This window comes from Hakea prostrata, chromosome 8, assembly GCF_041222555.1.
Source record: "Hakea prostrata isolate BN-2017 chromosome 8, UWA_Hpros_2, whole genome shotgun sequence".
Lineage (NCBI taxonomy): Eukaryota > Viridiplantae > Streptophyta > Magnoliopsida > Proteales > Proteaceae > Hakea > Hakea prostrata.
In genome coordinates this window covers 4,618,520-4,749,864 of record NC_142607.1, presented here as the reverse complement: position 1 = coordinate 4,749,864, position 131,345 = coordinate 4,618,520, and the positions used below count along the sequence as shown (strand labels likewise).

The 131,345-nt window shown below is 38.4% G+C and overlaps 12 protein-coding genes and 1 non-coding gene across 13 annotated transcripts; 6 read left to right on the top strand and 7 right to left on the bottom strand.

Moving 5' to 3' along the window:
• The first annotated feature begins 6,125 nt into the window (after positions 1 to 6,125).
• On the top strand, positions 6,126 to 8,731 carry LOC149006429 (E3 ubiquitin-protein ligase AIRP2-like). Its single transcript, XM_089165618.1, has 5 exons — positions 6,126 to 6,574; positions 7,315 to 7,474; positions 7,624 to 7,690; positions 7,847 to 8,081; positions 8,178 to 8,731. Exons 1-5 carry the CDS (start codon positions 6,492 to 6,494, stop codon positions 8,383 to 8,385), a joined length of 753 nt encoding a protein of 250 aa, XP_089021744.1. The 5' UTR covers positions 6,126 to 6,491; the 3' UTR covers positions 8,386 to 8,731.
• Positions 8,732 to 19,343: 10,612 nt separating this feature from the next.
• On the top strand, positions 19,344 to 26,386 carry LOC149006428 (two-component response regulator ORR26-like). Its single transcript, XM_089165228.1, has 5 exons — positions 19,344 to 19,674; positions 22,018 to 22,170; positions 22,283 to 22,672; positions 22,810 to 22,886; positions 24,877 to 26,386. The coding sequence occupies exons 1-5, from the start codon at positions 19,548 to 19,550 to the stop codon at positions 25,906 to 25,908; spliced, it is 1,779 nt and encodes a 592-aa protein (XP_089021354.1). The 5' UTR covers positions 19,344 to 19,547; the 3' UTR covers positions 25,909 to 26,386.
• A 497-nt stretch (positions 26,387 to 26,883) lies between these two features.
• LOC149006427 (uncharacterized) lies at positions 26,884 to 31,920 on the bottom strand. The gene is made up of 9 exons (XM_089165227.1): positions 31,637 to 31,920; positions 30,974 to 31,555; positions 30,062 to 30,892; positions 29,892 to 29,950; positions 29,685 to 29,759; positions 28,405 to 28,507; positions 28,217 to 28,279; positions 27,846 to 27,956; positions 26,884 to 27,450 (listed from the first exon to the last, which is right to left on the bottom strand). The coding sequence occupies exons 1-9, from the start codon at positions 31,703 to 31,705 to the stop codon at positions 27,235 to 27,237; spliced, it is 2,109 nt and encodes a 702-aa protein (XP_089021353.1). The 5' UTR covers positions 31,706 to 31,920; the 3' UTR covers positions 26,884 to 27,234.
• A 1,109-nt stretch (positions 31,921 to 33,029) lies between these two features.
• On the bottom strand, positions 33,030 to 77,665 carry LOC149006426 (Galactose oxidase/kelch repeat superfamily protein). Its single transcript, XM_089164513.1, has 20 exons — positions 77,182 to 77,665; positions 76,798 to 76,884; positions 76,596 to 76,664; positions 76,343 to 76,475; positions 76,210 to 76,256; positions 76,000 to 76,086; positions 73,102 to 73,163; positions 69,008 to 69,050; positions 68,824 to 68,904; positions 65,490 to 65,609; positions 63,464 to 63,569; positions 51,255 to 51,318; positions 50,505 to 50,547; positions 48,575 to 48,823; positions 48,326 to 48,487; positions 41,869 to 42,003; positions 38,904 to 39,056; positions 35,696 to 35,782; positions 34,332 to 34,400; positions 33,030 to 34,211 (listed from the first exon to the last, which is right to left on the bottom strand). Exons 1-20 carry the CDS (start codon positions 77,311 to 77,313, stop codon positions 34,119 to 34,121), a joined length of 2,022 nt encoding a protein of 673 aa, XP_089020639.1. The 5' UTR covers positions 77,314 to 77,665; the 3' UTR covers positions 33,030 to 34,118.
• A 2,053-nt stretch (positions 77,666 to 79,718) lies between these two features.
• On the top strand, positions 79,719 to 88,382 carry LOC149006425 (C2H2-like zinc finger protein). The gene is made up of 9 exons (XM_089165698.1): positions 79,719 to 80,025; positions 82,968 to 82,993; positions 83,207 to 83,291; positions 83,409 to 83,618; positions 87,100 to 87,222; positions 87,301 to 87,358; positions 87,457 to 87,530; positions 87,968 to 88,056; positions 88,137 to 88,382. Exons 1-9 carry the CDS (start codon positions 79,936 to 79,938, stop codon positions 88,204 to 88,206), a joined length of 825 nt encoding a protein of 274 aa, XP_089021824.1. The 5' UTR covers positions 79,719 to 79,935; the 3' UTR covers positions 88,207 to 88,382.
• Positions 88,383 to 88,620: 238 nt separating this feature from the next.
• On the bottom strand, positions 88,621 to 90,238 carry LOC149006424 (Radical SAM superfamily protein). Its single transcript, XM_089165697.1, has 2 exons — positions 89,338 to 90,238; positions 88,621 to 89,250 (listed from the first exon to the last, which is right to left on the bottom strand). The coding sequence occupies exons 1-2, from the start codon at positions 90,153 to 90,155 to the stop codon at positions 88,623 to 88,625; spliced, it is 1,446 nt and encodes a 481-aa protein (XP_089021823.1). The 5' UTR covers positions 90,156 to 90,238; the 3' UTR covers positions 88,621 to 88,622.
• A 1,632-nt stretch (positions 90,239 to 91,870) lies between these two features.
• Positions 91,871 to 91,988, top strand: LOC149006423 (U5 spliceosomal RNA). Its single transcript, XR_016175421.1, has one exon. It is a non-coding gene; the product is annotated as a U5 spliceosomal RNA (small nuclear RNA).
• Positions 91,989 to 92,055: 67 nt separating this feature from the next.
• Positions 92,056 to 93,237, bottom strand: LOC149006422 (small heat shock protein, chloroplastic-like). Its single transcript, XM_089166506.1, has 2 exons — positions 92,733 to 93,237; positions 92,056 to 92,643 (listed from the first exon to the last, which is right to left on the bottom strand). Exons 1-2 carry the CDS (start codon positions 92,959 to 92,961, stop codon positions 92,147 to 92,149), a joined length of 726 nt encoding a protein of 241 aa, XP_089022632.1. The 5' UTR covers positions 92,962 to 93,237; the 3' UTR covers positions 92,056 to 92,146.
• Positions 93,238 to 94,763: 1,526 nt separating this feature from the next.
• Positions 94,764 to 103,088, top strand: LOC149006421 (26S proteasome regulatory subunit Rpn7). Its single transcript, XM_089165622.1, has 8 exons — positions 94,764 to 95,018; positions 95,115 to 95,229; positions 96,181 to 96,271; positions 96,386 to 96,531; positions 96,643 to 96,862; positions 97,015 to 97,123; positions 102,297 to 102,465; positions 102,651 to 103,088. Exons 1-8 carry the CDS (start codon positions 94,883 to 94,885, stop codon positions 102,823 to 102,825), a joined length of 1,161 nt encoding a protein of 386 aa, XP_089021748.1. The 5' UTR covers positions 94,764 to 94,882; the 3' UTR covers positions 102,826 to 103,088.
• Positions 103,089 to 105,509: 2,421 nt separating this feature from the next.
• Positions 105,510 to 107,073, bottom strand: LOC149006420 (myb-related protein 315-like). The gene is made up of 3 exons (XM_089165623.1): positions 106,821 to 107,073; positions 106,599 to 106,728; positions 105,510 to 106,413 (listed from the first exon to the last, which is right to left on the bottom strand). The coding sequence occupies exons 1-3, from the start codon at positions 106,951 to 106,953 to the stop codon at positions 105,672 to 105,674; spliced, it is 1,005 nt and encodes a 334-aa protein (XP_089021749.1). The 5' UTR covers positions 106,954 to 107,073; the 3' UTR covers positions 105,510 to 105,671.
• A 4,446-nt stretch (positions 107,074 to 111,519) lies between these two features.
• On the top strand, positions 111,520 to 114,968 carry LOC149006419 (multidrug resistance protein). The gene is given in 6 exon segments (XM_089165815.1): positions 111,520 to 111,869; positions 112,100 to 112,237; positions 114,093 to 114,179; positions 114,317 to 114,364; positions 114,821 to 114,868; positions 114,870 to 114,968. Coding segments are annotated over 6 exon segments (768 nt in total). The 5' UTR covers positions 111,520 to 111,521.
• A 521-nt stretch (positions 114,969 to 115,489) lies between these two features.
• On the bottom strand, positions 115,490 to 119,259 carry LOC149006418 (tryptamine 5-hydroxylase-like). Its single transcript, XM_089165814.1, has 3 exons — positions 119,170 to 119,259; positions 117,777 to 118,991; positions 115,490 to 116,394 (listed from the first exon to the last, which is right to left on the bottom strand). Exons 2-3 carry the CDS (start codon positions 118,680 to 118,682, stop codon positions 115,753 to 115,755), a joined length of 1,548 nt encoding a protein of 515 aa, XP_089021940.1. The 5' UTR covers positions 118,683 to 118,991; positions 119,170 to 119,259; the 3' UTR covers positions 115,490 to 115,752.
• Positions 119,260 to 120,589: 1,330 nt separating this feature from the next.
• Positions 120,590 to 129,407, bottom strand: LOC149006417 (putative carboxylesterase 11). Its single transcript, XM_089165696.1, has 2 exons — positions 128,272 to 129,407; positions 120,590 to 122,044 (listed from the first exon to the last, which is right to left on the bottom strand). Exons 1-2 carry the CDS (start codon positions 129,156 to 129,158, stop codon positions 121,507 to 121,509), a joined length of 1,425 nt encoding a protein of 474 aa, XP_089021822.1. The 5' UTR covers positions 129,159 to 129,407; the 3' UTR covers positions 120,590 to 121,506.
• Positions 129,408 to 131,345: the final 1,938 nt, after the last annotated feature.

Sequence of the window (131,345 nt, the reverse complement as noted above, 5' to 3'; positions counted from 1 at the left end):
TAATCTTAGGAATTAATGATACGTGTTCACCTAAAAATGTTAGTAAATGGAAGCAGTTATGTATTAATATTATATGCTTTCTATCATTATTATCAACCCTAGTTTCCACAAAACTGAGAAGCCCATCAGGTCCCCTACCCCGACCGTCCATCAGGATAATGGCCTGTAAGATGTACCCAAATTCTACCCAAAAAAAAAATGTACCCAAACATCTTGGATTGGGTCAGTTTCATCATGGATTTAAAAACTGGAGGAGGGAATGATGTGAATGTTTTCTTGCAACTTGGTCGAGTAGTGTGTTGTTCTTGAGTTTTGGTCTTCGAAAGTAAGAGTTTTGTATGGTTGAGGTCCTGAGGAGGATGATCAAGGTTGTGTTTGATATCAATTCTCATTAGCAAAATGCATTTTAAAAGAAAATTTAAGAAATTTTAGCACGTCTCTTGAAGTTTGAAAACCTGAATACATATCAAACATGGTCTAAATTTGGCAAATGATTCATTAGGGAACAACCCACAATCCAGCTTATCATAAAATTTATAAGATTTTTTTAAATTTTTTTTGGGTGAATTAAGATTTTATTATTTTTTTAGTCAACTGAATTAATTTTCATTTTTAAGTATGTGCTTCGCAATGTCCTGTTTTGTGAGGTTAAATCATTAAAATCCTCTGTAAAATTAAATTTATATATATATCTATGCTAAGAGATAGGTGAAATAGGTCTCTGTGTTAAATAAAAATAATAATAAAATAATTAAAAATAAAAAATAAAAATAAATAAAAATAAAAAAGAAGAAAAAAAAGATAGTTCTTTGTCAAAAGAATGTGTGAATGACTTCACAGCATCGTTAAGTTTTAATGTTACAGTTCCCTGAAAAAAATGAATGAATGTGGATATCCTATAAGCCGGTTATTCTTCTTCCATACCAATTGCATCTACCTTAAAATAATTGGAAATGTAGTACCACAAAGCAAAACAATCCTATGAGACAAATAAAAGCATAAGCACAAAACTTATCTTGTTTGAAATGGCATGAAAATCTCAACTTGCAATCCACATTATCTAAAGCTTAATTATATAAATTCAACTTGCAATCCACGAAAATTGACGGAGTTGAAATATACCAGTGGTGGTAGACATTTTTTTTTAAAGGTATTTAAATCCCTCGAATAGTGCACATGGATCATAGATGCGTTTTCACCCCTAAAATCACTCAACCCTTTATCGCAAATGATGCACTCTATAATTGATGGACTAAGGAATCCGTAAAATTACATTAACCAATCCATTTTCTATGACATAATTTAAAGAAAACCATTGCTTCTCATAAAACATCGTGCAAGAATAACAAACCCCTCTCACCCAAGGTTTGGAGTATCACATATTGGAAATGTATCAATCATGTGGTTTTAAGAGACGTTATAATTCATATCGTATCATATCTAAGATACGTATCGATGGATGCATAACTAAATAGAAATTATCAAAATACATATGAAAATAATGCAATTTAAATAGAAAACAATAGACTTGATCTTAAGAAAGAAGGAAAATGGCCATAAGAACAAATATAAAATTTAATTGGAGATCAAAAATGACATTTAATTTTTGTTATGTATAATCCAAATTCATCATTGAATCAAAAGAATCTTAGTGGACTTGAACCACAGTCTCTTGAAACATGCTTATGTTCCAAGTGCTCTATCAATTGAGTTAAAGATCCATAAAATAGACCAATGGAGGGTTAGTGGAGTAGTTGAGAACCACTTCTCAGTGGAGCAATTCATCATATTTCTTGCTGGCGGCATATGTAATATCTACATCCCTAATTTCCCTATATACATATGGTATGCTGTTACTTAATAATTCATATATTAATTTCTTATATTAAAGTTTTGACTGTTTCCCAGCTTTTAGGTGGGGGAAGGAGCCAAGGAGGCTATCAATCCTGCAGACACGGTCACGGTCTTAAGAATGTAAAAAGATCTGTGACAATAAAAAAATAATGGGCCCGTGTCACCGAGTCCGGCCCATTTACCGACATTATCTGATGTTTTTAATCTGTCTTATCGTGTTTGGATTTGGGTAGAGTTAACTAGGAAATATCAAAAGATACATTAGCATTTGGATGAGCGAAAATTCAAAACTTGCACTCAGAGCGACACGAAGGGCCCACACGACGAGGACCTGTAGTCGATTAAGATCGTGTGTGAACACTAATAATTTGGAGGAAAAAGTCAAAACGATTCTTGCTAATGGACCCACTCACCAACTCTTTGCGGTCGCCATCGAAAGAGATGATGATGGAGTAGATAGAGTCAGTATACTGCCCTTTCAGCGAGGCACACAGAGTCCAAGAAAAAGTGGATCAAATCAAACTCTAATAATAATGAGTTCCCCCGAGCCCCGATGAGAGAATGAGAGAAAACAATTCTCAATTCTCCGGTTCACTTTTGTTGATTTTGATAGGTTTGATTTGGTCTAATTTAAAGTTCTGTAGCGTTTTTTCTTTTAAAAATAAATAAATAAATAAAAACGAGTTGGAGGTCTTCTTCGATCAACATGTTCAGTATTCTTAAGATCATTAGTGTTTCATCAAGAGTCTGTCACATGGATATTAACGGAAAAAAAACCATGGAACATATTTCCTAAAAGTAAGACAATGATGAAGTGAAAGTGTAGTAGCCTAGAGGAGTATTAGTGCTTGGGTTTTAGGAAACATGTTTCAGTGTTGGATTTTCAATATCTATGTGGCAACACCTCCTTAAGAGGCTTTGGCGGAGCCTTCTTACGAGACTAGTCTAGATCACCTCAGGTAAGCCCTCCACTAATGTTTTTTCACCATACAATAGAGGTGAAACTCATGTAAGATTCATGGAGTTTTCACATCTAATTCATCTTATCAATATTTGTTGCTTCTAGACCTTCTTTAGGTCACCTGAGTTGTTAAATGACTTCTCAAGAGCTTCTTCAGCCTGACTCAAGTAGATGGGATGCCTGCACTCAAAGGGAGTTAGAGTGGCACGACCCTTGGTAAGTCGGGGAACCGCCTCCAATACTTAAATAAGTTTAAGCACAATAGTAGAAAGCTTCAAAAGAGGTTCTCAGAGAGTAATAAATGATAGTGAATAACAGGGGCAGACTCACAGTGGGGCTAGACCCATTTAAAAAAATATATATATATATATATATATATATATATATATATTTTTTATATATATATATATATATATATATATATATATATATATATATATATAGTTTCATAAAGTTTTCCAGTTTTATGTAAATTCCCTTAAGTTTTTCAATTTTTTTTCTTCCTACGTGTGAAATACCACTATTTGGCACCTCCAATATTGATAACATTTTTTAAAGGTAAAATAATGAGTATATATGTTATTCCAAATTAAAAACTAACTCCTCAATCCCAATTTATCCCCCCTCTCTTTTCTCTCGTATTTTCTTATCTTTCCCATAAACGTGGGTTAAAGGAAATTTTTGAAAAAAAATCTTTTTAGGTATTCAAAATGTCATTCCTAATTAGAAACTAACTCATCAATTCCTATTTGTTCTCTCCTATCTCATCTCTCATCTTTTCTTCCTATTTATTCTATTTCCTTTCTATTAAGCATGAGCCAAGGAAAATTTGAAAAAAGAAACTCTTCACAATTAGGTACACATTTTCTTTCTCAATTTATTTATGGTTTTTTTTTCTTCATTTTTTTTATTTGATTTTATATTGTAAATAAAATATTTATAGTTAGTAAGTAACTACCATTGTTTTTTGCATTTCTTACCTAAAAAAAATGGTTTGCATCTCCTACCAAAGAAAATTTTGGTTGGTATCTAACTTTTTAGGGTTGATCACGTGTTTTTTTTTTCTCGCTTTAATTTACCTATATTTTATGTCATTATCAATAATTTATCTATTTTTTTCAAATATGTGTGAGTCCCACAAAATATATGTGGGTATATTCCTTAATATAATAAAATAATTTAGAAGTGAACCCTCAATGGGTCTTATAATGGCCAACACAATATGTGTGGTGAAAAAGCATTAATGCTTCCCCAATAGGAAGGGTATCTGGGCTTTCATTCTTCGGCCTCCCAATATTGAATACTAGTTCCACCCCTGGTGAATAATTCATCATATACCCTGTCAATTTCATGAATGTAGTTTATATAGTGGTTACCTTGAGGTGACCTCTCCGTTGATTTCTCCCATTTAATGAAGAGTGGGCGAGTTTCCTTAGGAGGCATGTTCTCTTTTCTTATTGGTTTCCTTGATGGACTCTAAGAGAGTCATTTCTTCGAGAGTCACTCCCTTAAGTTTTGCTATGGACATTTTGGGCAGTTATTTCTATAACTAGCCCCTTTAACTTAGTCCTTCTTTGAAAGCTTCTCTGAACGTGATTCTCCGAGCTTGGAGTACTTTCTCCCAAACCCGAATGTTTCTCAAGAGGGGGTTCTCTATGTTTATCCCAATAGGGACTTTCCACAACTCATTAAGGGTTCTTCATAGTTTCTTGAGGGAGAGGCTCTCCATACCGTTCCAATAGGATATAGGCAATCCTGACCGTAGAATACTCGGGCTAGTCGCCTTCCTCTACAGTATTCAAAAGTGGATCCTATCCCTATTATTGTGGGAAAAAAAAAAAGAAGAAGAAGAAGAAAAAGAAAAAACAAATGGATGACTCATAACCCATTTTCATTGGTTAGCATGGTCGAGCAAAACACGGGTGAATTAGATTCTTTATCTCTCTCTCTTCTTTGTTTTCCCTTTAAATTGACTTTGACCTTTTTTATTTCTCATTTTTATTTCCCCACAAAAATACCTGTAGCCGCATAGCATACCAAGGTGTGGGGCAGGAGTAGAATGTTTATAAGAACAGACATGCTAAAAAGAAATTAGATTGTGAGAAGATTCTCCAAGAAAGTATTGTTCAGTAACCAACCCCAAATAAGGGCAGCAAAAAATTCATTTAAAGATGGCATGAACAACTGTCTTTCTCTCATCTAACAAAAGAGAATAAGACTCAATGGGGGAAGGCTAATAGTGAAAGCTCCAACTGGTTATGGTGGTGGGGGACCAAGCTATACCAGAATCCATTGACTCTTAACCTAAACCTATTGGAGTCTTGCTTGCTCAAATCAATAGAGGCTCATAGGGCCAGCCCAATGGTAATTTGGCCTTCAACTTTAATTTAGTGTACCAAAATGAATGCATTTCTAAGGAAGAACACTTTCATAAGCAAAAGGCCATTGGAAATTTGAAGATGGTGTATCTATATATGTAAATTGGAGATTTTGTTGAGGTTCACCCTTTCCATATTTTTAGTGCGGTTGAATTCAATCAATGTTCATAAATTTTCGATGCATTTGGTAACGGTCTTTGAAAATAATTTTAGTGTTTTGTTGTTTTTGAGAATGAATTAATGGATGATAAATTGATAAGTGTTTGTTAAAACAGTTTAGAATGAACTGCGAGAAAAATGGTTTGAAAAACATGTTTTGGATGATTCTTCTCTAGACCACTCCACCTCTCCTAGTAAACTCCTCTATTTTTAGGACAAGTTAGTCAAATATCTATTTACGACATCTCAAATATGACAATATGTGAAAATGATTTTGTTTTCCAAAACAAAAGCATTACAACACATACTCAAAGATGAAAAACCTTATTTCACCCCAAGAAAAAACTCTTATCAAACACAATCTTGATCATCCTCTCAATCATTACAAAACCCTAAGCCAAAAGGCCCAAAACTCAACAACAAAACACTACTTCTCACCGCATTCCTTCCTTTAGTTTTTTAATCCATGAAGAATAGTGACCCAATGCAAAATATTTGGGTGCATGTTTCAGGCCATTATCCTGGTGTACAGTGGGGAGTGGGGGACCTGATGGGCTGCTCAGTTTTGTGGAAAACTAGGGTTGATGTCGAAATTAATACTTAAAAGATTATAAGTTTACCAAAAATAATGATGAAAGCTTATAATACATAACTTCTGTCCATTTAGTAAGATGGAATACAGTATTATATAAATAATTTCAATCTATCCATTTACTAAGATGTAATACAGTATCATATAAATAATTTCAAGTTCAGAGTGTTAAGATTACGGTTCCACACAGAATATCTTGTACCTAATGAGTAGCAAGAGAGGAAGATGAGAATTATATAAATTAATGGAGCAAATAATCAAAGGAAGAACTCAAGAAAGGAAGAAAGAAAGGAAAGGGATCCCTTTCTTTTCTTAAGTGGAGAGAAAGTTTCAATCCTAAGCAACCCTTCTCTCTCTCTCTCCTTTTAAGAAGTCTCTTCAAACTTTCCCTGAACCTTCCCCAACCAAGAGTTCTCTCAGAAAGCTCCCCAAAAAGCAATCTTTTTCACCCGCCATTTTCAGTTTTGTCTTTGCTTTTGATTCTTCTTCTTCTTCTACCTCTAGTCTCTAGCTTCCCAGAAAACACAAGATAGAAGTGCAGGAGGAAATGTGGCAGAAGCAGCCCTGTAGGTCTTCTTACAGAGAATCGATCAAAACTTTAGAAGCTGATATACAACATGCCAATAGCCTGTAATTACTTTCTACACTTTTCCCTTTTCTTCTTTTGGCTTCTGTCGCCATTCTGTCGTTAAATTCTTGAAAAGCTTTGTATTTTCTATTGTACCGAGAAAAGGGTCTGTTTTTTATGTTGTGTGTATGTCGATTGTGAAGGTTTTTAACGGAATGAAATTGGTGTTGGACTTGCATTTCGGTTTCTCATGTTTGGTTTCCAGAAGAGTTCCTTCCTAGTGATTTTAGACAAGAAAGTCTTACGAGGGTGTTGTAATGCATTTCGTCTTTGTTTTTTCGTTTCGTTGGAATTGCTACACAAAGTCACAGAGGCAACCCTTTTTCCATAGAAAACGTGAAAAGAGAATTGCCTCCCGTGAAACTGTCTGTGTTCCAAACTGAACAGAACCCTAAACCCCTCTAGCACAGCCGTCTGCTTTTGAAAGAATTTTGCTTCTTCAGAGAAAACCCAATTTTACTTCTGCATTGTGTATTCTGAGAAATTAGTTAGGCTCTACTTCCCATCTTTCCTCTCCTCTTAAATTTGGAATTTTCATCTGGGTTGTCAGGTTAGCAAAGGGAACCTTCAATCTCCTTGCTTCCTTCCTTTCTTCTCCAAAACAAAACACACCCGTAGCTCAACCCTCTTTTTGGGTTGGAGGAGTTGTTATCTTATTGTACTTGGCTTAGATATTGAGTTGGATGCTTTAGGTTAGTTGCTGAATTATTTTAATTCTGGTTCTGGTTTTTTGCATTTGTAGAGCGGCAGCTCTCCCTAGAGATTGTAGTGGGGAATATCTTCAGATGAGGTTGACTTACAGCCCATTCGCACCCTTCTTTGTCTTCCTAATTGAATGGATGGATTGCAGTTTTACAACCCTGCAAAGCTATTTAGGCCTTCTCCACATAATTGTTTACAAGGTCAGTTGGTGTTCACCTTGTGTTTCTCTGCTCTCAATTTTATTTTAAGGAATTAAGAGGGATGGCAAGTAAATATATGAGTTTCAATTATTTTCTATGTTCTTTCCCTTTCAAGTGATCAAACAAAGTTGGCCTTTTAAATTGTATAGGTATATTTAGATGGAATGACAAGCATATCTTCCAAGGAAAGTAAAGCCACTATCAAGGATTTCTACGGTCTGTATTGTTGCTCTTAGTTCCTTCCCCTCCCCATGGAAAACTCCAAGACAAAATTATCCATCCCAAATTTCTCTGTTTCACATCCTTCTTGCTATCCTCTATTTGCCTTTCTCTAAAAGGGGAACAGTTTTTTTCTTCAAACAATTCTTGTAGCTGTCATATACCCTACTCTTCAGCAACTTGAAGAGGAATTAACCAATCTGGCGGAAAAGAATGAGCAAGGTGAGTGTCCTCAAAAGTCAGGAAGGAAGAGTGCGGAAGAGAGGTGGAAGGTTTCCAACAAGGATCCAGAACGAGAGGATGAATGTGGAATTTGTATGGAAGCTTGCAACAAGGTGGTCTTGCCCAACTGTGGTCACTCCATGTGCATCAGCTGCTTTCGCGACTGGTAACTACTGAACCCATATTCAGATTTACTCTCTTATGATATTTCTCATCAACTAGTTCACACCAAATTTACATATATAATGCTAAAAATAAACAGGAACCTGCGATCTCAGTCCTGCCCTTTTTGCCGAGGTAGCTTAAAAAGAGTTAACTCAAATGACTTATGGGTTCTTACTAGCAATGGAGATGTGGTAGACACTGTGACCCTTGCAAAAGAGAACCTGAAACATTTCTTTCTCTACATGGAGAACCTGCCACCGGTAATGCCAGAGAGCCTCTTCTTTGTATATGATTACATGATCTGACCTATGGAAGGCGGATGACATATCGGTATATAAATCCAACCACCACTTGTACATAATAATCGGGTGTGGAGATACATGAATTGTCTTTCATACTCGTGCTGAAAGGAATAACAGAATGTGAGAACAGAGATGATCAGAGTTCTGTTCTGCTAGTTGTGTATAATTAACTGATGGCTGGGATACCCATTTCCAAAATCTGGAACTAGGTGATGCTTTACTCACTACAGCGTATCGAAGGACTACCTCGGGTGCCTCTAAAGATGGGTGGCATCTTTAGCCTCTGCAGTACATTGAATGCTACTTATGCACTGTACCTGTTTACCTTGCATTCATTCTCAGCTTTTGAGAACCTGAGAATTGCACTGATAGTGATCATAATGAGCTATGTTTCTACTTGTATGAAAAGATGCTATGAACTATGATATCCCTGTATGTTGTATGTTGATAAACTTAATAAGTTGGTTAATGGAAACACCAAATATGTTGATCTACTTGATTTCCACTATCATGAATTTGCTTGTTTATACCTACATTCCAAATGCCAAATACTATTGTTGGTGAGCATGCTGTCAGCAGCATAATATTGGATATGTGTGAGAGGATAAAGTGATAAACATCAGAACTAATATCAAGTATGAAAACAATTGCTGAGATGACATCAAGTAATTCTTATTGATTGTTGGGATGATATAAAAACTTTTTTTTGTTAATGAATAAGATGATGTGAACCTTGGTTTATGGAACTAGTCAAGTGGTCACTGCACAGGCAGGAAGAATGGTATTGGATGCATATGTAACAATGACAGACCACCTTAATTCAGTTAATATAGAGTGTTTTCTGTGACCTCAGTCAAACCTGGCATAATTTTTTCACTATAATGTTTGAACTTATGAATATCTAGTCTATTTAGGCTGCTTTTGAAAGACTTCCTCTTCAAGCAAAAGAATTTAATGGATTTGGTATTTTTTTTTTTTTTTTGGTAAACAATTATTGTATCATGGAAGAAGCATGGTCTTCTGAAATGTCTTATATTGACTCTGGGCCTTAACTAGTTTATGGTTGTTACCTTGGGCCTAAAGAAAAAAGGAAAACTCTAGTTGGGCTAGTTTGACTTTTTGAAAGCAGCCACAGAGAAGAGTAGTCAAAAGAAGGGTAGTTCTCAAGGATTGAAATCTGATTCTCATGAGTTGGGTATTCATTCTAATGCCCAAATATTTCTCCCCTGTGTAGTTGAGTTTTTCTTTTAGTTGTTTAATTATTTTTAGTTTTCCCCTTTTTTAAAAAAACTGGTGGGTGGAATCAAGAGCAGGATGACACGGCCCAATTAGAATGACAAGATCCAATTTATCAGGCCATGGATAATATTCATGGGCCATGGGAGCAACTTGAAATAACACAAGGGCTACACTGCACATTCTAGAAGGGAGGGAGATTCTGAGGAATCACATCATAAAGATCTTGTCTCTAGAAATATCCCTAGAAATATCTGACCCACTGAATATTCCTAACCATTAGATTCTGACACTTGACAAATCACAACCATTCATTGTATCCACCTCACCTATAAATAGGGGTGGGACTCATTTGTACAAAGCATCAAACAAGTGAGCAATACGAGTTCTCTCAAGGTTCTCTTTGAGCTCTAAGTTTTCTTCTACTCTCTCTGCGGGTTTTAGGCTGACTTAGTGCAAGAAAGTGCTAAGTGCCGGCACGGTTGGCTTAGTCAATAACTAAGGCCGTGACATTTGTGGTATCAGAGCTTCAGTTGGGTGTGTCAAGCGTGTGGGAAAACACGATGACAAGCGAGTCCGAGACGTTCAATGGTGCACAAGAGGAGCTAAACCGTGGGAGGGAGACTCACACCACCAAGGATAGGCGCAAGGGCAAGGAGAAGTCTGTTGAAGTTAGTGCAACTATGGAGCCACGTCTAACGCGGGTGGAGTTGGCGATGGCCGAGGCAAGGGAACGCCTGACGTTGGGGAGCAAAGGACCGATGAGCTCGATGGCCGGATGGACGAGCTCAAGGAGTTCCTATTGGGTGCTCTCAACACCATGGAGCACAAACAACAACAACACTTGATGCTCTTCAAACCCAAGTGGTGGAAAGGATCGCCGCGGTGGAAGCTCGTGTGCATGAGTTGAGTAGAGAGGTAGCAACGTGCAGGAGAACCACGATTGGAGGGAATGTGTGGCGTGAGGCACCAAGGGTGGAAGTGCCAAAGCCTAAGGCATTCGAGGGAACAAGAGATGCTCGGGAGGTTGACAACTTCCTATGGCACATGGAGCGGTATTTCGAGGCTACGTCGATGGAGGACGAGTCTACCAAGATCAAGACCGTGCAACTCTACCTCACCGAAACCGCAGCTCTATGGTGGAGACGAAGGTACAACGACATGCAAAGAGGTACGTGCACCATAGACACATGGGAAGACTTTAAGAAAGAGCTTAAGAAACAATTTTATCCGGAGAATGCCGCATTCTTGGCCCGAAAGAACATCAAGAGGCTAAAGCACACGGGGTCGATTCGAGACTACGTGAAGGAGTTCTCAACACTCATGTTGGAGGTCCCGAGTATGACCGAAGAGGAACTTCTCTTCGACTTCATGGATGGGCTCCAAAATTGGGCCTCGCAAGAGCTACAACGTCGAGGTGTACAAGATCTTGCACGGCAAGCGGCGGCGAGTCCTTAATAGAGTTTCGAAGGGACGAGTCTAAGGCCAAGAAGAGCAATAATGGCAAAGGTGGGGGAGAGAAGGGGTCAAAGACCGACCACACAAGGGAAGGCACAAACAAGTTCTCTTCGAACAAGGAGGGTGGCAAGCAAGAAAAGAAGAAGAAATTCCACCCAAAGACAAGTGCTTCCTTTGTGATGGACCACATTGGGCTAGGGATTGCCCAAAACGGAAGGCCCTAAGTGCACTCCTGAAGACACGGGTGAAGAGGAGGTGCACATGGGATCAGCAGCGGCTGGTGCTATCAAGGCCAAGGAAGACAAAGCCCCACATCAACAAAGGGGTTGATGTACGAGAGGTGCGATCAACGGCAAAATGGCAAGGGCCATGGTTGATACGGGGCAACACACAACTTTGTCTCGACGGAGGAGGCAAAGCGTTTGGGGCTCAAGATGAGCAAGGAAAGAGGGAGCCTAAAGCGGCAACTCAAGGCACGCCCTATTGAGGGAGTTGCCAAGGGAGTCGAGATGACGATTGGAGCATGGAAAGGCTCCGTGGATTTGTCGGGTGACAATGGATGACTCGAATTGGTGCTTGGCATGGAATTCTTGACACGGGTCAAGGTCGTACCCATGCCATTCTTAAACAAGGTGTGCATTATGGAGGAAGGAGCACCTTGTATGGTCCCAACGATACAAGGGACTAAGGAGGGGCCGAAGCTCTTTCGGCCATGCAACCGAAGAAGGGAGCCGAAGAGGGGCAAGTCACACATTTGGCAGCACTCTTGGAAGACAAGGAGGATGTCCCCAAGGCCCGGACCGAAGGAGGTCAAGAGAACTCTAGAGGAGTTCAAGGACATGATGCCCCCGAGTGCCCAAAAGCCTACAACCAAGGCGAAAAGGTTGGACGGGCTAAGTCATACTTAGACAAAGCCACAAAGAAGATGAAGAAGTGGGCCGACAAGGATAGACGACCCACAAACTTGAAACCGGGGATATGGTCATGGTGAAGTTACTACCCCAACAATTCAAGTCCTGCGAAAGGTGCACAAAGGACTGGCCGCGGATGAAGGCCCGTCAAGATCATGAAGAAGGTGGGTAAGGTTCTTACCAACTAGACCTCCCACCAAAGCTCAAGATCCATCCCGTCTTCCATGCAAGTATGTTGAAGCCTTACCAAGAAGATGCGGAGGATCCTAGTCGGGGACTCTACAAGGGCACTACGAGCGTAACGACATCCATGACAAGGAGGCAGATATATAATGGCGGACCGAGTAATACGAAACGCGGGGTGCCTCCGAGTCGAGAGTATTTGGTGAAGTGGAAGGGATTGCCCGAGAGTGAAGCAAGTTGGGAACCCGAAAACGCATTGTGGCAGTTAAGGAGGTTCCACGATGAAAACACGACGAGGACGTCGACAGAATAGGTGGGGGAGAATGACACGGCCCAATTAGAATGACAAGATCCAATTTATCATAGGCCCAATGGTATAATATTCATGGGCCACACATGGGCAGCCCAACAGAAATAACACTAATGGGCACACAGCCCACATCAGAAGGGAGGGAGATTCAGAGGAATCTACATCTATAAAGATCTTGTCTCTAGAAATATCCCTGAAATATCTAGACCCACTAGAATATTCCTAACCATTAGATTCTAGACACTTGTACAAATCACAACCATTCATTGTATCCTACCTCACCTATAAATAGGGGTGGGACTCATTTGTACAAAGCATCAAACAAGTGAGCAATACGAGTTCTCTCAAGGTTCTCTTTGAGCTCTAAGTTTTCTTCTACTCTCTCTAGCTGGGTTTTAGGCTGACTTAGTGCAAGAAAGTGCTAAGTGCCGGCACGGTTGGCTTAGTCAATAACTAAGGCCGTGACAAGGAGCCGTCCTGTGTTCAGCAAAATTTGCGATGACCAAAATAATGGGGATTTCTACCAAAATACAGTAAACCTCACTCTATCTAAAACTTGATTGAGAAGTTCCTGTGCAGATAAGATAGAATAGTCAATAAAGTAGCTTAGTTAGACTTAAATAACACCAGAAAGAAAGTAGCCGCCATCCAGCAGGCAAGTGATTAATTTTCTAATTCGATTCTCTAACTTTCAAAACCCTCCCTGCAGGACCACCCCATGAGTTACTCTTAAAATTAAATCACTCTTTAAGGTACCCTATTTATGGCGTTAAAATATATCAATAACACCCTTATCATTAAGAAAGCACAGTTAAATGCAGAGGTAAGTAAATTAAATTTTTGGAAAAGACAAGAATATCCTTAGATGAAATCTTAACTAAAATTTTCTCCGGGCATTCATTTTCTTTCATTCTTACATTCTATGCATAGTTTCTATTTTTCAATAAAAATTTTTTAACTTTTTATCTTTCACCATGTTATTTTTTTAAGATGCAAAGGTAATATTGAAAATGAATAAATAAAAAATAACTAAAACTAAAGGGGTTAGTAATGAAATCCAAATCCTCACCAACAGGAAGGCCGTCGTCCCCACATCCCTCCACACTGAGTTGCGCTAACACTTGGCCTGTACTTGGCACACATGCAATTCAACCGAGATGGTGGAGAGGATTTGGATTAGTTTGTGATAGGAATATGACTATAATTACATGGGTATCACATACTAAAAGATGGGAATAGATAATGACCTACTTGAGTGGAGAGAATTTAAATTAATTAATAATGGGGTCTTACTGCTATATTAGGTAATTTAAGGGATATCATTAATTTTAGAGATTACCCTTTATTTTTTTATAAGGATTTTACCACTTAGAGGCTTGAAGGAGACTTTTCTTTTTCTGGTAGTTAACTTCAAGTTGGGGCTCTTTATTTGAACTAAACAAAACTAGTCATCTCTCCAGAAGATTCCTGATTTCCTGTACTGCGCTCTGCGCGGTCTATATTTTATGTGTGTTTGGCAAGAGAATGTGAGAAAGGTGTCGGAAAAGTAGACTTTCTGAATTCTGATTTTGCTTTTTGGGGGTGTTTGGCTCTACTTGAATTCTGAATCCATGTTCTACTTTTCATATACAACCCCCCACCCCACGGTCCAACCACCACATTTCTGATTCGATCGAATTGGTACTCGTCATGGTTTTAGGAATCGGTATCAACGAAAGAATCAAATTGGATTGACCAATAATCCATGGATCAATCACTGATTTCTGACCATGGTTTTAAGTATCAGCGATTGGATTGATGAATCGGTTCAACCAACTCTGGCTAAACCCGGTCCACTCTAACCATGTTTCCATGACCCGAATCAAAATAATTGCTGGGAATTTACACTAATCGATTTAATTTATTTTCTATTTTTTATTTCTTTAGCGAAGGTCCAAAGAGGACCCAAAAACAAGAGAATCATGTTTTCTGGTGTAAAACCAAAATTCCCCTTCGAGGCTGACCTCCACGAAGGGTGTCATGGAATCTTCTAGATTAAAGAAAGGACCATTTTCTAGACACAACGGAATGGTATTTCCATTTTCTGAGAGGGTATGGTGGTCATTTCAATAGGAAAGAAAAAGAAAATTTTGTTAGGTGAATGGTGGGTGGATTCCAGCCGTGCGGGACGTGTCACCAGTTCAACTAGCATAAGCATGCACGCATAAAACAACTAGTACTTTTCCACGTGGCAAATTAAGGGTGGATCGCCCAAATATCTGAGGGGAGGAGGAAGATGGAAATTTTATCCTTCCTTCAGTTTGGTTTTATTTACAATAAAGAAAGTTTAGAGACCTTAAAAGATAATTGTTGAAAAGAATAGATATTTCAAAATTATGCTAAATTGGGAATTGTTCGTTTTTCTTTAGAATTGTTAGTTATTAAGACAAAATGACAAATATATCCTTATAAATTTTATAGTGTAAAATAATGAATGGAAGAAGAAAAAAGAATTTAAGGATGAAGAAGATGAAATTTAGAATTCTATTTTATCAACGACAACATTATGAAATCACAAAAGTTAAGGACAATTTAGCTTCAAGGTGTTTATGCTTTTTGTCAATTATCTCCGATGTGCCTAAAATTTTCCCTTTATAATATATGATATGAGCCTGTAAGCCTCTCTATGCTGCTCTGGAGTTCCTACCTAACCTTAGATGAGATAAACTTAAGTGGCTGCTCCCATTTCTACTGGTTCTCTGGAGATGGATTTCATCATTTGAAGAATTCTCTATGCAATGAAATGAAATCTTAAGCCTTGAGAATTTGAATAGCAACTAGGTAAGTGATGTTATCTTAGTGGTGCCATGAGTTGTCACCATGTGTACCACAATGAATGGAGGAGAAATTTTAAGCGGCAAGAAGCAATAATTAACAAGAGGAAATCTAAACTGGAGGTGAAGTAAATAATATTTGCTCTTCAGGTTTACTGTTTCATAATAGTTGTTAAAACTATGACATTTCCTGGAGGAAGGAACTAATCATCCACCGAGATAAAACAAACACAGAACACACAGAACTAGCTTAAGCTTTTCTCTTCAGAAGCGTAACCAGGTTATTTAAACATTTGAGTGGGATTTGTTGACAAAACACATGTTTTAACACCTTCCCTCTCCCCTTTCCTTCCCCCCCAAAAGACAAGAAAAAGAAAGGGGAGAGGGTTTCTATTAAATTCAACTTTTTGATGATTCTAGTGGAGTCCAAAACAGGATTCCATTCCCCTGTCTACTAAGGTCAAATTTAAATCATAACTTATTCACCCAACTCAATGATTTGATATATAGGGTCCCATTCAGTTTCAGGTGAGTTCAAGTTGCAGTAAAATGAAGTTTCTTGATTTGATTTATATCATTTCACTAGTTACCCAAAATGTTTTATGCCTTGTATGGCTCATTTCTTATATCTTGATTCAGTAACTTTGTTTGTCAATTAGTTAACTAGTTTAATTTGCTATGGTCAAGGACTTGGTTCTTAGGTTTAGTCATCATGACAGCATGAGTCTCTGCTTGCTTGCTTCATTAGTTCTGTGCTTAATGATTGATAAAGACAAGCATTGGGTCCTTAACCATTTAAACTCCTGGAAGACTTCATTGGCTTGATTTCATCCTTTCTTTTAACACTAGTTCCTTTTAAACCAAAAGGAGTTTTTTTTTTGGTGGATCTAGCAACTATCACCATTGAATACTTTCATTATATTAAAAAGACAACAATGGGTCTGAAAAACCACTCTTGTGGTCTAGGCCATGGGTTGGAATTCCCCTCTACACTACTGTTGAGGATATTGTCTTGTCTGAATCTTTCAGCCTTGTGAACAGAGCTTCCTCAAGTCAAGAGTTCTTAAGGCTTCTTCACCAAACTAAGCAACCTGAAAGCAAGAGAAATTCCATCTAACCAAGTGTTGCAACCTTAAGCTTGAAAAAGTTATTCAAGTTTAAAGTTCTGGACAGGCTTGGAGTTGGTCCCCCAACATGTATTCAGAAGGGAATGTGGCAATAAGCAGGAATGGGCAATGAGAGAACCAATCAATCTGGCTTGGTGAAATTTCTGAAGCAATTTGGTTTGGTTGACACAGAATATGGTTCTACAGCATTTACTTTTTTTTTGGGAGGTCATCTGGAAAACTATTTTTAAGACAAAGCAATTTGCTGAGGAGGATCAACTATACAACAATCTAGGTCTTTAATTTAATGGAATCCACTTTTAATTTTAGATAAGTTTCATGAATTCATCTTCCTTTCTTTGTTCTAATATTAGTGCCTTACTCCTTAAAGTAAATTCAATATTTTAAGGCAAAGACTGATAGTGGGCATTTCCTTTTAAGAGCCACAGCTGGGTTTGCTTTAGAAGCTTTCCATTTATCACACTCAAAAGAAGCCCTACCAGTCCTGTTACTTGAAAGTTGAGACCTCAAAAGGTACCGTTGAGCCCAACTTATTCTAATAATGGAGGAATCATGGTTGAACACCCACCTGATTAGAAAAGAGGATTTCTTTTATTTTTTTCTAGTGACCACTGAAAGGTTTTCTTAACCTTACAAATGCTAAGTGGATAATCACCTGCAAAATAGTTAAAAGATTTAAGTGCTCTCAACAATCTCTCTATCTTTATTGGTCATAGTCTTTGAGTTGCTTGATTAACAACTACCAAGGATGCCATTGTTCAGATGAGGTTCAACTCCATGATAGTTCTGCTATGCTGTCTCATTAACTTTTCAATCAGACCTAATTCTGCCTTGAGCCCAGCCTTCCTTTAGCTCTATCATCATTTGTTGCTTGGAATTGCCACACTTGACAGCAAAAAGGAAGCAAGATTAGACCAATATGGGCTCAGCGGAACACACTTGAACTTTAAAAAGTTGGATCCGTGTCCACAGAGATAAGTTTGGTTTCAACTGAAGTACTGTGAAACTACAATTGTTTTGCACAATAATTTGTAAAAGTTGCAGTTGCTCATCATTTCTTAAAGTTAAGTGCAACTTGCATGATTGAGACTTGAACCCGCAAAACAAAGTAGCAAGTAAGGCAACCAAAGTGATAAACAGATAAAAAGAGAATCTCTCTTCCCCCTCACACACACAATTTCACAAACATATACTGTACATTCAACTACTCTTCTATAAAATATAACCAGCCATTATAAAAGCATACATCTCTATCTGCTTGGACTGCTGGTGGGAGTCGTCTGGTCATATAGTGAACAGTAAACCTAATTACTCGAACATATAAAAATAATCAAAGCTCCCAAAACAAGTACTGAAATGCTTTAAATTATCAGTGAATGGGCATCAAACAACTCAAATATTTAAAAACTTCTCTCTTTCTCTTTGTCTCAATCTGTATCGATTGATCTCGATCTCGAACATTCTGTTTTCTTTCACAACAATAATCAAACATAAATCCTACCCCTTTATTCAAAACCATGAGATTATCAGACAGAAACCCTTCACACAAATCCACTTTGTAACATCTCATTGCGGAGAGAAGTATAGAAAAATCATATCAAGTTAATGTGACAAAAACCTACTAAACTTCATCTTCAATGTACAAAAAGCTACAAGCCCAGTTGCATTACTTGTAGTATTTGAGTTGGAAGGTGAGAGGATGGAACCGTGAAGGTAGTGACACGCAATCCTTTTCTCTAAAAGTCGCAATGACAAAGCCTCCCCTCATAAAGCTCAAGAACATTGTTTTTTTCTCAGAAAGCTCAAGAACAATGCTTTTTTCTATAGTACTTTAAAGTGTCCTTTTCATTTGAAACCGGTATAAGAGTAAGACAAAGCATATTAGCATTATAAATTTCTCAATTTCCACATATCAATGAACCAGAACTAATCTCTCTACCCTTAAAATGTTTGTGGAAGTCATCAACTTGACAATTATCAAATTAGCAAATCTGCATTACTTAATAGCAATGCCTACTGCATAGCACCCACAAACATTCGTAGTCTCATTTTTTTTTTTACTCTACTTGTTTACTGAAAATATCTTATTTGTTTGTATTTTAACACTTGATTAATTTTGATTTGAATGAAATTTCACATGTGAATGGGATGTTAAGAGACAAAATCATAAATGTAAATGCAAAAAAGAGAATGAAGGTCACAAAAAAACAATGACATTAATCTGTATAATTCAAACGTGAAGAAGAGAAGATATTAGTTTTCATTGAGTTTGAATCCTCCATCTTTACGGGTAGAGATTTTTGCTCTCCTTACATTTTTCTACTACATGTTAGGAAGGGAGCCAATCACTAAATTCTATCAATAAAAATCGAAGCTGGATCCCCAGTTGATCCCTCCCCTAATGTTTGATAAATGGTGAAGAAGTGTGAGGGAGTCCAAATTTCTACCAATCAGGTGGGGGATCTAAATCTGTTTTTATTTATAATGATAAAAGCTCTATTAGAGAATCAGAAAACTCAACCCGAGTAGCTCAATTGGTAAAAAGTCAATACCTCCAAGTAGGAAGTCTGAGTTTGAATTTTCTCAAAGTCAGAGTCACTCTTTATATTTAAATTATATATAATGTAAGCTGGTCTTGCTAAACTCATTCCCTAAGAAAAATGAAAAACTCACAAACAGAAAATTGAAGACTCATAACCTATCACATCTTCTAACAGAATCAAGGCCAACCCCTTCCCATATGAAACCGCTGGAGATTAGAAATTCCACTCCAAAACATTTGAAAGATTAAGAACCTTAATACTTAATTAGTAATTATTATAAAGAAAAACCCACTAGAATGATGGGGACCGTTAACGAGGGGCGCCAAATATTCGATATTCTGGGTTCTTATTAACTCTTCAAAACTAAGAACCCACTAAAACACTCATCACTCCTCTTCTACAGAGTCTACGAGCTACAAGTGAAAGAAAGAATCCCTCCATTTCTTTATTGTTCTTCTTTGTTGATCATTCTCTGTTTTAGTTTCAGCACTTCTCTGTTTTAGTTTGTGGGGGAGTTTATCTTTTCATCTTCTGGGGAGGCCGAACTTTGGGTCAATCAATTGATTTATTCATTGGTTCTGTTGATGGAGAATGGTTTTGCTTCTCCGAGAGCCGATGCTTTTCCGGCTGGTCTTCGTGTTCTTGTTGTTGATGATGATCTGACTTGGCTCAAGATTCTTGAGAAGATGTTGAAGAAGTGCTCCTATGAAGGTAACTTAACTGAAAGCTCGCCTCTTTGTTCTTCAACAAAATAAGAAAAAGCATGAATTTGAAGTTCAAGGAGAACCCATTAAGGATATGTTGATTTTAGGTTATTTTCACATTATATATATATATTTTTTATTTTTCTACATTAAGTATCATTAGGATTTATTTATTTTGGCTGGGTAAATAGTATGGTTGGGAATTACTGGTGCTTAAATTGCGAGTTTTGTGTGTTACCGTGTGTTTTCTTTTTGGGATGTCTCTTTGATGTTAGCTTCTAGCTTGGGAATCTGAAAAGATTTCATGTTTTCTGTGTTGGTTTTCTATTTTTGTCTTTCTAGAAGATGTGTGGAGTGTTTTTCCCCCTGCTGAGATTAGTTTTGGTGAAGGATGGTACTTATAAGCTCCTATGCACTTGTCTTTATTCACCTTGTGGTGCAGCATGGGATGGTACATGATTAATATCTAGCTTGAGAAATTAGTTAGATTCCTAAAGGGAGTTAAATATTGTTTAACTGAGAGGGTTTTCAAAAATTTTAAAAAAAAAAAAAACTCTCTTGATCAAAATCAGATCCACTGTATATCATTATGAAGTTCTTGTGACTCTTTGAGTGCTAATTGGAATCAAATGGAAAACTGGTATATCTGTATGAAGTGCCACTTTTCAATGACTAATGGGTGGTGGTTACAGTTTCTAATATTCATTTGTTAGGTCCATGCTTTTTTATGTCTGTTTAAAATTGCTGACAGAATACAATGAACTTCATATTAGGATTCTGCTAAGACTCAATTCCTCTGAACCCTGGAACTTAGTGAATTGATTATTGAAGGGGTTTCTGACCAGAAAGAGTAATTTTTTAATAATAAGTCAGCTCCTCAGATAGAGAGAAAATAAAGTCCTGGTTAAAAGCAAAGGTGAAGGTTGATGGGTGTAGTCTGTAGATCTCATACAGTATGCATATTTGTCGTAGATGCTTAAGAGCAGAAATTTATAAGAATGACACTCACAGGAAAGAGGGATCAAATTCTAGACCTGTCGGCATGCATCGACTATCTAAATGCCAAATGAATTTTAGTTTCTACACATGATCGGTGGTGAAAGGAGTTCCCGTTGTGACAAATATGGTGGGATTATTCACAATGGAACCTCTACTCCAGTAAACGCAAGAATCAGAAGATTTTCCCTATATCTCACTTGCCTTTTGTTTCTTTCCTTTTTCTCTCCTTTTATTCTTCATCCAGATATATTGTGATATTTCATAGAAGTGTGCATGCTATCCATTAACATAAAACAGTAAATGATTATAGCCGTTAGGTGCAGCACAGACAATCCTGTCCCTCTACAGGACTTTGAATGTTTTCCGTCTTCAGATTCGGTGCTCGGCAATTCTGTCCAGCTTCATTCCACACCTTGTTCCATAGGCAATCATTTGGTCACCAAGGAAATGCTTAGGCCCAGAAGAATGATGCATGCTAAAATATTTAAAGAGGCTAAAGATAAAATGATGCCATCTCATGGCTTCATCAATTTTGAATAATGTTCCTGATGCTCTGAAGGAGCAATAATTTGAGTAAGAGTCATGATGAGAAATGTCCAAATACCAAGCCTATATTTTTTTCCAATGCCACCTGATGAAATTCTTTGTATTGAAATTCTTTTTTCCAATGTTGAGTTCATTCATGTGTATGTGACTCGTTTACAGCTTGCTTTTGCAACCTCTTGGGAATAAAGGAAGAATCTCTCTTTCTCTCCCACTACCTTTTTCTGGAGTTGAATCAGCTTTGACCTGACCCTGTAACTCCTATCACTCACAGAAACCAAAGTTCACAACTTGACTGTGGTAACATGTGATCGAATCTTTTTTGAATCAAAATCTTTCACTGCCTTAGTGATTTTAAATTGGAGACAATGGAGTTTACTGTGATTCCTTTAGTAGCAATACCCAATGAGCCAACCCTGCCTATCTGAAACCCAGGTATCAGATAGCTTGATAACCATGGAATGAACTACCAAAGATCCTGATGATCTACCAGATGCAGAACATATTGAAGATGAACTCAATAGCTTATATCGGCACATATCACGTCTTTCTGAGAAATCTATCAATGTAAGATTGGTAGATCCAGTTCTAATATCTCATTTGAGGCTAAAGAATCAATCACTGGATTGAGAGAATAATTAGCAAAAGAAGATTATATGCAGGACAGTTAAAATTTGTTTTTCCTCTTTTTTCCCCCCTCCAGTTGTGGAGATTGTAGTCTGATTTCACACTCATTCACACCATCTGTGACAATGTTTACTTCCATGCTTTAGTTTGTGTAATTCTTGAATGATATTTCTTGCTGCAGTGACTACATGTGGTTTAGCAACAGAGGCGCTTAACATGCTTCGCGAAAGAAAAGATCGCTTTGATATTGTAATCAGTGATGTTAACATGCCTGACATGGATGGTTTCAAGCTGCTTGAGCATGTTGGACTTGAGATGGATCTACCTGTCATTAGTCAGTCCTCTGTCATTAAATTTCAATTCTTTGACTTGTAGGCACTTTCCCTTTGCTTACATTCACCTAATGGAAATGAATATTGATGGCGTCTTCCATATGACTTGTACAGTAATGTCCGTTGATGGGGAAACAAGCAGGGTGATGAAAGGTGTTCAGCATGGCGCCTGTGATTATCTTCTTAAGCCTGTGCGAATGAAAGAACTTAAAAATATCTGGCAACATGTCTTTAGAAAGAAAATACACGAGGTGAAAGAGATTGAAAGCTTTGAAGGGTATGATGGTTCTCGGATGATGAGGAATGGATCAGAAGAATTTTTTGATGGGCCTTTCCCAAGTGGAGGTGATAAGACTTCGGCAAAGAAAAGGAAAGACTTGGACAATAAAGAGCATGAAGATCAAGAACTAAATGATCCTTCATCTGTAAAGAAGGCTAGAGTAGTTTGGTCTGTAGATCTTCATCAGAAATTCGTCAATGCAGTTAATCAAATTGGCTTTGATAGTGAGTACATAGGTGTTCCGTTGGAAATGAATGATACTGAGATTCTTTCTTTACTTTCTTGTGACATGTTTTGTCATTTCAGCTTTCATTTTAATAGTATGTCCACACCAGTAACAACATGCAATTTCTTTTGGCAGAAGTTGGTCCTAAGAAGATACTGGATTTGATGAATGTTCCTTGGTTGACCAGAGAAAATGTTGCCAGCCACTTGCAGGTAGCTTGTTCTCTCAAAATTTTGTTCCATCTGTTTACTTGGCTATATTAAACCGTGCTTTTTAAATCATAATCAATTAACCATTGAGTGTTTATCAGGGAATATTCTTTCTCAAACCCAGGAATTGAGCATAATTCTCTTATATGTTCTAATGTGATCCATTGACGATGATTAATATAAAAATTTCTAGTATTCTGACTTCTATCTGCACTCAGACTTCTATTTGATAATTGCATAGCTAATTCTTGAACAAATTCTTCAATTGGAGAGGCTTTATGGAATATAGAGGTTATATATGCCAAAGAAACAACAGACACAGAACAGGCCTGTGGTATGGATGGCTGGTAAACACAAGATCAGCGAGTTCGTTAAACTATTCATTCTGATAAACAGAACTCACTGACTTTAAATCCATCATTATGGGAATAAAAATGAAATTCACAAAAGCTGTAGAAGCTTCTTGGAGTTGATTCTTGATTGGAAGCGCAATGTGCCAAAAGCATTGACCATGGTAGACATGTGAATCAGGAATGCTAAATATTAGTTGTTTACAAGATTTATAAAATACAAAACTCTTTTTTCAAGATTGAAAACTAATTTGACATTGAAAAAGAGATCAATCCTGCTTACTGAGAAAAACTATTCAAAGTGCATATCTCCATTTTCTTGGATTTAAAAACAAGATAGTGTTCAAACAAATTATAAATAGAGGGCTGAACTAAGTAACCTCTTCCCAGCACATTAGAAAAAGATTCCCACGAACTCTAGAACTTGTTAAGCACATAAAAAGTAACGAAACTCTTACTTCCACACAACCATTGACAGTGGTTGAAATACCTGTCCTGTACACTTTTAATAATAATTCATTCTTTTCCTAACCATTTGCCAAGAGAGAGTGAGAGAGAGACTGATCTTCACCTACTTCACTTCCCCCCCCCCCCCTTTTCTGATAACTGAGATGAAATTTTATTGGTAAGAGAACAAAAATTACTGCATGTATTGTACATAAACAAGGCCAAAGGGAAAAAAGTTCAAAGCCATTGTGCATGTGCACTGGTACATGAAATCCTAAAACTAAAACAACCATTTATCTGTTGTTTTCTGAATCAAACTTTATGATCTTCTCTCATACTTAGTGTTCTCAATGGATCATTAATTGTAATTTTCCTCCCCCCCCCCCCCTTTTTCTCTTTTCTGATACCAACCAGCACTACTCATTATAATTTGGCCACTATAATATGCTTGCCTTCATATCCTACATAAAAATCAAAATACATAATCCAACAAGTTCTGGATCTTTTAAGACTAGAAGAAGTTAGAAGAATTACCATAATCTTACAGAAGAGGGCAGAACTTAGTGCAACAATAAAGTTGCTCCATTGAAATCTAGTGGTCATGGATTCAAGTTGGGAAACGGCCTTTGCAAAAGTAGGAGAAATGCTACTTACTTTATGCCCCAACTGATGTGATGCTTTTGCACTGGAATTGCCATTTTTTTTGCCTTAAATCTAGTCTAACCTTCTGCACAACAATAACATCTGAAGCCATCAGGGACTTTGGGACAACCAATACTATGTGATACTAGAGGAGGCCTTTGTGGATTGTTTTTTAAAAAATAAGTGTGGCCAAGACAGCCTCTTTCACTGGGAATTTCACTTCATTTTTAGTAAATTTTTTTTGAAATTACTGGAAGAGTAGGGTGTCATGTATTATACTGGATTTTATTCCCATTTTGAGTTTTTAACAATGAATGCTCAAAGTCTGACGGTTTTGCCTATTAAATTTTTGTTATTATCACCCTTGCAAAGAATTCTTAAAATTTCATTGTTTGCAATCACTATAAGCATATTATGTGCAAATACACAGGATTATTTGACACCAACCGAAAAATAAGAAAGAAAGGGGTGGGGCTGGATGAAAAGCTTACAGGTGTAATATTCACCGGGTACACCAATAAACATTCTGATTCTGAGAAAAAATCTGTATGCAGAAATACCGCCTCTATTTGAGTAGATTGCAGAAGCAAAAAGAACCAAAAGCTTCTTTTGCTGGGACAAAGTCAGAGAGTTCCAAAGATACTCGTGGAAGCTTTGGCCATCAGAGCTCAGTCACAGTGCACCAGAAGAGCGTAACTGATGAATACCATGGAAATAAAATTTATGTACAAGAGGCGGGCCCAGAAATCCGTGACAGTGATTTGAAGGGTATAATTTCCTTCTTGCCTGCAACAGAACCTAAAAAAGCTTTCCCTACTGATGCATATGTTCCTCAAGAGACAAATAATGTTTCTTGCCTCAGCCTTACTCGTTCTTGTGGGTCGCTGGAGTCAGATGCTGATTATGCGTCATTTGATTCCACCATCCAACCTCAGCCCTCTTGGAGTGGTGAAATTCCAGGAATGCAATTCTTGCAACAACCTAAACAAGAGCTGGACACATATCTTGTGTTAGATGATTACATTCATCCTCCATTACATGGTCCACAGGCCAATCACCTACAGCCTACTTTATCTGCTAATCACAGGACAGCCATTATGGATAGGGATAAACTCACTTCCACTGAAATCGAGCCTCTGCACACTGCATACAGAAGCAACCACGTCAAGAATGTATCTCCTACAAGACACACAGTGGACTCAGTTTCTTTTCAATCTGATGTTGATGTCATGGATCCTCAAGCTTTTGGGAGCATGCCGCCTTCCCCAAGTGGCTCATCAGAAGTTAAAAGTCACAGTTTCGATGCAAGTTGCATAAGTAGTTCAGAACCTCTCCAACAAAACATAGTTTCAGGGAGTGGATTGTTTCCTCCATCATTGCACAAGGACTTAGATCTCTCTGCACTTCAAGGTTATTCGGCTCCTGAGATTGTTGACTTCAACAGCATAGAGTTTTTTGACTATGATGATCCAGCTTTTGGTACCAACCTCCCAATCCATTTCTTTGATGGATTGCGGTCAAGCTGTGATTATCTCTATGAGTCAATGGAGTATCCTGTAATGGACCAGAGTCTATTCATAGCATGATTATTTCCACTGGAGTCCACTTCTCATTACTCGTTATAAATGAATAATGAAGAATCCTGTTCCAGGTAATCAATCTTTTAAGTGTAGTGCCTGTACTAGGGAGTATAACTGTGTTGTCTTCTGACCATATTTGGACATTGAAGCAGTATAATTTGTACTTGTGATGATAAGCATTTATGTATATGCTGCTTTGACTTTGAGTTGAGCAATGATATCATCTACTTTACCAGGTTCATGGCTTGTGAATGTATTTTGTTGATATAAACATACCGTACCAGAGTTCGTTCATGCATGTTCTTCAATGTCTGAGTGGGAAATTGGTTGCTTCTTGCAACTTCTGCAGCAATATGAGATCCCAATTTCACTACACGTTTCCATTTGCTGGAGAAGTTTGCAGTTGTTTGAACACCATAAGCGAGTGAAGAATTCTGATGATTCATTTGCTTGTCAATTTTTTAGGCCCTGGTCTGCCTTTGCTTGCATATATTTTCTTATAAGATGGATTAAATGAAGATTGCCTTAACCTTATCCATACATGGAGTCACATACCCTTTCAATAATCAGGTCTGAATCTTTGGGCAGGCTCTGCAGGATTAACAACAATAATTGCATGGAGTACAGTAAAATTTTCCATTTCTCTAGTACGGTCATTGGGCCATTGGGGTAGTCCCTTACAGGATCATATGTAAAAGAATGTTTTATTCAGATATGTTTCATATTTTGAAGTGTGGCAAAACCTGGTTCCTAGAGGAATATCTCTTAGGATTCAACAAAAATAAATCCTTCTACCAAAAAAAAAAAAAATCTGACTCTGTTGAGTGAGTTCAACTTAGATCAAGCTTATAACAAAATGGCTTATTGTTTGGGAATATGTCGTGAGTTTACACACAAATGCACACTCTCCCAAACACATACGCAACAAAGAGAGAAGAAATTGAAGCACCGGCTGGCACTTTGTGAGCATTAACTAGTTGCCACTTGCCAGCCAAATACTTGAGAAACTGAACTTGGATTATTTATAGCAACATTCCAAATACATGATACTTCCCTATCCCTTTCCAGAAATTTTACCAGAAAACCATGGCTTGTCAACTAAGTATAATACATCCATCAAGAAAAGGATAAAAGGGAAGTACAGCTACAAAAATTTCAGTTCTACTGGATGCCAAAAGCAACTGTGGAAACAATTTTACATCGCCAACAGAATTCTGTCCCTCTGACTATACTGGATTCATATCTCAAGTTCATCAGCAGACATCATTTGTCCAATAATATTCTATTGTGCCAATATAATCTGTAATTCTACTGATCCTCCCTCTTGACTACTTAGTGCTGGATATTAGGGGGAGAATTCTCATGAGTACCCATACTGGAGAGCGCAGTGATGGAATGAGTACGGATTCTGCAACTCTTCTCTGTAACCTTCTTAGAATTGTCATTCGTGGCTGTAGGCCTTCGAGGAGGCAGAGACCTTGAATCCTGGACTGCACCGGAAATGAGCTTCCGTCCAACCTTGGGTGATCGAGGCTGTGTCGGTGGAATCTGCAAAACATGATTGTAACAACCATCCTTAAAAACGAGGACAGGCTTATGGATGGCACTTTAACAGTAGCGCCAATGGTAGATTTCTAAAGAAATTGAAAAAATAAATATATAAATTGAACTTAAGAGAAGATCATGGTGATTTAAAACTGAGTACTGGAGACTGCCTGCATATATCTCCCTGTTTTTCATTACTAGCTCATAGCCTCATACACTATCACTAGATCGAAGATACCAAAAGAGGAGACATGATACAAAAGGAGCACAACTGAAAATTACTTCAACATAAGAAGCTGACCTCATATTCTTTGTGGCACTCAAGTGAGTTGCTACCATGGAAGTTTTAAAAAATAATATAAATTTATGACTATTGGAGCATGACATTATAGAGGTACCTTTTTAATCTGACTCCTTCCTGACCAAATTGCCCGATAGAAGTCTGGCATTGGCTTTGCCTTGAAGTTGAGGCTTCGATGCAGTTTGTTAAGCTCCCTTTCAGCCTTTTCCTGTATATCATTAAGACAGTTTTGACATGAGGTTCCATATTGCATTGCAGTCCCGCGGGTATGGATTAATGCTGAAGACCAGTTTGAAGCTTCTATACTTATGAAAGAAAACATTCACTTTTACTTTTGCAACACAACAAAATTTTATATTTATCAATAGATCACTAAAAGGCATCCCTTATAGTCCAGTCAAAAAAATTATTGGTAATCTCAAGTCAACCTTTGCCGTATTAAAATAAACTTGTATAGGAAATGATAACCTTAGGTTTCACTGGAAGCTGCATGTTCAGTGCCCCTTCTGCCTTGAATTTATTCTCCAGCTTCTGAGGGTCAGGGAAAAAAAGGACCAGGAAGTTAGAAAGCAGAGCAAAACATGGATTGTCTTGTGGAAAGAATATGACCCACTTTGTTAATAATAATCTGAAAAATAATCTCGATTAAGCCTTGCCTCCTTTCTTTTTGCAGCTCTTTCATCAGTTCTAAAGCTAAAAGGAGAGGACACAGTTGGTGACCGTGTAATGCCTCCACAGGCAGCCAAGGACTTCGAACGACTGCCGAACATAAAGTTCCAGAAATTCAAATTTGTAAGGAAATGCCATATAAAAAGAGTAAAGAAAATACAGCTAACTTTTTATTTTGGGTTAGGCTCGAAGGGGCTTGTGCATCAGTGCATGTTTTTGTGTGAGGAGACAGGGAAGGTATTACACTAGCTAGAAGCCAAGAGGGTTTGGAACTGAACTTGATTAATCATGTTTTTAAAAGCCTTCTCAGCTAAATCTCTGAAACCAAAAATGACTAATTTTAATGATCTAAATTCTGGTCTATACATTTTCTGGGGCGTTTCCATTTTATTGAAAAGCGTTTTGGAAAATGCCAATATGATGGCTCTGTACAAAGGAGCCCCAGTGCTGACTCCTCTCTACAATGTTGGCAAGAGTAACCACTATGACGGAGATTGATGTTTAGAGAGAGTCATTTCTGATATGACCTATCATTAGCAATGGTGTGTGAGACATGTACCAATCAGTGTGCAAACATGTATATTCTGAAATCATCAGATGAATCTTTTTCCTGAAGGCTACCGGTATTCAATTTCTCCGGGTGGACAGAGAAGCTGGTTGTTATGAAGCTTTATCTAGATTCTGCTTATTATCCGAAATATATTTGACCTAATTATATGCTAAGACATAATATTCACAAAGGCTTTTATGACCTGCTGAAAACATGCAAGTCTCCTTCAAAGGGTGTGGTGGATGGATTTGGTCATAACTCGTAACTGACATCTTTTTTGCATGCAGTGTATGCTCTTAGATCAAAACCTGCTTATCATTCACAAAGATGCTAGAAAAGGCACAACAATTTTAGGTGTCAAATGTGAAGGTTAGTAAGTGTATTTTTGGAATGTAGTGTCTCTCTTTTATAATGCTTTTTTAGTTGGGCTAAGTCTGAGTTGGGTTTGTTGATTTAATCCAATACAAAACCCAGTCCCTTATTTGGTTAGCTAATGGGATACAAATACAGAAAGGGTTCCTGGATCTGACTGATTAAATTGGAGCAGATTCAACATCTACTCTTCATCTCTCCCCAGTTATGGCCTGACTCCTGGAACTGGAGGGTCATTTCCTTCTCAGAATTGGGTACAGGCATCAGCAAGTTGAATAGATTTTTGGTCTATGTTCAAATGTGGGTATCCTACGGTAATAGATGAGATTTGGCTGCACAACTTACTCAGTGGAGAGAGAGTGCCATTTTGCACCCACTTTACTGCATTCAGAGGCTGTGAAGCCAAGTTCAGTCCTGGTGCTGTAAAGAATGAAGAAAATGTTAATATATATGTAGTGTCAAAATTTCATGCTTGCAGTACAAACAAGTGAGAAATCGTGCAACTTTATGAGGCATATTTTATATGCTCTCTTAATTTAGTAAAGCGCATACCTTCTTCTTTCTGATCGAGGAGTAACAGAAGGATTTTTTGGCGAACCATTCACAGATGCCTGCAATATGAAAATTAAGCTAACTTAGACATTCATGACTACTCTTGCCTTATCATGAAGAGCATTTGAAGTAAACAAGGAAAAACGGCATGTTGAGAGAAAGTTAAGCACCATGATTGGGGTTCTCAGAGGAGTTGGACAGTGTTTAGATGTCGGCAAACTTCCAGGTCTGCTTGAATCCTTTTGTAGCCGAACTGAAGATGTTTTACTAGTTTCACCAGCACAGGATGGAATACTAATCGACATGTGGAGTGACTTCGGAGTTGAACACTTCTTACTCGCCGAGTCACTGGATTTACTGTTTGGAGTGGTAACCTTTTCCTTACTGGAATGAACAGTTGAGGATCTGGCAGGGGATGATGGAAGCTTTAACGCTTTACCGTAAACTGATGGCTTCGAGGAAGAAACCAAAGATTTTGTCTTAGTAGCTGAAGACACCGATTCCTGACTGGGAAAAAGATTAATTGAAGCATGGAGTGATTTTGGGGTAGAAGATTTCTTGTTCCCTGGATCTCTTACAGACTTTATACTGTTTGGGGTAGGATGATTTCCCTTTCTGGGATAAGGAGTTGTTGCCAATTTGGCAATGGGGGATTGAAGTTCTGATGCTCTGCTGTAAGCTGATGGCTTTGAGGAAGCAACTGCTGTTTTTGTCTTGGTAGCTGAAGCCAAAGTCTCTTGATTGGCAGAAAAATTGATCGACACATGGAGCGATCTTGGAGTTGAACACTTCTTCTGCACTGGATCTCTTGCAGCCTTCCTATTGTTTGGAGTGGCAACATTTCCCTTTCTGGAAGGAACGGTAGTTGTTGATTTGGGTGAAGAAGAAGAAAGCTTCGATTCCTTCTTGTAACCTGATGGCTTCGAGGTCGGTGCCGTCGGTTTTGCATTTGTTTCTGAAGTCAATACCTCCTGATCAGCAGGAACATTTTCCCGGAGTACCTTAATTGAGAGGAATAATGAAGTTGAGATCATAGGGAGAAGACGGTAGAACAAAAATCAGGGAAATAAGTATCATTTTACCTCCAAATGCGTCTGATCTTCCTCTATTTGGATGGTTCCACTAGCTTCCACCTCAGTAAGCATGTTGTGGTTCCCAGGATCAGCAATCTGAGATGATTCAACCACCACACGGTTCTTCTCAAGAACATGTTCTTCAATTACTGGATCTACTACTTCTACCTTCAGGGTTTCCAGGTGATCCATTTCAATATTGTTTGTATGTCTGCTTGAATCCTCCATGGTGGGTGGTGTGGCTTGCCGTGCCTCATCAACGATGATATGGTTTTCATTACATTGTGCCGACTGTAAATCCAGGGCAGCATTGTTGTGAACTTCATCTTGGGTTTCTGTTTCAGGAATAGTATCAGCAGCTGTGTTTTCTTGCCGGGCCAAGGCGGCTGCTGCTGCCTTCTGAGCTGCAACTTTCTTGTAATGAGCTTCAAAATAAGCTTTTTTCTGAGCGACGGAACCAGGCTTGGAGTATTTTTCTACATCTTCCAAATACCTGTTGTGAGAGAAAGATGACCATTTCTCCCAAGCCAAAGACTCTGAGAAGAACCTCCCAAAAGAGACTGATTCTGTAAGTGCAAGCATCGGATTATCCTGTAAAACAGAAGACCTTGAGCAACAAACGAAAACCCAGTAAAGAAATTTGAAAATTCTGAGTTCTTGGACATTTGTTACCTCTGTAATTTCATGGGGAGTATCAGAAGCTCGAGGAAATGTCTGCAAGAGACAAGCAGATTCTCCCATAACTTCTCAGCGTAGAAACCTCAGAGCTTTCTTTGAACTTCTTGATTCCTCTTCCCCGTTCACTTTGAGAAGTGAAAGCCTCAAAGAGACACTTGACTTTGAAATTTGAATCACAATCTTGGATGTTGGATCCAAGTTATGCGGCACAGGCAGACCAGGAGATGGACAAACCGGGAGAAGTGGAGAAAAAAAGAAAGCTTCTTTTGAGGGGCTAATTTAGCTCTTGAGATTTGGATTTAAGCGGCCTTCATAATTATTGAGGTTTGAAAAAGGCTCCATTGTGGGGTCCTCATGTGTCTGTGCGTTTTAAAATTTTGGGTCTTTAACGTCTATTTCCTTTATCGTTGGTGTGCCTTAAGAAATTCAAAATTTTGGGGAAATGTGCATCAGTTGCGGGGTCCTGTCATTATTATATGATTTGTGGAATTTGGGACTTGGGAGTGCATGGATAGTGGAAGTGGTTGCCGGTAGATGGATGATGGATCTGAATGAAGATTACATGGAATCCATGCAAATGCGTATCCAGGGAATCTAGCCAGAGCTCAAGGGAAGACATTCTTTAAGCTAGCTAACATGGTATGATGGCGTTGGAACTGATAAGAAATCATAAAACTAACATGGCGGCTGTGAGTAATATTGTCCTTGACATCTGCTACTTAAATTATTATTGATGGCATGTCACGAGAATTTGATGAAGTCCATCAAAATGAACCATTCATTTAGCCCAAACAAAATTGCACCATTCATTTTCCTTTTGACAATGGACACATGTCCATTAGTGACATCCAACATGTGTCCTTCATTTAAATTTTAATAAATAAATGGTTCATTTCTCAAAGAAATAGACCTAATTATATTCCGCATGTCACCATGAGTTTCTATCATTTTTCAATAGGGGAGACTTATGTATGTGTTTTCTTGACATTTTTTTACATTACAATAGAGATGAACATACACCTCTAAATATGACTAAATGAAGCAGAAATGGGACTCTCAGTGAATTTCATGTAAAAGCCACCCCTAAACCCTAATGTGTGGTGGAAAAAAGTCAAGAGCACATACATCCGGAACTCTATGATAAAGCAAGTGTGCTACTTCCTTGCATTAATGTGCTATTAGTACCTCATTTGTCGCTATTCTCCCCTCCATTGCTTAGAAGATTTGGACTCTAGGTCATGATCAAAACACGCTAGTATTTGATAGTCCTGTTAAAGAGCACTACTATATACTTCTTTGACAAATTTTCACCATACATTTTGTATAAGGCCTATGTCTAAAATCAATAAAATATTTTTAAAATAAAACCTAACCTCGTAAATTTCACAAGTGACCCCACACAAAATGTGTAGTAAAAACACATCACCCAGTAAAGAAAGTTGAAAAAACTAATTTGGTTGATTGACAAAGTCCCATCTTCTTCCTTGGAGAACCATTCTTTCCATGAGAAGTAATACGGATGACTCTTTCTTTTCAAAGAATCTCTTAGCGAAGGTTGTTGGATCAGGGAGAAACAACTCGTGTGGTTTGATTTTGACAGTGGGAGAGACTTTAACTACTAGTAGTTCCAACATCTCCATCCGCATCAAGGAGTACGAGGGTTGGTGACAATTTCTCATCGTTGCCACCAAAACCCCTCTGCCTACCAGTTCTCTCCCTTTCACGCATCTCAAAACTAACAGTCAAAACCCACAACACACCAATATATGGTTTAAAATTGCAATACATCAAATGGAGCAGAATTGGAACTGGAATCGCAATCAAATCAGTGAGGATTTGAGGATATCGTTCAGTGACGGAGTAAGATCAACTGTATCAGGCATGGCAAATTCTGCTTGAAATCTTCTTATATACCATTGTTACAAAGTTAAAACCAGTAGTGACTGAAGAGACTAGTAGTATATAGCAGCATAGTAGATGTCCAGAAAATAGCACCATAAGAAAACGTGAGGAAAGAAATGAGAATTGGGGGTGCTCAAAATGTAAATTAAGTCCAGTGTCATCTGAAAAGTCTAAGTAAGGAAAAACATAGCCAAGAGATGCAAATGGTCTCAGTCATCTAGCTATTAAGAATATCAAATGAATTGTACACAATAATTCTACCTTCTACCCCCAAAATATCAGCATTATCAAATGGCCACTGTGCTTGGATCAGTGCTTTCCTCTTTAACAGCAAATTCATTGTGTGCAGGACAGCAACCAACAAAACTACCTTAGGTCCCATCAGTTTAGCAACTGTTCAGCACTCCACCTTGACAAGTACCCGTGTATGAGTTACTCAAACGGCGTAAACCTGGATACTGCCAGCTTGGATACCACCAAATTGCACCATAGTTTGCAGGCAACACTCAGGTTCGAACCAGAGCAAACAGCTCCAGGTAACCATAACCCGAGAAAACTGCTACCTTTTTTAGGCTTAATTTCTATTTTTCTTGCCACCTCTCTTTCTGGAACTAGTCTCTGGTGCTTCTTCCTCTTCAGCTTTCTGTTCTGCTTCTAGTATGGCCAACTGTCATTAAACACCACAATTAAATCCATCATAAGAATAAAAATTGACATTACAGCTGCCAAAATGCATGCATTTTCAAAAGCAGCCTTGGTCCCTTCAAAAAATAAGAGGAAAGATCACCTCGTCAAGGATAGGTTTGAGCTCCTTGTATCTAGCTTCTGCAAGATCAAACCCATCTTTGCGGAGCTCCTAATAAATTCACCAAAAACAAGATCAGTCATGCACAACATACAAATACACAAGGAAGCAAACGAGCCATGGGTAATAGCAAACCCATCTTTGCAGAGCTCCTAAGAATTTCACCGAAAACATGATCGGTCATGCACAAAGTACAAATGCAAGAATAGGAAAATGAACCATGGCTGATACCAAGAGGTGATAAATCAAGTTATTAGTCATCCTTCTACAAAGTTGAATTTTTTTTTCCATAAATTATCAATTAATTGGTGTTCAATGCCTTGATCTCTCATTAATAGTGGGAGCGGAATCTCAAAAGATCAACCTCCAATTCTAGACCTAATGACTTGATTTCAAGAACCATCTACTTTGATGTTTCTGCTAGGCTTCAGACACTTCCCTGTCCCCCTTTTTTGGATACCTCAAGGAACAGGATTATTGTTGTTTCCCAAGGTCTTGGCTCTTCTCTTTTGCCGACTAGTTAGTGTAATTCTTCCCCGCTCCCCGTTCCCCGCCACCCTTCGCTCTTCTTCCCCTTTGGGGTTTTGGTTAAATGATTATTTTCATTCATCACAATATGCTTGCATTACTCTCTGATAACCCCATTTTCACGGTTTAGGCTGCTCCCATCTTGCTCGCCACTACTATGGGAATTGCTTTTAAAGTCTATCAGTTGCCAGGCCCAGCTTAGTCAGACTCATAAGAACTGTTAGAAGTCTCTTATTCCTTTGTTATGGTCTAGGCAATTAGCAAACTCGATCTTAGCTCATGCAAGAGGGAGATAGAAATCTTTGAATTTTTCTATTTTGGATAAATAAAAATATATTATGAACAATCCAGAAAGGAGAAATATAAGAGAGGCACCCCGCAGAAAAGAAGAGGAGGGGGGGGGGGGGAACCACTAGTCCAACAGTGCCTAGGATATATACTCTGCTGTTCTAGTTGTTCAATGCTCTACTGTCCCAATGTTCTTGTTTGAACATGAGCGACATGCTGTGAGTGTGTGGTGATTGCTGTACCAAGCCTGTTGGGGTCTTAACAGTAGCACTCATGAAAAGCCCTACAGACGAAGGGAGAAAGAACGTGGGTTAACATGACTAATCATATGAACAGAGATTTGTGTGATTTATAACATTAATATAATATAATGTATAAGCTTCATGACACCTTGAGTTGCTCTGTAAGATAAATCACAGACCAACGACTCTACTCTGTAGCTTCAAATCACAAATGATCAATCATGCTTTTCTAGAAACTTAAAAAAATTAGACAAAGTAGCCACAAATACAATTTGACGAATGACTAACCTTTCCAGTGTGTTGAGTGTGTTCATGTGCAGCCATTTGCCAGTACAAATTCGTCCGCCTAAAAAAATCCCTCAAAGATTCTCCAGGCTTCACAGTGATGGACAAAGCAACAGTTAATAAATGAAATACATGAAACACAGCATTTAGCATGGGCTCCACAACTACACTTAACTAAAAAATGTAAAGCTTAATAGTAAGATCTATGCATGACCTTAAGTCTTGTCATCACAATGGAGCTCTTGCCATTGAAGCACTGGTATTGGAAACCAAACTACTTCTAGGCATATATTGAAATAAGAGCCAAAAAATAAAAAAAAAACTGATAATATATTCAAAGAGGATTTGTTGCATTCACATGACAACAACATCAACAACAACAACGACAAGCCTCATTCGAACTAAATGGGATTTGTAGCAAGCATCGAATATGATAAGAGAAGAAGAGAAAATTACTAGAAATACTACAATAAATCAAAGGAATTTGGGACACGAAAACATATGCTGACAGTGTGCATGTTTCATGGACCAACATTTGCAGCAACTAATTTTGAGCTTGAGTCAAAAGGAGCTAGAGAAACTTGGACCAAAGGTATCCAAAGAGATGGAAGAGAAGAAAAGGAAAAAAGGGGGGTGGAGAGGGGGTCTCAGCAAGAAGAAGATTGTATTTATGAGAGAAGCAAGGAGTTGAAGATGTTTCCATTATACAACATGGACTTTGGCAATGCAATGATCCTAATATCTATCTAAAAGAAGCAGCCTTTTCATGGTGAAATCACGCTTCTTGTAACTTCTCAATTACAAGTTATATACTGAGTTCACAGCACTGTTCGCTAGAACACAGTGTCATGTTTTTCTAGTGTGCAGTTTATGTGAACAGTAATTTTATTATTTATGATGTCATTCATTTTATGTCCATAATAGGATTATGTCTTGTCATATACTGGAGGAAGAAGTCTGAGTCTCAACACAAGGTAGTGGTCAAGCCAGCTTCTTACTTTTGGTTTATAAAGGTGACCCTTCAAAGTTTAAAATGAGCAGCTAAGATATACAATAACTAATGGATCTCATGTATTCCGATACAATAAACTTGAATATGATGTAACAACAGTTACACTATCCAAGATATTTGGAAACAAAAGCATACTCATGGACCCACGGAGGAGAGAGGAAAGAGAATAGAGAAGCATGAACATTTATATATATAGTTACAAAGCAATCTCAGAGTTGGAAAGCCTCTTCGGGTAATCATGGGCCCACTCAAATAATGAGTGGCTTAACAATTGAAAGGAATGCAGACCTGTAAATAATTTAAAGTAGTTAATGGGGGAGGATCACTTCATAAATCAAAGGCAAGGATACAAGGCGAAATAGATTTTATTATGCAACGGTGTACACTCGGTAGGGGAAGAAAATAAGGGAGGGAAACATGTAAGTAGCAACTATGGAGGTTAAAGGTTATGCGACTTAAGGGGAAACTAAAGCCTTCCACCTCAATAGATGGGCAACATATGCCCAACAATATCCTAGGTGGGAAGAAGTTGTATAGATGGGGATTTGTTCAATTGAAAGGGGCTGCAACCATGGTAGAAATTTAGTCTTGTTAGGCACAGACACCTAGATACTGAAATTTTGGAAATGGTAGACCATTGTACCATGTTTCGGTGGGTTTTTGGTGGCTTTTGGGACTAATTTGTTGTGTACAACCTAATTTGAGGCCAATAAACATTGGCAACGTTATTTTTTGACTAAAACCTAACACAAAATGGTCTTCTAGTTTCGTAGGTGCCCTACTCTATATGCGGTCGAAAGTGGATCATGGATATACAAGAAAACATTGAAACTTCCATTAAAATGCAAGAACAAATTTTTAGTAGTAATCAAATACAATTTACGATTTTCAATTACAACACCTTGAAACTCTTGAAATCTCACCGAAATTGCACCGAAATACTGAAATTTTGTTTCAGACCATATTTCATCTCAAAAGGCTCAAGAAGACCAAAATTTCACAAAATTTAGTACCATGAGTAAGAGATGGGAGGGCAAAAGCATGAACTCACAGTCTCGCAGGCCACACAATTACACACCACAGCAACTCAACTTTCAACCCATTCTTATCCGAAATTTCAAATGTTGAGTACACATGTAAAAGGCATGCCAAGTACACAAGGCTCCCTTTGTAGAGGGTCATAATGTATGCAGTCTGACCCCTGCTTTCACAAAGACCCTGTTACCAAGACTTGAACATATGGGCACTTAGTCACAATGAAGTAACCTATCAGGCCCACCCTCATTCCCTCAAATGTTGAATGATAATGGCAACTGCTATCAATCAAGGAAACTAAAATAAAGTTAACTAATGAAATTTAAATAGGAAAGCTATCATCAATCTAGCAAACTTAAATAAAATTAACCAAGGAAACTGAAATATGGAAGCTAGCTCCTAACCAGAGTAAAATATTCCGACATACTCTCCCAAATATCCTATTTGGGCCAAAAATCTATTTCTGAGCGTAGTTTGGGGTTGAGGATTATACAGATCAAAGAACTGCTCATATGTCAATTTATACTCCTCAATTCCTCAGTTTACCTCTTCTTTTTATAAAGACACATCCGTCTATTAAATTTTATTAGTATAGATTTCAGCGTTACTTAAACAGTGAACCAAAATCCTGTCTTTAACTTATCTTTGATGGAAATGGGAGAGAGATTCATCTGGCCAGCTACAGGGCACAAATCAGAATTGATAATTTGACCAATGTTGATTGAGAAACCTAAACATCACTGGTTCTTAATGAAGGACAGTTTGGATAGCTAAAAATAACTAGACAGTAGACACATTGAAGAATTATTAACAGAGACTTTAGACAGCAGACACCCCCCCCCCCAAAAAAAAAAAAACACACACACACACACTATCACAAAGAAGGGGAGGGGAAGAAATTTTCATATGAACCCCCAAAAAGGAGTTAGAACAATAATACACATTAATGACATGTAGACAAGCAATTGATAACTTGTTATCACAGCAACTGCTTCTGCATGCCTGAATCACTTTATCTTTGAAACCATAAACATTATTTTACCTTCCCAAACACAACACTTGATGCTCTCTCAAACTTAATCCCATGTGACATAATTTACGAAAAATGTACAGAGAAGCAAATCACCAAAAACAGAATTTCTCACTGGGTGGAAAAGACAATACCACTGGAGTCCTCTGTGAATCTGAAAGACCAAGATTGGCTCTGATCTGTTCTATCCTTGCTCGTTTCTCCTTCCTGCGGAGATTTTTGCGCTCACCCTTCAATAGTGCAACAGCATCTCCCACATCAAGTGATTTTGCACCATCTTTCATTGACTTTTCGGGCATGGGATAAAATATGTAAGGAACAATCAATAAAAAGGCAGAGATCAATTCAAGAAATATTATAGACATCAAAACATCTCAAGCGAAAAAATTTGCATACTTTGGACAAGGTTCACATGGAAAGCAACAACCAAAATGAAGCACCCAAGTAGGATCAGTGAAGCTACTAAAGGCTTTCAATATGCTGGGGAAAAGATACTGTAATGCACCATCTTTCATCTCCATTTGATATGATATCCAATCGGGGTGCAAGTTTGGCCCCGGTGGCCCTAACTTGCATTGAGCCCGAATAGGGCTTGGGCTCAAGATTTTGGCCCTAGAGCAAGTCAAGGCCAAAATATTTTGGCCCTGAATTAGGGCCAAAGCCAGGCCTAGGATTACTATTGTCCCACCTTGGCCTTGATTTTGGCCCCGATTCTGACATTGATTCTAGCCCTAATTCTAACTCTAATTTTGTCCCTAATCCTAGCCATGATTTTAGCCCTTATCCTGACCCTAACTTTCTTCCTAATATTAAGCTTTATACTAACATTAATCCAAACCGTAGGTCATTCCGATCCAATGAGTCCACTTATATTCATATTATGTGTTTTGCCATTTAGTAAACATAAATAATTTGATTTCTTTTTTTAATTTTAACATGTTACGACAAAAACGAACTTTTTTTTCTTCCTTTTGTTGTTGTCATTTAGTAAAAGTAAATGATTTATTTTTTTATTTTAATATGTTATAATGAATATAAACTTTTTTTTGGTCAAATAATGAAAACAAACTAAATCATTTACATTCTTCATTCTTATTAAATATATTTATACAAATAATTATTGACTTACTTATAATTAACATTCTAATCCAGTTTAATTAGGGTGTTTTAGAATCAAAATTGTAGTAAACAATTTAAATTTGAAACATCTAAGTAAAATTTTAAAATAGAAGGTTCTTAAGAGAAATTTGAATGATGTGATCTATAGATTAATTTTATTTATACAACATAATATATTAAAAAAATATTTTTAATAATATTAATTGTTGATTAAAGATAACGCCCTCAGCCTTCACTAATGTGAAGTATCTAATATCTTTGTATATCTTTTTTATTAATGAATCAATCAAATGAACATGACAACTTGCAAAGAAATTCACAAATAAATTATTGGTAAATGTAATTTGTAGTTCTTTTTAATAAAAATCTTATTTTTCAATACGGAATTGGCCAAAATTATTGGTATTATTCGAAAAAATCGATTTGAAATAATAATATTATACTAACCTATGTTCTAAGGTAGATGTTTGACAAAAAAAAATGTTTTAAGTTAGATGTTATTTATATTTCTACTTTCTTCTAGGTAAAAACAATTGGGTTATAATTACAAGGTATAATAGATAGTTTACGTCATTAGATGGGTTTTGTCTTTTAAAATGTATTATATTAGACTTATTAGTAGAGACTACTAGGGGTGCGATTGATATTTTGATTTGTTTTATGGTGACAACGATATTAAAAGACAAATCTCCAAAAGCCACTAATAATTTATATGTATCATACATATATATATATATATATATATATATATATAGATATATATAGAAGACTCCCTTTTGCACTCCTTTAAAAAAAATTTGGGTAGAAATTTAAGATTTGTTTTTTCAATGTCTAATATATTGATTAGGCATATTTTAGAATTAAAATTATAATGGAAAGTGTAAAACTCTAAAAATTAACATCACATTGTATCTGTTAGTCACTTTTTATATAATACATTTATAATAGACCAATATATTTATATATTAGATGGTTTAAATTCAACAAGAAGTTAGATTATGCATATCAATTATTATATGATTCAAATTTGATTACAAATAGTAGGGATGTCAATAAAACCCTATAGACATAGAGCCCAAACCCGACTTGAGCCTAGTCCAACATAAGCCTGATTTTTTTACTCGAAGGGTTGGCTTGAGTTACAAAAATGATCAACCATATGTTAGTTTAGTTTGATTAAGTTTTACTGAAATGTAATTATAACATAAATGTAAGGTTGGTTAGTTGGTAAAAACATTATTCTTCATCCAAGAGGTCTTGGGTTCAATTCCAAAAGATGGCAAATTCCTCATTTTGTTTCTTAAACATTAGAGTCAGGGCCCCTGTAGGGCCAATTAGGGTGGGAATGGGCTTGACTTGGCCTTATGGCTTAGGGCCAAAGACAAAAATTCTAGGCTTGAATTAGGGTCAGAGTGGGAATGGGCTTTAGCCAAAAACATGTAGGGCTAGAATTGGGATCGGAAAAGCCCAGCCCTGTTGCAGCCCTAGTATCTAAGAATTGGCACATAAAGTACTTTTCTTTTCTCAATATATGCCCACAATAGGCTGAAAACTAGCGACTCGTTAAACTTTTGAGTACATACATGGAGTGCTATTTCTTGCAAGTATTTCTAATCCATCTCAAGCATAAATGGTCAGTGGAACATACAGAGGTGGGTTTAAATTTCATATCACACAATTTCTGAGTCCAACATTCCAGGATCATTATTCATACAAAAATGTCCGTTTCCACAAGGAAAATCAGAGTGTCACATTGATAGTTTGATAAAAGATGCAACCAATCAGAGAACGATCCACAATATAAGCAACTGGTATGTCACATCTTTAAATACAGCACCTTTCATGTTTCAAGTCCATTAGAAATGAAGAAAATAACAAAGGAGGCCTTCTTGAACTTGTTTCCAAGAAATAAATAGGAAATCAATTACTTATAAGGTAACAAACAAAAACCTATCTATTATTTGAAAATTAGGGAGGTACCTCTACATTGTTGTCATCGTCATCATCTGTCTCATCGTTGTCACTTTCAGTATTGCTTTGTTCAACTTCTGAATCATCCTCATCCTCATCCTCATCTTCATCCTCTGAAGCTTCTACCCATTCAGATTCAGAAGCCTGGTGTTTTACAAACAAAAGACAAGTCAGGATTCCCATTACATACAACTTCAAAGTCCCATCTAACCTTACCAGTTAAGTTACCATGTTGCACCCAACAATATCACGATTGCAAAATGTCAATAGAATATGGAAAAAAATCAATTGTTGAAGTATACATAAATTTGGAGTTTTACTGTTCACGTTACTGTTCACGTGAACAGTATTTTGCTGTTGTTTTGATTATATTTTCTATTTCTAATGTGGGAATCTTGCCACATAAATTTTGGGAGTTTTTTAGAAAGCATAGTTTCTATTTTGGTGGTAGTTTCTATTTTCAGAACTTTCTATTTTAGGAGTTAGGAAGTTACTAAAGTGTAATATTTTGTTTCCTTCTTCTAGAGGACAATTATTGTCTCTCAGTTGTATTAGATTCATTAGAAGCTATAAATAAAAGTGTCGGATTCTAGACTCTTGAGCTAAGAATCAGGCTTTTTCTCTGGTTCTTCACTCTCTCTCTTCTTCTTCTTCTCTCTTTTCTCTATTCAGTTCAAGCTATTTTGATTGTTTAAAGCTTGTTTTCTAACAGGCACAAGCTTTTAATCAAATAGTGTGCTAATATCCTGAAATCTTTTTCGTTCCGGTGGCGCCACCAATGGATATTATGGAGAGAGATATTCATGTGAATTGATCTTCTCCTATACCACTCTACACGTGAACTGAATACCTTTGTTACCTCTTTCTCCTATCGTCCTAAGGTTGCAGAATTTTTGTGTTCTCACTAAAGTTTGGAAAACGATTGAGGATATCTACCTCGGTTTAATGTCTTCACACACGTGACTCACATAAGCGGCGAATCAAAAGGATCTCAGGAGATCATGTAAATGTTGATTACACACAGCCGAGGTAGTTCTAATTACTGTTGTGGTCCAAGCGGTCGGGGTATATACTTGCAAAAGGTAAGCTTAAGTTCATGAGGATGAACCTCGGAGAGACAAATCTTATTTTAGTTGGATCCAAGATGATGCAACATCAAAATTTGGATGTGGAATAGTATGGAACTGATATGCGGAATGTTATGTTCAAAAGGCAAAGGGAATATGGGATGATTTGCAAGAGACTTATTCAAGCTAAAAATATGACTGGATTTTTAGTATTTATGAAAAACTATTAATGCAAGGACAAGTCTCTGAGGATTATTACACCTCCTTTAAAGGCAGATGGAGGAGTTGAATGTCAACCTCTCACAGATATAGAGAAGCTAGGAACGGAAGAATGTGAAGTTTCTGCGGATGAAGAACTGAAACGTCAAGGACATCTTCGATGGTGAGCATGTCAACTTAGGAAGCATATCAGACTTCAACGATTGCGCCGAAGGGAGTTCTCCAAAAAAGTTCTAAAGGAGAAAATCAGCCTCACACCTCTTATGGAAGGGGCGTGGGTGGTCAAGGGGAGTTAGTAGGTCTTGGAGGTCGTGGTGTTCAAGTGATAAGACACTCGCTTTGTACTCATTGCGGTAAAACGGGGCACTAGTGGAAGCTTGTTGGGCCAAACATAGAAAACGAGTGGGCCAAGCACCTGAACATGCGTTCGATGGTGGTGGATCGTAGCAAACAACGACGGTGGTCGGATCTTCTACGGGGGACTTGTCTAAGACTTTAAGAGATGATGTAAGCAAACCTCGGATTGCAAAATATTGAGCCGGGCTTCACATCCACAAGTACCGGCACACTTTCAGGATAACATAGCACTCCACTCTACCCACCCCGGATCACGATTGGGGCCTCTTCATATGCTGGTAAGTCATCGGGTTTTAGCTCTTTTTCTAAATCACCACTAAAAATTCTGTTGTCATAGCTAATGGGACTTCCACACCTATTCTAGTCTCGGAAGTGTTTCTCCTACACCTCTCTTACTTTATCATCCGTACTCATGTTGCTAACTTTCCTTTTAACATTATCGTAGTCAATTAACTAAAGCACTAAAGCGCCTCGTGACTTTTACTCCCACTTATTGTGTTTTCCGGGACCTTCACACGAGGAAGACGATTGGTGGAGGGTGTAAAAGGAACGGACTCACTATCTGGACTATGCACCCCTATTGGGCTCTTTCGATGATTGTGTAGATGCTCTCAGTGGCACGTCGTTTAGGCCACGTCTTTAACTAGATTAAAAATTTTATTTCCTTCTTTTAAATGGTGTCTAGATTAAATTGTGAAGCGTGTGAGTTAGGGAAGCATCATCGTGCACCTATCCCCACGCATCTCTCGTAGTGAGTCCTATTTCTCTGTTCATTCCGATATTTGGGGCCTTGTAGAATTAGTAATAGGCATGGTTTTGATATTTTGTTACTTTTGTGGACGATTTCTCCCATCTACATGGTTGTATCTTTTAAAGGATCGGACGAGTTCTTAACTACATTACAAGTTTTATCAGAAATGGACTCAATTTCTCTTCTATTAAAATTTTTCAGTCGATAATGCTTTAGAAAATGTGCAACATGATATATCTAACTTGTGTGATTCTCTTGGAATGATTCATCAAACCAGTTGTTCATTCACTCCCCAACAAATGGAGTGGGAACGAAAAATGTCACCTCGGAGGTTGAGGTATTTTAATTGGATGAATGTTCAAAGAGTTCGGTGTGATGCAATTGATGTGGTCATTTAATTAAGATGCATATGCTTTGCTTTATGAAAAATCTCTTTTAATTGTTTTTCCCAATAGAGAACGTAGTCACCCAAAATTTTGGTTGTGTGTGTTTTGTTCACATACCACATCCGGATAAACTCCGATTAAGTGTATTTCTGGGTACCACGCACAAAAAGGTTTTGTTGTATGATCGGTTCTTGAAACAATTACAAGTGGGATGTGATGAAGACACCCTATTATCAAGTAATCGGCTGTGAAAATGTTTGGATGATACCTCTATCCCCTAGTCCTCAAGCAATGTCCCACATGTTATCGGAAGACATAAGTGGGAACATATGTGGATAGAGAGTTCTCAAAAATAGGGCTCTCTAGTGGAGGAGGGCCTAGGATGTTCCTTCTTCCTCCTCTCCACCGGGGATTCTAGTGGAGATACCGCCTGGATGACTTACCAATTGCTTTAAGGAAAGGTACTCGACTTGCACTTTACACTCTAACATTGTTTATCCTATTTCCAATTTTGTTCTACCTCTCATCTCCCTCCTAGCTTTCGTTGCCTGCTTTGTCTATGTCCGTTCATATTCCAACCCATCATACCGAAGCTCTTAAAATTCGGCGGAAAGCCGCATGGATGTGGAAATGGATGCTTTACATTCTCGTCATACATGGTCTTTAGTCAACTTACCCCGGGAAAGATGTGGTCCGTGTCGGTGGGTGTATACAATTAAATACCATTCGATGGTACGGTTGAAAGGCTTAAGGCCCGCTTGGTGGCTAAGGGCTATACACAAACATATGGTGTAGATTATTTTGAGACTTTTTCTCTGTGGCAAGACTTAATTTTGTCCGTGTCTTGATATCTTTGCTATGAATTATGATTGGACTCTTTTTCATCTTGACATAAAAAATGCATTCTTATATGGTGATCTTCATGAAGAAGTTTACATGGAGCAACCTACGGGGTATGTTGCTCGGGGGAGGACACTGTCGTGTTTGCGGGCTTCATAAAGCGATTATGGACTCAAGCAGTCTCCACGGGCTTGGTTTGAGAAATTTAGCAAGGCGGGAGTCTTTGGTTTTGTACGGTGTTATTCGGTCACTCTATGTTTGTTAGACGGCGGGGTGATTATGTTGTCATTATGGCAGTTTATGTTGATGATATTGTCCTTTGGGCAATGATGTTGATGCAATCCATACGGTTAAGGCACACTAACAAAAATCTTTCCAAACCAAAGATTTAGGTGATCTACAATATTTCTTGGGGATTGAAGTGATCCGCAAAAAAGGAGTAAGTTTGTCACAAAGAAAGTATGTGTTAGATCTTTTGACCGAGACCGGCATGCTTGCTTCTAAACCTAGCGACATTCCCATGGATCCTCGGTGAAGTTAGGACGTGATGATGGTGACTTGTTAGATGATGTCCATCGTTACGGGAGTCTTATTGGGAAACTTATTTATCTTATGTTACTCGTCCGATATTTCGTATTCCGTTGGTGTGTTGAGTCGGTTTATGCAGTCTCCTAGGAAGGCTCATTGGGATGCAGCGATGAGAGTGCTCGGTACCTCAAGAGTGCGCGGAAAAGGCTCATCTATCGACCAAATCGGAGTATGGACTTGGTTGCCTTTTATGATGCAGATTGGGCTGGATCCGTCATTGATCGCCGGTCAACCACAGGTTATTGTACTTTTCTTGGTGGAAATCTTGTGACTTGGAAGAGTAAGAAACAGTCCACCATTGCTCGATCTAGTGCTGAAAGTGAGTATAGGGCTATGGCCCACACCATGCTGAATTGATGTGGCTTCGTTCATTGTTAGAGGAAATAGGATTTCGGCTTCTACCCCTATGAAAATGTTTTGTGATAATCAGGCAGCCACTTACATTGCTAGTAATTCAATGTTCCATGAGAGAACGAAGCATATAGAGGTAGATTGTCACTTTGTGCGTGATGCAGTGAAGAAGAAGCTTATAGCAACTCCTTTTGTGAGCTCTACCGATCAACTAGCTGATTTGTTCACCAAAGCTCTGCTCGGACCAAGTTTCGAGTCTATACACAAAGTGGGCATGGGAGATTTGTATGCTCCAGCTTGAGGGGAGTGTTGAAGTATACATAAATTTAGAGTTTTCTTGTTCACGTGAACAGTGTTTTATCTGTTCACGTGAACACGTATTTGCTTGTTGTTTTGATTATATTTTCTATTTCTAATGTGGGAATCTTGCTACATAAGTTTTGGGAGTTTTTTAGAAAGCATAGTTTCTATTTTGGTGGTAGTTTCTATTTTCAGAACTTTCTATTTTAGGAGTTAGGAAGTTACTAAAGCTGTAATATTTTGCTTCCTTCTTCTAGAGGACAATTATTTGTCTCTCAAGTTGTATTAGATTCATTAGAAGCTATAAATAAAAGTGCTCTGTGATTCTAGACTCTTGAGCTAAGAATCACAGGTCTTTTCTACTGGTTCTTCATCTCTCTTCTCTTCTTCTTCTTCTCTTCTCTCTTTTCTCTATTCAAGTTCAACTGCTATTTTGATTGTTTAAAGCTTGTTTTCTAACATCAATTATATCGGTTAATCCTCTCAAGCTGACCAAGTTAACTGGGTCGAGATCGCAGTTAGTTATTGCAATTTTTCTTTTCAACTCAAATGTCCATCTTGAGAGTTACATTACAGCTGCTGGGATTGGAATTTGGTGTCTATCAATTTTAGGCCTTTGGACACAGTGGTGCCCTCAGAGTTTTCTTCTTCTTTTTTCTTTTTTTTTTTTTGGGGGGGGGGGGAGTAAATTGGAGTTCCACTCAGACCACAAGTTGTAAACTGCTACCATGAAGTAAGGCTAAAATGCCCGAGTATACATAACATACTCATTTCAAGCAATCAACTCATAAATTCATGTTCAAACAAGCTTGTGACTAACAATAAAAATGTTCAAACTTAAAAATACAAGAAAGTAGTTCAAAATCTTGAAGAAATGTATAAGAGGTCTATCCAAAGAAAGCTGAAGAACGAGGCTTCCAGAAGAAAGCCATGCAAAATGTGCAGAAACCGAATGAGATTGAGTCAAGATATCTCGACCTGATCAAGATGGAGTCCCTGTTAAGCTGTGGTTTGGTTCAAAACCTGGTTGAACCAACAACCAAGATCTCGGTTTTAACTTTCTGATCAAGTTCATGTAGTACTTTGTTTTGCACAATATCTCGTCTCACCTTTCCAAAAGGTGAAATATCTCACAAGATGTCGGCGAGTTCTCAATCTATGCATGTAATAACAGGTAAAAATCCATTTAACGGAAACAAGACATACTATTACACTAACCTTACAATTGAGGAATAAAAGCTAAAATATGCAAATGTTCATTTTCCACAAGGGGAACAACGGAAAATCCTAGGATAAAGTGTCAATTTGGAGCTTCAGATAAGATGCCATTGCCATTGATAACCAAATATTTAGAAATGGGGATGCTACCAGAATTCATCGGTTGCTTTCCTACCATACAATGTAAGGGAAAAGGAAGCGTTTAGAGAGCACATTTATGTTCTATAAGGCAACAAGCTATAATTACTTTAAAAGGTATTCATGAATATGGGTAGAGGGTTCCAGTATAAATTTCCACAAAGTGGTTGGAAACACAGCCATTTTGCGAACATGCCTCTTTTTATGCCCATCTCAATCTTAAGCACAAAAGCAAGTGAAACGTAACGAACCGGTATGATGCACTTCCACTCATCAAGTTTGCTGAGATTAAGAGCGTACAAATCATCAAGTGAAATTTCTTGATCTCTGATTTCCATCATACCCCCATAAATGTATAATGTATCTTTTCCGACAGCCATGCAAGAATTGATACGTCCACAAGGCTTCACCACCTAAAGGTTGCAATGGAATTGCCAAGCAATCATTAAAGAGAGAAAAATGTAAAACATCAAATCAATTTAAATTTCAATAAAACAAACCTCTTCAGACGCAGTGCATGTCTGCTGATCGGAACTAACAATATTTTCCCGAGGCGCCTCATCATAAATAGTAAGATTCCTCTTCATATCGTGAGTTATTTCATCATTGCCACTTTCTGCATTGAGTGCTTCTTTATAATTATCCAACTCTTCACGCCTTTCGTTTGCTCTTTGATCTTCTAGATCAGCCAGATTACTCTTATTGTCAACACTACAACCATCAGAGTCGTGTTCTTTCTTCTTTTTTGTCTGTAAAAGCCAATTCAACATGCCATGAAACAATACAATTAGAATTAGTAAATGATTGCCCGCTTCTGGGTTTTAGACAAGGAAAGCAATCCAGTCCAGTCAAGTTCTTGACTTCGATTCCTTATGGGCCTATTGTGTTTGAATTGGTATAAACAAACCAAAAAATTGAAAATGAGATGATTAAAAAATGTTTTAGTTTGATCTGTGACAAGTGACAACTATGCAAAAATTCACCAAAATTCTCTCTATTGTTCAACAATGACCAGTATATGTTAGGCCTACAATCTGAGGGAATACAAACATATCTTGAATTGCTCACCAAACATATTGGACTCAGCTAACTCTTGAATGAAAAAGCACAAGTAGTAGTATTCACATTCACTGAGAAAGAGCCTAGAAAGAACAACTCCTCCCCAAGTAGGGGAAGATTGGAGATGCCAACCAGGCAAAGCTTTGGGCTTGCTGTAGCAAATACCAGGAATAGAGTCCTGCTTCACCCTTCCCTCTCATTATCCATCCCATCCCCCCCACCACCACCACCGGAAGAAAAGAAAAAAAAAAGGAAAAAATATCTCCAAATCTAAAACATGGAAAAATTGCTAGAACTCCGCCCTTTAGCTCTCTCCGCCATGGCCTTGAAGACTGGGGATGGTGCAGCCATTTCTTTCTGGTTGGACCCTCAGCACCCTCATCCATGTTGTTGGTGCCAGAGCAGTCTAGTCCTTTAATATCCCTAAGCAATGCCCTCTCCCCCACTTCATCAATTTTCATTCCTAGGCCCCTCCCTCCCCCTTTACTCCCGAACTTGCCTCTATCTAGCACTTCCACATCTCCCCTCTCCTTCTCCCCTGAGGGGCCTTCTCCTCTGGATTGCACTTGATACCTTTTCCTTCCCCACTGCCTTAGCCTAGAATCTCAGCTGTTTCCCTCCCCCCTACCCCCAAAAAAAAAAATTACCTCGGCTAAGCTTATATGGTTCAGTGGCCACATCCCTCGACAGGCCTTCACGGTTTGGAGAACTTTTTCCCACTGCCTCCCCACTCAAGCCTTGATCCTCACCCATAACATCCAAGCTAACCCCTCTTGCACTTTCTGCCCTTCCCTTGAAACCATCCCTCATCTGCTCTTTGCTTGCCCCTTTTCCAAACCCATATGACTACACGCCTACAATTCCATGATGCCAACCTTTTGATGTTGAGTTCAGTTGGTTAGCCTCCACCTTCAGGGGATCGACATAGCGAACACCACCGAAAGCTCATGCTCAGAGCTTGCATTACTCATATTTGGTTGAAGTGCAATAACTGCAGATGGTCCCCAGAATCCAGATCTCTCGATCAGATTTGGAAGGCCATATATAAGGATGTCTCCCCCAAACTCTCCCTCTTGCGGCATAAGACTTGTAGATACCCCAAGGAACAGACATACTGTTGTTACCTAGGATTTAGATCCTTATCTTGTGTACATGCCTAGGCCTGTCTATTCCCCCCCCCCAAAAAAAAAAAGGGTTCTCCCCCTTCAGAGTGTGCTTATAATATTTATTTATTCACCAAAAAAAAAAATTGACCAAAAGTCATTGGTGAAAAGATTTTAGCATCATGTATCATCAACAGATAACATCAATTAAATTTGATACAAGTAAGCAACAGAGAACAATGACACTCAAATTTATATCACCAAGTACCTTATCTTTAGTTGACTTCTCCTTTCTTAACTCCAGAGGGTACCTATGCCAGAAGCAAAAATGAGATTGGTTTTGGAGGGAATAGAAGTAAGTGTAAGACTGTTCATCTGTCATAAGCAGTGGCTCTCTTTTTCTTTTGCAAAAACAGTTGCCAAACAGCAGACACAAAAAAAATATAAATAAATATACAAATAAAGAGCAAACAACTTACAATAACAAATACTATTGTGGGCAACATTTTCATTTAGAACAGGAGACTTGATGACTCACTTTCATCCGTGGCTAAGAACTGTTTGAATAGTCCAAAAAAGTCACAAGATGTATTTTACTAATCGCAAACAAGAAATATAGTACTCAAGCATTTCTTGATGCTGACATTTAACTTCATTTCATGTTTCACGTGATGACAATGATTATGCATGCCTAAGATGAATAAGACTGAGTAGGAAAACTGCCCCCCCCCCCCCCAAAAAAAAAAAAGTGGGGACTCTTCTGCTTGTGCAGAAGCGTTTGGCACCCGGTTCTTCCATAAAAGTGAAATAAGTAGACACGAATGTAGTCCTTTCCTTCTTTGTTTCTTTCTCTCCCTTTTTTTGGGAGGCAGGTGGGTGGTTGTTTGTTCAAAGATGAGTTGTTTCTAACATTAAAGAACACTTCCAAAGCACAAGCTTTTGCCATTTGGAAGGAAAAAAACACAAAAAAGAGAGGAAAAAAATCAAGGAAAGAAAGAAACCAAACACATAAACACACCATCGACGGGTATCCAACTGGAAGCCATACAGCTCATTCAAGAATAAGCTCATCATCACATCACCTGCACAAATAAAATACAAAGCCACAATGAGGATACAAAATCACAAAAATAAGAATTCTGGATGCTGTCATCAATCCATAATTCATGCGGATTAGAAGAGATATTGGTATCAACCAGAACCAACTAAGCTTTGGCAGATCTAAAACAGGTTAGCCACACCATCTGTGTTTCTCCATTCCACACTATTTTAAAGCCATAGAGGCCGCCAATAATAACTGATGCCCTTCCATAATACTTCTGCGCGGGCAACTTTCACTCTCCAATAGCCCTACTCCATTTAACATTTTCAATTGGCAACAAATCACCGCAAAAGAAGTGTTGTACCCAATGCACAGGGTTCCAACATTTAGCAGTGTTTGGAGAGGATTACATCTATACAGCCTTACCCATGTTTCCGGGGAGGCTGTTTCCAGGACTTAAACCCATAACCAATCATTCAGCAAGTGAGAGTAATGTAGTACTGTATTTGATTGATCAAAACAGTAGCCAAATAGGACCTTTCACAGGGAATCAAGTTCAGATTTGATAGACTTAAGATGAAACAAAATTTAGATGTGAAAGAGGGTTGAAACTAGAGTGATACTATAAGAATAATAGCATAACAATACGGGCTGAATAGATCTTCAAAACAGGGGCAGAACTATGATGAAGAAATTGAAGGGACAATATGAGGGAATTGAGAATAATAATGTAACACTTGGGCTTCACACCACAAGGTGCAGTTGGAGCGAACACCAACCTACCTTGATCAAACACAAGGAGTCTCCATGGAGAAAGAATGCTAACAAAGCAATTTGATTTCAATTGATGAGTTGTGTCTTCATCTCTTACATAAGTCTTTTTATATAGCATTCTAAAGAAACATAAACATTAATGGTAACATCCAACCACTAGCTAACACCACCTACCTATTAATAATTCAACTACTACCTAACTCTTGACAGAGGAATACTCCTTTGACAATGAGTTCTTTTATTTTCAAAGCACAACCCCTTTTGTTGATTTTTCAAGAACTAGACTTGGGTTTAGGTCTATACCATGAATATGTGGGCTAACTTTAACCTACTAAAACAGCCTTAGCCCATGAAAGTCATGGGCTGATTTGGGTGATAGCTTTAGACCTTTGATGGGCCTGATCCAATAGGCTTCTTCTTTCTTAAATATGTCTTCAATTCTGCATCAAAGAGCTTGAGCAACTCACCAAGGCGAGTTTCTAGTATACTTTTTGGCCTCTACTGGGCATTCAGCATGTCCAAAGCACCTAAGTTCGGCCAGCATTCAAAAGGGAAAGGAGGGGGAAAAGAAAGTGCAACACATATGGCATTTTATTGCTAATTAAAATTATACATGCCTGAGCTTTATACATAACTAATCAGCAAAAAGCACATTCTTCAAAGATTTTTGCTGCATTTGTCTCATAAAAACTGCTGTCTTAGACAGGGTTGGCTTAGTAACTCACTGGATCCAATCACTTTTTTCCCATTCGGTGAGGATTTGTCCCTAGTAGGATGAAGTCAAATTAACTCAACTAAGCATTACCAACAAAAATTTATTTAAGACTAGCAAGCCTTTCTATCTTCTGTTTATTAATGACAAGAAAACCTTATGTTGAAGCACAAATTCTGTTCATTACTGACAAGACAACATGATGCTGGAGCCTGGAGGACCTCATCCCTCTAATGTTTTTATCAATAGGAAAAGAACTTTCAAGCTTCAAATACAACATTTTGTTCTGATAAAAATGAAAGAATTAACCAAGGAACAAACATTGGGACACAAACCGAAGCACCTAAGTCCAGATCAGGACAAGCCCAACCCACTCCACCAAAAACATAGCCAACCAAGTCTAATGTTTTGAGTTCCAAATTGAAGTTTAGAAAAGGGGGTGGGGGTGTTTGACTGCGGCGTAGCTCAAGCACAGCCCAAGCCTTAATCTATTCCATCATGCTACTATTCTTAACTCTCATCATGAAGCTTTATTCGATGGACTCATACTAGGTCAAAAGTTGCTAGGGACATTGAGATGGAAAATTTGTTATCACATCAGACAGTATCTAATGTAGTATTGTATTTGAATGATCAAAACAGTAGCCAAATAGGACCTTTCACAGGGAATCCACTTCAGATTTGATAGACTTAAGATAAATAAACTTCAGATATAAAGATAGGCTGAAAACCGGAGTGGTAGAACAAGGATATTGGTTTAAGAACAAGGACTAAATAGGTCTTCAAAACAGCAGTAGACTATAAAGAAGAAAAGGATGGAACAATATAAGAGAATTGAGAGAACAATAAGGACAACAAAGTAACACCCGGGCTTCACACCGCAAGGTGGATCGATTGGATCAAACACCAACCTACCTTGATCAAACACAAGGAGTCTCCATAGAGAAGGAATGCTAACAAAGCAATTTGATTTCAATAGATGAGTTGTGTCTTTACCACTTACATAAGTCTCTTTATATAGCATTCTAAAGAGACATAAACATTAATGGCAACATCCAACCACTAGCTAACACCACCTACCTATTAATGACTCAACTACTACCTAACTCTTGACAAAGGAGAACTCCTTTGACAATGAGTTCTCTTATTCTCAAACTAAAGCCCCTTTTATTGACTTTCTAAAAACTAGACTTAGGCTTAGGTCTAAACTATGAAGTTCAACAAATGTGGGCTAACTTTAACCCACTAAAACAGCCCTAGCCCATGAAAGCCATGGGCTAATTCAGGTGACAACTTTAGGCCTTTGATGGGCCTAACCCAATGGGCTTCTTCTTTCGTAAATATGTCTTCAATTCGCATCAACTCTCCCGGCTTTAAACATTCGCTCCGACGAATGAATGAAGGACATGTAACGCTCATACAAATCGGGATCGACTTTCTTGAAATCATCAGCATGAATCCAAGTACTATCATGTCGTGGACGATTCTTCCATTTGACGAGGAAAGCATGGTATCCAGTGCCACGACGAGTGGTTTTGTAAGAGTCATCCAAAACCTCTTCAATGATGTCATTGATTGGTGGCTTGAGTTGGGGCAGCCTCAACATTTGTTGGTGTCTCCATCATCGAGTGGTGTCCTACATAAAGATGTAAGTCAGCCACGTTGAAGACATTGCTTATGTTCATTTCTTCCGGTAGCTCGAGTACATAAGCATTCGGTCCAATGCGTTTCAGCACCTTGTATGGACCCATCTTCTTTGGATGGAGTTTGTTGTTGACCCCATGTTGGAACCTTCGGGTTGACACGAACCATCACCATGTCTCCTGGTTGAAACTCCACATATCGTCGATGATGATCTGCGTAGCCTTGTAGACATCATTGTTGAGAGCTATTCTTCGGCGAACATCAGCATGTACCTCGTGATATGGCGCAAACTCGCCAGCCTCAATACTTACACGTGCTTGTGGTGGTAATGGAATGAGGTCTATAGGCCGTCGGGGTTGAACTCAAGTAGAATCTCAAAGGAGTACGACGCGACGATTAATCGAGCTGTTGTAAGCAAACTCAGCTATGTCAAGTATGGACGGCCATGTCTTCATAGTCACGAACCAAACACCTCGGAAGTTTCCCAAGCTCGATTCACCACTTCGCCGCGGTTTGGGATGGAATGGGTTGAAACCGAACTTTGTGTTACTTTCAGCCACAATGTCTTCCAAAGTAGCTCGTGAACTTGACGTCACGATCCGAGACAATGCTACTTGGTAGTCCATGTAGTCGTACAACCTCCTTAAAGAATATCTTTGCAATGTGAGATGCATCAAGGTCTTTCGACATGGTATAAAATGAGCCATCTTTGAGAATCGGTCAACCACAACCAGATGGAGTCGGATCGCTCTTTTGTGGAGGGTAGCCCAAGCGAAACCATACTAATATCAATCCAAGGTGCATGAGCGGTAATGGTGAGTACAAACCGTATTTTGCTTGGTCCGGTAGGATGATCCTGATTACATGATCAACATCCTTTGCAATATGGGGCCAATAATACCGATCGGTAACTTGATGATAGTCTTATCCTTGCCAAAGTGACCTCCCAAACCTCCAAAAAAAAGGGAAAGAAAAGGAAAGGAGAAGAAAAGGAAGGAGAAAGGGGGGGAAAAGAAAGGGGAAGAAGAAAAAACAAGAAAAGAAAAAAACAAAGAAAGAGAAGAAGAAAAAAAGAAAAACAAGCAAAAAGAAAAAAAGAAAAAAAGAAAAAAGCAAAAAACAAAAAAGAAAAGAACAAGAAAGAAAAAAAAAAGGAAGACAAAAAGGGGAAAGGAGGGGACCAGGAGAGAGGGGGAAGAAAGAAAGAAAGACAGGAGAGGGGAGGAAGAAAAGAAGGGGAAAAGAAAGATAGAGAGGGAAGACAAAGGAAGGGAAGCCGAGAACGGGGGAGGGGGGGGACCCAAGAGAAAAAGGGAAAGAGAAAGGCACCCAGACAAAGCCCAGAGAGGAAAAAAGACCCAAGAGCAAAGAGGAAACGAAAAGAGAAAAAGCCCGAAGAAGAGGCACGGAGAGGGGGAAGGGGGAGGACCGAGGGAGCCGAAAGAAGAAGGAGGAAGAACAAGGGAGAAGACCCGAGAGAAGGTCACAACCCAGCCAGGGCCCCGAGAAGGGAAAGAGAGGGGAAGGGAGCAGGGGAAGACTGGAAAAGGCAGGAAAGGGCCGGGGGGTTGTGGTAGAAGAGGGGACCACCACATCATCATCACCACCACCACCATATTATCATCATCATCACACACTCCAGTCACCAAGGGAACCAAGTCCATCATCACACAGGCATCATGGAAGGGGGGAGAATATCATCATCATCAGACCATATAATATATCCCACGAAGGATGCAGGGTGTGGAAAAGGGAGGAGGCGGGACCTCCCCGGGCCAAGAAATAACACAGCTCCCACTCGGAAGAGGGGGACTCCCGCCTCATCCAAAAGGGACACCAAAAGGGGACTCCTCCCATCATCATCAGGCAAAGATGAAAAATCTATCCCCATACCGGACCAACCAAGGCTCTCTCTCAACCCAAATAAGAAATAACAAGACCCCAGCACCCCAAAGGTGAGAATGAGATGAATGGCTCGACGCGCAGCGGTGGGAAGATGGGAGAGAAAGAATCTTAACAAGTACTCCGAGCAACGTAGAGACAAGAAGAAACATAACAACCAATAATAAAGTAAAAATAAATGTGTCAAAACTAAAGAGCACAAGATTAGATAAGAAAGGACAAAGAGGGTGTCAGGAAAGGAGAGGAGAGCTACCAGAGCATCTCAAAAGCCTTTAAGGATAAATAATACAAAGTTAGTAATAAGAAACAAGTATAGCAATCAAGACTAGACTACTAGCATCTCACAAGTCACAACTACAGCTTACCTATTATTAATTAATGCTGTTGGATCCGGTCCAACCTCATACTAGGAGGGAAAAGTCCTCATCCCAAGTTTCGAGTGGTACAGGGGTTCAAATAATAGGCTATCAAACAAGCCAACAAAGAGATGGTAAGAAACTATAAAACTACATAATAAGTATACGTTATTAACAATTAAGTATTTAAGTAATAAGAAAATTTTAATAACTTCAACTCACCAGCCAAATGCAAGGATGAAGCTTCCCACCTCGGATGATGTTAAGGAACGGTTGCCCCTAGGATAGACTGTTAACCATCTCCTTCATCATCTCAAGAGCATATATGTGGTAAAGTTGGTTTTGGATCTACCAACTCAAGACTGTCACCACAGTGGTCGAAGCTGATAACAACTCTTAGATTTGCCCGAAGCTATCACGGATATGGTAGCCCAGCCGCCTCGGGTGATGATGGGGAAGCAAACCAGCTTCAGATGCAAACATAGCAGTAGTTGGGCTTTCTTCGAAAACTCTTCAAGGAAATCCAATTGTGGCAAACTGGACCAGGCCTCACCAAATCACCACCACATGTCCTCCTCAACATATCCAAAGCAAATCCATGGTTATATACGAATGTGGTCACATTTGAGCCGGAACCACATTCTTACAAATTTGACTTCCCCATGTCTTTTAGCATCAAATCAATACAATGTGCCGCACAAGGAGTCCAAAAGAGCCTATACGGGATCCTCCATCAACTTCATCCTAGCCTCTGAAATTGGGCCATTATCAGCAAACTGCACCACGTGTGACTCCAACCTCTTACCACATTCTTCAACAACCCATATATGTATTGCATCCTCGGACCGGATGCATCAACGGACTGAGGAAAGTCCTCCCATCACAACAACATAAAATGATGATAGACGCCAGGGGACCAGCCAACCATCACACACACAGTCACCCCATAGTGCATCCACATTGGCTTAAGGCCATCAAGAGGCTAACTCTTCCTCAGCGTGGGAGATATACATTATATATCTCATAGGGGTGGCCAACCACCCACGCCCAGAAAATCTCATCCACCATCGCCGTATAATAAGGCCCGTGAGATTTGCGGAACAGTGATATAATGCCACAGAAAAGGCCATCCCCACCTTGTCCTCACATTACCCCACATATGCTTTAATTTTTCGTTTGACCGGGCCTGCAAACAAGTCGATCGGGCGAGATGCACATCGGGATGGCCTCAGGGTCGAAGCGGAGATGTGGCACTAGGTCGTGACGTGGGGCCCGGTAATGGAACCGACTCTGGTACTCCGCTCCTCCTCACGGAGCTGCTCCACTGCCTCCCAACATCCGGATCTCCGGATGACCCCGCACCCACGGCTGTGTCCTCCGATCTCATGAGTCTATAAGACTCCTACTCATCCGAGTACTCTCTCCATCTCTCGCCTCTGGGATGATGCATCAGCTGGATCTAGATCACATTTGTTCTCCCACCTCCACCTCCTCAAGAGGCTAACGATCCCTTGCTTTTGTGCCTCTTCTCTGCCCTCCTTTCACATACTTGCCATTGCCACTTTAACTTCATAAGGGACATTGGGGCATCCAACACATGGGTCCCCTCCGTAGATGGATTTTAGTCTAGTGGCCACGATCCAATCTTTTAAACAATATTTACACTGACTTTCCTATCATCTGTGAGGCTACCAGCGAAGCTATGTGACATTGTGTTTTATCTGAATCTCCAACTCAAAACTCAAAAGCTTGTGCGAATCGAATTCCGATACAAACATACATAATATTTAATAATCACCGTTAAAAACTTAAAATAGAAACCCAACAGTCCAACACTTAAATTTTAATCAAAGCATTAATACTTTAACTGTTTAACATCTAATCTAAATACAAAAACTAAGAAAAATTCTTCAATTTAAGCTTGCACTATAATGGAACAAGTGAACAACAATAGAGAAGAGAGAACAAGATAATGGCATATTTCATTAACAAGTTATGTACCAAAATTTCTGGATCAAAATTCAGACATCCAACATTGAACATTCCAACTTGAACATATTCTCTGTAAGTCTTCTATTAAGCATGCTAAATAGCTAATGAGCTAAAGATTTAATTTTTTTAAAGCTGTAAATGGAATACATCTATTAAGCATGCTAAACAGCTAAAGATTTAATTTTTTTAAAGCTGTAAATGGAATACATCTATTAAGCATGCTAAACAACTAAAGATTTAATTTTTTTAAAGCTGTAAATGGAATACATGAGCCAACTTGCAGCAAGACTCGATGCTAAAAACACAAGAATTTCAAGGGGAAAGAAGAGAAGCAAGGGGAAAGAAGAGAAGCAAGGAAATGAAGCTAAAAACCCAAGGAAATGAAGCTAAAAGCAAGGAAACTACTGTTCACAAGTAGATTCAAAGCTAGGTTACCTTCCAATAGAGCTTCAAACCATGGAAAAAACAACCAACAAGTGCCGATTTCAGCAAAGGAGGGCTTGAATCTACTTGAAATCATGCAAAACCATGAAGAAATGTCGAAAAATGGTGAAAAATGGTGAAAAATCGGTGAAATTGTCGCTGCGTTCGATCGAAACTCGGTTTCCCGAGTTTCGATCGAAGATGATGACTTTTTATAACGTGAACCGGCTGGTTAGGGTTAATTAAACCAAAAACCGTGAGTTGATCGAAATTTGAGGGTTTGATCGAAACTTGAAATTTGCAAACTTCCAGCCGGTTGAGGCTCACCCAATTTCGACCCAATAGGGAAATTTGAGGTTTGATCGAAACCTCGAAATTTGAGGATTTGACCGAAACCAATGATTTTTTTTCGACACGGTTTCGTTTGGTTTTACGGTCAAAATCGAGCGAAGTATTGGAGCCGCATCTTTTGCTTGATAAGATGAAAGGCTTTGGTGGCGCGTCCACTGAACTCACCTTTGCCTTGCTTCAAACACTGGTAATAGGTGCCATGACCGCACTAAAGTTCGAATGAATCTCCGAAAACGATGCAAGTCCATGAAAACTACGAACCTCGGTGATTGTCTTGGTGTAGCCAACGTATACTTGTTATCTTCTCGGATCAGCTCAACCCCCGGAGAGACAATAAAACCAAGGAACACAACCTTTGGCAGCATAAAGGAGCATTCTGAGATTGATGTATAGCTCTCAGGCGAAGCACTCCAAGACTGCCGAGATGATCGATGTGACATCGGATGCGAGATCAATATATCATCAAAGTATACGACCAAAAATCGACCAATAAAAGGACGGAGTACCGTGTCATCACCCTCATGAATGTACTAGGTGCATCGCAAACCAAAAGGCATGACTTTCCATCGAATAGTCCATCCTTGGTCTTGAAGGCGACTTCCACTCATCTCCGGCCGAATACGAATCGATGATAGCCACTCTAAGATCCAATTTAGAAAAGATCTTAGCCCCGGATAGCATGTCCAACATGTCATCAAGCCGCGTTATAGGAAACCTATACTAACCGTAATCTTGTTGATTGCTCTCCGTCCACACACAGCGCCAGAGCCATCCTTCTTTGGAGTCGAAGCGGTACAGACATGGACTTAAGCTCTCGAATGAATCCTTAGTAGCAACTCATTCACCGCTTTTGAGTTCATTGTGCTCGTTGGGCTAAGGCGATAAGCCGGTAGGTTTGGTAACACCGAACCCGGTACCAAATCAATGGCATGTTGAATATCGCGCATAGGAGGTAGCTCATTAGGCAACTCATCGGGAACCACATCAGAAAAATCAGAAAGTAACTCTTTGATGGGTGGAGGGAATGTCGCCTCGGTGGAGGCGTGACTACCCGTGACAAGAGCCAATACCAGCCCCGTATCATGGCTAGTGTGAATGAACTCCTGTGAGGAACAACCAGCAGCTTCTTTTGCGGTATGGACAACAACTTTTGTGCTTCATCGGTCCCCCTTTGGTTGGTCCTCAAGGACCTCCGTGACGATTTCAGCTGGGACATTGACGGGTGGAGGATAGTGTGAAGTCCTTTGAACTTGAATACACATTGGTTTTTCTTCCCCCCGACCATAAGTCATTATCATACATCCATGGCTCGACCAAACAGAACATCAATAAGATGCATAGGGATTACATCACACCATACATCTTCCTCATATGATGGAGCTTCAGTGGTAGGAACACCGTTGATTTACCTCCGAGTATTCCCATTCAGCAAGGATACCCGATATGGTGAGGGTGCTTCTCCACCTTCAAGTTTGCTTTCTTTGTAAAGGTGCGAAGTAACGTGACACAACTCCCACGTCAACTATCACCAAAGCGGTATTATCTCCGGACTTCATACGGCTGTAGAAGATACAATTGCGCCCCAGCCTCTCCTTTGGTTCAGCCACCAAGATGCGTACTATATGAATGCCATAAGCATCACCTCTATTAGCATCATCCTCATCATATGCAGCTCCGCCATAGTCGCCATCATCGAGCGGGTATGGGAATAGATAGGATCTTCCTCCGCTAACTCTATCTCAGACAACAGCATTAATCGACGGTGTGGGCAATATTTAGCATAATGTCCAACCCGTGAAAACATTGTGCTTGGCGCCACTAGTCATAGGAGCCTTGCCCTATCTTGTCGGGTAGGAAATGTGGGTTGAGTAGGGGTTGTTGTTGTAGGTTTTGGTGCTGGAAAAGCCTAGCCTCCCGGCGGTATCCAAACCTTTGTTGTTGGATGCCAATAATTCTTCCGCACGAGGGCCCAAAACAATCCCGCACGCTCTACATCCACAACGCCAATGGCCCTATTGATTTCAGGCCGTAAACCCAATCAAACGTGACAAGATTTGGACTCCCCTCTCGAATTCCCGACGAGAAGAAAGAGAGTCAAATTGTCCATATATTCGCAACCGACAAGTTCCCTTGCGAAGAGAATTTAACTTGTCTTGTAGTCGCAATCGAAAAGTAGATGACAAGACTCTCCGCCTCCATTCCTCCCACGAGTAGGAGCCTACCACGATCTTCCAATCATATCGCAGCTCCACCATTCACGTGCAGCTCCAACCAGCCGGACATGCTAGCTCATCTCGACCTCCAGAGTTCATACCAATCAAAATAGTCATCCAACGCCCAACCAATCATAAAAGACTGAGGATCATGCACCGAGTATTCTTGAGTTCAAGCAACCCCGTGAGAGTCACCAACATGCTTATTGAATGTAGGTTGTTCTCCACAAAATAACCGTAGGTGCTCCTCAAAAGTTGGTTGCACAAGGAATCCGGGGTCCCTCCCATATCTTGAGCAGAAAATTGGCTCGAAGAGCGGATGGAATTCTCACCAAGTGGAGGGTGAGGAACAGAGTAGAGGCAGCAACTCGGCCTCCATCTAAGAACTCTCATCCATCTCGGTTCAGGATTGGCTGCTAGTTGTTGAACCATCTCCATCATTGCGCCATAGGATTAGTTGGATTGATGGTCCAGATTCACTCCCGTCATGGCGATACCAAATAATGTAGTACGTATTTGAATGATCAAAACAGAGCCAAATAGGACCTCACAAATTCACTTCAGATTTGATAGACTTAAGATAAATAAACTTCAGATATAAAGATAGGCTAAAACCGGAGTGGTAGAACAAGGATATTGGTTTAAGAACAAACTAAATAGGTCTTCAAAAAAAAGACTATAAAGAAGAAAAGGATGGAACAATATAAGAGAATCGAGAGAACAATAAGGACAACAAAGTAACACCGGGCTCACACCGCAAGGTGGATCGATTGATCAAACACCAACCTACCTGATCAAACACAAGGAGTCTCCATAGAGAAGGAATCTAACAAAGCAATTTGATTTAAAGATGAGTGTGTCTTTACACTTACATAAGTCTCTTTATATAGCACAAAGAGACATAAACATTAATGGCAACATCCAACCACTAGCTAACACCACCACCTATTAATACTCAACTACTACCTAACTCTTGACAAAGGAGAACCCTTTGACAAGAGTTTTTATTCTCAAACTAAAGCCCCTTTTATTGACTTTCTAAAAACTAGACTTAGGCTTAGGTCTAAACTATGAAGTTCAACAAATGTGGGCTAACTTTAACCCACTAAAACAACCCTAGCCCATGAAAGCCATGGGTTAATTCAGGTGACAACTTTAGGCCTTTGATGGGCCTAACCCAATGGGCTTCTTCTTTCGTAAATATGTCTTCAATTCTGCATCAGTATCTCTTGTGGATTTACCTCTTGGTAAAGATCTGATGCATCACCACTGGATTTATGCTGTTAAATATCTTCCTCTGTTCAACGCCCAAAGGCTAAGTTGGTTGCGAAGTGCTATACTCAAAACATACAGAGTGACTACTTTGAGATCTTACAATCAGATGCTCGTATGGTTAACTCTGTGGTTGTCAATCTTGATTGGCCTCTTCACCAATTGGATGTCCAAAATGTTTTTCTCCATGGTGATCTTCAAGGGGACGTCTAAATGGAGCTAACTCCCAGGTTTGTTGCTCGATGGGAGCTTTCAGGCAAGGTTTGAAGCTCCATATTATGGACAAATTAACGTTTTTCCACGCTAAATTAAATATTATGTTGCATCTCTCCTCATTATTTTACCAATACAGACCAGTGGTTCATTGCTTCTAGTGAGGTACAACAAATAGAACATTTAATAAGATCGCCTAGATGGCACCTTGATAACTGTGCTCTTGGCAGAGGGCACCAAACGTGTTTGATCTCCTACAATTGACACATACGTGAAGACTGAGGGAGGGGATTAATAAATGCTCTCTTGGCAGAAGAAAAAGAAAATACTGACCTTTCATTTCCATATCAACTACACCCCCGAATAGCAAAGCCCGCTTTTTGTGTACACACATAGAAAATCCAGCACGAGGTCCAGGTGGCATCCCACTTTTCTTCACCTATGCAATGAGTCAATGATAAAATACAGCTTCATGACTTTATCAGTTGAAATAAATGATAAGACACAGGAATCTCATGAAACCACTACAATCAACTAATAGTAAGTGTTAGCACTCTTTAGGTTTCTGGAGAGGTAAATAAAAATGTAACAACCTATGTAAACAGGAGTATTCTGAGAAAATATAAAGTTGAAAATAAATGAAGATGTGTTATCTATTGTTGTATTGTACATTACCTGACAGACAGTTAATTCTAATATAAGTTTATTTTGGAAATTTCCATGTTTTGTTTGGCAATATTGTCATGTGGTTTTACTAGGTTTGGCAGGATCTCTTCTTCTTCCTCAAGTCGAAAGATTCTAGGGTAAAGGGAAGGGAGGGAAAGGTTATACAGCAAAATAGCAACGACCTACATGAAAGAGGGGGGGCACATTTGCCAAGATCTGATATTGGAAGCATAGAATGAAAGTTAGTTGGAACAAGTACATAAAAACTACACAGCACCACTGGACAGGCATTGTACAAACAATATTTTGAGCTAAGAAAATCCCCAAAAAATATAGTTTATGCTCCAAAAGGGTGATCCATCATGTTCCCTAGGAGGTCATATAGATTTGAATGTATTTTGTGGCATTGGTTTCCCAGTCAACTCCAGATCAGATCAGCAAGTTTTCCAATCAAATTAAAAGTCCCTGTTGATTCTACTTTCTAATTTGTAGTTTCTGTGACAGAGGCTTACCAAATTAAAGAGTCCAAGATAGCAAAAAGATCCTCGTGGACCACCTTTAGCAGCAAAGTTCAGTTACAATCTCCTATATCAACATAAGAGTTTCACCTTTTCTTAATCCCCTTTTCTCTTTGACAGGTTCAACCATAATTATAGACCATACCAAGATGCTGGCCTGACAAATTGATTTGACAATTAAATTCAAATTTATTTCTCCCTGTGAATGCTCTGTTATTGGAGATTATTTCAAAGACTTGGTCATCACATAACCCAATCATTGGATTGGAGTGATATTTCTAGGGCATATTTCCCTCTCTATTTGTCTCCTACACCCAAACGTTCAAGTGGATCAAGCCTGCTGATCTGGTGATCAGTGAAAATCTTCAGATCCTGCCATAGAATGTCACAGGAAATTTGGGATTTTCCGCTTTTGTTCCTTCCATTGGATATTACAGTAAGCCAGAATTTTGTTTACACTGGACCAGTTGATTTTGGGTTCCAAATATTTTAGCAACTTCAGTATAAACCATGTGCTGCAGTCTTATTTATTTAGTGGGAATTGTTAACCAGCTGAAATGGTAATCCTACACCATATTGTTTGAACTCAAAATACCAACCTACCTACCCAAATAAGTGAATAACAACCCTTGTTCACATGAAAATTTTGTTTTTATCAATGGAAGGCAGTGACTGTATTGATGAGAAACTAAAGGGGCAGTAGCAGCCCAAGCCTGGAACAAGGCCCTAATAACCACTGGGTTACTCAAACCCATAAAATCCCACCCCCATTATGAAATAGAGCAACCTACCGGGAGTACATAACATTATGATTTACAATTATACACTTGCAGGCCTAACATACACCAAGTCACCAACAAGGATTGCACCATGATGATTATAATAGACTTCTTAACGTCAGATTCATAAAAGAAGATAAAAGTGTCTGAACCAGCTAAGTGAGCAGGAGAGGGAGAGGGGCCAGGAAAACCGAATCCTAGAATGTTGCAATACCCTTTATATTTAAATCGATAACAGAGAACCTGTACCAACATTAGATGAAGTAACGCACAATCCAAATGAGAAAGGAACTTCCCTAAAGGAGTTTGAAATTATAAGAACCTATGACTTGGATTTTCATATATAAATTCCCTATTATTTACCAGGAAGAAGTAAAGAAAAGAATTTATAAGAACCTTGTTCCATTCCCAAGTTCTTGGATCAAGGGACCACATATCTGAATGAACAATTCCTTTCTCAGAGCTGTTGTTCTTATCTGATGAAATTTCTTTGGAATAGCCACCATACAAAAATATCTGCAGCATAATATTGCAACCAAAAAGATCTAGAAATTAGTTATCTCCTTAATCCTTGAGGATTTTACTTTTAAATGTGTACCACAACACAAACTCATACAATGGAGATAATACAAGGTACTGAATAGAAGGTACTGAATAGAACAATAGACTATTGAAACTTGAAAGCAATAACAGTACAAGGAATCTAATAGTTTATAAGAATGACTGCAAAACAAATCAAGCGTACAAAACTTAAGCAGACAGCAAACTAGATAAGAGTTCACAAGGGTATCCACAAAAACAAAATACTAGGTACTAGCCCAATTGTGTATAAAATAACATATTAACCTGCTTGAAGTGAATGCCATCATCATCATTATCAAGCCTCTCCCAGCTAAATGGGGTCAGCTACATGCTTGAAGTGAATGTAACAACAAGATATTGTAGCTGTCAAGGTAGTGCCTTGATCTCAAGGTGCCTTGGTTGGCCCAGGCGCCTTGGACACCTTGCTCGCCTAATTGGTTCCCCCTTGTATTTTGACCTTTTCCACTGCCTTGGTTGGCCTAGCACCTTGACAACTATGCAAGATATACATTTGGAACAACAAAATCATAACCCATCAATGGAAAGTGCTACAGTAGCACAAAATAGCATAAGATATTACTTAAATTGTTCTTATAGCCACCTGGTATTATATGAACATGTGTATACTAGAATAAAATGTTGATGTAAAGGTAAATTTGGATAGGCTATGTTAGGAAGGGGGCTTTTGAAGGAAAGGAAGCCACAAATGTGAAAGTTATCCAATCTGCAGTCAACCTGGCTCATTTGGAAGTTCAGAGAAAGAAATTCCTCATATACCATATCTTTCCCTTGTATCAACATCGTGAAATTTAAATTTGACAGATTATTGAAGGAACTTCAGACAGAGGTACAATTCTCTGATTTCCTTCTCATATTAAACTCGGCTGCAAGCAGAAATTTGCAGACTGCAGAGGAACTTTCTCTTTTTGCTTATCGAACTCCAGTATCAAGCAAAGATTGGGTTCATAGAGAAACCTCAAAAATCGAATGAAAACATGCTCTTATCATCAACTCTCTTCAGATGTCATGGAATGAGGGAAGTTCAGTTAAGTGGCGGCCATGGCAGCAGATGAGCCAGTGCTGTTCACTCTGAACACATGATAAGGGACACAGAAAAGCAAGGGAGACAAATATGCAGGAATTTAAGCATCAGAGAGAAACAAAGGACTTCCTTGAGATCAGAATTAGGAAGGAAATAAATATGTTTCACAGGTGAGCCAGTGAAAAGGAATAAGATGGTCTTATGAAAAATAATTACATATATGGTAATAAGTTTCCACCAGAACATGGCCCCTTATTATCCTTTTCTTCACTTACCTGTCGAACATCAAGGATAACATTTTGTGAAATATCCATTGCCAAATCAAGTGGATTAAAATCAACTTCTGGAAATCACGGACAAATCTAAAAGGTTGCAACCTTGATAATTTATCATCTTCTGACCTAGTTGCTAGTAAATAAATTTAAACAAATTTTAAACTTAATAGAAATAAAAAGCACTAATGAATTTTTGGGGCTTAAAAAAGATTAGCCACAAACAGTTCAATAAAAATTCCATCATTTTAGCAACATCGAATTTCCCTACCGTTAAAAGTGTTTTCCTGTTAATGAATCTGCCACCATATGGTATACTTACTGCTTTGAGCTTTCAGAAAAAGAAAAAAAGAATGCAGATCAGAAAGGAATTTGTAACCTAGGAGGCTAGGACATAACATAAAGATGTCACAGCCTTTTTGGGCCTTATTGAGAATATTACAAGAAGATTTCAAGCGACCCAAAACCAGATTGCCTAAAGACTTCTAGAAGAGCTCCAAGGTGCAGGCTGAATGGGATCTATAGTGGGGACCACACTGGATCTCAAGAAAGATTCTGACTGTATGAAGATCAAATTTTAGTTACTAATTTTATGTCATTCTTAGTTTCTAAAAGTTAGTTTCTAATTTCAGAATCAGCAAGTATCTACTTTTGTTACCACTAGGAGTCTTGGCTACATAACTCAGCCAAGAGAGGCTGTTCACAGCCCCTGAATTGTATATTGTTTAGTTGACTGCATGTAGCCTGTTCAGTTGACTGCATGTAACCTATGTTTTCTACTGTTCATTGCTCACTGTAATTGTTTTTCCCCAATGTATATGCTTTTCAAGTATGCTGCTGCCTCCACTAACAGCCTTTAGGTGTAAATGTTTATCTGGTGCCTACCATTAGTTAGCATTGTTATCCTCATGGGAAAACTTACTTTCCAGGTTTATCCTACATCAGACTGTTTTCAGACTCAAACTTGCTACAACTTGGTCAGTGGCCACAATGGAGCAACCATATCGTTGTTTTGAGAGAGAGGAAATTTCAATATGAGGTATTCAAGCTTCAATTTCACACCCCAGACCAAAATCAAGTCTGAACCTTCCTAATAAAATCAGGTAAGTATAATGTAATCCAGTAATACAGTTTCTCGTTCTATAGGTCAAACCTCCACCCATAAACGCCACCAAGGGAAAAGAAGGGGAAAAAAAGCTGTGCACGCCGACAATAAAATTTGAGCATGCTATAAACTACAAAATCATTCAAAAATAGGATAGCTAGAACACAATTCTCCATTCAACTTTGGTCAAGTAAGTCCAAAGTGAAACTCTATAATGTATGCTCAGAATACTCAACAGATTTCTAAATGGATGGCAGAAATAACTAAATATTCACACTTGTTAATATTCAAGATATAAAATATCCTTTAGCTTCTTTAACCCTCCAGTAATCCTTTTCTCTTCTTCTTTATCAGAGAAGAAGGAATCAGAAAAATAAGAGGAAATAATTATAACCAATAAGTCATGGCAAGGAAATGAAGACTACATTTGTTATGACCTTAATCTAGTTTTCCTACATAACAACAGATGACAAAAAATCCATCTTAAATCCAAAATGCCTCCTATAAGACCATATAATTAGTACCTACACTAAATGACTTCATTCCCTTGTCAAATACTTAACCCAAATCCATCATAATCTGCAAGGTCTGAACAAGAATACACAAGAAGCTGGTCTAAACAATTCTAAGCAGAATATGGCGCATTAGCCACATCAACTTTTGGATGAATTAACCACATCTATTGCTATACTAATAAGTGATAATCACAAAATACCATTATAAACTCACCTCATCTTGGTAGACAAAAAACTGGAAACCACTCCTAGCACTTGGCCACATGCAGCCAGGCGTGGGTTTTATTTCTTGCCACTACAATAGGTCATCATTGATGTCAGCAAAAATATCAACTTTCAGACCAGGAACTAATCAAAAGTAGTGCCAAACACCAAGAAAAATGAAGTGAGGAAGTCACCTTGAACTGATCTAGATCGAATACATGCAGATCATTAAAATATCTGCATACAGAAAAACAACAAATGGTTCCATTAACGAAAAGCCATTGAACACAAAAAACCAACAAACTACTTGCTAACCGCTAACAGTTTGCAAGTTACTCAGCATTAAAAAAAACCAGTCTGTAGAATCATGACATAAAAGAATATAGTTCAATTAATTTCAACATTAATTTAAATTTTTATTCCTTAGTTAACTGTATTATTTAAGAAAAGAATTCAAGAACTTGGTTGAGACAGTAATACATGGCATCACATAAAATGCAAAAGTATGGACAAAGATAACAATACTGAGTGTCCCACCCCACTGGAACTACATAGATTCAGAGCATGACAGGTATGCTACACCAGCACACTACCAAGATTCAAAGATCGCATAGTTCTACACCAATCTCACATCCACACATTGATCTCGATATCATAGCATAAAGAGAATTCAAAATCATAAGCAGCGAAAAGAAAACTAAAATGTATTAATAATGATTATAGTTCTCAAAAAAAAATTTATCAGGGTGCTGACTAATTATCTTTTTATATCCAAAGCGTCGGTATATGGAGTCAAAATTGAATAAGAGAACAATAATTATAGTGTTTAAAATCGCATAATATAATTAAATCTCTATGCTCCAAAAGCACAACCAGCGTACACACAATCTGCATCACGTGTGACAGCCTTTTGAGACAACTAAGCGGCTAAGCGCACTTCTCCAAAGCCGACGTATCACTTGCAAACAATTATAAAGGGAAACATCCCCTGAATAGTAAGCTAACTAACACAAGCTTAGGTAGGGGAGATGCAAGTGGAATGCATCTCTGACGCATCATATCTCTACATGCATCAACAAACCATCATAACAGATAAGCTGTAAGCATACAAGTGAGTGATAAAACAAAACCACATGGTCCATAACGACGCATGCTCCAGAGATTAGAAAATAAAACAACACATCCTAATGATCAGTCACTAAATCAATGCTAGTATAGTACAACTTGTGCGCATTACGATGACCTTAGTACTGCTCAAACAATGGATAACCACAGCTCACATTCTACTCATGCCAGGAGCAACCTGGATCCAGACCCAATGACCACCAATATAACTCTTTTCTATCCCCCTTCAGCCGGGATTGAGTCATCAACAGGCACCATCCATTTCTAGTAGAACTCATCATCATATTCTGGAACATGTAGTTTGGCAAAATCTCATTGAACTAGTCTCACAAGAGTTATCCAACACCCATTGGCAATGGGTCATGGTATTTGGTTTATTCACTCAACCAAATGCACACACAACTCATATAATTTCATGAGCTATTATATTTACACATGCATCCCATACCACATATATTCTGTAATGAGTGATGCGGGTCATAACTCACTTCACTACTATCACAGCATCTACCACCATCACATGTCTCATATCACATATTATCACTATTATTCAAAACTACAAAATCACATAGCACAAACCCAATGCAAGGTGATTGGTGAAAGAACAATAATGATGCATGATGTGTATAATCAAGTAAAGACTTCAAAAACATAACTATATCTCACTGAACTGAAGCGATGGTCAACACATTAGGGATCAGGCGTCCAATACGCCCTCACAGTCACTAATCTCTAGACTTAAAAATACATCATCAGTAAGTCAAAAGTACCCCTAGATTCTAAAGATCAAAACCTTCAGAGCATCGAACATAATCCCCACACTTTATGGTGGAACACTATTTCACAAACTTCAGTTCACAAAATTTTCCCGATTCTGCATACTGAAACCATAGAAAATGAGATACATAGTTTAAACCCCATTGAATATTAATTTTTAATTTTAATTAAACTAGACTTCTAAAGCTAACATCCCTAAAAAGACCAGAACCAGAATCGACTCTAGCTCCCTACCCCTTTTATGGTCTTCCTTTTTTTCCTTTCCACTCGGTCTTGTAGTCTCTCCCTCTCACGGATTCTCTCTTACTTATTTCCATGTTTTTCTTCTTTTTGTTAATTTTTCTCCTATCTGAATTTTGGATTCATAAAAAGTATTTTTTAAAATAAAATTTTTTATTGCACACAATGGGTTTCGACCCCCTAACCTATCCCTAGTTACACGAAAATCCAACCATTCAGCTAAATTTATCTTATCAATAAAATATAATAAAATAAGCATTTAAACACCTGGAGCACGGGCATTACAGAAAGAATGGATAATGAAGAAGCCACATTGCATTTGTTTCTTAACCTATCATTTGCAATATTGTCACACATCCATATTAAATTTTAGGGTAAATGACAATCATCTCCCTCTTAGTTGGTCGAATGACACTTAGACAACCTCTTAATATGATAGTACACTTACACCGACTCTACCATTAGAAACATGACTACAAGAACGCTACCGTCAATTTTCTCAATTAAGTGGTACCTTTACCATTAAATTCTGCTTGGAAACCCCAAAATGCCCTTAACCCTAATAGCTATATTCTTTCTTAAAATATCTTTTAGTTGAAACCCAAAAATATCTTCATCCCTAAACCTAGATATAGTATAAGATGTTGGTGAAGAAGCATCTCTTCACCCTTCTTCCTCCCCAAATCAAATGAAGATTTCAAAGAGCAGCAAGTGACACATTAGATTCTCTATCTTTTCCACCAGGACAACCACCAAGAAAATTGAGGGAAAGCCAGTGACATTCGACCCATTGGGAGGGAGAGGAAATTGGATCAATAGTTTGGCAATGGAAGTGAATATCAATTAAGATGAGAAGATTGATGTATCAGTCCAAGAGCAAAAGGGTTGCTTGAGGGGGGAATATTGTGAGTAGATTCAGAGACATTGTGGAAAAAGAACTACAACCTGAGAAGAAGAAAATCACACCATCTCTGCTTACAAGCACCAAATTAGGAATAAAAAATCCACTTAAAATAACTAATCAAAAAAAAGGATAATCTCTAGCATCTGAATTCCAAAAAAACTCTCTCTCCTTAATCGTCTTCTTCCATTGAGTTAAACCCAGATTTGAGTAGATCGAAGAGGACTTTTACCGCTATGATCAAATTTTTTCTTAAAAAAGGCAAGCGCTAAGGTTTCTAATCTTATTTTTAGAATGTTTCGAGGGGATTCAAGAAGACCAGGAAAAAACAGTTTTCTTTTTCTTTGCAGTCTATTCTGGGGTATTGAAAGTCCTGGAATAGATCTGGTTTAGCATCCAGGAATCCTCGTGCTTCATTCCACTACTACACTGATTGCTAACCTTGTTGTTTGGTGCTTGAGTTCCGTCTGATGACTTAATTGAGGAAGATGGGTGACGGGTATTCCTTCACCAACATCTTTTATTCTAAGAAAAAGAAGGGGAAAAAACCATTCAAGGGTACTTCTATAGGTATGTTAATCTCTTCTTTCTTTTTTTTAAAGATAAAAGCTATTTTGGTCTTTTAAGTCATTTGAAGTTAAGGGTATTTTAGTATTTTACCAATGTCCAGTGGCAAAATAAACATTTCATTCCACATAAGGGAAAGTTAACAATAGGAGGTTATTGTCACCTTTTACAGGTAAGAGGGGTGCAAGTGTCATTAGCATAATAAGAGGGGATTGTGCAAGTGTCATTAAGCCAACTAAGAGGGGAGGTAACATTCATAAACCCTAAATTTTATTCCTAAGCTACAATTACTTTATGTTTATCCTTCCTCAAACTTGCTAAAGTGCACTTTCTTGCTACAACAACACAAATTGCTCAATGCTGCTTACCTCAGCTTGAAAGAAAAGAACTTTTAATGAAATTAAAGACGCAACAAACTATATCTACAAGGTAAAGAATCCTTAAGAGAACAATAAGGGCATTGAAGAGAACGCTAAGTGCAAAAGAAAAGGCAGAAGTAAGTGCATGAAAAATAAAAAAATAAAAGAATAAAAGAGAAGCCTTTCAATTAAGAAAAGAAAAGGGCCACCTAAATTTTAGTCATCAAGGGGAAAGCAGGCAAAATAAAGCAGCTCAAAAGTAAGTTAAAAATTAGAAAGGGGACAAATATATAATGCTTGGAAAGGACAGAGCAACAACCTCACTTCTCTAAGAGTGTCATAGAAGCCGCCAAAAACAACTATCTTATGCTTGTACAATACCTGTGACATACCCAAAAATAATTGCAAATAAGCAAAACAACAAAATGTTTGCATACCAACAATCTGCAATTGTGCCTGTGAACTACTTCTAATATAGTCTGTAACTGTTAACAAGAATTGAATCCTCAGTACCAATACACTGCAAATAAATGAACAATCAAAAGATAAACAGGCAAAAACATTAAAAAAGTCAACCAAAATTCCCGTGCAGTTTATGATTCAAAGTAGTTGTCCTTTGGAAGAAACTTGAAGAATAAAGGAAAATACTCTTCTACAGACCTATTTAGGGAGATTCTAATAACTTTATTGTGGCATGAGGTGTAACGTCTTTGGCTAAAACTTATATGAGAGTCGTGATCAATGTGAACAATATGACTACAAAGTTTGAAACCCAATAAATAGGCCAATGGTAAGACTTAGGGCCACATTGGGAATGATACCTAAACGAACCAAGCAGGAGAAAAGTTCTCATGAAAGGAAGGTGCAAATCGCTAAAAGTACTAAACAATTATATTCTGTTCGATAGAAACAATATCTGCAACTAGATTATATACTTAGAATTTGGTCAGGCATAGAAAACTAACAAAGAAGCATTTGACAAGAGTCAATATATCAATGTGAGGGAGACTGCTGGAATACAGGAAGTCAGTACAAATATTGATTTTATCTTGGCCTCAGGATCTAATACAAGATCTAAGTGAATTAACCATAAGGAAATCACTGCAACAAATAGACATGATTTTCTACAACCTCACAAAGAAAAGTTCATCTTGACAAAGAGAAACAACCATGTAAGTTATGGAAGAGGACACAGTACAGTGTTATGGCAATCAACAAATGGACCAGATCACAAAATATGGAGAGGGGGCGGGGTAGGGAGGCTACAGAAAGCACAATATGGAGGTGGCTGAAAAAATTGTCCCTTTGGTAATAATATTGCAGAGGAAGAAGAGAAAGTATAAAATGACATAGCACAAACCTTTATCAGACGTATTTAGAGCTTCCTAGAAAAGATTCTGAAAGTTCGACTTTGAGATGTAAGGAGAAAAAACGATCTACCTAATAATCGAAGCAACTTTCCCCACTGCACTACTGCACTTGACTCAAAGCTTCAAAACCATAGCTGATGAGTTCAAGAAGGTGATAATATACTTCAAATTTGATGCTACTGCCAAATTATTTACCTTGATCCCTATCAGCAGTATGCTGAGTTTATTTTATTTTTAAGTGTCACAATAGCAGTATAAACCATTTATGTACAGTTAAATTTTATATGGCAGTTGGAGAATTCAAACCAAGTACGTTATTGCACCAATATAAAGTTAATAGTACTTCTAAACATTTATTAAAGGTAACCAGTTAATCATATCCTGTGACCATCAAATCAAGCATGGTTGCGAAGGAGCAAAGGCAAGGCCAAGATGCCCAAGACAAACACCATATTCCTAGCATACTTATCATACTCCATGGATCACAACCGCACAGATGTATTTCATTCATCGTCTAGGCTTTGGGTGCCTCAAATATAGAGACACAATCATATTGGAAATCAAGGGGACACTTTGTCAGCTAGGCATGACTCATGACTATTAAACACCAAAACATCCAACACCACCACTAGCCTTAAATATTCTTTGCACTGTTCAATTGGACGTCTAAATTTTTCCTATTCATACTTCAATAGATCAAAGTTATCAATTGATTAACTTATCCCAACAACCTCCACCCACCCACCCACCCAGCAAAAAGGAGGGGGGGGGGGAAAGAACTGCCCCAAATGCCCATTGAAGGAGCCTCTATCAGTTCAGCATTCAGACTGACATCTGCTATGAAATAATGCAAAACATACTTATTCAGGATTGAACCCCAGAGCCCCCCCCCCAAACAAAACCCAAAAAGGGGAAAATAATAATAATAATAATAATTCATTTGCTGTGATTGCCCAAATTTTAACCCCACAGCCTAATTCATCATCAATCATACCGAAGATGTCATTTTAAGAGTCTTGAACTGCAAAAAAATTGTAAAGACTAAGATCTTTTTGCCTTGGTTTATAGCATGTAGTTACTGCCTCAACAAAGTTGAGATGAAGTTCAAAAGCCATTAATGGTTGATGACAAAATGAACACACAAATCACATGTACTTCATTGTCCCAGGGAATCAGCAACGGCAATTAAAATAATAATTGGAGAAGCAGTGCGGAGGCTAAATCAGATCATTATCCTCTTGAAATCTATTCAAATAGTTACAAACTACAACCATCCCCCTCTACATCATATAAAGACTCAAACTATGTCAAGCGCCTTGATAGCTCCACCAAGACAAAAGGTTTAAGTGCATGCCCAAACACAATTTGAAGTATAATTCCCTTGCATGGAGGTGCTCTAGGCAGTTCTAGTGGCTCCCTAGTTATGGCCTCCATTACTTCTAAGCACATGTGGAAAATGTAAACTCAAAACAAAAACAGGACAATAAGAAGCTTTGAGTATAATAAGCTAAAAGATTTCTGTAAACTATAATTTTTATCAGAAGCTATCATTTGTTTTACAAACACAAGTGAATATAGATTTGGAAGTTCATTCAAGAAGTAACAAGAATGAACCCAGTGCCAAAGACTTCCACACAAGCAAAGCCCAAGGTGTAATTTGCCTATGCAGCCTTACACCAGCACTTTTTGCTAAGAGGCTGTTTTAATACCTGGACCTCAGGCTACTGTAGCCTGAGGTCCACTGACCATTGCACCAAGGCCTGCCCCTAAGTTCCTTCAAGAAGCAGAAGCAATTAAAATAACTTGAACATATTTTAGACAATCATATATAAAGATCCTGAGCATACCATACGATGACCAGAACGTGGACTTGGACACCCTTTCAAATTTAGCTGTTCCCACTGATTTGTCTTCAGGTCCAACATCCAAAAGTCCTACAACAAGAAAGATCAACACAACTTCCCAACATTTAAGCACCACTGAACTTATAACCAGGAGTTTAAACCAGAAACTAATTCAATTCCACAAGACAAAAGCAACTGACTAAAGTTTAGCACCTTGTAATGATGGAACCGCTCTTGATTTGGAGAGGTAAACTCACCACCTGTGAGGGAGGTCATAGAGAATTATGAATAAACTTTTGATCTAGGAGAAACCACAAATACAATCACTGATTTCTCTTCATTATACCAAAGATGTAAAGATAATTCTTCCATGCAATCGCCTGATGTGCACTTCGTGGAGGTGGACTGTTAGGGCTTGATACCAACTTCCATTCCTGCTTCTCCACATCATAACGGTAAAGATCACCATAAACAAATGTCTGCAAAAATAAAAGAGTGAAATTATGCCTTCCTCTTTCTTTTTCCATGTGGAAGTTGGGGCCTACTCAGGAGTGGGAACAATACGATTTGCACCATCGTTAAGCAAATAAATGTTGCACCTTGTTACCGTTATAGAATTCACCACCATAAAGAATCAATTCCGTATCTTTCAAGGGATTAATGTTCAACTACAAAATCATAATAAACAGTCGTCAAAATCAAGTAATGGTGTAAGATCATGTGACGTAAACACAAACACAGAGATCAAAGATAGCAAGTTCAAAAAACACGAACATTTCAAGCCACTGGAAGAACACATACCGAACAGTTTGATCGAGGAGATGGCGCCGGCACGTTTTCCTCGACGTGGACTTCCTTCTTTTTGGCTTCCTCCTTCTGTATGTTCATCTGTTGACAAGACAACCGCAAAGCAACCGGTTCATGAATCTACGAAGCTATGATAGTTTTCCACTAGGAATTGTATCACAGTGATGAAAACTAAGTTGCAAATTTTAGGTTCAGCAAAAAAAGCGGATTAAAAATTCAAATTTCTTCCTCGTTCATGACATGGCTTTCAGGTAGAAGCATTTAACCGTTAAATGGGCAATGAATACAAGATGAATTCAGAGAGGAATGCCAATTTTGAAAGTATACTAATGAACGGGGGATTCATAGTTGGATTCGCATCTTCGAGGGATTCAATACCAGAATGGCATCAATGTCATCTTCTTCAGAAATTTTTTTGCTCTCTCTTCTAGCTCTCTTCTCCTCTGCTTTTGCCGTTTTCTTTTCTGTCTTCTCTTTGCCTTTCCCAGGCTTCTTAGTTTTCTTCCCCATCCTCCTTTGCTTCAACCACTACCTTCTGAGACGAGAACGCGAACAGATATGAAAACAGAAAGCAATGTATGAGCAGGCGTGTAGAGGGTTTAACGCTTTCAAGTCTTGCAGTTCAATACTAAAGTTCGCATGAAGAGAGAAGCGGTGCCGCACGTCCTGTATTCGATAAATGAGTTCCAAACTAAACTCTGATCGCGTCGCGGTACATAACCCACACCCAAGGCGGCGCCAAATAGCCGATCGCCGTCAGCTTTCGATAAAATCGCCCCTCGCAATTTGATCAAAGTTTAGGCGGATGCCGCGGAGTTAGCCACAAGACCCACAACAGAGAGTTACCCTTTACTAGCCTTAGATTGGGTTGGGTTGGGTCGGGGGACCAGCTTCACTCCTGCGCATTTAATATGGGACTGTCATGCGAAACAATTCGAGCCGGTAGGATTGATATTGAAATCTCGACCGTTGACATTCAATGGTCAAAATCGAAATTTCAGATCGACGGTCCGAAATTTCCACTTGACGATCATGCACACGACTAAGAGCAATTTCGTGAGTCGGGTGCATGGAGTCTGGATCTTTTGCCCAGCGCAATAGCTGTTTGGGGTTTTGCTTCGGTCCAGCCTAATTAATGTGCAAGACCGTCCAGCGACCATCCGATGGTCGCCACACCACTCGTTTCTTCTCTTTTCACTTAAGCAGTTTTAAGCAAAAAGTGGTCGGGACTTAAATGCCAACCACACAGCGACCATTCAACGGCACAGGACTAAAGCAATTGCTCTCCCCCTATTCCCCTTCACTTATCAGGGTAGGAACCACTTCCACCTGTTAACAACGTATATATTTGGACAAAAGAAATACCCCTAGTAAATATATACACCCCTAATGTATGGTAAAAAAATGTGACAAGAGCAAAGACCCCCACCCTAATCTACATTTGAGATGTAAGAAGATTATGAGGATAAATGACCAAGGTCAATTGTAGTGTAATAGTTATGACTTTTCAAAACTTATACTCATCTCTCGACCTTAACCCTATAGATTTGGACCATCAAAACCCTAGACCAGCTTACGCAACCTTGATTGCATTCTCATGGGAGACTTTATATAAGTAATATAAGCGGGGCTTCGTCCCTAGTCTTGAGGGGATTCAAATCCGACCTCTTTCGTGGAAGCTTTGGTCTTTTGTCAATTGAGCCACCCCTCGGGTTTGATATATAATTTCATATTGTTTTATTACTTTGACAAAAAATTACTCACAAAGTGGTAGGATTTGTATCGGGTAGACCCTAACCCACCCTCTGGGCTAGGATTCTAAGCCCGAATAGGATCCTATTGGGACTCAAGCTGAGCTAAGGTGGAGTTAGGCATTTAAAAGCCAAACTTGCATTCCCATACCCAATCCTTTATTGGAACCACATTGAGTAATGCCTTTATCTAGACCTATCTATTATGCCTAGTTTGCCCGATTAGGATCAATTGAGTGTATACATTTATTTATTTTTTGGTAGAAATATAGATTAACTAGAAAGACGCACAGGGGCTGGAAGAGGAACAAGCTCCTTCAACCAGCAAGTGGAAATAAGCCAATCTAACGTTGTCTCATGCGTCAGGGCTTCTAGGGTAGGGAGTGAACCACAGAGTTGGCACTCCTTGGAATAAAGGGCAAAAACACGAAATGGGGGCCTGAGATAGCTGACAAATATCAAAGATGACATTCCTCAAATTTGCAAGAACCTGAAGGGACGGTTGGAGTAGCAAGCTCACCATGGCTAGACAATCGGATTCTAGGATCACATGAAGCCAGTCTTCTTCGATAGCTATCCAACTGGGTGTCTACTTGGTAAGCGGGATATTGAATTGGGCCATGCATCAAGCATTAGAAGGCCAAATCAACGTGCACCCCGTCTCCAAATGGACGATATCCATGAAACCTAGGAAAACTAGTCCTTGTGCAGAAGGGATTGTCGATCCAGAAGGAACTTTGTTGTGCACGACACATGGAATCTGTCTACCAATATTAGGTCAACGATCTAGAAGAAGGCAAGCCAATTACATATTATGATCATTACTAGATCCCCTGGGGTCAAGATACTTTACTGTTTTCAAGTTCCACATTATTATGATATATAATTAATAACGTGCACCTTAATTACATTTTCAGAGAGCTTTATATAATTAATATAAATGAGGCTTTATCCCTGATCCAAGGGATTCAAACTTTGACCTACTACGTAAAGGCATTGATTTGTTGCCAAGTGAGCTACCCATCGGGTTCATTTTTACAGATTAATGATGGGCCAAAAGAAACATTGTTGGATTGGGTCAATGGTCCGATGTTAGCAGACGAACCCATTTCCGGGTTAGGTCAATTATCGATGGGCATTTCTGCCCAACAATAGAATCGCGAGTTGGTTTCACCAAACATGAGAAAATCGCGAGTTAGGAGCACTGCAAGTGAAATCAGCTGTTTAGTTCGAATATCCACGGGGCCAGGGAGAAGCCAATGAAAAACGCCGATCACTGAGTCAGGCGATCCGTCGTTTTTGGTGCCCGTTCTGGGCAGTGCAGAGAAACGCCGATTAGAAGCGGGGAAGCACTAGCCACAAAGGTTGTAGACGCCAACTGATGGAGAAAGCCACGGTCGGCTTTCTCCTTATATCGCTGTCTGTGTTGTTGCAGGGTGTACGAGCTTCCTCAACCTCGCCCCCTCAACAGGTTAGTGAAAACTCACAATATTTTTCTTCTTTCATGTTCTAATTATTGGTCTTGAAGCTTTTATTTTGTACTCTCACTTTGCTCGAAGATTTTCAATTGATCTGTGTGTAACTCCGTAAGAAAGGCAGGTAAGGTGTGCTCAGATATCAAGAAAAAAGATATTAGAAGTGACTTAACGCAATCATACATTGAAAGAATTTCAAGATTCGTCGTTTGTGTTTGTGTGTCTGTCGTTCTTTTAAAGGATTGTTCATTTCAAAGAGGAGCTGAGGGACAGCTGTATAGTCTTTTTGATCGGCTAGAAGTTTACTGATCTCTAGTATTATGAAATGGAGTACACTGTCATTTGGATATACTGGTACTTGTCCTGCCAGTTATATTTGTAACTGTGTGCGAATTAAGTTGTTTAATACCTACCCCAAAAAAGAACAAAATTGTTCAATAAATTATTTGTACAAGAAAATGCCTTTGAATTGGGTTCAGATTTATTAAAGCAGAGGTGATTTTATTAACGCTAGAACAACAATATATGAGTACAACTTATGAGCCGTAATGAGAAACTATGGGATAGAGTAGTTGAAACTTGCTGGAGGCAATAAACAATTATTTCTGATATCCTATTTGATACATGTTAGGATTTAGGAAAATCAATCACAAAACCTATTTACTTTTTTCTCTAGGTAACCAATGGGAAAGACCTGAAAAATGTAAGAAGGATCTCCATATGGTCTTCATTGACTTAGAAAAATCTTGCAACGAGGTCTAGTTAGTTTATTTGGTAAGTGTTAGGGGAGAGGTAAATACATGGACATAATGAAAGGAATGTATGATGAGGGTAAGTGGCTTAAGAACCATGGGGTGGGGGGTGGTTTGCAGCAGTGAATATGAATTACAGCAAGGATCAATTTTAAACCGTATTTGCTTGTGCTAATCATAAATGAGCTGAATTTGAGAGATTCAAGTTCAAACCCCCTTTGGATTATGGGGATGAAGCTTAGCAACATAAGGTTTTCAGACAAGTAGAACAAATACAAATTCACGTAGGTGTTAACTTTAGTAATTAAAAGACTGAAAATGATGAAAGATACTGCAAATTGAAAATTTAAGTTAAACAGGTCTATCATAAATAAAGCAGAGGTTGAGAACTTAAAGTCTGAGGTCCCTAGGTTCTATTTTGAATAACGAAGAAATACAGGATGATGTTGTAGAAAGAATTAGATAGTGTGGTGAAGTTGAAGGGGGCATCTAGTGCATCAAGAGTGTTGTCTGATCAACGTAATCCTTTAAACTTAGAAGCAAGATTTATCGAACTGTGTATGACAAGAAATGATCTATGGATCTTTATATTGGGCACTGAAAAACCAACATATAAGAAACCAGAAGACGGATGACTGTTAAGACTGAAAAAGATAAAATAAGGAATGGACGACTTAGACCAAATTAAGAGTATAGCTTAGATACATGGTAAAGTTACAAAAAGTTGAGAAAGTCATTTGGGGTAGCATGAACATTTGCAACAGATGCTTTCAAGTACTCTGGTTGGGGAGGTTGATAAGAGAAGAAATGCTTAGTTTAGGACTAGTGACAAGCATGGGTTTTGAAAAAGAACTGATCGGGGCAGAAGGATCCATGTAGCCAATTCCTTTTGTCAAAGCTCCTAGAAGCAAGAACTTTAGGCATAAGCTTCATATTACTCAGCAACTGTAAGCAGGTTTCCATAGGAAGAGGTGGTAAAGCAGTTAAACCTTCATAGTCTTCTTGATTTAAAGTTAGGAAGGTCTAAGTCATCTGTGGTACTGTAATTATTCTCTTGAAAAAGAAATAGATAAGCAGCAACAGGTAGAATCCGAATATCATCAGAGATGACTCTCAAACCAGCAATTTTCTAATTTCAGAACAGGATGCGTAATCACTGCTCTGATACCATGTAACAGCATTAAAATTAAAGTATCTGGAAACACCAGAGAACAGAAGGTAGAGAGAAGAAGAAGTGGGGGAGAAGAGAAGATGGAGGAGGGAATATAGAGTTGTGCAAGATGCAGCTCTTCCCCTCAGCAGTGTATTTGTTGTGGGAAAGTGTTCAGATTAAAGAGATCGTCAGCTGTCCTCAAATCTGGTTACACTATCTTCAAATATCATCAGATATTACTATCAGTAAAATATATGCTGTAACTGAAGCAACAAGAAGGAAAGCAAACAGATTCCCCCAAGTATTGTTTGCTAGTCAAGCTACATAAAATAGAAATGGCAGAAAATAGAAAGTAGGGCTAATCTAGTAAATAGGAACTAAGAAAATAAAATAAAATCAGATCTATTCCAATCTGGGTGAACTCCACATGGTGGTAAATCAAGCATATCTTAACATGGGTTAATGCTGGCTTTAGGTGATTATGCTCTTGGCTGCATAATGATGAACACAGGTTGCATCATATGATTAGGTTTTTAAGATAACCAAATTGAAATATCATAAACAACAAAAATGAACTAGTCCTTCCCCTCCTTGCTCCCCCAATTAAAAGAAAGTAGAAACAAGGGTGGGGAGGAAAAACGAAACCAAGGAGGTTCCTATTAATTAGTTAGTTAATTTAGTTTGGTAGATTTTATAGACGTAATGAAGAAATTTGTTTCTCAGGTGTTTTCCCACTGCACTTTACAAATAATAGCTTTTCTTTGAACTTATTGCCTGTGATTTTATCTTTTTCTTTATTTATTAACTCCTCATTGAACATTATCCTACCATTGCTACATTCTACTTTGACAGTTCCAGTCCTTGCAGTGACACTTGGCTTTGGTATTCTTTAGTTGTCCTCTCTTCAATTAGTTCCTCATTTTTTGGTCCTGAATTCTCTTTTATATACAATATTGGGATCTTTGTATCTGCTTAATTGCAGTCTTAATTATTGCCATCTCCATCGTTAAAGTTTCATTGTTGTTTTGCCCAGGATTTTGGAGAATCAATTGCTTCAAGGTAATAAGATTGTTGAATAATTTTTTGGTTTCACCTCTTAGCATCACCGGCATCTTCAGAATGGATTTTTTGCCTATATGAGAGTTTAAAATTGGGTTTGAAAGATGTGTCAAGCCAGGGCAGCAAGCTAATTGGTTGTCATAGCTTCGGAATGTATTCCAGTTATTGATTGTTTGTGTCACATTGATGTTTTGTCTATGTTTAATGTTCTAGGACTCTAAAGCAAGTTAAAGAACACTCTCATGAAATACATTGTTCAAGAGAAAGGAGCCGTGCTGCGTGGAAAATCATTGATGAGGTATTACCAATTTACCATAAAAAAATATTTTTTCCCAGATTTCTTGTCCCTCATGGATTATGGTTTAATTGTTTTGTGAATCATAACAGAACAGTTTTAATGGTAAATGCTATGCAGTATCTGATGCCCTTTGTCGAGCAAGAGCAATATCAAATTCCACATAAGTGTGGGCTTCATCCTGATAATGATCTATTCAGAGATCAGGAGCAGCACAAGATCCAAATTGATATAACCGAATGGAGATGTGGATACTGTAAGAAAAGTTTCCGGGCAGAGAAGTTTCTTGACCAGCACTTTGACAGTAGGCACTCCAATCTGCTGAATGTTGTAAGTGGTCTCTGATTTCCTATAGCTTTTCCTTTCGTTTAATCTTTTTTGTCCTCTCCTTCCTTTTAGATATAACTTTTCCCCCTTATGTTCGGAAAACTGTTGGTGAAAAACCTTCATAGACATATCATAAAATAAATGATTTCTACTCAATTTATGACTTGGACTATTTTCATGCCTAACCATCATCATTGAACATTTGAACTCAAAACCCATCATTCCTTTTCTTTTTTTATTTTTGGCCATTTGTTGTCTTCCAGATGGTCATGATAGACCATGGTTTCAAGAGTCAAGAGTCCAATTGGGTGATTTGGATGAGAATCAGCTGAGGCCAACCCCTTTTCTCTCTGTTCTGGAACAGTGGATTCCCACTATGTTACTGGGATTCTGAGTCTCTGACTGATTCTAGGTGAATTGGAATCAGCTGGGCTCATTCTAGATCCTGATGCTGACTGGAGTAACCTTCTGTTACACAAATAAGGTCTATGGATGGATAAAGCCAAAAGGGTAAATGGATTCAATGGAGAGGTGAGGATGTTTTCAAGTGTAGGGGGGGGGGTGTAAGTAATAACTTCAATGGCCAGCCTCCAGTCAGAGAAGAAAAGAGAGAAGATAAGGGAGAAGAATAGCGAGATGATGTTATTCATCCAAAAAAAAAAAAAAACAGAGAGATGATGGAGAGAAGAGAATGGTGAAATCTGTTCAATTGATAGATAGAATAAGTTGAATATTTATTGCTGGACAGGAAACTCTCTCTCTATAAAATAATACATAAGCGATCATAGTTACAATTGGATAAGGAAACCTGGGCATAAAAGGAACTGAAAACTAAAGTCGACACTCAACTACAACATAGGAAACCTGGGAATAAAAGGAAACAGAAAACTGGAGTAACTCAACAACAACGCTGCCACTAATTCTTGGTAGAGTAAACCTGATAGCTAGATCCAATGGGTCCTATAGTGAACCATGACTCCTATAGATTGAAACTTTAACAGACGTATTGTTTCGACCTTGTGTAGCATTGTTTTCCCTGTCATCAACTCCATTTAGGTCAGCGGAAAAATGTGGATTTGAGCATGTAACTTCCATAAGCTTATGCTGATTAATAGGAACCCAAAATTCAAACAATGAAGGTGCTGCTGAACTTTAATTTTTGATTAATTTGATAAACAGTTGATTGGGAATTAATTGACAATGCTGGAAATTGAAACATAAAGTTTTAGAACTCACAACTGCTGGTGCAAGTCGCCAAGTCCTCTCAACTCTGACAGAAACCTGCCAACCCAGTTCTTCACTCGTTTCTCGAATAACTTCCACCCCCTCTCTCCTCTTCCCCCTTAATCAGAATTTCTCTTCCCTGCCCAACTGTTTCCATTCTCATCCAACCAGCTGCCCCCACATGTCCTCACCACTACCTCATCTTTTCCATAAGGCCAATTCTGCCCTTATTATATTGACCCATTTCATTAGTGGTCTATCAGTGATGCACAGTTTCAATATGATTAATGAATATCATGACACTGCTTGTGTGGAAGCCTTTGGCGCCAGGTTTGCCCTTTCTAATTAATGAATATTACATTTAACTGGAATATTACCAACAGACTTGCAAATGTAAAATGCCATAGTTTTGATTCAGCCCAGTCTTGCTCAGTTGGATTGCAGTAGAAGTGTTTGCATTTATGGTGCCAAATTTAAAAGTGATGTAGGCAAACCTAATTTTAAGTAGCCAGAAGATTATTTTTCTGGGTTGGGGGGGGGGGGGGAGTGACCATTTTGCTTTTTATAAGAGAGATTTACTGTGTTCGAAATATTCCCAGCATAAAGCTGTCATGTGCATAGAAAGCTGTTGAGGAGTTTCAAGTGGGATACAGAAAGAAAGTGAGGTGGAGCAATGGAGGCAAGTTTGCATTGAAAAATGATGCTCGTGAAGAGTTCCCACTTTCCAAGGCATCTAGAGAACTTTGGGTGGTTGTACACTTGAACTATGTGAGAATGTGCTTTGAACTGCTGTAGAATTTCTTGATTGATGCATACAATTTGTTGGATATTATTTATGGGTATATGGTGTACTAATTGGGTATACAGATTTTATAATGAAGGGGAAAAGCTGCTTCATTGCATGGTCATGGTGCCTAGACACTGAAGCACGTGAACTTGATATCTAGGTCTCTGTGAAATTAAAAGGCTCATCCATGTCGATAGCTCTGCATGCGCTCTTGTTAGCCTAGCACTAATGAGCGGGCTACACAACTAAACGGTGATCTCTTGCCTATCAATTAAATAGGGATTTACCATCAACTGTTGTGAGCCTGGAAGTGAACAGGAAATGACTCATACTACCTATGTTTGTCATTACAGTACTTCCTAGCAGCTAATTTTGTGATGTGACATAAATCATTAACATGGAGTCCTGCTAATATGCTTGTGGAATATATTATTGAATAACCAAAGTACAATAGAATCAGAGAAGCTTTGAGTATTTGACAGAGATTTGAATAAGGTCTACTGATGCAATGCAGTTTCCAGGTCTTTTCAGTCATATTCTGTTCCAGAATAACTAACCACAAGCTTGGTAGGGACAGACAACACATGACTGGGCTGGTTGATATTTGCCTCACTCCAAAAGGTAGTCACAGGGTGTAGGGTATTCATGCAATGAGAGAAAATCAGTTATGAGGAGAGGATGTTAATCAGTTAATAATAGAGCCTGTTGGGACATGTGGGGGGACAAAGACAGCTAGCAATGTCCTATTGGGGTGCAGCCACTCCCATGTTTGCCTATGTGGGAAGTGGTTAGTTAGGATTTGTTGGGGATTGTTGGGGCTATGTTAGTGTCCATAGGGAATAGGTAAAGGAGGAAATGAATTAGTATCTTTTGGGGAAGCTTGCTTGTGGAGAGGGAGAGAGACCCTCGGTTGGTGACTTGGTGCAATTTGAACGGTGTATTCAGGTCTGAGGTGGTTATTGTAAATTTGTAATGGAGTCTTGCTTTATCAATTACAGTTGTTGAGTTGAATGCATTAGTCCTTTACGCTTTGTGTGTGTGTTTTGAGAGTGAGTGAGTGCGTGCAAGGCTACTGTGAGCTGAAGTCCAGCTGAACTTGCCATTAGAGGGGGCTGTTTGCAGCTTTTGAGCCATTTAACCTAGTGATTGAATCAAGTTGCAGGGGTCTTTACAGGGATGCCAAGAGCTGGTTCAGGGTTTGATTGGGAAGCGCAGGGTTCCTGTCAGAGCCTGTTTTTCGCTTATATCTTTTTTTGCTGCTTTTACCCATTTTTTGGTAGACATGTATTTACAAAACATCACAGAACCAAGAATTTTCCCCCCTTAGAGATTTGTCTTTATAAAGGCTTAGGGAGCCTTATGGCCCATATCAGTCTTTCCCTGTCATCAAGTGTAGTACTGCCAGCAGGCATTTTATACTTTGCCAGAACATATTCTCCGTGGATTTAACATGACCAATTCTTACTAATTCAGAGTCATAGCAAGTGCTCGGCGGATTTATGTGGGGCATTACACTGTGATCTTGTGATGGACTCCAAGTTGCGCAAGACGAAATGCAATCCTGCAGCTGCCGCACGAAATCGCCATCTTTGTGAGGTTGTCTTTTTACCCCAATGTATATAGGAATATAAATCCCAATATTTTTGTTTATCACATTCTGCTGTTTCCATGCAGAGCCTTGCTGACAAATGTTTTCCTGTAAGCCAAGGTCCTTCGGCAAGCCGCCTTCATGGTATCTTCTGCCCTCCCCCCTCTTTTCTGTTCTCATTTTTGAAACTTGTCATGTATTTACAATTAGCATAAGGCTTAATTTTTTATTATGGTGGACAGAATTCTTCTTACGCCAATTCTGTGATGCTCATGCTTGCAATGGAAAGCAAAAACCCTTCTCTAGAGGGGGCAGGGTAAAGTCAAATCTGACATTTACTTAAATAGTAAATATTGAATTTCTAATTATGACATTTGGATGGGTCACAAATGTTTTTTGGGTTTTGAGAAAATGAGATGCGCCTGCCTGGTAGAAATATAAATGTCAGCTCATATGCTAATTAATGAGCTGAACCTTGTCATAGTAATGGTTATTTTTGTGTGGATGTGATAACAAATTTTTTCTATATGGTCCTGAAGGTTCTTCTAATTGGGAAGAAAACTTGGTTAGGACCTAGATAGGCAGTTTTCTTGGTCCCTCCAGTGTCTTTTGTTGTTGCTGTTATAGATATTTACATTTATTTCTTCAATGCAGAGCAGACTTTGATTCGTAGCTACTTAGTATTAGTAACTGTATTGCTTTATCGTTTTCGAGATTCCCGCCTAATTGATGTCTTATTTTCAATCCGTGCAGAAGCAAACAAGTATACTGTATCTTGCAGTTTCAGTATTGACTTTGATGCTGCTACCCATATTTTATGTTATTGTTTATCTACACAGAAGGTATCAATTTGGTTGGTTAGTTTTCCTCCTGCATTGTTGTGGTGGTGTCGTAGTTCATATTTGTATTTCATATATTGCAGGGAAATGAGGAGAGGTGTCCAGGATCTGAAGCGCATCCCAAAAGTTAGGTCCAAATCTAAGCCTTTGTAAATTGCATCAACTGCCCTTTGCCTAAGAGGGTAGGTATTTACACGCGAATCCAGCAGTGAATATTTTTAATTGGTGGGTTTGCTTGCACTCATAGTTGCTCTACAACTTGAAGAATTGTGATCAGGCTGACCTTTAAAGAAGCAATATTGGTCCCCATTCACTTCTTTCCATGTAAAGTTGCACTGGTTTCCCACTGAGAAATTAGATGGATTTACTTGAAAATGAATATGCGGTTGTCATTTTGCCTTGCTTCCTCACTCTTGAGTAACCCCATTCCCAATTGTATCTATTCTGTGCTAATGTAGGGAATATTGGTCATAAGAGCCAAGTTTTTTGCAACTCTTTATCTTTCAATTTCTTGGAAATAACTTGATAACAATGCCTGTTGGAAAAAAAAAAAAAAAAAAGGTGGCGTTCTAGGGAGACATTGCTGCAAATGCAGTAGAGATCAGCTCGTTAGACAGAAGAAATCCATCTGGGTCGCTGAGCCGAAGAAAATGCACATACTCTTCAATCTTCTTCTCGCTCGATAGCATAGACCCAATTTCATCTGCATCTAAAGCTCTTCTCTTCTCGTCTAAAGCAATCACATGTCCACTCTTCAAATATGGTCCAAGGGCTGTGCATAGTGAGATTAATGGAGAGCTCCCGAAATCTGCAGAGAAGGATCTCAGGTCTAGCCCTCGAGCTGTTCTAAAGGAGAGCATTACCACATCCATTGAAATGTCCTTAGGATCAACAGTGCCGATGTTATCTTGGTTAACCAGGCCATCCTCCAAATTCTGAACATAGCCTATAAACTCTTTCATCTTTCTAGGCCTTGAGTACCTCACCCCACCAATGTAACTGGCAGCGCCCAGACCAAATGCGTAGAATGGTTTGTTCTGCCAATATGTGAGATTGTGCTTGCACTCGTATCCACTTCTACAGTAGCTGCTAATCTCGTAATGGTTGTAGCTGGCTTCAGAGAGCTTCTCCGAGGCCATCCTGTAGAACTGCGCAGCTTGGGTTTCGGATGGGAGAGGGAATTCCCCTGGCGTATACCTGCGTTGGAGTTCCCAAAATTTCGTATTCAATTCAATGAAAAAGAAATAGAGCAAAACATGAATTCGCGCAACTGCTTAAACTTACAAAGCTCCGAACTTGGTGTCTTGCTCCACCTGCAAATCATACACTGATACATGGGTAGGACTAGCTTCTATGGTGAGCTTCAAGCTCTCTTCCCACATCTCTGGCGTCTGATGGGGAAGTGAAGAGATGAGATCCATACTCCAGTTAGCCAGCCCACATGAACGAAGGATATCTAATGCTTCATACACCTCCTTGATGCCGTGGGCTCTTCCGCACGACTTCAACAACTCTTCTTGAAAGGCTTGAACGCCTAGAGAAACTCTATTCACTCCCAACGCCAGTAATTCCCTCATCTTCGTCGTGTTAAACGTCCCAGGATCCATTTCAATCGAGATTTCAGCATTTGAATTTACCCCAAATTTCGACCTCAGAGAATCCAGGACTGTAGAGACAAGCCTTGGAGGCACGAGTGATGGCGTTCCTCCGCCAAAGAAAATGGTTTCGAGAGGGGAGTGATTGTCAGGAAGCGTCGCAGGTGTGGTGGCTTCGATTTCACGACATAGAAGTTTAACATAGTTTACGATGCGCGGGTCATCCTCGGTCGTGTTGGAAGAAGCGCTGCCCAGAGCCACTATTGGGAAGTCACAGTAATGGCAGCGTCTTCTGCAAAAAGGAAGATGGACATAAACGGAGGTTGGAGAGGATAGGGGCGTGGCCCTGCTGGTGTCGGTGTTTCTGTTGTTCACTGAGGCATTTTCTCGAACAGTACACGAGTTGTGTGAGACGGTCCTGAAAGTCGAACATGACGCCGCGGGGATTTTGAAATTGATAGGAAAAATGGCACAAGCGACGGGGTTTAACGCCTGTTTGAGCATCATTTTCTTGAACCAAACATAGAGGTATAGCCACGTTTAAACGTCGGTCGCTGAATCCTTGTAGAGCAATTAAGGCTATGTTTGCAGTTTGCAGTTTGCCATGAGTTTCATTTTTTTATTTTAATTTTTATGCATTTTTTAAAAATCAATACGAAAAACCATTTTTGATAAAAATACGGAAAACGTTTGGTAATCAATTGATAAAATGGAATTTTCAAAGTATGTTTTGGTATACTTTCAGCAAACGACACCTTCTATATTTGAGGCAGAAGTTTCGACCACCAACTATCTTTTTATAAATTTCAAACGCCCATATATAAATTACAAGTTGTCCACAATTAACCTTGTTATTTAAATAGATTATAAAATTACTCAAATGCCTCTAATTTAATTCTCTCACAGCCAACGTTTAGGTGGATATTCTCTACACCTCACCCAACGACATCACCAAAAACCACCCCAATCCTCCCTCGCCATTGACTACTACCCTCACTGTCCTTGCCAAAAAATCCATATCAATCTAATCAACAAAAATCTTCTATTCATCCAATGAACTCCACCATTTCAAACACTTCTATTTTTTTTTACAGATTTTCCACTAAGGTTTACCGATTTCATCACTTCATCAACAAAGATTGAAGACACAACCCCAATCACTCTTGGGTCTCTCCTAAATCTCATTCCCTATCCACTTCATCAGGTAACTATTATTCCCCCATTATTCAAAACCCTTCCGCCATTTTCTTGTCGTCATCGCTAATCTTTCTTTGAACCGTCTTCTACAATCAAAAAATTTATATCTAAAATCAAATTTATTTTTTTATAAAAACCGATAATAAGGGTCAAATCCACAAATGAACCACGACCCTACCTCTTCCCTAAAAGGCTAAAACTGCGTTTGTTTGTTGGGATAAGTGAAAAAATTCCAAAAAAAAAAACAAACTTTTTTTACTTTTCCTTTAAATCTTAAAAATATATTTTATTTGATTACTTAAAATAAAAAAAAAAAAAAATAACAAGTCTGTGAAGTTGTATAAAATTAATTAAAAAATAAAAAATATAAAAAAAAAAATTCACAATTAATACTTTTATTCAAAATCACTTTAGGCGGGACAGAAAGATTCAAACAGGAGAAAATAAAAAGAATTTGCCAAGGAAGGAAGGGGGAGAACCACCCCGGGAGAGATGGGGTCAAACCGCACGACCCCACCCCAACCATAAAAAGCGCCGAAAAAAAACATGACGACGGATTTTGGAAGGCAAGAGCTCATCATACCCATAAACCCGGGAAAAGGAACGAGATCAGAACGTTTTTAAACCAACGAGATATTCTCGATCAGAATCCGGTGAAATCTTTTGGATTCATGAACAAAAAGACCCTTTTCCTTCCTTCTCCCTCACCCCCTTTTTTATTTTTCCACTGTACCTTCCCCCTCACCTTTTCTTTTTTTCCACCCTACCTTAATCTTACTTAAATTGATTTTCCACCCACAAAAAAAAAAAAATCTTACTAGATTGACAATTAATTCACTAACAAACAACCATAAACTCATCATACCGGTTGGTTACCAAGACTGGTCTCTATTCCCATTTATTTTCTTGACGATGTAAATATACTTTTAAAGATTTGAGAAAATAATCCCACATCGCAAAGGGAATGCAGCTAGCTTCACAGTGCTCTCAATATAAGCTCCACTCTGCTCAATTCCAAATCACGCAGCCTCGCGGTGAGCACAGAACGAACTATTCTTTCGCCTTTTACTAAAGAATACCGTGTGCACGCCGCAAAAAGAGGCATACGCCAATTTTTGATAGGGTTCTCCGTATTGGAGGATCCAACAAAGTTCAGTTCACAATTTTAGGGTTTCTAACATTCACATAAATCGGTTGAACACTTTTCCAAAAGAAATCGCTCATTTGATAGAGATACTCAGTTCAAAGCTCGAGGTTCTGAACTTCGACATATATATAAACTGCAAAAATTAGTTACAGACTCATTGAACACTGATATCCAGGATTTTTGCAGAAGGAGAAGCCTTTGGGATGGTAATGTAGAGTACGCCGTCTCGCACCTCCGCCTTTATCTTCTCGAAATCGATATTTTCCGGCAAAGCAATTCGACTGTTGTACCTTCCATAGCTCTTAGCCGGCCACTCTTCTTCTCCTTCTTCTCCGTTGATCAATTTTGTAGTTTGAGCTTCATAATCTTTCTTCTTCTTCTGGGCTTTCTCGGCCTTAACCACCAACATATTCTCCTCAACCCAAACCCTCACATCGTTTCTGGTCATGCCAGGCATATCGAACCTCATCTTGTAATCGTGCTCTCCCTCTTTAATCTCCCAGGGCGTTCTTCCCCCTCTGTAGCCTCCTTCCTCCTTCAAGCTTGGCGAAGGCCAAGTGGTGCTGTAAGAAAATGGATCGTCCATCATGCTTTCCATCGTATCCATCATCTGTTGCACAGTCCTGGCAGCCGGAAATCGATCCCACAACCCTAAGCACGTCAAGAAGCCATTATCAGAAAAGATCAATCTTAATCGGTTTAAAAGTCTAATCTTTTTGAGTTGGTACTTTTTCACATACCTATGGGTGCTACAGGGGCGACTCTCCTCTTTGGCTGTTGCTGCTGTTGTTGGCTTTGTTGCTTGGTAACTCTTTGCAAGTGATCAAGGTTATCTCTTCCTTCTGCTGCTGCCATGGCCTTGAAACCGTTCCCATGACTTCTCCCGATACATGGAAGTTTAAAGCTACTTCTCCTCTCTGCGGCAAATGGCAGAGAGACGCTGAGGTTAGATAATGTTGACAAAGACATGGTTTTTTCGAGTACTCTTGCTCTGCTTGTGAATTTTGAATCGAGTTAGATTGGCCTTTATGCCACAATCGTTGAGATAATCTGATGCGCACCGTATGTTTGTGGAAATTATATAATAGAGGGAGATGGTGGAAATTTCTGGAAACGTGAAGGCATCTGAAGGCACCGAAGTGTCTAGAAGTACAAGAGTGTAGAAGGGTTTGGATTTCGAATGTTTGGGTTTCTAGATTTATCCAGATTCAGTCGGTGGATAAGGCTGTAAAACATGAAAATACATTGGGCTTGATTTGATTGTTTGAACTCTTGCTCAATATCTACTATTAGTTAAGTGGTTTCTGCATTTTTTTCAGCTGAAGGAAAAGAATCATAAAAGAAAAGGCAGCTAATAGTTGATCATGAAAGCATTGCTATTAGTTATTTTGTTAAATCTGCCTACAAGTTCAACACTTCACATGAACATACATCTTCTTTGGCTTCTACATCGTAAAAAAAAAATAAAAAAATCCCTGTTGAAAGATTATCTAGAACATCGACCTCATCCCTAAATTGAAGGTTTCCTTATGGCAATGTGGCATGACTCATGATATCCAAGCTGCAAATCGTGCCTTATTTAGAGGGAAGATTGTCCCATCCCTTGTTCACTGTGATTGTGGAAATATCTCCACTAAGAGTAAATACCCAGGACTTACTTTGGGTACATGACTTCAGGATTGCATTTTCTTGATTTGGTTACAGAAGAGTTTCTGATTATTAGCGTGATATCAATTGTATTATGGTCACCCTCTTATGTAGATTTGGACAGCTCGGTTATGGACATCCTTTCTTAGAACAGCCCTTCTTTTCTTTTTCTGGGTCATCAAACAGTCCCTCAGTTGATCAGGAAAGCATTGCAGTGAGTTAAAAGCTCGTCCACTCAATTTATGCACATCTATACTCATTCTTAGGGTTTATTTTATATATAAAAAGAGGGATAACTATTTTACATGCATGGAGTTTCACCTCGATTCCAAGGATGTTTGAACTCTTGACTTTATATTATGATAAATTGGACTCCTTAGGTACATTCATAATTGAAATTCTTTCTAAGTATCAAATTAAAAGTCTATGCATGGAGCTGTTTGTAAACATACTAAAAGCCAAAGATACTTATGTGCACTCAACGCCATGTTGAGGGTGATAGTGCCTTGCATAACATGATCAATTGGGGTGCTCTGTTTACAATTTATTTGAGAACTTGATGCATGGATTGGGATTGAAAGAGCTATAATGTGTAGAAATTGCTTGTGTAGTGAGATATGGTGAGTCTTTTTACCTACCTTATCAATTTTAGGTTAGAATAATACAGTCATTGAATGAAAATTGCATACCTAATTCTATTTATACAACAGATTTTACAAAAAATAACCAAACAAATATAATTTGTAGCTAATAATTTACTGGGAAAAATGATTTCTTAATAAATTTTTTTTTGGATATGAGGTTCATCCGAACCAGATTGCGCGCACCGATTTACATCCTCAAGGGAGTTTTTTTATATTAATGTCGCCGAGTGGGTGCAAACCCAAGACCTCCCTAGGAAAGTTGGATCTTTAATCGCTTTAACAAACACAATTTCTTTCTTTTATGGTAAGAATACAAACACACATACAAATTATACCCAAGGGAGCCGTATCACATACTTGTGGGTTGTGGCATTTTCGCTTAGTATTCTTCACTTTTTTCTTTTTCTTTTTGGTAACCCTCCTAATATTATAGTATATTATTTTTACTTTAAAGTAGGTAGTGTGCGAAGCACGGGATCACATATACAACGCCGGAGACGGTATAGAGGAAAACATATTTCTCTGCTACGAAAACCTGTGCCCCAAGTTTCTTCTAAATCCAATTTCAGAGAAAGAAGTGGAAGACCAAGCAGACGGAAATGGAGGCACAAGAAGGGAAGCAGCAGCCACAATTGGTTCTAGCGAATAAGCTTTTCCTTTTGAGGCAACCTGATGTGCCGGACATTGAGAAGGTCAGATTGAAGGAGGAGGTCTTGGCATTTGTTAAAGCTGATGGTAACAAATTCGTTTCCGCGTTTCTCTTCTTATTTCTGCCATTCAGTTTCTTTTATTTTTTGGACATTGCCTGAGCTTCTCTGTCGTTATCGTCAGACATGGCTATACTTTACGAAACCCTAGCGGCCGACAACGTGTTGGAGATGGATCAGACAGTTCTAGATTCAATGCGTTCGAGAATTGACGAGGAGCTCAAAAAGCTTGATGAGAAGTGAGTTGCTTTATCGTCGGAACCTAATGTTCGATGAGTTTGGTTTTCTTAGCTCTAATTAAACTGTTATGTATATTTTCTTTAAAGTGCATCCCAGTCAAACTCTTAGTATTTTGGATTTTATCATTAACACACTTTTCTGTACCAAATTTGGAAATCAAACTGAGGTGAAATTTTCAAGTACAAGAAATTTCTGTAGGGAGAGGGAAACATGGTAATCATGTTTTGGGGCATTATTGCACAATCTTTAGCTCAAGTTACTTGTAGTTTCCCTTGATACTTTGAATGAGTTTTATCTTTCCATTCGGCTGTCTTCTCGAGAGGGATTATTTTCCTGGACGATTTCACTTCTATCTCACTACAAGTTGTTAAGCTTCAATTTCAAATCTCAATGGATATCTTTGGATCCATTTATCGTTTGTCAAAAACTCGTGGATCATAAGTCCTGGACTGGTGCTACCATGATCAGACTCAGGTGGACTATTTCATGCTCTTCTAAGTGATGAGCTACAGGGCTTGTTTGATAATGTTTAGAATTAGCATGTAGTATATGCCTATGGTTGTACATTTCTTCCAGCCATTTTGGAGAAAAGGGGGGGTCCTTTTTTTTTTTTTTTTTTTTTTTTTTTTTTTTTTTTTCCTTTCTTTAATCAAGGTAGAGTAAGAGTGAAAAAAAAGAAGAGTATAAGCATGTCTTAGCTAGTATAAAAATTTTTGATAAAACCAAAATGGGTAGACCATACAGATCCTGTTTGATTATTATTCATCTCCTTTTATAGGCCATTTAGGTTTTTAGTCACACAATAATTCTCTCCAAGTGTCTTAGGCCTGCCCTTTATTGTGTTTGAAATAATAGCAATTGCTATGAAGTTAGAAAGTGTTGCTCAAGTCCACGATATTGGAAAACTGTTGCTCAAGTACTTTTGTAAACCTTCTTGCTCCATTATTCAGAATTGCAGATGCTGAAGAAAACCTCGGTGAAAGTGAAGTGCGAGAGGCCCATCTAGCGAAGTCACTGTTCTATATTCGAATCAGTGACAAGGTAGATTACGTTTCCTCTTGTTATTTGCACATGATTTTTTCCTGGTTCTTTCAGAGCTTCCTTTTGGTGGTTGTTTTCACATCTCACTGACCTATTCTCCTGAATGAATCCCAGGAAAAAGCACTGGAACAACTAAAGGTCACTGAAAGCAAGACAGTGGCCATTGGTCAAAAGATGGACTTGGTATTTTATACACTTCAGCTTGGTTTTTTCTACATGGACTTCGATCTTATAGCCAAAAGCTTAGATAAAGCGAAGAAGTAAGTTGAGACTCTAGATAATTCTCAATCAATTTTACCATCTGAGTTAATTCCTTTAGTTATATGCATAAAAGAGAAATAGATAAAGATTTTTCACTTCTATAATGGCAGTTTGTTTGAGGAAGGTGGTGACTGGGAGAGGAAAAACCGTTTAAAGGTGTATGAAGGTTTGTATTGCATGGCCACAAGAAACTTCAAGAAAGCTGCTACCTTATTCCTGGATTCAATATCAACGTTCACGACTTATGAGATATTCCCTTATGACACTTTCATCTTCTATACTGTCCTTACAAGCATCATTTCGTTGGACAGAGTTTCTCTGAAGCAAAAGGTATATTTGATTTTGCATAGACATGTACTGGCTACTTAATTGGTTCTATTCAACGATGCCTTCTAGGCATTTTGACCTATTTTATGCATAATTTATTATGGGATTTGTTTATTTATTTTTTTAAACAAATTTCTTGTTACTTTCTATTGAAGGTCGTGGATGCACCTGAGATTCTAACAGTTATAGGGAAGATTCCTCATCTCTCGGAGTTTATGAACTCTTTACATGGATGCCAATACAAATCTTTCTTCTCAGCATTTGGTAAGTGTGTCCTCATATCTTGCGATTGGCTTGTTGGCTTTACCATTCGCTTTTACTTTGACCTGTAGCTTCTTTTATAATTTTGAATTCGTGAGTCATCATGTTAGTTGACCTTTCTTCTGAGAGGTCTTTCACTCTCTGTGGATTTAGGCTATCTTTGGCATGGTTTTCTCAATACAAAAAATCATTTTGACTAGAATGTAAAAATTGTTTGGAGACCAATAGGTGAAATAAGTTTCATACTATAAAATATGTTTGGCATTTCTTTCTCCAAAATGCTTTTCTATAGGTCTTAAAACTTGTTTTGAATGGGGGGGAGGGCGAGGGGGGAAGAAATATATAAATCCTCACCTACCATGAATGGCAGTTATTCATTATAGTCTTTCACGAACTTAATATCAACTTGTTGTTTAAATATAGAACAAAAGACCATGAAGTTGCAATCTCACTGGAAAGCTCTGGTTTTGCACATACTTACTGCCATGTGTGTAGGGGTTGGAATTGTAATACAGTTAAAATGAAAAATATAGGTGAGATTTTGCTGGACAGAAGAAGGCAACAAGTTAAGTTGAAATAGGAACAGAAAACAACAGAAAAACACTCAAATTTATCAATAGCAAGAAGCATATCAAACAACGAGCACTTCTGTGAATAATAAAAAGGGGATGGATACAGCTTTTAAAAGTTCATTGGAAGCCCTCATAATTACAAATCCTAGACCAGCGCTGCGTCCATCACGCAGCATGCTGGCATCACAAAAAAGCGACTCACCTTGGAACTGATTTCTTCTAGAAACACCTGGATGTAGAGGAGCAGCAGCAGCTGAGGAGTTATCGTGCGATAAAACCAAAGAAAGCACACCCAAACTCACTAATCGACAGTATTCTTGCGGTGCCAATGATGCACTTTGAATCACCGCCATTGGAGAAGAAGGCTTTTGCTGGAATATCAGGTTGTTAACACTAACCAGAGATGCCACAGGAAGAAAGTTGCTGCTGTACCAACCTCTCAGCCCTGAGTTTCACTGATACTAAAAAAAAATCCTGAAACTCAGAGTTGGCTTGCTTGCTCCTCAACATGCTTCATCTTCAAGTGGTTTTAATCTCAGTGAATCATTGATACTGGTTACTTTAATAGGCGTTTGCATTCTGGGGTTTGTGATTTTGGCGTTAATACTGGTTTCTTGCTTCGGGAAGAATAGAGCTGCTGTGAAGGTGCTGAAGGGTGAAAACTCACCGGAAAAAGCAGTTACAGGAAGCCAAGACAAGAATAACAAGTTGGTTTTCTTGGGGGTTTATGCATTTGACCTGATTCCCTGTTGGTCATGAAAACTATGTCATATTGAGTTTCAGAGAGATTGAGAAAATCCATGATCTCTTCTCGATCCTAGATTCTAATTCTGATTCTTCACCCCTGTTTAGTATCTGACAGTGGAGAATTGTGGGCTTGTATGTGATGTCAAAGAATGGGAATTTGAAACTGTTGGGTGATAGAAGAGGGCGAGGAGAAGAAGATGCTTTCGTATGCCTGAAATGACTTTGGAAGGAGTTAAAGGGAAGTTATAAAAGATGACAAATCTACTATTTTATCTTCACTTATACAAGTTAAAAGCACATCGGTTAAAAACCAATGCAAAAACAAATGAAATGGATTTCTATAGAAAAATTAAAAACCAGTTGAGGCCTGTTTTTGGTTTTTGTATTTTTGCAGCCCTCTGCAAATAGAAATAGGCCGTAGAAATTGTACCAAACACCGTCTATTCTATTTATTTGGGTAAAAATAAAAAAGGAAAACTATACCAAACACGGTCTTAGTCAGGAATCATGTTTGTATGTCCTTCCCAAGTTTCTTTTTGCATTCATTAAGAGTTTTTCCAAGCAAGAAGAAAATTTGACAACCATTCCTGACCCTACCAACGAACTTTCTTTTCGATCAAAACCCGTGTTGACCTAGAATTACTTTACTCAGATAAGATCCTGGTTGTTGGCTTCTAGTTGATATCCTACCAATCCAGAACATTTTGAGGCTAGGTCACTAGAAACCTAATCCCAAGCAGGATCTCAGTAACAAGAAAAATGAACCACTTGACACTATTCTTATCAACACTACTTGAAAAGAAAACCCTAGCATGGATGGTAGAGTTTAGAGTGGTTGCCTGGTTGGGGTAGGTAGGGACAACCCCTAAAACCCTCATTACAAGCAAACAAGATACCCAAGACCATTCTCGTTGACAGTATGTGAAAACCAAAAACACCTGTTGGGGACAGTAGTGTAGAGAGTGGTTGGTGGGTAGGAACAACCCTAAAAGCCTTATGGATAGGGTCTCTAGACAATAATACCCCACCTAGATAGAAAACTGAAAATTTTCTGTAACTTAAATGTCTGAGAATAACACATGCCTTTAGGAGGCGATGGATAGTAGGAAAGATTAGAACATCTTAGTAGATGAAAATGATCCAACTAGTGGGTTAGCAGTAATTTAGGAAACAGTGATCTCATGGGTGTAGGTCTCGAATTAATAAAAAGGTAATTAAGCTCAATTTGACGAACAAAACTGAATCAAATTTGAGATGATTCTCTATTTTAGCATTCTGATTGAAACCACCAAACAATCAGATCGGTCAAGTGTCTAGGATGAACTTATTCTAAAACCAAAATTCTTTGATTGAAGAATTTCAAAAAATGTTTATCTTATAATTACTTAGGTTGCAGTCCTCAGAAAAGAACAAGAAGAAGGTCACATTCTAGCCTGGGAAGTCCGTGAAACATTTAAATCCCGAAAGAGGGAGGAAATATGATGGATAAAGCAATGTTTGTTGTCAGAAAAAGAGGTTCAAAAACAGGGTATCTGTGAGGTATTTGAGAGGATTTTTGCTGTGATTTAAACCCCAGTATCAACAGCATGTAAACAGTATTCAGAAAGATGAAAATTCCTTGGAGCCTTGGTTAAATTGAATTCCCACCAAGCACACAAAGAACATATGGTAACAGTACTTGAGGAATAAGAAGCAGAGAAAGAGAAGAAAGAAAAGGATTAATATGGTTCTCACCAACAATACACAATCTCACTACCCTCTGAGATATACTACCCTCCGAGGATATCTTAACCCCTTTTAAATTTCACACTGTTCCATTGAAGAGGAGTTCAAACTTTAATTCATCTAAATCCTAAAAGAACATTGTTTCTTACATGCTATATATAAAAAACTAAATAAGAATACTTATCCAACTAGGAAAATTGAATCCTATTTCGAATTACAAAACATAGTTGAAAAAGGAATCATGATAATAACCCGTTAAGGTGTTCCATCACTATGGGAACACATGGAATCAAAGCCCCCAATAAATAACCGAATCCATCAGGAAAAAAGCCAAAGAACCAAAGAAAATCTAACTCGGAAAAAAGTAGCTTGCATATGTTTGGCAGGCCTTACATCCTCATTTAGTATGGGTTTCAAAGGGCTGAATTCCTAGAATCGGAGGCCAAATTAACGGAAAATGCTAAGAGAATCAAAATAACATCAAAGTAGGATATAAATAAGGATAGAGAAGCCCCCAACAGCTCGATCAGCACCAAATTACTATCAAAGGGAATAAGTTTTGAGTGTTGATTATGTCCTCCAAAAATCAGCGACAGTGGGTGATCAGATCTGCAGATTGGAAGCGCGTAAAAAAAACCTAGCAAAGCTCTTGAAGTAACTGAACTGCAGGGGCTGTTTTAAGGTCCTACAATCAACAAATAATAAAGCTCCATCTGAAAATTCTGACGGTAAAATAAGATTCCAGAAATAATCCTCTTCCAAAATCCAAACCCCCCCCCCCCCCCCTTTGGGCCTCAAACAAGCAGCTATACTGACAACAGGGTATGAATTGGGAGATAAAACGAATAAGGTAGAAAGGGGATAGGGTAGAAAAAGTCTTCCATTCTCTCCTATGTATCTCACCTGTAAGGTTTGTCGTGTTGCTGGATCACAAAGATATCAGCTAAACTAAACTTAGTTTCTATTTGTTAATTTTCTTCCCTTCTTTTTATTTTATTTATTTTTTTAAGGGGGGGGGGGAGGGAGGACCCCTGCATGGGAGTTGGTAGGGTGGTTTTATGGTCTCTAAAATAAATAGCTGCTGCTGCCTGCTTTGAAATAAGTTAAGAGTTGCTACAAGTCTCTTGCAGGGTAATATTGAGACTCGTAGACAAAGCTATCTAAATCTTCAGCCATGAAATAATATGAAGTACTAGCATGAACCGAAATAGGAAGTACTAGAATGACCTAAAACAGTTATTAAACAAAACAGAATAAAATCTTAGCTGATCTATCACTTTTATCTGTTGCTGAGTGAACCAGAAAATACCTAGCTGCATGACTGGTTGGCCCATGGGTCTGGGCCATTATTTGAGAAGAGTGGTTGGACCTCTTAGGTTCATGTGGCTGCATTTCTAGCCCAGGAACCCTGGTACCTTTGAATTCCATGTCTGTGAGTGCTGCATTTTAGTTCACCCACCATACTGGCTCTACCCTCAAGATTGCCAAATCCATCTCATTATCAATATATTCACGAAGATAGTCACGCATATCTGTTGGGTTCTAGCATACTGAACGTGGTTTGGTTTAATGATCCTTTGGAGAGGACTTCACAATGTGCCTGGAAATTTTGCACTTGACTCTGAGCTACAAATTTGATGGTACACGGCTACACACTATCTAGACTGAGTAGGGCCCAAGTAACTCTTCCCTTCTATTTTATGTGCTTTGGGGGCCAGGCGTTCAAGTGCAAGTTTGCATTTGCAGCCTAATTCACATGGATACAAGTGGAACCAAGTCTAAAAAGATTAAACAGGGTACATTATGCCTAATTAGATGCTTAAACGTTTGGAAAACGGATGATAGGTGATGAGTTTGATTTGATCTAGCCTGACAAAGTCAGTCTCGGTTGCTTTCTAACATTTTGCAGTTATGTTGTCCTAGTTATGGCCACTCTGCTCATTTTTCTTCGGTTTTGGGTTTTTTTGCTGGTTCATATCCTTTGTTTAGGATTGTGGTAATTATGTTACTTGCTATTTTCTCGCTTTTTTATCTAGGATTCAGGATATCAGAATAGTTATGGTGAGAGGAGTTCCTTGCAGATATCTTAGATGTACTAACTGTTTGATCATGGTTTCGGTCTTTCTTATCAGCTGGCTTGACTGAGCAAATCAAATTGGATCGTTATTTACATCCTCATTTCCGGTATTACATGAGGGAGGTCCGAACTGTGGTTTATTCACAGTTTCTGGAATCCTATAAGAGCGTTACCATGGAAGCAATGGCTACTGCTTTTGGAGTTACCGTGGACTTTATTGATGTGTGAGTATTATCATTAGTTCTTTTCAAATCATGCTTGCCAACAATTTGCCCTCGCATATTTTGGAGGTGCTTGTACAAATGGAGTTTCAAGAATATAGATGGATTGGTTGTGGCTGTAGGCTTTCATTTGCGAGTAGTGCTTGTCTAAGGAGTTGTGCCTAATTAAGTACTGTTTATTTGTCCAGGGAACTGTCACGTTTCATTGCCGCTGGCAAGCTTCATTGCAAAATCGACAAAGTTGCTGGTGTACTAGAAACAAACAGGCCAGATGCAAAGAATGCATTGTACCAAGGAACTATCAAGCAAGGGGACTTCTTATTGAATAGGATCCAGAAGCTGTCTCGTGTCATAGATTTGTGAGACCAGATCAACTTTGCTAGTCTTTCAGGGGCAAGCTGGTTGCTGTAACGTTTTTCACTCCCCCCCTGAAAAGATATTGTTTGTCATGAATACTAGGTGAAACCCAGGAATTCTTGAATTCCTGCTGCAGTGGTTTTGATTTATCATACTTGAAAACTTCTTTCTGTTTTGTTCTGATTTACTGCCTTTTCGCGCTGCCGACTCCGTGTTTTATTCATGTCGTCTGATTGATTATAATGTGATTGGCCTCGGTTTAAAGCTCTTCACGTTGCAGTGGCAATCTGGTTAAGCTAGTAGAAGTTTGTATTTGATTTCAAGTATAATTCATGGAAGAGGATATCCCGAGATAAAGCCGGTCGGAAGCAACCGGTGCAGCAATGACCCTAAGAAAGAATATTACTTTTTATATTTTTCCTAAATCCTTTTTAAGGTTTCCAGCAATGCAATCAATAATGCGAGACTAGTCTTCTCTATTTCAAGTTTCACCATCCAGGTGCTTTGAATCAAGCAAGCTTATTGATTCAATCACCTTTGAAAAGAAAAAGGAAAAGAACAACTAGATTAGTAAAGGTTGAGAAAAGGAGATTTCAAATATTATGATAGTGTAGGGGAAGTTGCTTTTAAGGAAAAGGATACATGCGACAATCAACATGCTGCTCAAAAAGTGGATTCTTGCGATACTCGACAGTAATCTAGTTGTTTCAAATTTAATTAGCTTTGAGGCCGTTTCATTGACGAGTTAGTTCTGGGACAGGATTGTTTTAGTTTGGATCTTTCATCCCAAGGGACAAGGGATAAAGGTCTGTGTTCTTCTTATATTTTTCTTGTTAGAATTTAGAAGTGATAGAAATATAAGGGGAACACAAATCCTTATCCACCTGAATAAAAATTTAATCTAAATTCTGAATTTTCTACATATATAAGTGAATGTTTGAGACTTTTGAGTACTTAAAGCATTAGGGAATGAGCATTAGATCAACTGCCATTGAACATAATCTAAACCATTCCGTTGACAAGACAATCCTCTGATGAAAACAACGGAAAACCATTTTTCCCAAACTGTGTGTTTTATTTTTTTGGGAAGGAGACAACTATTTATTACTTGATGAAAGGCTCATAGCCCATGTAGTACAAATTTCCACTCTAATGACTTCATAAGGTTTCCAAAATCTCCTTCTAAGAAAGAGCCGGATGGCAGGTCTGAACCTTCTCCGCACTTTTGTTGCTACCATCGCCACAACGTACGAGTTTTGTGTCCGACTTTGAAGTGTGTTGTATGTCCCCCTATGAGGCGTGTTGTATGTCCGCCCTATGAGGCGTGTTATATGTCCGCTCTTGAAGCGTGTTGTATTTTTTTCGCCGCTGTAGTTGTTACAATCTTTGTTCTAAGGGTTCTTTGGGCATGATCCTTTTTGGGCTCGACACTGCCCTTAGCCTGGATGACCCTGTCTATTGCATGTACGACAGTTTGGTCACTTTCCGCTCCTTGGTTTGTTTCAAACCTTGTGTGTTCATGCAATTTTGTCTGTACTTTCTTTAATTATCTGAATGAAGTACCGTTTACCAAAAAAAAAAAAAAATGTCTCCTTCTAAATAACAAAAGTCATTTGGGCCTTCCACAAAAACTGCATTATTCACTTAGGCAAGCTCTCCAATGCTCCTCTACCCTTCTTCCCCTGAATGGAAAACCCAACTCCGTTAGCTGATGAAATCCTTCAGGAATACATGGCATGGAGTCAGAGCCCCACTCTAATGAATGCTTATGTATTGTTTGTTCCTTGATTGCAAGCACGATGGATAAACAAACTTATCCGAACACACCTGTAGTGTTTCAGTGCAACTCATCGTAAGGAGTTTTGATAGAGTTAATAAATCCTGTTGCCTTTAAATCTCCAGCTTCCTCCACTCTTGTATTCAGAAAAACAATTGGCACTTTGCTAGAACTTGTCTATCTCTCTCTTAACTTTTATGATAAAACCTAATTTTTAATAGGATATATCTCATCATCACGTATAATAGGAAGTTGCAGCTTTAGTTGGAAATTTTGTATTCCTACATGAATATTGAATGAGAACTTAACTAGAGGCATCAATTTAAATGCCAATTTAAAAAAAATATAATATAAAAATTATGCACCTATCTTGTTTTTTTTCTAAAATTAAAACCTTCTGATTTTTTTTATGTAAATTTATATTTTTTAGGTTCTCAGGTGACTTTGTTTGATATACTTTCTTCATATTTTGTAGTTTTGAGGCATGCATGAATGCTAAGAAATAGTCAAATTAAAAACTCCGATACCATAGTTAACGGGAAAAACAAAAGAAGCTACATATTAAACAATGATCTTGTCCGATTGATAGACATTGTATGTCACTTATTTCTTTGTTTTTGCAATAAAAACAAAGTCACATAGGAGAAAAAATGATACTTGATTGTTTAGCACATCTTGTATTCTCTTGTTTATTGCCAAACAATTTTTATTTTTCTCATCTTAAAAAAATTTATCTAAGAAAAAAGTTCAAATTATCTCTTTTGGTTAAAGAAAAGTTGAATTATCAAATCAACCTAAAGAATTCACTCCCAATATTATTAACCATTTAAAATGAGAAGTGAATAAAAATCTGAAATAGGTTAAGATTAAATTAATAAGAAAGAACTTACGTGATAAAAAAAGAAATAGAAAAATTATACAAGTTTGAGAAGTAGGATATTTACGAGTAGAAAAAGAATAAGCCAATATTTTACTGTCTAAATAGGCCACCACAACGGTACAAATTCAATTCAATGTATACAATTCTTTCTTTGCATTCCCTCCAATTAGTTTTAAGGTAATCATCAAGAAAGCCTTAAAGAGCACGAGTGCCAGAGAAACTCTGATAATTTATAGGCAACTTTCCAAAAGACAAAATGTCCTCTATAGTAAGAAACCCGTCCCATGGAAGCAATGAATCCACATTATCAACCCAACAGTGCTTGTAATTTTGTTGCAAGGATGAAGCTGGACCAAGTGAAGCTTCTTGCAGAGATGATGGACCAAGTGAAGCTTCATGCAGAGATGAAGGACCAAGTGAAGCTTCTTGCAGAGATGAAGGACCAAGTGAAGTTTCTTGCAGAGATGAAAGACTTTCATTACTGGACTGGTCAAGTGAATAATCCAAAGGAAATGAAGGGCTATAACAATTAGATACATTAGAGAGATTTGTTTTAGGATCTGCCACTGAACCCACATCCAAGGTTTCCCACAACAATTCATAACCATGAGAAAGGTCTATTGTGCTTTCTTTTGAGTGCACCTGACCAAACTCTTCTTGTTTGTGTTGAAGCGCCAGAATGTCTTCTTTTTCTTCTTGTCTTTGATCAAATGAAGAAACAACGTTAATGAAGTCATTTTCTTGCTCTCTCAAAGAACAACTAGATTCTGCAATTGCTTCACCTTCCATGTCATATTTTTCTTGGTTTTTGGTTATTGGCTTGTGGGTTGAAGGATCTAATCCAAGGAGCTTCAGCTTCTTCTTGATTCGGGTATTCCAGTGATTCTTAATTTCATTGTCTGTTCTGCCGGGGAAGTGTGCAGCTATTCTGGACCATCTGCAAAAGATATCAATTCTGTTAAATACAAAAAATTACATCCAAGAACCAAAATGGGTTCTTAAGTAAACAAGGATCTGGGTTAAGATACTCTTTCTTCACCATGGGCTAAGCAAATTAAACTTGTTTCTATAAATTCCAGTCTCTACCCAAAAAAAAGTTGGTTATAATTTGCATGTAAGGACCTGTTACCCAGACGTGCATGAAGTTGGATAAGTTGATCTTCTTCTATCTCAGAGAATGCTCCTCTCTTAAGGTCTGGCCTTAGATAATTGATCCATCTAAGTCTACAGCTCTTCCCACATCTCATCAGACCTTCACCATCAACAAAAATCACATCAATATATGTATGAGAGAGAGAGAGAGAGAGAGAGAGAGAGAGAGAGAGAGAGATATCAAACAAACACCTGCAAGCTTGGGAACAAGGCGCCAACAGTGAATGCCATTGTTGAGAATGAAGTTCATTAGCTTGTTATCTTCATCAATCGTCCATGGGCCTCTCTTCAAACCCACCTTCTCACAGCAAGGTTTTCTCCCCATCTTGCTATAAAACTGCTCCAATAAGAGTGAATGACACAGAAAGATAGTTGCAGAGACACGAAGCCAAAGAAGTTTAGTATTGAAAAGCAAAGATGCTTTGCCAGATCAAATTCCACGGAGAAGACTACTAGTGCTATATTTATAAGGAACTAATGATTGAATGGGCGGAAAGCATCAAATGAAGAACATAACTGCTGTAAGCATGAATATTTCTCAATTTTTTTTTGTTGGGTAAGCACAGATGATCATTAGCTTGCTCTCTCATTATCACAAGCATAATAAAGAAATTATTTGTTCTCTCTCATTATCACAAGCATAATAAAGAAATTATAAACAAATAAATTCCAAAAAATCGACGTGGGTCGCCATCGCTGACAATTTTTTATGATTGGTACCCAAAGTCTTCTCTTTTAATATAATAAACAAAGAAAATGTAAAACTATAGATGATTCCATTGTTGCTTCAAAGCGAGCCAGCTTTGTCCTTCCAGGAAAGTCTTTTCCTGTGTGAGAGAGAGAGAGGTCCATGGAACTAAGGTGCTTCGTTATTAATTAAGCACTTTGTGTTGTTTAATATTGGGGTAAGCATATATTAATGCAAACTCAAAGGAAGTGTATCAATGGAAGATACGAAAATGAGAAAGGGGACAGCTTTAGACCCTGGGCTCTTCCGAAGAGGTGAGGAGTTGAGGACATTTTTAAGCCGACCACAATGATTTTGTAGGGCAATAACAAAACAAAAACACAAGAATCTCTCATCTTCCTAATTTAGCTTATATGTTCTGACATGAACTATCTAGATGTTGAGAGTAATAATAAGAATAATAATCTTATTTCGCATGGTTTATTCATATCTTTAATTAGTATTTTCATACACTCAAGAAATATTCTCATTTAATGTCTTAGGGTTTGGGTTTTAATTAGATGCTTCAACAAGAGTTTAGATCAACTACCATATAAAGATAATCTACCATGTAGAATCTTTTACTTCTTACGATTCCTTCTAATTCTTTGAGTTATACCCAACTTATATTCTAATATAGTTCATCAGATAATTATGATCTAATAGTGCACTGGGCTTGTAAGAGAGTCTATCATTTGCAGACCTTAGCATTGACTATATATGTACTACCTAACACTAGTGATCTGGGAATATATTCCAGACTCAAAACCATAACAAATCTCTCAAGAGAAGGGTAGTTTCTCGGTGGTTTGTTTCACCATACGAGGTGGCATCCATACCTCCCATCTACACATGGAATTAGAGTGCACATCCTTAATTTGTTTCACTAGCAGAGCTTCCTCAGAGCCTCGGGGTTGGTCACCCGGGCATTTTTTTAAAATTTTTTCCCCTTTGGCTCTCTTTCTTTTCTTTGTTTGGTTGTGTGGTTCTCTTTTCTTGTGTGGAATAAGAGCAGTTTCCCACTGTCTATGTGCAAATATATGGCTTTGGTATTCTTACAGCCTTCACATACTTGAGGAGCTCCCTCGATCTATACTTAATTCCTAAACACTTTGAGTTGGGGCCTCCAACAATAATCTCTAACCATGCATCTAATTGATAAACCCACATTTCAGGTGGAGCTTAATTAATCTTAATTAAGTGTGTCACTATCACCATTGATTCCTCTGATATTCTTGACAACACCACCTCTCTCTTTCTAATTTAATTCATTGAGAAAGAAAGAAATGTCAAATAATGATTGAATGGTCCATTGTATATAACATATACAACCAACACATAATGTATATGAAACTGAATAATTTATAAGAGATGCGCATAAAATTCGTACAGTAGGGTTGGTGAGGAAACATGATGATGATGATGGTGCAGTGAATTTGAACTTCTTGCTAAAGGTTTTCTTTAGGCTTTAGGAATCAATTTTCCTTTTCCTTTTCAATTTTTCCAGATAGAGCATGTTTTGAATTATATTGATTTATATTTCTAAGTGCTATAGTCTTGTTAATATTTTAAGAAAAAAGCTGAAGAGGTGGATAAGATAAGAAGGACATGAAATTGTCTATCTTGATTTCCATTTATATAAACCCATATAACTTTATCTTGCCTTTTTAAATTTTATTATGAACTCTTGTATAATTGGCATTGCTAGTTTATCATATTTTATTATAGGGAGAGGTGCTCAACTAAGGAAGGTTAACTATGACCTTGAGGAGTTCCAACCAATTCAGGGTTAGCTATTCCAATAATTTAATGAATCAGATATATGTTTTCACATAAAAAATTGGTTAGTCTAGCCGGCCTAGGCATGTATTTCTTTCTCTGACTTCATTGTATGATGATTTTTTTAAGTATGCCAAAGGGTCCCAAGATGAGTTTAATAATATAGAAGCAAATTAACATGTCTTATTTATTTATTTATTTTTTTAAATTTCTTTTCATTAATGCTTAATTAGTATATACTTAATCTTAAGCCATATGTAAAAAGTGTTTAATTAATTAATCAAAATTTTCCTTAAATTGAGGCTAGGGAGGAATTTCTTCACTAGTGGCTATCATTGCAACGAGATAAATGAAATCAATGGAGTTTTAGAATATTATAGAAGAAATCATACCTCAACTTGTAGAAGGCCACTCTTGATAATGGTAGGGTTTTAAGTTAAAACCTTTTTCTTCAAGCAAAGGCAAACATTGTAGGGAATGAAATGTCTTTAGGAGAACAAGCTTTTACTAATTTAAGATACTTAGTGTGTAGAAAGCACATGAAAAACTAAATCTTTTATCATCGATTAAGAACTCTTTCATGGCGTGCTTCTGGTATAGTGATAACAATCTACCATATACAGGCGATAAGACACCAAGTTTGAGGAGAACTTGGGGTAGCTACACTAGGGCAGGGGCCATGATCCAACCCCCTTTTTTGAAAATTTTCCTGTTTTCTTTTCGAAATTTTGAAAATTCCCTCTTACCCTCTTTCCATGTGTTAAATATCAGTACTACACCCCCGATTGGAGAAAAATTTTAACGATAAAAATAATGTGCAGAGAATTCAATGTATTATGAATGAAATATGGGTACTTTGTCCTTCCTTATGTTAAATTCTAGCTCTACCTCTAGGTTCGAAGCTCCTCCCTCCACACATATCTAGCTTTAAAATCCTTTCTCAAGCAAATCTCCAAACATATGTTGCTTCTCTCACTCTCTTTTTCCTTGGTTTGCCATTGGATTTCTGAGTCTCCAAACATGAAGTCTTTTAAAGAATTGGGTGACAAAGTTAATATGCAAGGGTGAAAATTCCCTCTTACCCATTTCTCTCTCCTTGCTTCTCATCATGACTCCATGAGGATGGCTATATCTAACTTCTTTTGGGGCCAAAAAATGATGGTGAAAAGAAGACCCACTGGATCTCACGGACTATGCTTTGTCATTCCAAGGAGAACGGTGGGCTGGGCTTTCGTGAACCTGTGCTATACTATTGGGCCCTCTCTCTAAGGTGCCTGGCGGACATGGGCTGAACCTAATTCCTTTTTGGATCCAGTTCATTAAATCCATTTACTTTCCCAATTCTGGCTTTTTAAAAGTGGGTAATGGAAACAAACCCTCATGGGCCGCATGGGCCTATCTGAAAGATGGGTGATGGGCCATGGGAGAGTGAATGGGTCAAGTCTTAGAATTTTATCAGGCCATTTCTTTGTCAAAAAATGGACCATTCATTTTCCTTTGGATGAATGACACATTTCCATTAATCACATCTAAAAGGTTATGATCAAATTAAAATAAAAAAAATTTCCATCTTCTAAATCTTCCCTCAACCTTTGGAAGTGACTGATGGCATGTGTCTTCCATCAAGTCTCTCCCTGGTTTTTTGTATTTCAAGTCCAAAGCCCATAAATTGTCAAGTGTCTAAGGTGGCGGATCAGGTGGATTCTATCTCTAGAGAGTGGAAGATTGATCTGGTGAACTCTAGAATTTCATTAGGTCCAGTTCTAAAAAGAAAATAGACCATCCATTACCCTCTAGATGATTAACACGTGTTTCTGTGTCATAGAAATTGATTTTTTTTATTTTTCCTGATGATTTTGATGGTCCAAGCCCATATTAGTTGTCAAGTGGGCTGGGCCTTGGCCTGTCACAGAAATTGATTTTTTTAAAAATTTCCTGATGATTTTGATGGCCCCAGCCCATATTAATTGTCAAGTGGGCTGGGCCTTGGCCTGTCACAGAAATTGATTTTTTATTTTCCTGATGATTTTGATGGCCCAAGACCATATTAGTTGTCAAGTGGGCTGGGCCTTGGCCTGTCACAGAAATTGATTTTTTATTTTTCCTGATGATTTTGATGGCCCAATCCCATATTAGTTGTCAAGTGGGCTGGGCCTTGGCCTGTCACAGAAAATGATTTTTTATTTTCCTGATGATTTTGATGGCCCAAGCCCATATTAGTTGTCAAGTGGGTTGGGCCTTGGCCGATCACAATGTGGCTGGCCTTTCGCCACTTGTTACTGATTTACACCATTTTTCCAAATCAACTGGGCGTCATGGGCCCTAGCGATCCCGAGTTGGACCTAGAACGACGACATGAGAAGAAATTCAGAATTTTTTTATTTGATATGGATAAGAGATTAAGAGGAGATGAAACGAAGGCAGAAGTGAGTTGGCTCTGCTTCGATATCTTGATGGAGGTGAGCATGTCTTTGAACGCTCTGGTTCGGCTTCCCTTGTCGAATTCGAGGGGAAGCCATAACGATGAGCTCTTCAGACACTCTCTTTGGTCTTCTGAGGCTAAAACCAGAAGAAATCACCAGCAGAGAAACCAAAGGCAGCATGTTATGGTGGTTCAAGCGAAGGGGAAGAAAGGAATGCAAGCTCGCCAGTTCCAACGACCTCCCCCTCCTTCCTTGCCGCAAGTCGAAGATGATGGAAACCCTAAATTCGTCATCTTCATCCGTATGGCTAATGTTAGCCTACTCTTTCTTCCTTTGTCACTCAATTACTAGTGGAATTTATTCCTTTGTCACTCAATCACAGCTTTGGTTAGGTTTGGTGATGGGATTTTCTGCTATGCATATTTGTGTGATGATTGGCTTCTAGTAATATATGCATTTGGTTTAAATCAAAACCATCTGTCTTTTTGTTAGATTCAGCATCTCTGCTGATGATCATAGATTTATTTCTGACAACTGTGCAGGTTTATCTTTGGTATCCCCTAAGTCTAATTACTGGTGGAACAACTGCAAAAATCATGGTTGCTGCCAAAGATAATATTCTTGGAAAGTATATCTACAAAGATACAATAGCTAGGAATCTTGCAGCGGTGATTTACAAAGTGAGATGCTTGTTTCTAGTCCTATTAAATTTTATGGTTGAAATGATGATAAATAGAAATTTTAAATCTTGTTTGGTCTGGACATGTATTTGTTCTATTACTTGTATGTATGCGGCTTGGTTGACGTTGTTGCTGAAATTATGCACGAATTAGTTGGACTTTGCCTCAAAAGGCATTTTGTAATACAAAATACAAAACTAACAAACTCTGAGAAAAATTGCATATACAATATGTAAAATCCAGATCATATGATCTTGTTTTTCAAAAGCCCCCAAGTTTTCTATCTTGAATTCAGATATGGAAAATTATGTCTATTCAATTCGATAGATCAAAAGGTTCGACATTCCAACCTTTTCCTCTTCTCTTCTTTTTCTATCCATGAAGCCTGGAAGCTAAGATCCAACAAAACATGGAGAAATGGTGCTAATGATTATTTTTCTACCTGCACTGGAGGAACCCTGCTTTTTGAGTGTTACATCTGCTGAGTACAAAAGGCTATACAAGGATATAGAATTTAGGAATATTGGTAAGTATGTTGTCATGTTGCTTGATGCTGTCAGACAAGTGGGAGTGTTTACCCTGATTTGAGTTGATTAACATAACTACTTTAGTATGGTAGTGCCGTTGTTGCACACTGCATCAATTGAATAATTTCTAATTGTGTGACGCTGCCTAGTTCCATTCTTATTATTAACTTTGGTTAGAAGGTTTTATCACCAAAGGCTTTGTAAAAGCACAAGCATGGCTGAAGGAGATCTTCACAGTGCCCATTTTCTTCCTGTAACTAGTTTCAATTGATGATTCTGTAATTGGTATCTCGTTACTTCTTCACCCTATTGTCCAGGATTGGAGTTTTTATCATTCATTCGAGTTTCTTCCATCAGTTATCAGGATATATAATCAAGCTCTATATGAGCAAGATATACCTTGTTTCCTTTTATGCGATAATTTCATATTGTATGCTTTTTTTAAGTCTTACACATTGCAAAAACCTTGAAAAGCTGCCAATTTGCATCTTTAATTGCCTAACTATTTATCTTGTGAGCAGTTAACTTAATATCCAAATTCGTCAAAAGATCTGAAACCCTGCTACTTCGGTTCTCATGGTCTTTGGTGTGGTCAAAACTCTCTCTGGCATGATTAACTTGCAAACTTAATATCCAAATTCACCAAAGATCTGAGATCCTGCTGCTGGGGTTCTCTGGGTCTTCGGTGTGGTCAAAACCCTCAATGGCATGATTGACTTGCCCATGAATATGCTTACCCTGGGACCACCATCATCAGCCATGCTTGTGGCAGAAAAGGCTGTGCTTTTTTCAGAAAAATAATTAAAAAAAAAATAATAATAATAAAAATAACTGAAAGTTTGTTGGTGTCATGCTGTGTTAGACATTTGTGAGAGCTTGCTTGAGTTTGTCAATAAGTTGCTCTATCATACAACGTAAAACATGTTTTGCATCTATTAGGACTTAATAATCCTTCCTCTAACATCTTGGGGTCAAATATACCAATGATCTTATTTTATACTAATTCTTTTTCTATAATTCCTTAAATATTAAAATTTTACAACTTAAGGCTTGTCCTTGAATTTACCTCGGAAATCGTTGATGTATCTGAAAACTTCTTGGAATATTCAGCTTATTGTCAGTTGCAAGTCCAAAATGTTGCATTGGGTGATCCAGACATAGAAATTTTGTGTAAACAGTTGATATTGGTTAATTGGTTCAGTGCATAAATTATTTTTTGTTGTGGATTATGATTGCTACTCCTCTTATTTCCTGAGGCTCTCATAATCATTGTTTTCCTAATTATTATATATCACTGACTTTATTGGGTATCTGTAATTTATTAACAGGATGAGAAGGAGATACAGAAGACAGCATTTAGACAGTACCGTGTGTTGCGGTCAGCTAAGGAGTTTAGCTATGGCTACAAACTTGTTGTAATGTTTCTCTGTCTTATGCTAGATGACCTTAATTGCTTATGCTCTATCAGCTCCTGAATGTGAAAACTTCTTGGTCCACAACTAAGGATACTTTAGTATTGCTCTGTGTAAGTTTCCTTCTATTGCGTATGCAGGAAAATAACAATGTAAGAAGCGCACTTGCTACCTCTGATGTTATTGAGGTAAGCTTATGTAGGAATTAGGATGACTTTTGTTCTTTCCGCCTCTCCACACACACCAGATGGTTCTATCTTCCAATCTATCTACTTCTAGTATACGGGGGAGTTTGTCCTTTGTAAGTGGCCAGAAGCATTGGGCTCAGGACTGGCATTTAGTAACATACCCAACCCCGTGTATCTCAAACTAATTTGTTATCGCCTATGGACAGCTGTTCTGGTGTTAATTATTTGAATCCAAGTGCATATGACTATGAAGTGTGAATATATTAAAAAATTTGGGCCATACTCCATAGTGAGTGTTTAAAAGCAACACATCCCAGATCCATGACTTTGTTTCCATATCATTTTCCATGACTGTTTTACCTGACTTTGTCTCTTTTGCATTTTGCACAAAATTGTCTTCCAATACTTTAACATTTGTGGCTTGCTCTCTTAGTGATCCTATTGTCCAATTTTCAGCTTCCAACACAGAAAGAACTGAAAACCGTAGTTGACAAAGTGATTGACTTTTTTCGGAGAAGCAAAAGAATCATTTGGAAAGCTATCAGCTTTAAGTCCAGCCACCACTGAGGAGTCGGAAGAAAATACAAAAGAAAAAGTCAAGTGAGTTTACAAACATAAATGTTATGCTATTCTTTCTGTGAGGTCTCAGATTAGAAAATGTGTCACAGAGAAGAAATTAAGAGGAAGGCATATCCCCACCAATTGTTACAAGTCTCTGCTTTCTTCGTTGTTACCTTCATCCCCATTTACATGGAAAAGTGGTGAAGGGATCATTAATTATGTGACATATACATCAGGCAGTACTATAGATGGATTTCCCATTAGAAAAATGACATGATTCATAGTTGATTGATTTAGTCTCTTAGCTATGGTCTATGTTTTAATTGATAAACTAAAATTTGGTTTGATGTACTATGCATCAGTTCTTATATTTTCACATTTTCTACAGGGTCAAAGACTGAAGGTGGAACGCTCCATCCTCCTCAACACAGTGAAGCGGTCGTTCCTACTCTGGATTGGAAAACAATCATTTTGGTGTACAGCTCACATGGAGTGGAGTACGTTGCTTGGTGGTAGCACACGGTTTTGTTCACAGATCTGAGCTCACCAAACAAAATTGTAGATTCTCTGTATATGATGAAAGAAACGTAGATTTTCTTGATATGCAAAAATGGGTGATCCAACTGCTGTTGCTAGATATGAGAAAAGTTGTGATGCCTTTGATCAAAGAAAACCAGAGACTCTGTTTCTTAACAGGATATGTTCATTATGCATTTATTGATCTAATCAACTACAGCTTTAGCTAAGAACAGATTATTTAACAGACTAGAAGCACCATGATGATATGAAGTTTGTACCTTGATTATACAAGAGGATAACTAACAACTCTAGTTTTGCATTTGCTTGAACTCATAATCCTCATTGCTGGTAGGGAGGAGAACCAGGGGAACCTTCTTTCTGGTGGCTAGCCCAAAAATCTCATCAAGGTTAACATCATCAGCTGTGACACCCAGTGGCAGAGCCCAATCAAAATGATACAGAAGCCTGGCAAGTGCAATCTGTATGGTAGCCAAGGCAAAGGAATAACCAGGGCAACCCCTCCTTCCTCCTCCAAATGGTAAAAGCCGAAAGTTTTGATCTTTAACGTCGATGCTAGTGTCATTGATGAACCTCTCAGGGTTGTATTGCAGGGGGTTGTCCCATGACTCAGGATCACGCGCAATCGCATATGCATTGATCAAAACTCGAGTTTTTGCAGGTATCTCATAGATGCCATCGAGGGTGCATTTCTCAATGGATTCTCGAGGGACCAAGAGTGGGACTGGTAGGTGTAACCTTAATGTCTCTTTTATCACGGCTTTGAGGTAGTGAAGCTGATGGAGATGGTGTTCTTGTACTGTTCTATCGCCTCTGACAACCTTCCTTACTTCTTCTTGGGCTTTCTCCATTACTTCTGGGTGCCGAGCAAGCTCCGTCATCGTCCATTCTAGTGTAGCTGCGGTTGTATCAGTTCCAGCGACAAACATGTCCTGTATAAACATGGATAAATAGACGATGCAGATGACAGTTTGTTTGCATGAAATTTAATGGGGGGGGAAAGCTCACTTTGTTTGATTCACCAAAATGAAAAAAATAAGTAACCAAAAAAAAAATCCTAAATTAAGAAAGTTGTTTGTCACTCAACTTTTTCTATCCTATGCTTAAAAAAAATTGCACTATTTTAGGTGAAACTTTGTTAAAAAATTAAACAAGCTTTAAGGACCAAATTTTCCCTTTCTTCTTCCTCCTTTCGTTTCATGTTCCCCAATCCATGGAATCTTGGTAGGGTGGTGCTTCTAACATGGTGGTACTTGTGGTGTCTAACATTTGATGTATGTCACATGGACTCCATTTAAATCTTGGCTGCACAAAAGAACGCATGTAGATTATACCAACTCAAGTGAAATAAAATTATTTTTCCTTCATTCGGATCAAACCATTCTTTTTGTATGGTTGAGATTTAATGTAGTCCACATGGCGTCCATCCAATGCTAGGCACTACAGGCATCATCACGTGAATTTGGAACGTTTATCAAGGGAGTAGTATATGCTCCTCCGATGGATAGATGATCTAGACTCCATGTAAGATGCATCAGCCTTGCAATATCCCCACTTTGACACACACAACACACAAAAATAATAATAATAAAAAAAGAAAAAGAAAAAAAGAATCAAGATCTTATCCGGTCCATGGATGGCCCATTTCTTTATAGTTGAATAACATGTATCATTCATACATAAAACCATCCATTTCCTTGTTAGAAATGGACATAATAGAATCCAATCCCCAATTTACTATCAATGGGTCCCACCTTTATCTATCTTCCTATTCATCTTTTTCCTCTTGGACAAACAATCCCATGTGATAAGTGATTGAATTGCCAATCACCACTTAGTTTCATATGTAATGTCCCCATCCCTATAATAATATAAAAAAAATGCCTTTTGTATTGAGAGAAAGAAGAAGAAAGAAGAAGAAAAAAAAGAATTTTTAACATGATGCAGTCTTTAGTGGGACTAAAATTTTGGGTTGCATGCTTTAATGCCCTAAATTACATAAAATCTTGAATGAAATGTAATGAGTGTGTAATATATAATTTAGGACACTAAAGCATACAACTCATAGTTTAAGCCTTATTAAAGCATGCAAACAAAAAAAAAAAAAATTAAGGATGGGGTGGGGAAGGTAAGGGGTTGTGGAACCATCTGGCCCAAACCCCCCCCCCCCCCAAAACCCCCTTTTTTCTCTTCGGGGGGGGGGGGGGCAAATTTGGCACTTTTGTTTGGAACAGGTGAACAGGGAGCATTTTGTGATTAATCTCCATTCTCCCCTGAGGAAGGGAAGGACCGAAGGAGTGAGCGAGGTACATACCAAAACCAGTGCTTTAAGATTATCGTCGGTAATGGGAACCTCGAGGTCTCCACTTCTGCGCGCCCGTAGCAGAACATCCACGAAATCCTCATCATCTACCTTCCCCGTCTCACACTTCACTTCATGTTCTCCGATTATCTCATCACATACCCTTCTCAGATCCTTCAGGTTATTCTCCAGCCTCTGCCTCCACCCACACCACCTGTTAAGCAACAACCACTGCATACCTGGAAAGAAATCTCCCAAACTAAACCCAGCAAGCAACGCCTGCGTTTCTGTCAGAATTTCCGGCAGCCGGTGCTTTTCCCCTTGAAACCTTCTACCAAAGGCGACGCGACACAGAATATTGTTAGACAAAGCCAAGATCCTTTCGCTTATATCGATTTCCGAACCCGGAGTAACAGAACCCAGAAACCGATTCACTTCCTGGTCTCGGATGAGTTGAAAGGAGCTGACTCGTTTGGAGCTGAGCAAATGGTTGACGCAGATCTTACGGGCTTGACGCCAGTAAGGACCGTAGGGAGAGAAAGTGATGTCGGAGCAACCAAAGGAGAGGAACTGAGCTGCGACGAGTTGGGGTCGACTTGCGAAGGCATTGTCATGGGTTTTGAGGATTTGGCGAGCGAGTTGAGCGGAGGAGATGACGAGGGTAGGGACTTGACCGAGTTGGAGGTGGATGATGGGGCCGAATTGGGTAGCTAGCTTGAAGAGGGAGTGGTGGGGCATGTCGGTTTTGAGGAGGTGATGAAGATGTCCTAAAATTGGGAGTTTTGGTGGAGATGGAGCAAGCTTTGTGTGGTGTTGTGAGCGTGAGGACTTGAGTTGATCAAGGATGAGTTTGATGATGATGAAGAAGAAGATGATGGTGAACAGGAGTGTGAAACAGAGGAGATTGAAGCCTTCCATTCCTGATTCCTTGATATGCAAAGATCTGAGATTCCGGAACTATAGATCAAAGTGTCTTCTTTGATCGATATTCACTATGAAGAAACTGATTTTCGGAGAGAAACAAGACAAGTGGTCCAACTGACGAATGAAAGGGAAGCGAGAGAAAGGGCGTTATTTACAGCTTTTCTTTTCTGGGCGAACTTCTAAAGAAGTCAGCTTCTCAAATTAAAGGCCAATGCAGTCTGCAGTTTGAGATCGAAATTTCGGTTGGCAGCCATGTGCTGTGTATTTAATGAGAAGTACTTGAGTTGAACCGAGATTTATAACCTGCATTTCTTCAGACTTTCAAGTTTCAAGTCTAGATGATACAGACACTTTTTTTTTTTTTTTTTAATTTCCTGTTTTCATATATTTTGTTCTACTCAATTTCTGAAAATTCGAACATTAATGAGATTACAAAACAAATTCTTGAAAAATGGAAACGTGAGATACGAATTCAACAAACCTGAGTAGCAATAAAGAGATGTAGCTGGTATGCACAGAAGTAAACAACAGATCCCGCAAATACTCAGACGACCTAATTTACTGAGGAAGCCAAAATACAGATAAGCATCTTAATCATGAATGACTAGTAAGTTTTCTCCTCTCTCTCTCCTGATTCTTATAAATTTTGGTTCCGCGACAGTAAATTTCTTTTTTTGTTTTTTGGTAATCACGACAGGAAATTTCTTGGCGTCACGTCTCTCCTTTGCGGCGCTAATACTAATAATCTAATAATCCAATAATCGTGTTCTACCGAAAAAAAAGGAAAAATGGATTAATCGCGTCTTTCTCCTCTAGATTTAAACTTCATGTCAAAATCTTCATGGAATTTACACCAAAAAAACAAAAAAAACAAAAAAAAATCAAAATCAAAATCTTCATTGAATTTTAGTTCGGATGAAGCAACACCCATTGAGGGCACAGGTTAGTAATTAAGCAAAGAATAAATCCCACTAATCACCTAGGAGCTCTAAGTTTGACTTCAGATGATGGGGTTAGGAATGAGTTCGTTAGAAGACTCACCAGCGGTTCTACATTTGATTCATTTAGACAAAACTTAAAGATGAACTTCTTTCTAATATGTGATGAAAAGGATTGAAGGGAACATAGACCTTTACCATGATGGGTAGAGTATAATCCCACATTTTTCTTTTCTTGTTTGGTTAGTGTACATTAAATCTCTTTTTTTCTCTTTCTGGTAATTCTTTTTTGGTAGAAGAGAGAAGGGTTGTTAGGTTTCAAAATCATCGACTCTGATTTGATAAAAACCCAAATCTCAAAGAGGGGCAACCACCCTCTTTCTGGTAAACAAGTACCTATATGTTCATGTATCACAGGATAATCTCAGAGAGGGGCAACCACCCTCTTTCTAGTAAACAAATACCTATATGTTCATGTATCACATGATAATCTCAGAGAAGGGCAACCTCCCTCTTTCTAGTAAACAAGTACCTATATGTTCATGTATCACAGGATTTTGCTTTCTGTACAAGTTTTCATCCGATTAATTGTTCACATTTTGCGTGCACTCCAGCAGTTTCATACTTCTGGTCTGATATTAATTGGTAGTGGGATTGTTGACTCGAGTAGCAATTATGAGCTGCATATGGCCATGATCTCCCCAAGTGGTCGAGATTGAAATCTCAGCCACTCATTTTACATATTTTTTTTAGAGTAACTGATAGGTATGGTTGAAAATTTATTAAAATAAACATACAAAATGGGTGGTGGAGATTTCACCCTCAACCGTCCTTTCCATCCAAACCGTACGCAGCTCAATGCTACACAATAAATGTGCAGCACTAAAGCTCCATCCCTCTCTATTTGTCCTTTAATCTAGACTTGAAATGTCATTTCAAAATCTTACAGAAAAATTGGTTTGAACTATCAACTCTGCAGATTTATGTTTAAGTCTCTTTCAAACCAAGCACCACTTAACACTCCCTGTGGGAACAAGTCCAAATCCTCTACCAATATGGAGAGGAACTTTTCCAACCTATATGGTTAGATTCTTGGTTTCTAGCCTCAAAGCAATCCCCCGTAGGCATAGGTAACGTAATCAAGCGTGAACAGCTGATGAAGTGGGGGTGTGTTCCTATTATGACTTCCATTGCTTTATTGGCTCCTTCGTTGCGTAGGGAAGAGTTCCACAGCCTTTAGGTGGACACATCACACATGCGCAACCAAGGAGTTCAACAGCATCAGCCTGAGCGTATTTGAAAGAATTGGCATCTAGAGCCATCAATCTTCACATCAGGCTATCCGCAACTGGCCTACTTAGACTTTGAAGGCTTGAAGTCTTCCTTATTTAGCGATGTGTTCAGAAAATGAGCAAGTTTCTTCAACTAATGGTACACCAAAACATCCTTTCTGCATACTTCTTATTTCAGGCCATCCTTGTGCAGAAATTTCCTCTCAAGAGGAAGGGATTATCATTCAATTGAATTCTAATTCATGACAGTAGTACATCTAAGTAACGAGGTGAAAGCAGGGACAAAGCTGCTCTTAGAACATCTGAAGAAGACCATGGAGGACAGTGCATCTTTTTTTCTCGTAAAACGCATCTCACTGTCCAAGCAAATAATAATCTCCGGTGATACTTCTTACAAAAGGGAGCAAATGAATAAAAGAGAGAGGAGATTTGAGCAAACCTGAGACGATAACAGCAAGGCAGGAAAAGCACATCGCACATACAGGACAGCCAGAGTAATGGGAGGGGTTATTGGGAAGCTCTCTCCCTTTTAAAATACAAAAGATATTGCTCTGAGCTGCAACCATTTCTGCCTTTGTCTAAATCTACCTAATAGGAGAACTCATGTCCTCTAAGTGAGATGTACTTCTTAACCCAGATTGCAATGTCCTCTGAGCAGGCTTGGGACTGAGGGGTCTTAAGGAGCATGTCAAGTGTAGCAAACTCATGCACAGCATCTTTATATTCGAGGACAGGAGCATCAACATTAACCTTCCTGAGCGCTTCTGAGTATGCAATGGCACGATCTCTCATCCAGTCATGCTCTGCAACAACTGTTAGTGTTGGGGGCATGTGCTTAAGTGGTGGCACCCTCCCAGGAATAAGAGGATTGGCAGCAGGATGGTCCAGGCTGAACTCCTCCTCTGGTAGGAATAGTTTCCATGCAAGTATGCACATAGCTTTATCAAAGAAGTAAGAGTTTGCTAGTTTGATCTCGGAATGTGTGGGAATACTACCAATAAAGAAGGGATACATTAAGACCTGGGCCACCACTTTGACAGGATCCAGAAGTTTGCCTGCCTCTACGGCTTTTCGAGTCACATAGTCTGCAATGTTTGCACCACAGCTCACACCCAAAAGCACACACCTGTTTCAATGACACAAAACCAAGTTAGGGTTTCTGTAACATATGAGCATACAAATTCTAGATTAGCACAACAGAACCGAACAAAAAGACATATCAAGCAAGACAATGAATTGAGAATTATCCTGAAAAAATGGTGTCAGATGAAACAAATGCTAAAGCTGAGTTGTAGTAGTAGAGATCCGTTTTGTGATGTGATCTTTGCATAGATCTCAGGCTTGAACCTTTTCTGGTTCAGGTTTCAGGGTGGTGAAAATTATAAAACAATTACCATGCAAATCATGGGCCACAGTATTCATATGATTGTACATTGCTAATTGGTGGCTGCACAAAATCAGTGCCTCTGGGCGCCAAGCAATTACCAACCAAAGCAAGCTCTTTAACTGTTAAACTGTTTGTCCAGTCCATGTTACATGTTAGTTCACAAGTAACCTGTGCCATTGATAGATTCTCTCACTCAGCACTTAACCGAGCAACGGCAGTTTGCTTCTTGCATTTCGATGACTAGATTTCCTCCAACAAAAGTACAACCCTATTATAGACCTTCTATCAATTAAATAACTTGCCCCAATCGGCATCTGAGAATCCTTCCATCCGCCTATGATCATGATCTGTGTATAGTACCCCACATCCAGGAGCATTTTTGAGATACCTCAAAATCATCAATAACAACATCCCAATAGGCTGTCCTAGAGCAGACACTGATTTACAACACTTATAGGGAAAGCAATCGCAGGCCTCATTACCATCAAATACTTCAATTTTCTGACCAATCTTTGATACTTTTCAGGGTCATCAAGAATTTCTCCATCATCTAGCATAACTTTCAAGTTTGGGTCCATGGAAGCTTCCAGAGGTTTAGATCTAAGCATCTCTGTTTTAGACAATACATTAATAATATACTTTCTCCGAGGAATATACCCTTTTTGGATTTTGATACCTCAATCCCCAAAAAATACTTGAGTCGTCCCAAATCTTCGGTTCGAAATTGTTGTTGTAAGTGATTCTTCAACTTATCTATATCTACTGAGTCATCTCCAATAATAACAATATCATCAACATAGACAACAAGAAACAGCTTCCCCGCACTGAAATGACGAAAAAATACTGAGCGATTATTCTCAATCCTAGTCAACATAGAATTATTTATCATAGAAGTGAAGTGATCAAACCATGCTCTAGGTGATTGTTTCAGCCCATATAAAGATTTCTTGAGTTTACATACCAAACTCCTCTCCCGCTGAGCAACAAACCTTGCAAGTTGCTCCATGTAAACTTCCTCATGAAGATCATCATGAAGGAAAGCATTCTTCAATGAAAAGTAGCAGCCAATGATACCAAAATACAAATTGAAGTGAGTCTAGCCACCAAGGAGAAGGTGTCTAAATAGTCATGTTACAATGATCAAATCTGAGAAACCAGAATAGAGAAACAGAGAAGAAGAAGAACAAGAGAAGAGGGAGAGTTGCGCAAGTTGCAGAAGCTCTCCCTAAGGAACTTTATTTATAGACTTGTGCAAAGAATCCCAGGATATTACATAAAATGGACTATTCCACAATATGGAAACAAATACTCTGAGGATATCCATTATGGCAATCTAAATTACTAGTAATCTAAGTAAAGTGTAAAAAGTAAAAAGTTCTTAGCAAAGGAGTAGATGACCTTGTGTACCCCCATGGTGTTTATGGTGTATACACCATACTTATACAAATCGCTAGACGTGAGCATACTCCTTTGCCAAAAGCCAACTTTCAGACGAGCAACGGTGCCATCTGGATTGACTTTGATTGTGAATACCCAGCGACAACCAATAGAGATCTTCTTGCTGGTAAAGGGGCCAGATCGCAAGTCTGGTTTTATTCAAAAGCAAACAACTCATCATGCATAGCAGCAAACCAAAAAGGACTAACCTATGGCTTGAAAACAAATTTAAGGAAGCGGATGATTTTCAACAGTAGACGAACAAGCATGAAAGTGAAGAAAAAGGTTAGAATAAGAAACAAAATTAGAGATCAGATGTTGAACACAACACCGAGTATCTTCACAAAGTGCAATGAGGACATCAAGACTTAAAGAAGGGGCTTAAGGTGGAAGGACAGCAACTGGATCTATTGATGAAGGAGAAGCTAGCAGAGAGGACAGAGGTGGAGGAACAGTAGCTGTCTTTGAATGCCTCTCATATACGATGGTATTCTCAGACTGGGTAATGTAGTATTGTATTTGATTGATCAAAACAGTAGCCAAATAGGACCTTTCACAGGGAATCAAGTTCAAATTTGATACACTTAAGATGAAACAATATTTAGATGTGAAAGAGGGCTGAAACTAGATTAGTATTATAAGGATAATAGCATTAACAATACGGGCTGAATAAATCTTCAAAACAGGGGCATAACCATGATGAAAAAATCAGAAGGACAATATGAGGGAATTGAAAATAACAATATAATACCAGGGCTTCACACCGCAAGGTGGATCGATTGGATCGAACACTAACCTACCTTGATCAGACACAAGGATTCTCCATAGAGAAGGAATGCTAACAAAGCAATTTGATTTCAATTGATGAGTTGTCCTTCACCTCTTACATAAGTCTATTTATATAACATTTTAAAGAGACATAAACATTAATAGTAACATCCAACCACTAGCTAACACCACCTACCTATGAATAACTCAACTACTATCGAACTCTTGATAAAGGAAAACACCTTTGACAATGAGTCCTTTTATTTTCAAACCACATCCCCTTTTATTGACTTTTCAAAAACTAGACTTAGGCTTAGGTCTAGACTATGAAGTTCAACATATGTGGGCTAACTTTAACCCACTAAAACAGTCCTAGCCCATGAAAGCTATGGGCTGATTTGGGTGATAGCTTTAGGCCTTTGATGGGCCTAACCCAATGGGCTTCTTCTTTTTTAAATATATCTTCAATTCTGCATCACTGGGTGGGTGGAGAAGTGGTAAGTAGAAAATATGCAAATGTGAGAATCATCATCAAGATCAGAAACAGGTATAGATATGTCCGTAGTGACAATATTTTCATAACTTATGAGTAACAATTATAACCTTTTTGGATACAGGAATATCCAACAAAAGACATTTCAGGAATGTAGGATCCAACTTAGATTGACCTAGACGATGATCACGAATTATAAAAAATTAAAAAATTAAATAAAGAAAAAAAGCACAAGCACACACACATCCAAAAACACAAGGAAGCAATATAAAAAGAGGAGAAGAAGGAAATAATATAGAGTAGGGAATATGGCCTTTCAAGCGAGAGGGAGGCATACGGTTAATCGGGTAACATACAATTAACAATATGTCAGCCCAAAAGGTTTTGGGTACTCGCATTGCAAAGAACAAAGAGTAACTTCAATTGAATGGCGTTTCTTCCTTTTGGCCACGCCATTTTGTTGAGGCATGTTGGCACAAGAGGACTGGTGGAGAATCCCATTAAATGTCACGGAGGTCTGAAAAGGTGTAAAATAATATTCTTTCCCATTATCACTGCCAAGAACTTTAATCGTAACCCCAAGTACGGCACTTATTTCAGCATCAAGTCCTCCATAAAGAATATCAAATAACTAAGAACGATGTTTCATTAATCCCGGTAACTCTTGAATAATTGTCTACAAAAGTAACAAAATATCAAAAATCCAAAGTGAACAAAACTGGACAGGGTCCCCAAAACATTAGAGTGGACCAACAAAAAGGGCCGGTCAGACCTACAACTAGGATGGGGAGGATGGCTCACACAATGGAGTTTCCCATACTGACATGAATCAAGGTAACTATGAAAGTGAATGAAAAAAAGGATCTAACAACTTTGAACTATCTAATTTTCTCAGTACCAATTTCGTCTCGCCATTTCAGCGAAACTTGAACTGTGATCACATCACAAGAAGCCATTTGGAGAGATGTATGGCTTGAAAATTAGACCCTTTCACATCACTTTTCCAAAGTGCGAGCAAAATCTGATATCAAAATAATTACTAACTTAACCTTGAACCTCTCAAATTAAGAGAAAATGGTGAAGAACTATAAACCCTTAGAACTAAGAAGAACCTCTTGCATAACGAACTTCGTTTCCACATTATACAAATTTCCTCCCACCCTTGTGATACTAGTAGAGATCTTCCATCTCCCAACTTCAGTATGATCTTTATAGGGAGGAAGATAGAGTTTATTAGAAAAAAACAACCTCTGCATTTTCTGAAAATCTCCACATCTTTGCACCTTTAGAGGCTGGAGGTTAATGATGGCAACCAGGAGGTTTCAGGTGGTACTTGGACATTACAATTTAAATGGAGGCCTATGACTCCACTCAATCTTGAATTATGTTGGGGAAGATGGTAACCCAAAGCAAAAGGACTAGCAAAAGATGGAGTTCTAGTTTTGATGTTATAATCCTGATTTGGTTACTTCAATCAACAGTCTTATCCATCACTAGTCCCTTGTTATCTTTACAGTACCTGCCTTCTTATACCCTTTATTCTTTCATTATATAGTGAAAACTGGAATCTCAAATCACATAACCAGTCCTCTTGGTAATCACCAGCTTCCTTCCGTCAAAGAATTAACTCATCGACACATCTTGGTCCAGTTTACCACCATAGTGTGCAAGAACATGCAACCGAATGGTCCCTTGAGAGACTTGCATAGTCACAAACTGACATCCTACATAAGTATAACCTACAAAAGTATAACTCAATTTCTCCAGCTCAAGTTTTGAACCTCCAAAAATTTACCTGACATACGAACCACAAGGCAACCTCCTCAGAAAATATACTCGAAGCAACACTCTTTCTGCAAGATGTGGTCTCCAAAGTAAAACATAACAAGGAGACTCTTCTGTTCCCCCCCCCCCCCCTCTAATTCTCAAAAATGACAATAGGACTCATTAATAACGATTCCCAATCGGGTCTATTACTATCTACTGAATACAAGGGAACACTGTCGTTAAAAAAAAATCCCTCAATCAACATTATTTCAAACTCCAAAATTCCATCTTAATAACACCAGAGCTCATATTATATGTTTCAAGAAGTAACACTCTCTACTTCTTCTAATGAGGAAAATATACAAGAACAATAACAATCATGCTTGGATCAAACCAGACCAATTAAGCATTGTCTATAATCCTCTTTGTGAGATTATGGTAAACAGCAATAGGCAGCGATGCAGTAAAGAATGTCCAAAAGGTTCAATTGAGCTTTAAAATACTTAATTTCGGTGCATGAAGGGTTTTATAGACATAAGAGACTCAGTTTTAGGTTTATTGATGTAATGGGCTAATGTATAAGCCCAAAAGGTGGGAGTAATGCTGGAAAACGAGATTAGTAGTTGCTTTTAATATTTAAGTCAGTATTTGAGTTAGATATGATAATGATTAGATATAATTCTTTTTCAATTTATTTACACTTCTTGACTCTTTTAGTCATTTTTGAGTCAATTAGAAATTTTAGAAGGTATAATCTATGTAATGCATACCCCGTCAAGAGATTATTTGAGTAATGGATATGGTTTATTATGAGAGCTTTAATGCTGTTTGCCGGTGCATTCGGAACGTCATTCCTTTCTTTGATTTCTTTCTTTCTTCTTCTCTTTTCTTTCCCAAGAGTAACTTCTATTGTTCAACTTGCTATTCAAGAATATCTTCAACAATAGTAAGTGAATTATTTACTATCCCAATTCGTCTTCTAATAATGATCTTACTATTCTCCTAATTCCCCTTCCTAAAAGCCCACCATAGCAGCCCAATTCCAGGTCTGCATCAGTCAGCATTCTAGACTGGTACCAAAACATGTTTCACAGGGACAAATTAAATATTGAGTTGCTATGAAATCACACAATGCTCAATCTTGTATTATTAATTACAAGACACAATAAAAACTGATCTTTAATGATGTTTGAGAATCATATAAATCCGTGCAAGTCCAGCCCTTTATTAGTATTAATATCGACTTATAACCAAAAATTTATTTAAAAAAACGGAAGAAGAAAACACAATGCCTACAAGCGTACTTCCATTACAGCAATTTCACTTATTTAAGAATCAATACTTCAATAAGTAGATGCAATATAAATTTTCCATTTAAGTGTCACATTGCAGAACTTGGTCTAAACGAGTAGTTGCTTAAAACAAAACGAATGTAAGATAGGGGCAAGAAATCGTTCAATATCAGATAAAAGCAGAAAAAGGGTAGTGGATTTAAGGATACCTCGTGGGATCTCCATGGGCAGCCAACCAAGGCTCCACCATAGTCGCACCAAAGGTGTCAACGATATGTCGATGAATATCAGATCTCTGGACATCAGTAGCGCCAGCACGTCTACTCAAAAGAGACTTACCACATTCCGCTAGATTGGCCTGCTTCGCCAACCAATGCAAAACCTTCCATCCGTCATCGAAGGCTGCCGGGTACCGGTTCTCGGGCGCGAGCCTGTAACCAATTGCAATGATAATCACATCACACAATTTGGCGATCCGTCTACAGAAGAAATCATTGGCAGATGAGTCGTTGCTGCCAGAAACAAACCCTCCCCCATGAAGTTGCAACATAATTGGTAATTTCCGACCAGAATGTCTGTCAAGGGACGGGGCATAACCACTGTAAGATCCCGTCTCCTGTTTCAAAGTTAAGATCTCTGAGTCACCGCTACCGCCGTAGCTGCTCCTGCGGATCTGATCACCCGGATTGGCAGCAAGCTTGGCAGAGGTGGAGGGACCATAGCTGTTGCGACGATGGAGACTGTTCTGGTCATTGATGGAAGAATGTGGAGAATCAAGACCGGAGGACCTCGCAGAAGCCTTGATCTTAGCCCTAGATTGGAGTTTGGGATCGGAATCGTACGCAGCGAGGCATGTCTCAGGGAGGAAGATACGGACGGAAAGGGAAGTGAAAGGATCAATGTGAATGTCTTTGGTGGCAACACCGTCGACGAAGGTAGGATTTGCGGCAGCGACTGATTCTTCGGGGCGCGTAGTCACACCAAAAGGCTTATCAAACTTGCCATCAACCAAAGAACTTTGGCAATGGTTCTGCAAACGTTGTTTGAGGAGGAATTTGAAAAATACACTATATAACTTCACAGCGACGCTAGGCATCTCTCCTGTTCCTCTCTTGCAGAAACCAGAGAAGAAGAGAAAACGATGTGCCCTTCTTTCTCAATTGATTAAGGTGAAATCATGGCGTTTGGTCCCATTTGGATCTCTCTCTGTCTGTCTGAGATTCCTTGGATGATGAACCAAAATCACAGAGATTGATTCATTCGCTCTTTTCGATGGTGTTTGCAGCGGAAAGAAAGCTAAGAGCGAGACAGACAGAGACAGAAAGACGGAGACAAAGACGTGAAATCAGATTTTGATGTAGTTTTATAACTTTTATCTGTGATTTGAGTTTTTATCGGAGGCTCTTGCATTTGAGTTCGTGATACTCTACACGCCCGGTCAGAGGATTTTACTCCTCTCACACTCTCTCATAACCACTCAAGGATAGAGTTTGGATCATCTCCCGTCTTACAACCACAAATTATACGGAGCTCAAGTAAAAATAATAAAATATTAAAAAAAAAAAATCCATCACATTAATCCTATAAGCCCCTGTAATTAGTGGTCAACAGCCATCGGGATAGACGATCCAGACTCACAAGGGTACCCCTAGGTTGTAAGTATCAAGATATTCTATTTATCAGACTAGAGGTTTATGCTCCTCTACACTTTTTCACCTTGTATTAGGAATCCGAATCATTTTTCCGTCATGGAAAGAGCCTGTGCTTCTTTCGCCACAAAATTGAGTTTGGGTTGATGTGGGATCCATTGGTGGTTCCACCACCACTAGTTTTGTGGTGAATAAGTGTCGGGGGAGCAAAAAGAGACTACCTTTTTTTAGGTCAACAAAAAAAATATTTCATTAGATGAAGTGATTCAAAGACACACAAATTGAAGAAAGAAGGGATGGAAAGACCATGAAAGAAGGTGAGACACCTCACCAATGCCTAACAAGTTTGAATTTCCTAGCTCCCTTGGCTAGATAATTAACAAAGGAGTTACTAGACCTAGGGATGTAGTGAAAACAAACTAATCTCATAAACAAGTTTTGAAATTATAAATAACAAACCCTTACCCATCCAATTTAAATAAGTAAAAGAACCTCGTAAATCCTACACAACAAGTTTGAAATTAGAGTGCACTTGGAGATCGAGAACTCCAAGTTGAAAAGCCTTCTATGCCTCTACACTGAGCAACTACAAAGTTGCCTTGGAAAGCCTGCAAGTTGCATCCTCTTCCATTGAAATGGGTTTCTTTCTCCCAAGAAACATCCACATATGGTTATTCTTGTCAGAATTCAGAGGTGAGTTGTCCTCATAATGCGTGATATCTTGACAAGTAAAGGATCCCAACTAAATAAATCTCCCTGAATGTCTAATGAAAGAATATCAAAAGAGCAAAGTCCACTACCCACGATCCAGGAGTTGTCCTTAAGCACCTGATCTTTGCGACTCCATTTGGTAATAAGGAAAATGAAATTTAAAAACCTAAACGTTACACTATAATCATTTTTTATTGTTAATTATAATTATATAATTAAGTAGAGGGATCATTTCATGTTGGTTAAATTTTTTTGGGTAGAAATACCGTAGAAGTTTGTTACATTTTCGATTTCTCTCTTGAATTTGAAAAGTTAAATAAATAAATAATAATAATAATAATCGTTGCTGAATATGACTAGAAATATTGATAGTTTATAAAATTATGATGGATAATGATTATCACAATTTTATTTTCCAGCTTATGATTGTTTCTTCATTTCCCTTGCAACCACATGGAATTATGGATATGTAATTTGGTTAGTTACAAAATCAGTTAATTTGGATTCTTCTTTTTTTTTTTTTTAAATAATATTAACCCCACAAACATATGTATGGATTGGAGTATATTAGAGTTGAATGAGAAACTTTAAACTTTCTTCAAAAGAACATTTCGTTCAATAATTCTTAATTGTAAACTGAACCACTTCCATAGGGTTAGTATCATATTAATCGAATAATGATAGTTAATTATGCTATTAAAAAAAAAGATGGTTAACTATGCAGCACCCACAACCCAAGCAATGATAGTTGATGCAGTAAATGTGATCATTAATACGAATGATTCAATATAGATTTATGATATCATAAATCAAATCAACGATCATAAATGATTACATTGACAACATAAGTATAATTAAAACCCCCCTCCCCCCCAAAAAAAAAAAAAAAAAAAAAAACTAATATAGCTACCAAATATGAACAA

Coding starts and splice junctions, on each gene's coding strand:
- LOC149006429 (XM_089165618.1), top strand. CDS start 6,492: ATGTGGCAGAAGCAGCCCTGTAGGTCTTCTTACAGAGAATCGATCAAA. Junction 6,575..7,314: donor ATACAACATGCCAATAGCCT/GTAATTACTTTC, acceptor TTGCATTTGTAG/AGCGGCAGCTCTCCCTAGAG. Junction 7,475..7,623: donor TCCACATAATTGTTTACAAG/GTCAGTTGGTGT, acceptor TAAATTGTATAG/GTATATTTAGATGGAATGAC.
- LOC149006428 (XM_089165228.1), top strand. CDS start 19,548: ATGGAGAATGGTTTTGCTTCTCCGAGAGCCGATGCTTTTCCGGCTGGT. Junction 22,171..22,282: donor GATGGATCTACCTGTCATTA/GTCAGTCCTCTG, acceptor TGACTTGTACAG/TAATGTCCGTTGATGGGGAA. Junction 22,673..22,809: donor TAATCAAATTGGCTTTGATA/GTGAGTACATAG, acceptor TTCTTTTGGCAG/AAGTTGGTCCTAAGAAGATA.
- LOC149006427 (XM_089165227.1), bottom strand. CDS start 31,705: ATGGGAGAATCTGCTTGTCTCTTGCAGACATTTCCTCGAGCTTCTGAT. Junction 31,556..31,636: donor CTCCCCATGAAATTACAGAG/GTAACAAATGTC, acceptor TCTGTTTTACAG/GATAATCCGATGCTTGCACT. Junction 29,951..30,061: donor CTCTGAGAACCCCAATCATG/GTGCTTAACTTT, acceptor TTCATATTGCAG/GCATCTGTGAATGGTTCGCC.
- LOC149006426 (XM_089164513.1), bottom strand. CDS start 77,313: ATGGGGAAGAAAACTAAGAAGCCTGGGAAAGGCAAAGAGAAGACAGAA. Junction 69,051..73,101: donor GACACTCTTAGAGAAGTGAG/GTTGTTGCTCTG, acceptor TTCTGTATGCAG/ATATTTTAATGATCTGCATG. Junction 51,319..63,463: donor AGTTGATATGGAAATGAAAG/GTCAGTATTTTC, acceptor TTATTTGTGCAG/GTGATGTGATGATGAGCTTA.
- LOC149006425 (XM_089165698.1), top strand. CDS start 79,936: ATGGAGAAAGCCACGGTCGGCTTTCTCCTTATATCGCTGTCTGTGTTG. Junction 80,026..82,967: donor CAACCTCGCCCCCTCAACAG/GTTAGTGAAAAC, acceptor TGTTTTGCCCAG/GATTTTGGAGAATCAATTGC. Junction 88,057..88,136: donor ATTGTTTATCTACACAGAAG/GTATCAATTTGG, acceptor CATATATTGCAG/GGAAATGAGGAGAGGTGTCC.
- LOC149006424 (XM_089165697.1), bottom strand. CDS start 90,155: ATGATGCTCAAACAGGCGTTAAACCCCGTCGCTTGTGCCATTTTTCCT. Junction 89,251..89,337: donor GACACCAAGTTCGGAGCTTT/GTAAGTTTAAGC, acceptor ACTCCAACGCAG/GTATACGCCAGGGGAATTCC.
- LOC149006422 (XM_089166506.1), bottom strand. CDS start 92,961: ATGTCTTTGTCAACATTATCTAACCTCAGCGTCTCTCTGCCATTTGCC. Junction 92,644..92,732: donor CGCCCCTGTAGCACCCATAG/GTATGTGAAAAA, acceptor TGACGTGCTTAG/GGTTGTGGGATCGATTTCCG.
- LOC149006421 (XM_089165622.1), top strand. CDS start 94,883: ATGGAGGCACAAGAAGGGAAGCAGCAGCCACAATTGGTTCTAGCGAAT. Junction 95,230..96,180: donor CTCAAAAAGCTTGATGAGAA/GTGAGTTGCTTT, acceptor TCCATTATTCAG/AATTGCAGATGCTGAAGAAA. Junction 97,124..102,296: donor ATCTTTCTTCTCAGCATTTG/GTAAGTGTGTCC, acceptor CTTTCTTATCAG/CTGGCTTGACTGAGCAAATC.
- LOC149006420 (XM_089165623.1), bottom strand. CDS start 106,953: ATGGGGAGAAAACCTTGCTGTGAGAAGGTGGGTTTGAAGAGAGGCCCA. Junction 106,729..106,820: donor CCTTGTTCCCAAGCTTGCAG/GTGTTTGTTTGA, acceptor TTGATGGTGAAG/GTCTGATGAGATGTGGGAAG. Junction 106,414..106,598: donor CATGCACGTCTGGGTAACAG/GTCCTTACATGC, acceptor TATCTTTTGCAG/ATGGTCCAGAATAGCTGCAC.
- LOC149006418 (XM_089165814.1), bottom strand. CDS start 118,682: ATGGAAGGCTTCAATCTCCTCTGTTTCACACTCCTGTTCACCATCATC. Junction 116,395..117,776: donor ATCTTAAAGCACTGGTTTTG/GTATGTACCTCG, acceptor ATGTTTATACAG/GACATGTTTGTCGCTGGAAC.
- LOC149006417 (XM_089165696.1), bottom strand. CDS start 129,158: ATGCCTAGCGTCGCTGTGAAGTTATATAGTGTATTTTTCAAATTCCTC. Junction 122,045..128,271: donor GCCCATGGAGATCCCACGAG/GTATCCTTAAAT, acceptor TCATTGAAACAG/GTGTGTGCTTTTGGGTGTGA.